Genomic DNA, 144,179 nt, shown 5'->3' on the forward strand with positions numbered 1-144,179 from the left:
CACGCACAGCCATGGCTGCAGCGAGCACATCCTGAGGCTTTTCCTCCTCTCCCAGCATCTGCCAGAGCTACAGAAAGGTAGGAGCTGCCAGATGGGCTGGGATCATCCTGTGTTTGCTCCTGGGGAGGCAGAGAGGGCAGGGACAGGGCTGGGGCACACACTGAGATGGGCAGTGGGGCACCTCTGGCTCTCTGCTGTCACTGTTCACTTCTGATTAAATTGGCAAACTCTGAGAATCTACAATCTCTTGTTCCTAAAATCTGGAGGCAAATATTCTTCTCAGGATATTTTATTTTTCTCCTAGAACAGATCATAGATGGAAGAGAGGAAAAGGAGCTTTCTGAGAAGGTGGAAATGAGCAGTAATAAGGATAGAAATTCAAGCTAATGCACCATAGGAAAGGTCTTAGCTCACACCTAAAAGCAGGGCACACACACCTGCTTGCTTTAAGTGGATTTATTCATAATAACTTTGTGAGAGTTGCAAAACCAGCTCCAGATGCTGTAGGACACATTGCTTGAGCTGCTCTATCAGCTTTCATTTGAAGGACAAGTTATGGACATTATTTTTAACAGGGTGTAAATGAAATGCTGGCTACCCCTGAGTCAATGCTGTTGGTGAGGGAATGTTCCTCTATAAAGGAATTAAATTAAAAGTTGGCAAACATGAATTTTTAAAGTAATGATTAAGTGCTGGAAACAACTGTGTAAGGCTGCCCTCAATTTTGAAAGCTAAAAGGGAACGTGAAAGACAAAATCGTGTTCATAGAGGACAAAGCTGAATCTAAACCCAGCATTTCCCATCTTCTGTTTGGTCCAGCTTTAAGGCATAACCAAGTGTGACCATGTCACAGCAGAACTGATGTAGTGTCTCCCCAAAACAGCATTTCTGTCCACAAAAGAGCTAAGGAAAACCAAGATTAATTAACTGTTAAACGTCACTGTGGCAGAACAGGAACTGAGCCCATTTTTTTTCCCCAGTCCAGGTTAATGCACAAACCACTGGACAATACTTCCCCTTGGTGGCTATTATTTTATTTTTGGAATGGTAATTAGGGAGGGACCAGTTCTAATGCAATCTCAGCGCTCAGCTGTGCTCACCCTTCACAGCAAGTGCCCTTTAAATGTGAATAAAGTTGGTCATCTCAAAGGAACAAGGGATTATACTTCAAACAGTAAACTAAGGAACAAGGTTGAATAGATAAACCTGGTTTGCATCTAAGGTTAGCACAGGAAGCAGTGATGGATCTTATTCAGTATTTTAATTAATAACCTTGGCAGAAATGTAGGAGTGGCTAATAAAATGTATGACTTGAGAAACAAATTATGGAAGCAGAAAATCTATTACACAGAATAAGAAAAGTTAGAGACCTGCTGTGGCAGTATTTGTGTGCATTATAATGCAACAAAGCAGGCCACTTAAAAAACTACCCCAAATTTCAGCTGCAAGCTGGGAGTTCATTAGTGCAGAATGACATTGGAGGAGAAAGACCTGCTGCTGGTTAATGACAACTTAAACACAAACCACCAGCGTGAGGTGGCTGGGAAAAGGAAATAAGGGCTGCTGGATTGTTCTGCAGACAACTTTTCCATTAAATACAAGATGACATTCCTGCCATTCCATGGGCTGAGGACAGAGGTCACCGACCATTCAGGGACAAGAAGGATGAATTCACTGTACAGAAATGAAAAGGATCAAACCTTGCTCAGTCCTGAGAAGGGACAGGAATGTTCTGTGTGCTGGCTCAGAGGAGAAGGTTTTCTGTAAAAGCACGATGCTGGCACAACAGCACACAGCATGAAACTACTGTTAACAATTCCAGACTGGAAGGTTTGGGAAAGTTTACAGTGGTTGGGATTGCTTTAAGGTGAGAGCAACAGGAGCAGTAAATGTGCTGAATTACAGACCAGGGCTCCTTTCAGGAGGGACTAACCTAACACAAACATCTGATGTGGGGCAGGACTGGAAACCCAGGCAGTGCCTGGGAGTGCACAAGGCAGGGAGGGAGCCAGGGCAGTGAACAGAAAGGAAAAGGGAAGCAGGTGAAGAGTCTGCACCAGGAAATTTGGTGCATTTTCAGCCAGGCCCCCTCAGCTACATCCTCTCCATTTGAGGGGGCTGGTAACCTGATTCAGGCTTAAAAGCCAGAATAACTGTGATATAAAAAAAAAATTAATTTCATGAGTAAAGAATGGGGAATTCAGAGTGTTCTTCATCTCCTTGAAAAGACTGTCTACTCCAGATATAATGAATGCTTTCCAAAGTCCAAATTCTCATTTGCTGCCAGCAGTCCTCTCTTTTAGCTTCTATTTAAGAATGAGAATAGGCAAATACCTGAGCCTTGCTCCCCAGTTATGTTTGTCTGTATTAGAGCTGGAGCTATTCCTTTTTGAACATCTGAAAGCCCTCAGCACATTGTGAATATTACCTGAAATGACCAACTCTGGACTAAAGGGAAAAGATCTCTCCACTGAGGAATTCAGTGTTTCATTGCTGGCCAAAAACTGGAATTTACTGCTTCAATCAGGTGAAACAGGCTCTTGATATTGTTCAAGCCCTGGATGTAATTGCATGCCAGCAATGGCATTTTATGGTCACTCTTCAAAATATCAGAAATTTAAATTGCCTCATAAACACAGCTGGAAGGGCTAAATGCCCAGGAAAATGTTAAATTAGTGATGTCAGGAGAACCAGAACACATTTAGCAAACTGAGAGCCTTTGGGCCAGTGTCCTAGAGCCAACAGACCTCTGGAGAAAACTGTTATTCCTCCACATGTCCATGAAATGTGGAGATCATTTACTGTAATGATCTCCATGTTTTCATGCTAATCTTCCAAAATACCAAAGTTTTGAATGTAGCACCCTATATTCTTAAAGTTTCCTCCCAAATTCCATGTTCCCTTTTTTCTGTCCCTGAGCACTGAACAGCAAATCCCACACTGACAGCAGATGAAGCGGGAATGGAGATCAAACATTTCTTACAAAGCCACTGCAGGCTGAGATGCCATCCTTGAGAGCCAGGTATGACCCTGGAAGGAGTATTAGCGCTGCAGGGAGCTCTGGTTTCCAAGTGAAACCCTTTTCCAAGCAGAGATGAGTTTGAATGAGCCCCACCTGGGGTTATTGAGCCAGCAGGCACAATCAGGAGGGACGTGCAGAGCGGGGCTGTGCCCTGGAATTCCACAGCTCATCAGCCTCCCAGCCTGCACCAGGCTGCTCCTCACACCCAAACACAGATCCTGGAGCAAGTCAGAGGAAAATGATGGAAACTGCCTGCCCACCCTCCCCTGGGGTCTCTCCTTCCTGAACAGAGAGATCGGTGCTTGCTTGCACTGAGCTGGCTCTTTGTGCACATCCCTCAGGGTGTGAGTTACTTCTTGTTTTAAATACTGATTTCCACATGACTTAAAGTCTTTATTTTCCAGTGCAAACCCGTTTATACCAATGTGTAGATGAGATTAAAAGTTGAGAGAACACAGAAAACTGTTTTGGTGCCCCTGAACTGTGCAGTTCTGCCTGCAAATCAAGCAGTTTGCAGGAGTTGGAGTCAATCTGTTGGACAAACCCAGGCCCACCCCAGGGGCTGCTCTGCCCTTGCTCTGTTTGCTCAGGGTGGCTGCAGAGAGGGCAGCTCACATCATCCTGGGCTGTCCATTGTGACCTCCTGGCTGTCACTGCAGACAAGCTTACAGGGCATTTTCCTGCTCTTGAGGAACTGCTGCCTGGTATTTCTCCTTATGAGTTTTCCTCCAGGGCTACTCACACTGTTCTCTCCTATATCTCCCTCTCCAACACCTGAAAAAGAGGGAAATCCCTTGCTCTAATTTAGGCAACAACAGCTGCAGGTTTGGGGGTCACAGCCCTGAAGGGCTCTCGGGCACCTTGTACAGGACTGGGACCAGGAGCTGAGAGTGAGCCGAATTAAAGGCTCTGCAGAGCTGCATAAATAACCCTAAAAATGCCTTTTCCTGATCTCTGGAGGCTCAGCATTCATACCCAGAGGGTACCGAGCCCCTGGTGCTGCCTCCCACCCGGGCTCCAATAGATCCAACAAACCCGGCATCCCAAATACATCAAACCCAAACCCGGCATCCCACAGCATTCCCCGCTCTCCTGCCCATTTCCCCGGTGATGTTATCCCATCCCTCGGGTGGAGCCAGGATTACTCAGTGTGTGCTTGCTCTCAGCAGAGCCCTGGCAAGTTCTCACCGTGTTAGCCATCATCGCTCCCTCCTACCCCTGCCCGGGCTCACGGGCACTGGGTGCGATTCAAAAGCTCTTCCCTCTTTTTCCTGTTTCGCAGCGAGAGGGATCCTACAGAAGTGCCACCCGAAAGGACACCACCCAGCGTTTAGTGCACCAAGATGGGAATAAGACAAAAGCTTGGAGACTCCCTGTAATTTTCCCCACTAATCCCTGTCCCAGGGGAGCAGCTCTTGGCCAACACCGGATAATGCCACATCATCCATCACAGCCCTTCTGAGCCACAGTCACTGCTGACAAACTGTTTATTCTCCCTTGCTTCTCACTGCTTCATCCTACCCAGATTCTCTTCACTCACCTTTTTTTCTTCTTGGTGGGATCCTCAGGAAGCTTCATCAATGGCCTGTTAACACCTCTGCCATTCCCAATCCCCTGGTTTAGCTCCTTTATAACAATTATAATGAGATGCACCTTTCTCCAGCCGTCCTCTCCAATCCATGTATTTGCAATTTCCTTTGGTATCTTTGGCCTTAGCATGGCCAATGCTGTACTTCTGATTGTTTTCTCCACATCATCCTACCTATTCCCTCAATGATTCATTCTGCTACCATTTTTCATATCACCTGCCGTTCATCCAGATTTGTGAAAATTACAGTACATCTTCCCTGGTGATATTGTCAAATCCCTTTTTATTTTTTTTTTTCCCTGAGGGGCTGATGCTTTAACTCAGCACAGCTGATCCTCCCTGTTTTGTCTTCCCCCTCCAACACCTCTTGCAAACAGACCTGTTGGGACCATCCTGCCTTGCCCAACAATTCCTCTGCTGCTTTTACCCCACGCATTCGGGCAGTTTGTGCTTCTTTTTTTTCCCCAAAACACTCTCTGACCTGTGCCACAAGGCTGTCTCTTTTTTCTGCAAAGGACTCTTCTAGTAAATGTTAGTAAGAAATCAACCAGTTAATACTGCTTGAAGGGGCAGCTAGGAATAATTATCACCTTTCTGCTGGCAGGGACACAAACACACATCTCTATCCCCGTCCTCTTCCTCCCACCCGCCTTTATCGCGAGGATCAGCTCCTGCCAACACCTGCAAAACACACATTTTGTGGTTTCACCCTGCTCAGAGCCTCAGGCAGCGCAGTCACCCATAATGAGGATGTTTCCCAACAAAAGCCTGTCACCTACCGATGAGACAATAGTTTCACAGGACAAAACTGGTCACGATAACAACGCTGATAAGTTTGCACAATAACCCGAAGAAAGACGGGTCCGAATTGCCGCTGATTGCACTGACTTAATCACACGGGAAGGTTTTTCACAGGGGCTCCAAGTGTGCTCTGCCCTTTTTTTGATTACTTGGAAAAAAAAAAAAAGCTTCTTTTCTGCTCAGGTAACTCTTTCAGTCCCGAGTTTGCGCAGTGTTTTCTGTGGGAACATCTTTAGCTTCCCAGCACAAAGAAATACTGGTATTTCTTTTATTAAGATGGTATTTTCTGCCTTCCACCTTCCTCATCACAAAGTGCGTCAGGAACTAACTGCTCTCCACCCTACAAAAAAACCAGTGTGAGAAGTGCTAATTTCCCTCTGAGCACCACCCGAAGTGTGAGAAGCAGGAGCCACAGAAGCACTGGCAAACCCAGGGCAGGGAGATTCACGCAGGGAAGGTTTCATTTTGCCCTTCTCTCGCAGGTGAGCGCAAGAAAGGTTTATTTTGCCCCTCTCTCGCAGGTGAGCGCAGGGATGGCGGCGGAGAAGCAGCGGCCGCAGGTGCCCATGGTGATGTACGAGCCGCACCCCGAGCGGTTCCCGGAGCCCTCGGCGCCGCCGCTGGGCCAGGACGGTGAGCGGGGCCGGGAGGGGATCCCGGGGGCTCCCTGGGGTTGGGTTCCAGTGTTGTCACTACATTGCAAGAGTTCTGTTGTCATTACACTGCAAAGGTTCCATACTGCTGGAATTTCATACCTCCGTGATTTCTCACAGGCAGCTCCTCAGAGCATTGACTCTTCCTTGTCCTCACAGCAGCCACTGACTCCAGTACCCTTCAAACAACCAAGCCACCCTTTTATAACACTCTTCTTATTGTCAACAGCTGTGGCCTGTTAACATCAGGCCTGCTCCTAATCTTTAACCATTAGTTCAGCTGCAACTCTTTAGGGGATAAGATTACATTCTATAACACTTTCATTTACCCATCCTGTATCCCCCTACACTCCAGCTCATCACCGGGCACATCTGGGGCCCAGCCTTGCCAGGGTGTGATGGGTTTAGAAAGCGTCTCTGCCAGCATAGAAACCTCGGGGTGGGATAGGATCTCCTAATAGAGACGTCACTAAAATGTTCCTGTGCCTTTAAAGTTCAAAATTCTCAGCATCCACAGCTCCAACTAATGGCAATAATTTTTAGTTAATAATTTTTTAGTTAAAAAATTATTTCCTTAATAATTTAGTTTAGTTAATATTTTTTTAGTTAATAATTTTTTGTTTAGTTAATAATTTTTTTAAAAAACCATGTGTTTTATTGCAGCTGTATCAATACAATAATTTCATATTCCTAACGTGCAAATGTTCAGCCAGCAAACTCTGTACGTGGGTGGGCTGTGTCCTGCTTAAATTGTCATCTAGTTTTAGAGTTCTGCCTTTTTTCTGCAGTCCCTGCTGGCCAGGCTGCCCTCCCCAGGCTCCTGCAGGGATGCAGTGATGACAATTCAGCTCCAGGGCTGCAGGAGGTGCCAGGAGCTGCTGCTCCCCTGGGTGGGCTTTTCCTTCTGAACCCAGGCATTGCCCTCACACCCACACAAGCACCTCACAACACTGCCCATCCTCAGTGATTGTACCTTTGTTGCCTTCTGCTGAGGAAATTGCCATTTTCTGGGCAGAGCGGGAGAAAAAATCCCAATGGGAGGTCAGGCAGTAACCAATAATGCTGGATGTGTCACCCGTGGGCCTCTAACCCTGACTCATTTTCAGACATTTTGCTCTGATCAGCTCTGTCTGTAAATATTTTTGTCCTCAAAGATCTCTCTGGCCTTTTCCTAAGCTCAGCAGAGCTTGCAAGAGGCTCTGGAGAAGGAATCTCTCTCACTTGGAGCCACTCAGGCAAGGCACAGGCAGTGCCCACTCCCAGCACAGATCCTCCTCTAACACGCAGCAGGTGGGAGCTCACCTGTACTAAGCACATTCTTTTTCTAAATCAGAAGGAAATTATTTAGTTTTTGTTTTGTTTTGTTTTTTTACATTTTTTCCCTACAAATAACATCCCCTAAAAACTCAAACAGAAAACTCCTCAAAACCAAAAACTAAACACCAGCCCACCACCACAAAACCCAAACGCCATTGCAAATCTCTACCACTTCTGGCAAGCCATTCAAGAAAATATTGATAACATTTTTTTCACCTTTGCCACTATATTTTATCCTACTCTTGAAAATCCTGGTTTTATATTCCATTTGTACCCCTGTGGGTTCATTCATTCCCTGGTTGCAGCCACATCCTTTGTGGGAAGTTTGAGCGCAGGCTGGACTCAGGGCAGCTCTGCCTGGGGGTGAGGGCTCCTCCAATGCTGCCCAGGCTTCACCAACCAAGATTTCTCCTAGGGACTGTCCTCCTGTGTTTGGTACCACACCCACACCAGCTGGCTGTAAAGCTTTTTACGTGGATTTATTTTGAATGTATTCATGAATGTATTTTTTTTATACAGTCATTTATTTCACCTCAGGTAGGCTCATTGCATTCTTTAATTTGAAAGATTAGCAAAAGAACTGAAAAAGCTTGAGGTGTCTTAGTCACCAGCTTCCCTTCTCCCAAAGCAAAAGGAAAAAGATATTTTAACTTTTTTTTTTTTTCTTTCTAGAACAGAGTGTGATGAAATATCTTTGTTGAAAGCTGATAAAGTTTGAACTAGTGAAAAGGCTCTAAATACTAAATAGTAAGGGTTGTTACCACTGAAGGTAGTAGTGCTGTGGGTACTTTATCTGTGGAGTACTTAAATTAAAATTGAGTATCATGACAGTGTTATGCTGGAATGCTGGAGTTGCTGCCTTTCCTAAGAAATATTTGGTTTCTCAGCTTTTATAAAAGTGAGGCCAGCCACCCACTGCAGCTCTTCTGTGGCTGCTTCCCCCTGTGCTGGGTTTGGCTCCCTGCAGGCCCCTCCTGTCTCACTCCATGGGTTTTTGGGAGGCAGAAGCTGCTGTTCCTTACACTTTTGCCCTGTTTCTCTTTGCACAGGGGGCTATGAGTATCCTTCTCCCCCACCCTACTCGTACCGAGAGACCACCATCGTGGAGGAGCCCGGTAAGCCCAGGGCTGAGCTCTGGCTGCAGGACAGCAGGAGGGAAAGGGGCTGGGTTTGGACATCCACACACAGGGTGGGGCTTTGCTGACCCCATCACAACCTCATAGGCTGGAAAATTTCCACAGAAATGTCAGAAGATAAACTAAGGATAATAATACAAGGAATTCAGACTTGATTGTCCAGCATTAGCCAGTCTACTGTACCCATTTGAAAAAACCCCTAAAAACAAACCAAACCAAAAAGGCCAGAAGCCAGAGCTTTCAGAACAAATAATTTTAAGGCCAATGTTCCTGTTCTAGTCACCTTTATGAAGTGGAGCAGCTCAAAGGATCTGCTGAGGAAAGGCTTTGAAGAACAGTCAGTAACACCTCATACAGGAGCAAAGGAGACATACATTTTTAAATATCCTTAAAACCAGAAGGCACTTGAACTCAGTGCCTTCTATCCTATCTATCTAACAGATACCTTCCCACTCCTCAAGTTTTGCCTCAGGCTACAGTGTGAAGTTGTACCCTAAACATGTTTTAGGATCCTTAAAATGGGATTTTTTTACTGAAAACACTTCTGAAAAAATATCTCTCATGTATCTACAAGGGGTGTGCCCCTCAGGGAATATGATAGTCAAGTCTAGACTGCAAAAACATGAGCTGGAGACTGAGAACAGCACCAGTAGCTGTAGCTACAAACACCTACAGCTGTTTGGTAGGTGTAAGAGTAACTGCTTTGATGAATTTCTCATCGCTGCTGAAAAGTTGATCCAGAAAGTTCCCCAACCTCCTTCAAATCTCTTCTTCAGGGAGAACAAGGATTTTCATCTCATTTTAAATATCAGAAGACAAACCCTTAGTGTCAGAGTACATCCACAGAGGGTGGTGGGGACACACAGAAACAGCACAGTGGCTCTTAGGAATACACCTGAAATCAACAATATTAACACAGATGCCACATTAAGAACCCACATTCTCTGAATTTAGGCTTTTAAACTTGCAAAATATTTCCTGTGCTTCTAATTTGGCTGCTTCTCCTCTCCTCCTGAACTCAGTTTATTTGGTGTCCCAGCCTCCCATCATCGTGGCAGGGATCTTCTCCAGCAAACCAACATCCACAATCTGTCCTTCGTGCCGCCAGCACATCACCACCCAGGTCACCTACAGACTGGGCAAGCTGTCCTACCTCCTGTGCACCAGCCTGTGCATGGTTGGGTAAGTTTTCATGGGCACTGTGCAGATTCAGCACAGCAGAAGGTTAAAAATGAGTAATTAAAAATCAAAGTTCTAGTTAGTGCCTATGCAGACAGTTTGCCCTTCTCCACTTGATGAGAAGCCATCCTGTCCTTTCTAGATACAGTCATCATGGCTACAGGGGATGCAAACTTGCTAAATTTATCCCAGTATGTTTCACTTTTCATAAGACAAGCAGAAATTAGTACAACACTGTCTCCTTCCCAGCTGTAATTTAGAATCAGGCTCAGGAACAGACTCATGCATAAGACGTCAGAAGCGAAGAAGATAAATTTTTTGGAAGATACTTTAAACATTAATAGACTTGGGAAAGAAGTGGATTCACACAGTGAGAAGGCAGACAGAACAAGGCAGGGGGAATCACAGCTGTGTCCAGTAGGAAAGGGAAGGCAGAAATCATTCTGTGCATGTCCATCTCCCCTTTGGCTCCAGGTGCTGCTTCGGATGCTGCTTCGTCCCTCTCTTCATCAAGCTCTTCAAGGATGCAGATCATTACTGCCCATACTGCCAATTTCACATTTATAGATACAAAAGACTATAGAAACAAACTTTGTACAACCAGATGCTGTAAAGCCTCTATTTCCCAATGGCATAAGATTCTGCACATAAAACTACTGCTAGGAAACTCCCAGGACTATGCTCAGGTTCTGCAGCTCCCTTGCTGGTGAACCCACCTGGTAAACTCCAGTTTAGCACCACATGGTTGGACTGGCCATAAAACAAAAAACACTTCAAGACTAATTTGCACTATCATTTAATTTACGCTCTATTTGATTCGCTGCCCTGTGCTGTGAAGTTTCCAGCTGGTGAGTTCTTCAGCTCCTCTCAAATCCCCCACCCAGCTGGGACACAGACTCCTCTGGACCTCTCAGCCCAGCACTACCCAAGGTTTGGATGTGGATGTTTCAGAGAAGCTTTTACCTTCACTGCACTGGAACTGACTGGCTGGGATTTCATTTCTCTCTGCTCTTCTCCCTGCAGGATCTACCCCTGCAGGGCTGTGGGTGGTACAGTGTGGCTGATTATTTATTAACAAAACACTGAGTTATGAGACTGTCTTTACTCTGTTATTTATAAGGTAAGAAAATAAACCTGTTATTGTTCACAAGGCTGGTAAATCTGCTGTGTGCATTGCTGCCATGCCCTGCTGCACCCAGAGCAGAGATGCAGGTCACTGGGACACCCTCTTTGCATTAACAAACTACAATGCAAAAGGCAAACACACAAAGAAGAAAAATCAGCAAACACAGCCTGAAAAAAGTCGCCACAACACAAGGCCTTTATTTCACCTCTCAGCCCTCTCACTGCAGTGCATCATCTCCCAAAACAGGACTTATTAGACTTCACCTTCACACAGAATTCAGTCACTTACCTTGTGCAATCAAATATCTGCAATTACAATGCCCAGGAGGTGCCCAGACCCTTCTCAACACTGACAGCAGCAGCAGCTGCTGCAGCTTATTGCTGGCTGGAAAAATAAACAGAGGAAGAGAAGAAACTCGTGCATTTCCATGTTACAACATCATCAGTGCTTTCACACTGGCACATGTGAAGGCAGGGGGGATGCGGGGCAGCTCCCCAACCCTGCTCTGGGCACCGGAGCTGCACTACGGGCACTTAAAGAGCTGAGAGAGATCCTTATCCAAACTGTGCATGTGTGTGACCAGTGTCCCTGTCCCTGTGCAGTGTCCCCGTCCCTGTGCTGTGTCCCTGTCCCTGTCCGGTCACTCACTGACCAGCCACAGTCCCGGGGCACCGCCCGCCACCGCCCCCTGCCGGGCACGGGGCGCACTGCGCGCTCCGCCCGCGGGGCACCGGGAGAGGGACGGGACACAGGGAAAGGGTCAGGGACAGAGACACCGGGACAGGGACACCGGGAAAGAGTCAGGGACACCGAGTCAGGTCAGAGTCCCCAGCAGCTCCTCCGGCGGCTGGCACAGTGATACAGCAAAGGCTGTTGGACACTGGGGTTGAAGGCAGCATTAGGAACGAGCCTCAGGAACAGCACTGCCCACCTGCCCTGTGACCCTAAGCCAGCTGTCACAGTCTGCACCACAAACTGATCCCAGTTCAGTTAACCTAGGCTGGGCATATGCACTGATTTTTACTTCAACACCTGCAACACTGCAGCCTTGGGACCACAGAAACCCATCTTCAAACAGTAAGATGCAAAAAACCATAAAAAGTACATGTAGAAACTGTTAAACACCCATTTTCCCAGGCCTTCATGAAAGCCAGAGCCAACCCTGCACAGCCCCCCAACACCCAGCCATGCCCAGAGCAGCTGCCCCAGCTTTCCCTCCGCCGTACCAAGGTGAGGGACTGTCCCCCCCAGCCACCCAACCTGCTGTGACCTCATGGAACACAAACCCTCAAGGATGGAAGGCACGCAGATGGCAGCACAACAGGTTTTACCAATTCACACACTTTTTTAGGATGTTAAGATTTTTCTCTATTTTAAAATGTGGCTGTGAAACCACAAGTGTTGCTGTTAATTAGTGGTAAATAATGCACCAAGTCAGTGACATTAATCAGGAAAGGTGCAAAACCCAAATCCACATGAATATACACACAGCAAAGAAATTATATATTTATATGACTTGAGATGTGCAAGAGGTATTTAACAGAAGTAGTCAGGACATTTTTACACCACTATTTACAAGTACAGTAGTTTTACACAACTATTTAATAAAAAAATGAAGGCTTCCAGCCATAGCAAAGCTGTGCTTGGTATACAAATAACTTCAACATCACCTGGGACAGAAATTAAATAGAATATAGATTTGGACCCAGATTAGGACATATCACATGTGAACATTTCCCCCTTTTTCTGACCCAAAGACCAGGCAGGTTTAACAGCCAACAATAAATGACACTTGCTGCTCTCACATCAAACAGTGACACTCTGCACCTCAGTGTTTCAGGAAAAGCAAGGGCTCAAAATGTGGAAGCTGAGGTACAAGTCAGACTTTACCTTCTTGTAGAGGGATAGAATATAAGTAAATAAAGGTAGTATAGAAAGTAATCTTATCCCCTATAGAGTTGCAGCTGGGTTAATTATTAAAGATTAGAAGCAGGCCTGACTTTAACAGGCCAGTAGGCAATAAGAAGAGTGTTGTAAAAGAGTGGATTGGTTGATTGAGGGGTACTGGAGTCAGTGGCTGCTGTGAGGACAAGGAAGAGTCAATGCTCTGAGGAGCTGCCTATAAGAAACATCACGGAGGTATGAAACTCTAGCAATATGGAACCTTTGCAATATAATGACAATAGAACTCTTGCAACATAAGGACAACACCTTCTGGCCAGCACACCTTACATTATTAATGCCATTCCTAACACACAATTTAGCCAAAGTTTGTAAACTTCATCTACTTGATCTAACCAAAATCTCCCTGAGTTCTGAGCGACCCAAGAGCTGTAACTCCCACTCCTCTCCAAAATGAAGAGCCGAGACACCAAGCAGAGTTTACCCCGGGCTATTTTATTTACAATATGTACAGTTCCTACAGAAAACGATTGCTCACAGAGGATTTCACACAGCAAACCCCTGGCGTGGCTCCGATGGGCGCTGCCGCCTGCAGCCAGCGCAGCCCCGCGCTCCGATCTCCGGGGAGGGGTGGGGACGCTGGCACGGGTGGGGACACTGCTGGCACGGGGATGCTGCTGGCACGGGGACACCGCTGCTGGCACGGGTGGGGATGCTGGAGGAGCCGGAGGGCAGCAGCTGAGGTAGATCCGGGATGCGCTCGCTCTGCTCGTCCTGCCCGGGCGGCTGTGCCAGCCTGTGCCAGCCTGGGCGGGTGAAGGGGCTGGGGCTGGCTGGCACTCTCTGGTCAGCAACTCTCACTGCTGTGATCTGCTCAGATTTCACAGAATGCTTTGGACTCCTTCAGGATAAAAGGCACTATGTAAATCTACAGGAACCACGCTCTGTTTTGGTAGGGAGAATTCGGATGGGCTGTTAACATGTTGCTCTGATGCTGTGTACCATGAGATTACATCCTTATTGCTTAACACTTATATTACCATTACCTTAATTTAATGCATTCACTTCTATTATCCAGATAATTCCAAAATCTAAATAAAGCATGGCAATTTTGAAGAATGTATTCTTGTAAATTTTTTCCAATGAACTAAACAAACATACTGCACCTGAGAAACCCTCCTGTCCTCCTCTTCATAAGTGTTTCCACATTTCAGTAACAAGTTATTGCGCTCCAAAACAGTTTTTTTTCAGAAAATCCTTCAGTAATTCAAAACTGCATATGGAATGCCTCAAAGTATGGACATCACCAAAGTAGTGTGGGAATAGCACAATACTGAAGCACATGAAATCCAGTCATCTAAAACCCAAAAGGCACCCAAAATCTACTGTTAGTGGCTTTTTCTTCTGAAATAGGAAGGATTGTGTTTCTTAAGATAGTCCCTAAAAGCTGCCACCATCCCATAAATGAATGTGAAAACTTAGTGACATTCAGATACAAGCTCAATTTCATATCAGTCTCAACAACACTAAATATAATTAGGGCTTACTACTGCTGACCAGAGCCTCTGATTCACAGGAACAGTTTGGAAACAAATCCTGACATTTACTGAAAGCCTGTAGAGACAATCCAAGTACCATAAAAACAGCCCTGGGATGGTGCAGTTGTCACCAGCCTGTGGAAATGCAAAGCAAAGGAAAGTTTTCTCACTTAAGGCATGCCTGATAAGCACTTCCCTCTATGCTAACCTACACACACAGACAGCAAAACAAAAGTAAACAACTAGTTTGCCTTGACTGGAAATAAGAGACAGTTAAAAGCACTGCAAGATACAAACTAAAAAGAGAATCAAACATTCCTAGAACTTGCACCTTCTGTTTTGGATTGAATACAGGGAACACATTACAGAGGGAATCTATTACTCTATGAAGAGACCTTACCTTTAGAGACTCCAGATTTCACTTTACACCATTTATAATATTAGACTTGAGAATCTGGACCACAAAATTTTTTACAGGCAGGCAGAGTCCAGTCTACCACAAAGACTCTACTACAAGCTTTACAAACAAACTAGTAAAATAATTTTTCCATTTGTCTTTTTTGTACATGGCTCCTTTCCTGGAAAACCTTTTATTTGTTAAGCTCAAGTGTGACTAGTTAGGACGTAAAAAAACCAAACCCCACAAAAACCTCCAAACCCCAAAACTATTAAACAGAAACCCCCACAAAGTTCCCCCAAAACAATGAATGAGGATTATACAATTGTCAACACTTAAGGAAAAAGAAAACCACACCTTTAGCAAAATCTCATGAATGAAAACATTTCCCAAAACTCTATTTCCAAGGAGAGGAGAAATCTTCTTCAATGTCCATGTCATCACTCATCAAAAAAAATTTTATAGAAAATTTTATTCAACATACAACATTTTCCAGCAAAAAAAGGCAATATACAGGAAGAGGAGTTGTACACTGCGGCTACAGAAACAAAATAAAATACTGGAAAAGAATGTAAAATTAAGTGTGAATTGCTGATTCTATCTTTACTGCACTCAAAACTAGACACGCGGCTGGCATTAGCTCCAAAGAAAAGGAAGCAGTCTGGGGACTGAAATAAAACTACACACAATGAATATCAACATCAGTGAAATTCACTTGCAGACTCACCCAATAAAATTAACCTCCAAGTGTTAAATTGTACATGTTCATTCATTAAATATACAATTGCTTTTTTCGGTTTTTTTTCTTCTTTTTTCGTTTTTTTTCCTCCTTTTTTATACAAAGTCAACAGCTTACTAAACACTAGTGAGCATGCCCTCTGTGCTAAAAGGCTAGTTCTTGTGTTTTCCCCATCTCTTCCCATGGTAACTAAATTAATGATATTTATAATCTTTTCACTTGCTTCTGCCAACTTTTGAGTGTCATTCTATTTGCCAGGAGATGGCATAATCAATTGCAACAGTATTTCTCAGTGGTTGGAAATTTCATAAAAAGACCCAAATATCTCTTTTTAGGACTCGGGGCATCCACTTGGTAAAACGGGATGCAAAGTATTGACTAAATTAAATGAAAACTAGTTTATTAAAAAAGATTCTATGAAGCTGGAGGAGACAAAAATCCCGAATAAGTGCCAACAATGTACACAATAAAGTAGAGATTGCTATTTATTGATGATGTGAGTTTTTCTTTTGCATTTACAAATGCACAAAAATGTCATTTAAAGTATAACTGAAGGAAATAAATCTGATGTGAGTCTAAACATAAGACTTACTAGCTGCAGTGATGGTGAACACCACATGGGAAGGGCAGCCAGTCAGCTTATGCCATCTATAAACGTACTACAGACAAATAATTTTGCCAATGTCAACTGTTCTACTAAACTCTTCCCTCATTATGCTGACAATTGCCTTGCATTACGTTTACCATAAAATAACTCTCATTGGCATCCAAGCTTTTATAAAAACACCTTCATTTTGCTCAAAAAGGGCAGTCAATAGATACAGAGAAGCCAAACTGAACAGCCTCAACAAAATAAAATTAACATCAGCAGCAAATCCTCTTGCTGAAGACTTCAGATATAGTGCACGTGTACCAAAGTTCTACAGTTGTTAAAAAGGTGCACACACACACTTATTTTTGTCCCTTGCCTTGACAATCTGGTTAAGTAAGTCAGTTATGGATTTTAATAGCTTTTTCAAGGTAAGTGTAGCGACTTCTCTTTGGGGCTTTATTGAAATGGTCAAGCCCTAGCCATGGCCTTGGATGAGACATGTTGCCTAGAAAAGAAAAGAGAAAAAAAAAATGAAGTTTAAAGAATAAATTGGAAAAATGTTTCCATTACCCAACCTAGCGCTGTGTGCCCTGCCCACAGTGTGCTGGGAATCAGAGAGGGCAGAGCAGCCCCACAGCCAGAGGGGCAGGGTTTTCCTTCCAGCAGCACATTCACAGCTCCTTCTGCAGCAGGTCCCTGCTTTTTGTCTCCTTCAGTCACCTACAGGACTTTACAGCAGTGAAGGCTGTGCTAAAGCAAGATAACCACTGCTATGGCCAGAGGCACATCACAGTACCAGCTTTCCCCAAAGTGCTGGGCCTGTTTCAAACAGGGAGGATCTGCCACTGAAACATGACAACCAACAGTATTTGCCATAATCTCTGCTATCCCTATCACCTGGTTTAACTGGGAATATCGGTTTAATTCATGTAAAATGTAAACAATGCTAATTAAGAAATCATGAAACTGACCCTCCTCTTTATTTTCTAAGAAAAAACCTTAGTCACTCAGATTGCAAAGAAAATATACAGATTTTTTTTCATTTGTTCAACCCAATATTATTTATTCTACTGCTAATTTTAATGAAAAACCACAGTCCACATACTTTTATTGCAAATGGGAGAAATTCTCTTTTAAAATGTTCTCAATGCAGAGCATCCAATGTTCTTTGAAGTGAAATGATAAAGGCAGAAACTAAAGAGGCCCCCAGCAAGGAAAGTACATTCTACATTCAAAGCCATCAGCTGCAACCACTAAAGCATAAAACATGTGACCTTGTTGGTTGCCTGCATCTGCATTTTGTGATATATTTTCTTCAATCAAAATTATTTTGGTTTTTTTTTTCTTGTCTGACATAATGGTCAATATCAAATTAAAAGAGAACTGGCAGTCTTAGTGAGAGAATTTGAATGTTTCTGAAGAAAGAAATGAGATCCTACATGGTTGGTCATGTAGCTATAGTGATGTACCTTGGCAACAGCAGAGGGACACTACTGACATCAGCTGTGCCAATCAAACTGTGCAATGCCCCAGCTTTGGTTCCATCACTCCAGTGTGTGCTAAAATTTGGCATTTGTAGAAATTATTTCTATCAAAGTATATTCTATCACAGGGGTGAATTCCATGAACTCTCAAATTAAAACCTTTTGCTCTCACATTCCCTGTAACTCCTACAAACAGTTCAATTTCTCCCTTCTCCACATTCTGTGCCTTTGACCTGGTCACCTGGTTGGTTTTTCAAGCTGTTTTGGCACCACTGGCTCTGCCTTGCTCACCAAGCCCAGCAGTTCATTGCAGACTATTGCCTTGCCCTCCCTGACCCATGAGGGATGACAGGGATGACTCCCAGCATAAAATCAGGACTCTGCCTGGATCTGTCTGTGGAGAAATGCCCACCTCCAAGCTGACCATCCAGAGACCCCCCACCAGTAGGGCCCAGAGGTGACTGTGACACTCCTGGGCTCTGGGGTGACTTGTGCACTCACAGCTCTGGCAAGCCAAAGCCTATCTGTGCTACCCACACAACAAAAGGATTGTTTGCTAGGCTCCTGCAAGTATTAACTCTCTGCAGGTTTTGAAATAAATGGACAGTTACAGGATTTCTTTACAGCTGTTACATCAATCCAGAGCACAGCTGGGAAAAGCTGGAGAAAGCTTGATCCTAGCAAAACCTACCAATAAAAATTAGCATTCCTAATTGTTAGAAAAATAGAACTGCAGAGAGTCAGTGCAACTCACAGAGAGGAACACTCAGCTAAGCTGGAAAAAGAAACCCCAATGAATTCAAGGGTTTCAATGGATCCCTGACTGTGGAGGCAGAGGTGCCATTCCCAAACAGAACTCTCCAAAGAGGAAAAGGAGAGATTTGGATTTAGAAGCACTGCTGCAGGTGGCCCAGAGGAGCTGCAGCTGTCCCAGCCCTGGAAGTGTCCAAGGCCAGGTTTGATGGGGCCCTGAGTGACTGGTCTGGTGTGTGGCACCATGGCAGCAGGGTGGAATGGGATGATCTTTAAGGCACCTCCCAGCCCAACCCATGCTATGGCTATGAAAACACTCCTGTGGTGGAACTCCTGGAGGATTAACCTGGTTTCTCCCATGTGTAAATGTCTAAGAAAACAAAGGTTTAAATGTCAGTCAAGTAAACAAGGTAGCAGCCCATCCAGAGACAAATTTAGAATGGAGCTGAATTTGTACCTTGGTGACTCATTTCTTATGGAAAAAAAAAATTAAACAGCATCTAATTGACATATTTAATGTTCTTGTTAGAATCTTCAGATTCATTGAGGATATGAAGAATAAACAAGAATCAAATATGCAAGGGGGTAGATGGACAATAAAGACAAGGTGCAACTGATGCTGTCAAGTGTGTTATACTGACACTGGACCCATTTGGTCACTCACATGCAATCTTTGAACTCAAAAGGAAATAGATTATTTATCTATATGCCCAGAAAATACATTTTCTTGGACTAACACATTCATGCCTTCACCAGTGCTCAGTGTGCACACTGGTGTATATAAATACTTGCTTGGTCACTACATCTAATGTATGTCATGCAAAAAGAACAAACTCTTTCTGCACCCTAGCTAAGGATGAACACATAACAATTGGCAGAGCAGCTTCAGCAGGCCAAAAGAAAAGTGAGGTTGTCTAACAAACTTACCAGGTTGGGACTCAAAATCTTTCAAGTTCACTTCATACTCATCTTCGTTGAGATACTGGTGTCGGCCCATCATTACAATGGCAAATTTAAACTATGCAAAGAAAAAAAACAATCAAAATCCAAATGGTAGGATATGACACTAAAATTAAGCCTTCAAGCCTAAGTTCACAGTCTGACTTTCAGCTGGTTGTAAGTAGAAAACTTGTAACTTCAACTTATAACTTTCAACTTCAGGAATTGAAGGCCAATTCTGGTTAAAACCCTCATCAACAACCTGGATAATGGGACAAAATAAATGCTCAGGAAATCATGAACCCACATCCTGGACTACTGTGTCCAGGTTCAGGCCCTCCAGGGAAAAAGGGCAACAAACTGCAGCAAGTGCACAACAGTCCAGGGAGGCTGTGAGAGGACTAAGGGGGACCTGGCATTCAGGAACCTCTGGGAAATGGGTTCTGCTCAGCCCAGAGAAGAAAAGGCTGACAGGGTATCTGTAGTTTTCCACCACCTGAAGGATGGTGCACAGGAGCAGGCTCTTCTCAAAAAACTGCACAGAGGCGACCTCCACAAGTTGCAAAATGAAACACTCTGATTATGTGCAAGGAAAGCAAAAACTTCCCAGTGATAGTGGAAATACTCTAAAACACAGTGTCCAGAACAGGGCAGAATTCCCACCCTTGGGAGTTTGCAAATTGCAACTAAAAAACCCTGCAGAACCTGACTGAGTCACGTTCTGCTCTGAACAGCAACGTGATGTGGGGGTGGCCTCTAAAGGTCCCACACCAGCTACACTTTTCTGGGTTACTTTGCTTTGCAGAATATCTCTCTTGATGCAGTACAGAAATACTGATCCTACCCATTCTAACTAATTAGTCCTAGAAAAAGCATTATTTCAGTCAAGCAGCTGTTCTATCACACAAAATCAACACTTATCCCAAGGCTGGGGTGTTCCAACCTACTCCAATAAACTCATTTAGGGTTTACAGTCAGCAATAAAAACTCTCCCATTTTGAAATTACCTTCTCAAATTCTTTTTCTTGTATGTCCAGCATTGTCTGAATCCGCTTCATAACCTCTCTGAAGTGTTCACCCTAATAATTACAACAAGATTTTTCATGTCAAAAAAATCTGGGAAAAAGGGAAGCTGTTAATATTTCCTGCTTTAAGCTTCATTGAAATAGATTCCCTCAATGTCTCTGTTATTTACAAAATTATACAAGTGTCAACATCATTCTCTACAATATGGAACAACAGCAGGCAACTTTCTCTACATTCAGGAACTTTAAGTCTTATTGATTTATCATTATGCAAACTGGCCCATAAATTGCTCAGGCACTGCCACTGATAAGTGCAAGTCAGGTTAAAGTTAAATAGTAAAATAAGAAAATTAGCAGAAAAATAGGAATTTGTAAAAAAAACCCCATATTCTTGCTAAGTTTGTTGCCATTTTTTGTACTATGTTCCTGCTCCCTGTCTATGTAAAGTGACCAAAAAAGTGACAGATACTGTCAACTTAAAGATGAATAAAATATATTAACTGTCGTAACAAGGAAATGCAGAACAAATGGTTTTCACCAGAAATCACCAAACAAGTGTTATTCTTTGATCAAAAATATGGAAATCAGTAAAATGATAATTTTAGAGGTAGAGAAATATGGACACATTTCTCATTCCCAAAATTTTAAAGTAGGTAATTTTCATACAAAGTAACATATATGAACCAGAAAAAGCTTAGAAGGAAATGGTAACTGCTCCCAGAAATACACTTTGATATTAAGAGAATCAGGGTGACATTCAGCTGGAGCAGCACCACAGGAAAAACTTGAGAATTTAAATTAAGCTTTCAAAATTAGCTTTTGTTCTTGTACCAACTTTCAGCCCTGGAAGATAAAGCACATCAAATTACAGAAGGGATGAAATGCAAAGTCATCTCAGAGAGTGATGGAGAAAGCAACCCCATTTTCCATAACCCTGTCTCAGTGAGAGCAACCAAGGCAGGGCCACTTTTGCCAACAACTCTGCACTGCAGTTACTCAAGTGCTGCTGGAAATAGGGTTCTGGTTTGTTGGGGGGTTCTGCAGGGGCAGGGGATGGCAGCTGCTGCCAAGTGACAGCTTTCATGGTGTTACAGGCTCCCTGAAACACTGAACAACCTGGGTATGCAAAAGGAACTGAGCTGGGAAATGGCTGAACCATAAAAAGGCACAGATTGGGCAGAACCTTTGTATTTTCCTACTCACTTCCTACATTAATGCATTTCTTCAACAGTACTTAAAGCAAAAATCATCAGTACAATCCCACAGGAAGAAAAAGGAAGCCATACTGCACCTGGTGTATCCTCAGCAAGAAGGGAATTCCAAATGTCCCGAAAACCTCTTTGTGGAAATGTGCCACTGTGATTAGCATCTCATTTTCTTTATCTATATCTACCTGGTCCAGAGGAATTTCCTAGATCCAGACAGAGAATTGTGACTCCAATCAGTAAGCTTCCACAAAAAGAAACTAATGCTTTGAAGTTATTTTTCTAGTTATTAAGCATTACTGATGTACTGTTACTGATTCCAAACAATTCTATTCAAAAACAATTAAAAGAGCCATGTTGTTTGACAGAGTCTTTTAGCAGAGTCCCTCATCCCTGGCATGACAGCACTTCAGCTTCCCCTACTCAGGAAATATTCTCCTGGCTTCCCTGAATGGCTTTTTTGACAAGAAATCTTCTATCAGTGCAGAACTAGCTGACAGTAACCCAGGCCTCTTGCCAGCTCCTCATTACAGTTTACACTGGAAACTTTTTTTTTATTTCTGATCTTTGAAGCAAGTTAGTAGATCTAAATGATGAGATGTTTAAAAAAAAAAAGATCACATGTTAAGTATCAAATTTGCTTCAAGAACCTCAAGTGTAACAGAAAAGGAAACAAAACTTTCTAGAATATTACAGTACAAAAGTGAGTTTAAGTATAAACACTTCTATCATGAACTCTCAAACAAACCTTGGAATTACTGCCAAGACATTCAATGTCCTTTTGGACAGGCTCTTGCAAAGTCTTCAGTATTGTTATAAAAACATTTATAAAAATGAAATAATGAAACCATTGTAGGGAAACAGATGGAACAAAGGACAATCTTTTTAAAAGCATTATCTTAAAAAATACATATAATATTATCATGTAATCTTAACACAAAATCACAGTATTTGAAGGTCAGCACCCAGAAAATTACCAGCTGAAAGTTTTCTCTCTAAGTCAGATTTTAAAGTTCTCTAAGACAAGCACAACTTACCTCTATTCGAAACGTTCGACTTGTTGCAGGTGACAAACACTCTAACAGCTCATCCTCCTGATGGACACCAATTATTTTGTAACTTACAATTTCTAGCAGCCTTAAAGATAAACAGAAAAGTATTTTTAAAAAGTGAATTTAAAAAATTCAATGCAGCATTTCTTTCTCAAATCTTGAGAGAGATTAGTGTAGAATGTACACTGATGCTGCTATTGTATTTATAAAATTCTGAATTCAATCTTTAGTAAAAATTAAGCATTAAAGCCATGAGAGGTTAAATTATTTCTGGCTCATGGCAAAAAGCCAGGATGTGCCATTACAAAATACAGGTTTCTAGTGGAGATTATTTTAGATATCCTCTTTAAATGACCTCACTTTTAACTCCTGTAACTCCTGAGAAGTGAATAGCATGAAATGCTTGGATTTGAAAGAATTAATAAGTCATGACTATCAAATGCAATTGATGAAACTCAAGGATGTAAAACACAAACCAAAAAACTGTGTAAAAATTATATTTATAGCTAAGAAGAACTCTTAACAGTGGCAATCTGGAAGATTTTAACACAATATTACATTTAATCTGTTAATAATGGTATCTACAATATTTTAAATTCTACAGATACTTTGCTGTATAAAATCTATATGATCACATAGAAGAAATCAAGAGTCTTCCAGCTTTACCTTAATTTCCCTGAACCTTTTTCAGAGAGTTCTACAACTTTTTTACATTCTTCTAACAGGTCCCGCACACACCCATGCTTATCTGGATATACTGTTATTTCCTGTGGAATTTGAAACACAAAAATCATTAAAAAATCTGAGAAAGTAAACAACCACATTAAAGCACAGAACACAGCAGACTGTTCTCCCTAACCACTCATCTTGAAAAGATAACTGAAGTCAACACCTATGTTATCTTTAACATTTTTGTTAAGAGATCTGATTTTTTTTTTTTTTACATTTTTTGTGCTCTTTGGGGGTTTTTTGCTGTTGGTTTGTTAGGTTTATTTTTTACATCATGTAAAACTTTGTTCTAATTCTCAGGGGCCACTCAGAGGTAGACCCATAACCACAGCCATTCTAGCTCTGACACATAAATGACAGCAAGTGTGTAATGGCTTCACTCACCTCTTCCCTAAACTGGCTATTTAGCCATATGCACTTAAAACTTCTTCTGTTTTCAAAATCAGTTATCTTCATTTTGAGCTAAAGAAATAAAAGAAAAACACTTTAGGCATACTTTGAATAGGGCAGAATTATTTTTATAACTCACCCCAACAAAAAGAGAAGACTCTTACCTGTTGATAGTAGAGTTTTTTCGGTTGCCTAGGCTTGAAGAACTGCAGAAGATCTCTTAAAGTACCTTCATAATTATGTCTAAGAGGATTACCAGGGCCATCCCTATAACTACAGAAAGAAAGAAAACATGTTCTTAAAATCCATCTCTTCAAAATCCATTACTGCTCAGCAAATTGAAGCACCAAGAACATTTTTATTACTGTCTTCCAATTTCATATAATTGCTAACACAGCCTAAGCAGCACAACACACAGAACTTTAATGATTTTTAAACACAGCCTGGCTGTGGGAACAGAAAACCATTCAGGGTGTGTGTTAACTCTCCTGCATGTTTACAAGCTCACTGATGTCAGTGCTGCAGGCTGGCAGATCTGCATTCCTCTGAAATTACTGGCATAGCAGCACATGCTCTAGATTGTGAAAGGTTAATTTGTGGAGCCATATGACACAGCAAATTCCACAGTGACCACAGCACTGCAAACTACAAAGAGCTACTCAAATTCTCACTGATGATGAAGGGAGATAGCCTCAGGTAACTAAAGAGCATTTACACTTCCATGAATACAGAAAGCTCTAAGTGTATGTGCATTATTCCTGAAGCACACACACAGAGCTATGTACACTACTTTCTGCTCTAGTTTTATACAGATTCAAGTCTAGTTTTATACAAACATATGTAAAACCACCCTTTAACCAGAAATATCTCTTTGAGCACCTGAGAACTTGTTAGATTATCATCATCTTCATAAAACCTCATTTGCAGACTTTGAGGGAGGAGGGGAGAATTCAGTGAAGTAACTCCTGCATTTAAACTTGTAAAATCAGCAAAAATACTGCTTTTATGTGCATTTGTTTCTGCTCTCCTCCATTGTAGAAATCTGCATTCACCGGAACAGCACTTGAATTAGCTTAGCAATTTATCCCACAGCATCAGGCTTTGAAGTAATTAATGATTTTTAAAATGACATTTACTAGAACTCTTCTAAAACATGCAATTCTTTGAGGCTCTAGAGACAGACATTGCAATACTTCAACTGTCAAAGCAACCTGCTGTGCTTGCCAGAAAGGTAACATCTTACTGGTACAGAATTAGTTAATGACCTGGAAAAGGCTAAGTTTTGAGGAGCAGCTTAGACACAGAATACTAAGGAATTTGTCTTACTTACCCTTGGGACTTGAAAAATTGTAATAGCATTGGATCCGTGTTAAGTCTCTGAGCGACTGTCTTTGCAACCTGAAAATAAATTTTGGTAAGTTCTGAATTGTTTCACACAGTTATGACATTGCTCTACATCATACAGTCATTATTTCATGAGACTATAATTTCCCTGACAGAGCAGAATGGTCTACAAAGAAAGAATCCAATTATCAAATAACTCATTATTAATAAAACTGAGGAGTTGATAGTATTTTCTTCCCACAAGCCTTAGTGGCTTCCTTAAATTTTTCATTTAAAATGAAATCTACACAATGCAAATAATGTACACTGATAGTTTAAGAACTTTTCTAAAAGTATGTATAATGAGCTAGTGCAAAAGTTACTTCCCAAACAAGGAAACAAGAGAGAAACAGGAGACATGCCTGAAAGTAATTCATCCTATTGGATAAAGTAACAACAAAGCCTGGGTCGTTGGGGATGGTTTTGTCACAGAAAATGACATCCACACGGTGATAGAGGTCTCTGAAGTATTCCTTAGCTGTGGGGAGCTCACTGTTATCGTTTTCTGGGTCATCCCTACAAGAGCAAACAAATGGTGATACCATTACACATCACATTGTTACACACACAGGCAGTTGGGGCTTTAAGAACATGTTCTACAGTGAGTCAGCAGCAGTGGAGAGACACAGAGGTGAAGTTTGGAAACCTTCTGCAAGAGCCACCAGTGGCACACAGTAGGACTGGTGCAGTCAGCAGTGACCCAGAGCCCGCCGTGGCTGTGTGCTGCAGCCCTCGCCTGCTCTGCTGGGCTCCTGGGGTTTCACAGCAGCACTGCAGCAGGAGCTGGCCCTCCCTCCCACCCTGGCACCCCTGTGTGTCTGTACTAATGCTGCACAGCTTTCCCTGAGCCCCTGTATCGGTCACTTTGCACAGAGGACAGATGGACGGCATTCCCTGGCACACAGAGGCAGAGCAGTGGGCACAGGGGCTGGTTTGGGTCACTCCTGACTGGTACCCCAACTTCTCTGCAGAGAAATAGCACCAGGGTACAAGCTGTGCACTTACCCAGGAGTCAGCAGCCAGCCAAGGGTGCATAACACCAACTGGGTCAACTGGGACTGCAAGTTCCAAGGCATGACATGAGAAATACATTCATCTCACATAATCTGGGGTAAGAGTGCTGAAGATAGACTAGCTGGCTTCCACCCACTGTCAGCCCATGGAGAGAAACAGAGCAACACAGTTGGGTGTGACCATCAGGAGTGAGAGCATAGAAATGCTGATTTATAGCCCTGCCAAGCTTATGAAAGATCCCTTCATTGGACACAAGATGCAGGAGCTCCCCTTTTGCCTTGGAGAAATCTCCAGCTGAAGCACCAGTACACCTATGAGTGGCACGTGCTCAGGCAAACTGGGAGCATCTCACCACTGCAGACCAGTAGGGACCTGACTGTGAGCACAAGGGAGAGGCAAAAAGGGAAAGCAGTTCAGTGTAGTTCTGGGCTGAAAGAGCTCCAAGAGCCTTGTCTGGTGGTATCTGAAATGCTGGAAGGCTCTTCAGTGTCTGTGTTACAGTGGCTCCAGTACAAAGCTGCACAAATCAGATGCACTGCTGAACACACTCTGGTCATATTATGAGCTATTTTAGGTTATTGGTTTTCCAAACTAGGAGGACACCTTAAGTAATATGGCACATGATACTCAAATAGCACTGATATTTGCTCATTTCCCCTTTGAATAAACAAATGAGAACTGCAGAGAACACATCTACTATTGGAATGTAATACTTAGCTCTTGATAAAAGAGCTTAAAGAAAGTTCAGTTTTCAAAAACCAGGTGATAAGATTGCAATAAGGTGCCCCCATAAAATACCTACTTCTGAAACACTATGATGTCACCATCCATGAGTTCATCGAGAGCTTTATCAAGAGATACATCATAGTCTTGAATCCTTTCTGTTAAATTGGGTTTAACTTCCTGCAACAAAGAACAAAAATTATTGATCACAAAATACAAGACAAAAGTAAATGTCACAAATAAGTCACAATAGTGAAGAAATCATCAGCTAAGGTAACCTGTACATTCTTTCAACTGAAACAAATGGATAGATACGTATCTATTCAAATCCAATGCATGTGTTATTAAATATCTATATGCATATTACATATTTATACTTGCAGGCTGACCTCTGGGCTGACCCAGGGATAAAAGCACCTGTGCAAACAAACTGGAATGGCACTGTAACCTTGGCCTGCCCAGAACAAGTACAGCTTTGCTTTTTAGGACAGCACTGTGTGTGCTGCCCTGGCACCACCAGAGAGAGCAGCAGGACTGCTACCAGAAACTGCAGCAAAAACCAAATTCCTTGTTCTTACTCTAGCAAGGACTTGGCCTTGGCAAGATCTGCATCATCAGCACTCAATAAATGTAGCAGTTTTGAAGAGTCACTGCTTGTGTATTTGGGCAGAAACAGCCTAGCAGACAGGATTTTGTTTCCTGATTTTGGCTTGGGGAAGGAAGGAGAAGCAACATTTTCTCATCTTCACTAAGGTGGGAACTGAAAACACAATGGCCAATAATGAAAGCAGCATCAGCTCCTCTAACTCAGCAACACAGGTTTAGCACAACAAAGCTGCTCATATAGGACCCTCATGGAGACAGTTTTTGGGTTTAAAGCTTTACACTTTTATCTGTTTAATATAAAATCTGTTTTGAATTTAACTCTCTGCTGCTACTCTTTTGCAGCACTGTAGACTTCAAAGTTACAGACTACAGTGCTGATAATTTATAAATTACTATTGTTATGAGCAACTTTTTTAAATTATTTTTTTTCTTTATAGCATGCAAAAGACAAAAAAGTTACAAAAAGTTTATCAATCCAAACCTCATAGAGGATAAGGTTAGTTTCTTGTGGAAATCCTGCTCTCTCACACATAACTGGAAGCAAGTCACCTGTTGGAGAAAAAAGAAGGAATGTGAAATGTGTTGCACTAATTGCTAGTGAGACCAACCACAGAAAGGAGAGAATCCCTTTCTTTACCCTGGGTAGATGGTTCTACAATGCCTAAGAAAAGCTTTCCACACCTAAGTTTCCACACCTTGTTGACATTCAACCACCCATTTATGGCTCCTTTCCACTTCATCTGAGCCACAAAAATATGTGCAAGTTCACTGAAAATCCAAGAGATTAAACAGCACTGCTCCTTCCTCAGAAAAAAGGTTTAATATCTTTAAAAAGAAAAAGACAGCTAAAATACAAAATTTAAAAATATGCATAAGTTAACAAATGAGACATTCAAAACAAAAAACTAAAATATTTTTAGTCAGTGGGTATTTGCTGAATTCCTTAAATGGACCCATATGAAAATCAAGGCTCACAGGTAACTCAGGCTGAGCAGCTGCTCAGGCTGCCATAGTGAAAGGTTAAAGAAAAGCTATGGGGAGGGAAATATCACATCCCAAAGCTTTGCAACAGGTCTGAAACAGCTGTAACACCTGGTGAGTGCAGCAGCAATGGACTGACCACCTGTGGGGTTTTCAGGCTCAGACCTGCAGAAAATGTCACTGACACCACATGGGGAAGAAAACTCTCAAGTGCTGGGTGAAATAAGAATTTGCTTCTGTGGTGTACCTTTGGTTTCAGTAAGGGAATTATTATTAAAGGAAAAGTATGTGTCAATCTACTTGAAAAACTTCAATGATCACAATGAAATTGAAATTCAGAACTCACGTATTTTACAGGATATAGGGGTGTAGATATGTCCACAATAATTCAAACTCCGAGTTTTCGGATCATACATCTTCAAAAACAACATTACATCATCTACAAAGTAAAAAAACAAGATTTCATTTCAAGTAAGGCTTGGGGAGGGGGAAGGAGATCACCTAGATATTTTTATTTACACAGTAACAAAACATATGTCTTTATTAATTCAGTGCCCTTAAAATATAGAGAGAAATTTATTCAGTGAGTCTAAAAACATGCAAAGCACGCCTTCTACTCCAAGAGAAATAAATGAGGGAGAAACTGCATGAGAAAAACTAATTTCAGCCCTGTAGTAGTTTGATGGATACATCAACGACATTGTTGAAAAAAAATGGTGCACAGTGTTTTTGGAGATACACCCAAAATGAAAGTATTTTGTATTTAGAAAGGTTTAGCCCGCATGCTTACGATCTTTATCAAATTTGGGTAATGTTGCTCCAGTAGCAGCCATCTCTGGATCTACTGTTTCCAAAAATATTGTCCATGGATTCTCATTGTCACTGAGCTCAATCATCTATGTAAAAAGAGAGAAGAAAAAACCTCTCTGAAGAACCTAATACAACCTGGTATCAGCATTTTAGTCAGATACAAGAACTTTACGACACTGGACAAATGGGAGAGGGTTTTTTTTAAGTTGTGTTAAAGGAAGTTCATGAAATTTATTAAGACAAACAAATATGGATATAAAACCACCAAAAACTTTGATGAAGCAGTAACAGTTTTACTTAAAATGAACCCACTTCTTTATCTTTCACAACTTTACCTACAGCTATCTTTACAATGGCAAGGACACGACTTAATTTTAGAATAAAATGAAGGTGAAACCATCCTGTAGTATTTAGACACATTTTACATTTTAAGCAACAGAATTCCTTAAATCCAGAGGGTTTGCCCTTTTTGTCAAAGGGACATTTCTGTTTTAATCTAACATAAGAAATCATGATTACACCTTTTTTTTCCACAGCAGAAAAATCATGCACCAACCACACTCCTGCTTCTTATCCAAACTAATCCACTAAACACCAAGTCTTCCCCAAGTATCAAACTTCACCAGATACAATGAAATTAATTTCAAATCAAAAGCCTGAAAAATCTTATGCTTCAAAGTTAGATATTCTTCAAGAGAGCTAAGAATCACAGGAGATGTAAGAAGTACTATCATCTCTCAGTGACTGCTTACCGTTTTATTGCCATCTGCTTCATTATCTAACATTGCAGGTCTTTTTGTTCCATTACTTCTAGCTTGCATTGGCCATAATCTGATTTGATCCTGGGGAAATCCCTAAAATAAATAAAAATTGTGATAGGAAACTGAATGAAAACAAGAGAAAAATAGGCTAAGATGTTTTCACGAAACTCAAACAGATCTTGTGTGTTAAGAGTTCTAAATTATGATTGCTGTCAATATGTGGAGAAGGTAAGAGCTAGAGCACAACCATAATGTAACAAAATAAATACATGCAGGTATTCAGCTGCAGAAAACTCACCATTGTTTGAGAGAGGTTTTGAACAAATTCTGTAAGTGTGGAGTTTTTTAATACTTTGAAAACAGTGTACTTCACTTTTTCTTCATCATACATATCATTGCCTTGGTGACCACAGAACTGATCCTCTGCCACTATCTGAAAAATGACATTTAAAGGTTACTTTTCAGATTAGCCCAGGTAATACCTTCTCAGGATGCTTTACTATGCAACCTCACTGGCCCTCTGGCACAGTGCTAACACAACTCACGTTCTCAGGGAGCAAATTTGCAAGAACACAGATTACAATGAAATTAAAAAATCGTGATTGATAATCTCATCAGTGCAAGTAATTAAAATACATTAATTCTTACAAATCCCGAGCAATTAAAAACCAGTTGTGCTTAGATCCCAAGTCTTGGAACGTGCTCTAACAATCTTGGCACTTGGAGAAAATGAAAAGGCTACATAATTCTGTGACTGCTGAATGCCAGGAGGCCACTGAACCCTCTCCCTGTATTTCCCACAGCTCCCCTGCACTCTCTGGTAACAGAAGCACAAACAGTGCAATGCTGCCAGTGTCCCACTGCAAACTCAGTGCAAATGCAGGGCAGAACAAGCTGGACTTCACCAGTATCTCTGCTTATCAGCACCAGAGAGAACAGGCAAGGAAACATGGAGACACGTGGAAAATGGGTTCTATTTCCCTGTGCCAGATGGGCTCTGGAAAGAGCCATAAACAGGGTTCCTTAAGGCAATTCATAACAATCTTGTCCATCTGGCTTTTCCAAAAAGATAATTGCAAATATAAGCACTCTCTCCTCCTGCTTCTACTTGATGAGCTCTGTTTGGCAATAGTCCAGACCTGCAGCCTATGGCTAGATACATTCTAATTTTAGAAAATAATTCCTGAAGGAGATAAAAGTGCAGTGGGCAGGGCAGCCATTGGAAATAACGTGGTCCTTTTCCCTTTCACCTGAACCTACTATTTTTACTCACAAGCACAATAAATTCTAAAGAAAACAGAAATGTTTATAACATACAGTACTGTGTGTTTTATTACAATTCGTTGCATATGTAAATATACCTAAAAGTACTAAAATTATAATTTCTCTTCAAACACTACTTCAGAAGAAAAATTAAAAAAAAAAAAAAAAAAAGAAAAAAAAAGAAAATCAAGGTTTGCCTCCAGGGTGGCTCAATAGCCTAAATTTTCATGGTAAAGTAGCTGTAACTTAATCTGTTTCAAAAGCTGACCTGCACTTGCATATAGAGGTGAGCTTCCTGCCTCTCCTTCCTCTTCTGAGCTTCTATCCTCTTCTCTTCTTGTAGCCTTTCTACAAGTTGTTGAGGAATATCATGGTCGGTTACAGGCTGCAAAACTTCACCTATAAAGCAGATTTTATGATGTTATTTCAAGATTTACATCAAACAGTTTCTTTTTCACACACGCTTGACTTCCCTCTGATTTGAAGTCAAAACCAACTTTCTTCATCTTTCACTTGAAAACAAGGTTTGATATCATCATGCTTTGGCAAAAGAAGCACTTCTACGACAAACCAAAGTGCACTACTCCCATGAAATATGTATCACAGACTTTTGAATGAAATATTCAGTTCAGAATTAAAAAAATATTTGCCACCACTCCCTTTTTAAAGCATATCTGTATCTACACGTTTACATTCAATTTGATTTAATTCCATTAATCAAAAAATCAGTAAATCAAAGGCAACTCCAATGAAGGGGAGAGAATGATGCATCTGATTCCATCATCAGAAGGCTAATTAATTACTTTATTATACTATACTATATACATTTCATCTAAACCTAATCTGCCAAGCACTCACACTGCACTGAATCTCGTGACTGTCCGTCGACAGTCCTGACACACACAGTTGGCCCTGACAGGCCAAGGAAACAAAACATCCTCACTTTGGACAGACAATCTCCATATTGCATTCTAGTTTGGCACAACACAGGCACAGCAAGAGATAAGAACTGTGCTTCAGAGAATGTGAATCTCAGAAATCCTTGGGAAGAATTGTGCCTTGCTTTTCTCTGTGAAGAGAAATGTGGCAACATTCCATTACCCAAGCCAGCTCACTAAGTTTTCCATCCTCTAAAGCAGGAAAGGTTGAAGCTCTTTGCAGGTGCCTTCCTGAGCTAAAGCTGACCCAGAGCAGCACACACTCTCCACGAGTGAGAGAGCGGCAGGTTGATCCTGCGGGATTGCTGCATTCCCACTGTAAATAAGGCAGCCCTGTTGTGCAGGAACACAGCCAACTATCAGAAGAACAGCAGCCCTGCCTGCCAGTGCCCTTTGAGCAGAGAGGACACGTACTGAGCTTGGACTCCCTGATGTAGACCAGCATGTAGGCGTTGGTGCAGTGCCGCACGGACAGGTCGTCGTCGTGGCCGCCGTAGTTGTGCTCGATCGCCTCCTCCTTCGTGCACCTCGACACAACGTCGTCATCGAATTTACACCACTAGGGAGGCAGTTTGACAGAAAGGTGATTTTACACGTAAAAACATGCTCCTGAATGATAAATTAATCCTATTTCTGGCATGTCTTTCAACTCTTTGAAGTAACTAAAATTACCTTCGAGCGGCGTGACTTTTAAAAGGAAATCTAGTTCAGTATGATTTGTGCTACCTGCTACTTGTGCTCAGCATAAGGAAGTCCATAAATACTAAACCTTTACTGAACATTTTATACTGAGCACCAAAAGCACAATAATTATTCCAAGAAGCTTTTCTTAAGACTTCAAATATCTAATATTTCTGAAGGAAACATAAATCTACTTTATCTGTTGTAAAATGAAATAAAAAGCAGAGATGCACAAGACAACCAGTAATTATTTGTACATTAAGAGCAATATGCATCAAATTTCAAATTAAAACAATAAAGCCAATTAAGAATCAATTACAAATAGCAATAAATTCACAATAAAATCTGACTTCTACTCTTACTGTGAACAATCATGTACACACAAAACCAGTCACCTCAAGGGAAGAGGCACCTGACCTATAAATGTCCGATCCAATCAAGTCACCTAAACCTGGAACAGTGGGACATACACAAACATGCTGAACTTCTGAGTCACAGAAACACTGCAAATACTCATATTTGCTTTAGCAAAGTCAGCCTCAAAAAAATGCTGGATAAAATCTGATTGCAGAACTTCAACACATACACACACAAGAGAAGGGATTCCCTCAGCTAAAAAGTCTTTTGTTAAAAGCTAAGTGTGTATGAACACTTCTTTTAGGGAAAGAAAATTCTGAAGATTTGCCCATTATAAAAACTGCAAGTATGCATTTACAACACACAAATCGTTTTAGATGCTTTTCAATACTCACTTTGCCATCACCCTTTGGATTTAAGTAAACAACATAATGTCCACCATGGTTATCTCCACTGTGTACTAGAACTGCATGGAGAATGTAATTTGCAGGATCTTTAGGATCTGTTTTTTGCAAAAATTCATCTAGTGGCAACTGTTCAGGAAATTCAAACCTAGTTTCAAAAAGAATGGAGACAGTTGTATTTTTAGTTAAGATAGACACACATTCTTAGGCACCATTATGGAACACTATGTGTACCCTTAAAGCAAAGAATAAAAACTGAACATGTTACTATTACAATGCCACTTCTAACCAGGACATGCTGCATACAGTGGCAGAATTTATACTGTTTAAAAATGGAATAAAAATAAACTTTTCAAGCAGCACAGGAAAGCATGCCCTCAGTAACAAGGGCAAGAGCACTTCAACTGAATTAGGGCTGGTTTGGATTCACTGCATCAAGGCAAAAGCTTTAAAATCTGTTATTTTCTAGCAGACAAATGCAGCTTCCCTAGCACAGGTACCACTCGACTGGAACATTACTCAGAAATATCTCACCTTGGTGAGAATGATATAATTGCAATAAACATTTGGTTTACAACCAACCCTGTATCTCCTCAAGAAATTATCAGCCTCTGCTTACAGTGAGTGGGCAAATGTCTCTCCCTCCATCCATGGAAACAGATGGAGGGCAAGCAGGTAACTCCTTACTCATCCTGCTCACTCTGGGGGCAGCCCAGCCACACACTGCACAAAGGAGCTACACAAGCCACTAAAAGATGCAGGCACCTGTTCATGGTGAAAACAATCACTGTGGATTACTAAACATTCAATTTGTCATTCTGAACTTCAAAGTTCAACCTGTGCACCTTTAGGGCACCTCCACTGTGTGTGACTGCACATGCCTGCCTCAGAGCTTAGTCAAAACCAGGATTTTGGGAAGCTATTTTTTGCTATAATACATTCACAGGTCTAAGTGCTACCAAAAAACCCAACCCACACACTAAACCAACCAACCCACTTACCTATCATTTATCTTGATGTTTTGGTCAGTCTGAGGATCATACATAAACCTCATGAGCTGTAGGTGTAATACTGGTGGCAGTGTTAGGAACTTCACACCTTTCTCTGCCTCCTAGACATTTTAAAGGAAACAGAGGGTTGAAATTGTAGGATTTTTGGCAACTCAAAATACTTGTTTGTTGCAGACACTCCTCATATGGACTTTTATAGACTTGACAACACAATGTGCACCAGAATGGTTCAAAAAATGGGTGCAATTTGAGTATCCTAATGCTGCACCAACCTCTCATGAGCTACTCCAGTAACACAAAAACTCAAATTAAATTAAATTTAGGCCACTCATACACGGATATGTGGACACCTCACTGCATTAAGAGCAAGTTACCTGCATAATTCAAAACGGAAGAATACGGAGGCAAAAGCTCATTTTTGATCAATTAAGAATTTCATGTTCATTGCATCCTGCCAACAAGGATTTGGCTACTGTGCTATACCTTCCCAAGAGCTAAAGAATATATAGAACATTACTGACAAAACCTGGTATGTCAAAGCTGCAGAAATAAGCTTCAGTAAAACATTATTTATAAAGGACTTCAGCTTACTCCAGTGGTGCAGCAAAGTGCAACTGAAGAGCTCAGAAACACGTGTACACACATAAATGTTTCATTTCCATGGGTTCACTTGGTGTTCTTGCTGAGAATACAAACATGAGCTCTCCAAAGTTACTTTTAGAGCTATGCTACTTTTTCACTTGACACATGGAAAAACAGACTACTCATAGAGGAAAAACTTCTCAGTCTTGAGATTGGTGGAAAAGCAAACCATTCTAGCAACTGGAAGACTTGGACCTATAAAACTCACTACAAATTAAATTGCTGTAAAATGTGAGCTCCATTTTAAGAAACCTAACACCAAATAAGAGGAGCTTTAAAAAAAGCTTGTCTAAGACAAAACATCACCAAAATCAGTTGATAAAATCTAGAATGGGTTTTGCAAGACTGTTATTTTATCAAAGATAAAGAAATAAGATTTAAAACCAGGTTTAAAAAAACAATACCTGCAAGCCATGCTCTCCTGCATCATACTTGTTATCACCATCCAACTGCTCCACTGCAACGTAGTCAATGAAGGACTCAAAAACTGAATGAAAAAAGATTGGGAAAAAATGTACGTTTACTCTAGCCTGCACAATATTAATCAAATTAAATATTAGGACAGAAGAGTTTGTGTTTGAGTACTCCTGTCCTTACTTTAAGTATAATTTTATATTGTTTAAGAATATCAAGAAATGCACCATATTGCAGAGGCATATCTAAGAATACCAGCAGATTTTAAAATCACACAGCTACAGCTGTCTGCCACAACTTCTCAACTTCACAAGCATCAAGCCAATGTCTCTGTTTGCTGGACTCTTACACATCCTTTCCCATGCCCAGTTGCTCAGTAAAGAGACGACAAGGGACCCCTGTGATGAGTAGTTAAGTCTTTTTTTGTCTTACTACTATGGCCAGGTCTAAATAAGAATCTATTTTATCCAAGTTCATCATTATATGTAAATTATAACTACTGTGACAATACCACTGTGATCACCATGGCACAGTCTTATGACACCAGAAAACTCCTGAAGTTCTTAGAGCTTCATGAAAAGATACCAGTGAGAGAATGAGGGAGAAAGAAGCAGGGAAAGGAAATGGAATAAGGAAAAAAAAAGAAATGTAATGCAGGCAGAAACATATTCTGCATTGAAAATGTTTTCTGTAAGTTGTCCTAAAGCACAAATTTCCAACCACTATGCACCAACAAATCCATTTAAAAACAACAGGCACTGAATTTGTCCAGCATGCTGAAGAACTGGATGGGTGCATATCACAATGTATCACTTACTGTTTTTCTTTCCCTTTATACTTAGCTGGATGTCATAATAATCTTCTATTCGTTCAGACCGATAGTCCACGTGCTTGCATTGGATATAAGACTGCAAACAAAACCAAAACAACACAGAAGTTCAGTTTTATAAAAGTAACAAGAAATAATTTAAATTATTTTTGAGAAAGGTATAAAATACATACCACCATCTTCCCTCTGAACAATTTAGGGATAGTGCCTTCTACACACGTGCCTTTCATTTTATTTTCCACATTATCAAGCAGCTGAAAGAAACAGTTTTTACATAAGATAAACTTGCAGTTTTTAAATTTATTCATCACACACACGACTACTTAACTGATTAGATGCTAAGTCACTTGGACAGAAATGAAAAGTTAGTCTATTTGTACTGGCATCTCCTTTCTAGTCCTTTAAATCCTCCTCCTTCCCCTAAACTGAGGGCTACTCCAGCTACTCCATTCCTTTGAGTCTGCAAACCCCCACAGATCAAACAATGCATTTCATCTTCAAAACTGCACTTCTCTCCATGGCTATAAAAGTACCACTAGCACATGTTCCAGCAACTTTCAAGCCTCACTACTCTTTAAAAATTCCTCACCCACAAAAGGCCACAAGCAATCCCATTCTTAAAGAGAAACCAAGGCAAAAATTCTTGCCTTGAGTTAAATTAATCAGAGCCACTATTACTCTGATAGCTCCTATGCTATATTTTATATATATACACACACAGAATATCAAGAGACATTTATACATCACAGACCAGCAAGAAATAGTATCAACATACCACTCGACATAATTCCTGGACATCATGTTGCATGAAGCTGTCTAAAGTTTCCCACCTTTGTAAGGCAAATAAATAAAAAATTACTAATTAGGAAAAAAAAACACCTGAAAAGACATTTGTTGATTTCTTTGCAGATCAAGAATGTAATATACAGCAAGCTGTACAGACTGAGATTTAGGACTGGCTGATGCACAGGTTCTCCAGCTGTGTAGGAAGAAGGGGCAGGGAACTTGAGGGAGATTTTGGCAGCTGTTCTGAGCCCACCCCACTTCTCCTGTGTGGGACTGGGGCAAGGACAGCAAAGGCTCTGGGTGAGGAGGCCACAGCCAGGCTGTTGCCTTTCCAGCCTCTGTTCACGCCAAAAAACTCTTAAATAAAGGCTTGGGGGCAATTCAATGCCATCAGTTTCCACAGCAGGTTTCCAGCTGCCTCTCTTCTGAGGGCCCTTCAGGTGCAGTCAAGTGGTGTTCAGGGATTATTTCAGCACAGGAAAGGAAGCAAATGGATTTATAGGAAAGACTGGCTCCTTTGTGCTCATCTAAACAGTTAATCCTGGGCATGCAGTAACTGCAAGGAGGCATTCAGCTTTCTGAGCTGTCCATGTGCAAACACAGGGTGTGAAAGCAGGGGTGAGGGCAGCAGGGTCTCAATGCCTCACAGCCAGCATGGCACACTGCAATGAGGGTGTTCAGCACTCCTGCCTTCAATAAAACAAGAAGCACAAAGTGTTTCTCGTTCCAGCATTAAATACACCTGTGAAAACTGTAACTTCAACTCAAGAAAGCTTTTTAAGTTCTAAATCTCTGACAACATTTTTTGCAGCAGTCACCCAGCACTCCCAGCTGTATAAAGTGAACTGTGCTGACTGTAGGCTCCAGGTTCAGTGTGATGCTCCCCCCTGGCCCTGGAAGCAGCAGCAGGGTGATCAGGAGCAGTGCTGACTTTATCCTCCCTCCCACTCTCTTCTCACTGACTCACCCCCACTGTCACATGGCAGCAAACTAATCTCCCAAGTGTGCCAACAACTGTGTGGGGTCCACATTAAACAAGCTGAATCAAGTGGCCTGTCAGATAATTAAGAATAGAAAATAATGCCCTGACTCTCTAGGCTTTAAACACTAGCCAGCTCATAGGACAACCAAAGAAAAAGGTCACACACTAAAATTGGGATAAAGAAGGGCTCCTTCAGACATGGCATCATTTTCTACTTAAAGTCAAACCTAGAAATTCACAACACTCAGTAAAAAGTAATACCCTAATAATACCCGAGCACCCAGGGCTCACAAGGCCAAAATCCCCTCTTTGATTCAATGGTGATGCAAGGGGGAAACCTAAATCTTCAAACATATTCTAAAATTCTTTTCCAAGAACAAAAACAGGCATGAACACATTTTTTGAACCCTGCTGTTGGATACAAAATTAAGCACCTGCAACACCCTTGGAAATGGCCTCTTCAAGCTACTGCATATTGGGATCTTAACTGGAGATGGAATATTTACTTTACCACCAAGTCCTGTCCTGTTACAGGATAGGAGCACTGATACACCAAATATACAGTCTGCCAGTAGGAAGAGGGTATGGCCAAATAAACAGACAACACTGAGGGTCTGATTTCCTTTTAAGATTCCCCTAAAGGGGAAGAGTCAAGGTTGCCAAGACACAAGGTTGCAAAGACGTTGTTTTAGGACAGAGCACAACTACAGGTTGTAGCAGCAGATGCAGGATGAACAACTGTATGAAAAAGATGATACAAAGTGTACTTTGAAATAAGATATGTTCCTAATGTGTTTTGAAATAAAACAGGGCTTGTCAGTATTACTACAAAACTAGCCTATAAGTACAGTGAGACAAAGTAATACAAAATAAAGTATTTCAGAATTGACTTTAATTAAATCCTACTCTGCACTTACAAGACATGCAAAGAGAAGACTTGTAAAGGTTATACTAATGTTAATCTTTCTGTCCTAACTTGTGTCTTCAGTATGCTGTAGGAAAATGTTACAGCAGCCATCAATGTTCAACAGCATGGACATGCAAATAACTGCTATTGCACTAATTCTAAAACAGATTTCATGTTTCAATGACTTTTCTTCTGAATTTTACTCAAGTCAAACGCATCACACAATGTTCAGGTAAATGATAACCCTGCTTTTAACAGCTCTGTTTCTGTACCATTCACCTTCCCAAAAAATCTGACTTTTGGACCAGCTGTCTTAGTACTGGCTACAAATAAAATCCTATGCAAGTAAACTACAGAAAGCTAACAATTAAAACCATATTGCATTAACACTTCTCTGAACCTCTCTAAAAGTAACCTTAATATTATCTTTTTAAAGAAAAGCTTTATGAAGTCCGAGTTCAATAAACAGTCCAGGTTTCTGAAACTTACCCAAATGATTTTGTTAGCTTTTTAGTTCCAACTGGTTTGTCACTATGTTGCAGCTCATAAAACACTCTTTGCAATGCTAAAGGAACACTTTTGGATGAATCATCTCCTTCTGTGGGCATCATGTACACAGCCTGAAAAAGCATTTAGTTCAATTAGTATCAGAAAAGTTTATTGCTCATCCTGTTTAATGCATTCTTTCCTCTTCAGTGACTTCCTTCATAGAACTCAATTTAATCAACACTTCAAAAAAGTCTGAAAAAAATCTTGTACTGTAGTGTAAAAACATTAATTGTCTGGAACAACTCTTCCTAGAGCACAGTGGTTAGAAAAATGTGAACAACAGATTCCATTCATAGTTATTTTATCTAAGTAGCTCCCTTATTCCAGCCTAGAACAGTAAATGCACTAAAGCATTTAACACCTTCAAATACCTTCTCATGCCCAGTATGTCTCTGCAATCATCACAGTAGGACCAGATATAGCAGTCAATACCACAGACTTGAAAATAACTGGTTTTGTGAAAAAGCAACCACATGAAACCATAAAGGGCAACAAGTGAACAAAACCAGAAATGGTCCACATGGAGAAAGATGTCAGAGGAAGCTCTGGGAGTTCCTGATTCATTCATTCATTCCTACTTAACGTCATCGCTGTCCAGCAAATAAACAGCTTAACAATTCAATTCACTGATTATACTGACCTGGGAAGGATTGGGAACAAAGAAATCACACAAATAGACCAAACAGGGATTAGGAGAGTTCAATAGTCACTGAGATAAGATTTACTTTTTAAAAAGTGTACAGCAATATATCTAGGGGAAAGGAAGAGCAAACAAAAGGGAGATGTTCATTTGAGAAGCGTAAATATAAAAAGGAACAGACAGCCCTGGAAGGAGATTAGGCAACAAATGAAACTAAAAAAGCCTCCAATATTAAGCAGCATATGAGAAAATAACCTGTTAAAACCAGAGAAATTGCCATCTGAATTTCTGCCTGTGAAACACCAGGGAATGATCCATTTCTAAGAGTGAAGTGCTGAAGTGGACCTGGGTGCATTTAGGATTTTTTATTTAATTTTCAGAAGTTACCAGTCAATAGAGATGATCTAAAACAGAATCATGAACACAAGTAACTTCCAAATTTTATTCCTCCTCAGTTGCAAGCTATACTGTTAATAGCACTTACACATATTAAAAGGAAGCATTAATAAAAATTCAAAATATATCAACTTCCTTGCTCCACTTTGAAATTTGCTTAAACTTTTTATAATTTTTTTTAATTGAGGAAAATTGCATCTTCAGTTTTATCACTGGCAACAGGTTTTAACTGTTGAAACTCAATAAACCTTTTCCAGTTGTTTTATTTTTATCATCCAAATGCAGAATCCCAGTTAACCAGGTTGATCTGGGAAAACCTCAAATATCACTAGATAGAGTTATACCTTCAATTTCACAAGCAAAAGTTATTTTTTGCTTTAAAATATCAACACCAGAACAAGTCAGCACCTTGAAGAATCAACTTTAAACCTCTTCCTGTACCTGGTTTATGAACCTTTTTAAGGGTAGGTGTCACTAGCTAACAGTAGGAACAAAAGTAGTTGAATGATCAAGCCTCAGATCTTCCAAAACTCTATCATCAGTCTCTATTAACCTTTTTGAACATCTTATAAATGCTTTTTAAAAAACAAATAGATAGATACTTGCTATGTTAAACAAATAGAAACAAAGTGTGAAAATCAAGTCATGAAAAAATGCAAATATAGTCAGTGTTGATACATTCAAAAAATAAATACTAATATGCTAACCTACAGCAGGCTAAAAATCAATCTTGTGATTGACTCTTCCTTCAAAAATGCATAAACTAGAGATCAGAATACCTTGATAATTAATCAGAATCAAATCCTTTGCCTTTAGTTCCCAATTTTTAAAATGTTTTTCTCATATACCATCTGGACAATTAATTCCCTTCCTATATCTCTCAAGTAAAACTCAAACAGTAATTTACAACTTACTTATAATTACTACATTCCAGTTGTCATTGAATAAAAACACCAGTTTTACTTCTTTGGAAATTCTACGTGTGTTATGACAAAGCAGACATTTAACACAGCCTTTCTTGGCTCTTCATTCTGTTTCTGTATTTAGGTAATATTGGAGCTCATTTCTCTAAGTTTAAGTGTTTCTCCACACTACCACTTTTTAAATATTATCCTCTTCAAAGCTTTTTTTGCCTTATCCTCCCAGATTCTGAAAGCTTGACCTCATGATAAAGGAGTGAGGCATTCTGATCCATGTAAAATAGCAGGGTGTCTCATTTAACACCTGAGAAGTTCCCTCAGGAAATGAACATTAAAGAGGGGTAGGAACATGTACAGGCATATTGAGAGATATGAGAAAAATTTTAGATATTTACATAATAATAGAATGCTACAGGTAACTTTGAACACATTGCTTAAAAACAGGAATTACTGAAAGAAGGGAAATAAATACCGTGCATGGAATTCTAAGGTTAGGTAAAATATATTGGATAACTTGAGTAGAACCAGATCAGGGAGAAATGGACCAGCATTTATTATTTTAATGTATTTATATAAACATTCTGTAACGTTCTTTTGAGTTGTAGGGACTTTTACAAGGGAACCAGCAGAAAGTTCCAAACTGCACTGAATGCAGCCACAGGCATTAAAGGGACACCTCAGGTATCAGAGCTCAGGGTGACACCTGGACCCTCTGGGAAGTCACCCCTGCCCCTACTGGAATAAGCACACATTTATCACTCCCAAACAACAAATACCAATGTGCTCTAATGTCAAAGCTCCTTTCTTTATTCTCTACCACTGAAGCCACCTCTTGTTGCTTAAGAGGGAGGTCTCATTTCCAACCAGAGCCTCCCATGTGCCATGGGGAAGCAGAGCAGAGAAGAAAGGAGCTCTCCATCATCCTCACCCACGCTTCCCCAGGGCCTGACTTGCCACAGGGATGTGCCTGCCTTTGCTATTGTTCATTGCTTCCCCAGCTCTGCTCCTGACAGCAGCTCCTCTGTGAACAAAGCTCAAGTAACAGCAACAGAAATCATTGTTTCTTCCAAGGAAGGAGGATTCACTGAAATTATGGAAATGGTGAAAAGCAAACCAAGGGTACTGCACGTTTTGTTTTATTTTACCTTGGTTTAAGAAGAACAAGTTTGGACAAAGTGAAAACAAAAATGCAAAATTTACTTTTTTCAGACAAAGCAACAACTGCTTCTTCCTGATGTGTACCAATGGCAGATAAGAGCTAAAGCTGTCTAAAACTGTCACTGTTTTTTTCATCTGTTCTGTTTGGTGGTGCTCTGAATGAGCAAGGAATTGAACATTCCAGCTGATGTCCAGGAACACTTCCATAAAGGAAGCTGCAGCTACCAACTCTAGAAATTAAGTTTTCTCACACGGTCACTACCCAGATATTAAGAGATGCTAAAAGTTGCTTTTATTTTGGAGCTGGGGAAGAAGCACAGGAAATGCTTGGTAAGCTTAGTTCAGTTGAAACCAATCTGTATTACAAAAAGAATTCCTTCTTCACTACTTCATGGTACATACTGATTTAGTGGGTACAAGACAGTCTTGAACAAACTACTCAACTGCATTAGATGGAGTTATTACAAAAACACTTTTTTTTCTCTCAAGAGCAAAGTGAGTTATCCAAAAGAGTAAAATGCACAAACACTGAGTGCTGAGCAAAAAGAACAGGCACTATAATGAGTGATAAACTGAATGAGTAAATTATACCTCCTGCAAAAAAAGGAACAGGTGCATCATGTAAAACAAGTCAAGTATTTATCTGTTGTCCATGGCATTAGGAAGATCTGTTACATTCTATTGGAGTTTGAAGTGTTATTTTTTTTTTGCAGTGCTTCAGAGTAAACAGCATTACAAAGAGAAAAAAGAAATGCCAACTGGGACACTTACCACAGGGATATAAAAAGTAAGATGGTGGGAAATTACAAATAGTGGAAAGCAGGTACATCAAAAAGGGAAAAGAAAGCTTAACTGAACTGCAACTAGTCTACATAAGAGAAAGTCCAAGTTAGAGCAGTTCATTTTCACTAAGAGACAGACAGTAAGTGCAGAAATGCACAGAAAGATGAATTAGGATCAATAGGAAACTCCAATACATTGAATAGTGCCACATTGTTTTTTTTCTCCAAGTACATTCCCTCTTCTAAATAGCCACCTCCAATATCTAGTCACCACTTCTGCTTTTAATCCCAGTAAGGGTACTGCACAATTTTAAAGTTATACATTATCTAGTGTATTTTATCCTGGCTTTAGATGAGATATTTATTAAAAAGGTATTTAAAGCAGCTCTTTCCAGCAAAGAAATAACACCTACAGTAAACAAAAAAATATTACTAAAGTAAATATAAAATTATGTTGTTTGAACTACTGAAAATGTAATGTTTTGCATCACTACAGAATGGCAACCATAATAACAAAAAAATTGTGCTGCATATTAGCAATTTCAAGATGGAGCAAATGTGTATCTTTGTGCATTGTTTATGGGCTGAGAAGTCATAATTCCCTATTTTAAGTATTTCAGAAAAGGGAAAATTGTTTCATCTTTTATCTTCAAGGTTAAACTGCTTTCCCTGTCCCCAGCAATTCCTAGCAATATTAACATATAATACAGAATACAGAAACACCCCCTAAGCTCAGGTGCTCTGCTTCAGGTGCTCTGCCTGCTTCCACAGAAGACAAAAGCTTGTGTTCCACAAACTACAAAAGGAAGCTTCCTGTGCTCTGCCTGCAGTAAGACATGCATCACCATGTAAGTCACAACTCTCTGAAAGGATAAAGGAGGCAAAAGGATCACACAGGTCTGTTTTGAAGTATTTAGAAATGCTAATTAAAACAGCCAATGTTATAATCTCATGTTCTTTCATGTATTGCTTACCTTTCGTAGCTGATTTGTGAAAAATAAAGTCTGTAACAAACTGTTCATGTAACAAGTTGCTCCCTGGTTCTTTAGGCCAACATATCCTGTGTGCTTCTTTGAATCCCACCTAGAAAATAATTTGTGGTTAAAAACAAGGAAGTTCTGTATTCCAACAATAAAGAGTGTTTGTTCTAAGGTAGCTGCTGGTAGGTATCAGCTACTCTCCACTGCCACTGAAGGTTCAAACTCCACTCCACTGCTGCCTGCTAGTAACAACAGGCTTTGCAATTAGATGCTTAGTGATTTTACTACCTTTTTTTAAAAAAAATATGTCCTATATGGCAAAAAAAGGATGTCCTGGGAGAGTGTCCTGGAGCTCAGAGCTGTACTTTTAAGGGCAAGTCTGCACCTCTGTACAACCCCACTGTTTACAAGTGCCACGAAGGAGAACAACTGAGATGAAGCAGTTTTACAACAACTGTAAACCAAGGTTACACAGCACTTGGCTGCTCCTGAAACCCCATCAGCTCCCACACCACAAATGCTCAGGCCACAGCTGCAGAGGTATTCAATCACAAACCAACTCACACACAAGCTGAGGCTCTGCAGCATTTTGCTGACTGATGCAAACAAAAATTTAAGCTATACAAAATCTCTGTGACTATGAAAAAATTGCCATGTGAGAATTCATCAACCAGTAGTGACAAAGTGACAATGTCTGATGGGAGCTACAAATGACAATAACACAGAACACTTGAATGATCACAAACAACATAAAAATATTAGAATTACACAGAATATAAGAATTTTTAACACTGCTTTGTTTTTAATCAAAGATACTTACGCTACTCCGTGTGGAGCATCTGCTTGAACATAGACTTCAAAAGTAACTTTGTCCTCTTCTATAAAGCCTTTTTCAGGATCAGTAACTTCCTGTAAAACACCAATGACACAGGAACATGAAAAGTGGAACATGCAACATGGCTGCAGTAAAGCATCCTGTTAGACGCCACTTTCTAATTTGCAAGCCTGAGTTATCAGTAGTAATAAACTGAAGAAGAAAAACTGAAGAACACCAAAGCAGTTGTTTTTCCACTTACTAGATTTTAATTCTTTTTTAGTGTCTCAGTACAGGAAACTTGTTTCTGCCTTTTAAGATTTTGCAGTAGTTTTTTGGTTTTTCAATGATGTAAGAGTTGGTAATCAAATGTTCTGCTTCTTCTGGACAATATTCCAAAACTTTTGCAAATGCTTAGAAAGCTCTCACAATTCAAGAGAAACCTTAGTAGTACTATCAGGGCATTAAACATACATGTACATACACAGAAAGAACACAAGGAAATGCAAGCAAATTTATGCTGCTTCAGAATGTCAGTGACTATCACTTAGTGATAACCAAACACAAGCAGTCAGGCAGAAAATAGTAATAAGGGAATATTTAAATTACAACATAAGTAAAAGCACTCTTTAAAAACTCAAATTAACAGAGTAAGAAATTGAAAAGAAATCAGCAATGATAGAAAAAAACCCATCAGCTTGGGGAAAAAAACCCTTTGCTATCAGCATCTCAGTATGCAGGAGCACAGGTACAAAACTGCTCCTACCTAGCAATAGATTAATACATGTCCAATTACTTACACTCCAGGCCATGAAGTTAGAAAAGCCCCAGTCATTCTCCTTGTGAAAGAACAAGTGACTAATACGACGACTGAATGATTTTTCATCATCCTTGTAGTTTATTATCTTGAGAACTGCTTGTGCATGACAGGACCATGACCTATAAATACAGAAGAAACACTTGAAACTCTTTCAAAACCAAGCTTTTTATAGCAAGTTACATAATTTTTTTTGTTAGGAATTTTTGGTTCATTACTTTCACACATCTGATTTTTTTTTCTTATTAGATGTTAATTGTTATTGAGGGCATGAACCTCTGGGGCTTTCTGAAGCCACATTATGAAGCTGGAATGGAGATTTTCTTATGGCAACAGTGTTGACAAGAAAGTGTCAGGGACTTGCAGGTTGTTTAAGAAGCTGAGGGCTCCCCCAGGTGAGTTAGCTCTGATCTGCCTCACTGCACAGGGATGGGCAGCTCCAAGTGCTCTTGGTGTCCACAGACAGGGAGGTCTCAGCCTTTGGGAAGCAAAGGATGAGGAGTTCTACCCTCCCTCCCACAGGATAAACTCCCCTACACTAATTGTCCCAGCAGCACTTCATGACCACTGTGTTCAAAACCACCACTTGTGCAAGGCAATCAGTGTGGACACAGCTCAGACCAGGTCCTGGCACTGCCTCATGCACTGGCACTGCTTGCTCAGCTCCACCAGCGGCACCTTGGTTGGTACTTCTGAAGATCACCCTTTTTCTATAAATGCTTGGATGTGAATCACATGGCCTGTGACTTGTGAATACACTTACAACTTTTTCTTTACATTCTGCCCTGAGCACTCATCTCTAAATTCTAAAAATTATGAAGAAGTGAATTTATTATTCAGAGTAAACAACAAGCTTTGTGAGATTCAGGGCCAGAATGGAGTTACCCTATTGGAAAGGACACCTGAGAGGTCTGCACTCTTCCTGAGTAAGCTACAGGAATGCTCCAGAAATTTGTATTTATCTTTTTAAATTTTTCTGTTATTTCCAAAAGTGGTCAAAGGTAGTCAGTGTTGATCAGCATGCAGGACCCCAAGAACACACACATGTTCAGATCTTTATGGATGAGTGATGGACTCCACTTAAGGAGAGCACTCATGCCCTGCTCTGCCTGCACTGGTAGCAGTTACCTGCTCACATGCTTCACAAGGCAGCATTTATAGCTTGGCATGGATAGAGAAACTCCATTTTCATTTGAAATAAACCCAGAACTTTTTCCATGCCAAGAAAACTGTCAGTCAAGGGTTTCTCCTTCAGCAAGCATATATCTAAATTCTACCACAAACTTCTAGTCACTCAAGCTGATTTTAGCTCATCCTAAAGAGGAGATTATTCTCATGCTTTGAGATTCAGAAAGGTGGGGGATAAAGGGCACTTAAACCCTTGCAATTCTTTCCTCTTACAGAAAGCAAGGGTTAGTTTGTATTTCTTGCAATAGATTAACCAGTATCAAGGGAGGAGCTGTACAATAATTGAAAGGCTCTTACGTGGAATCAGACTCAGCATTGCACTGAAGGAAGAATCCTACACTCTTTTGGTGAGGTCTGTCGGGGTAGAGCCGAGGCATCACCATGATCTTCCACGGCAAATTCCGAACGAAGCACGGCGGGCTGAGCACTGACTCACTCAACCTGTTGAAGCGTTCCACTGTAAACTGAAACGTTGCTTCTGATCGCCAGCTTGTATCTGTAACACACACACACAGCGTGGCTTCAAACACCTCACCTTCCTCACTCCAAAATGACCAACATCATGGAACATGAGCATGTTTCATGTAGTGGAATATTGGCAGCAACAAAAACATCCCCATCCCACAGGACTTAATTACTGACATCTCAATTTTTTCATTTTGAAAAACACTGCAACTCCATTCAGGCAAACACGGCACTGCAAGACACATTCCTTTTGTACACTATTTCCTCCAATGCTTCTTTGGATTTGTTACCACTGCAGCTTCTTTTAAAGCAGCAGGTGCAGTAAGACAGAGACATCAAATGCTCTACAACAAAATCACAGCCCACTCTAACTCTTCTTGTTGTGTAGCATCTCCACAGCCCAGTTTAAGTCACTTCTCTGTGTGAACCCATATGCACAATAGAGTTTCACAATCTGTTCAAATGCCCTGTTTATATCATGTCACCATTTAGTTGCTTTTGGCTTGCAATAGTAGATTTAAAACAGATGAATGCCAGAGGATGGTTGTTGGATTTCTGTAAAATCGTATCAGTTTGCTGAAAATCAGCTCAAGAGTAGGGTCCTGTTTTCTTTGTGCTATGCAATGACTTTAGAGATTTTTAGTGGTCTAGCACTAAGTTAAATGAGACTATTTTTTTTCAAAGAGCTTATTTTGACACACACAATTTAAGTAATTTTGCCTTCTTCCCACATACCCAGTTCTTCACCTACCACAATCTGTTCTGCTTCTGTAGTACACAGCTATAACAGGGTGCTGGAGACTGTGACAGATTCAGCAAGGCACAAGGCCAGGCTCTCTTTACTGTGACACGCCTCATATTGCACTCAGAGAAAAAACCTGCAACTTATCCCAACAACTTGACAGGCCAGGGATGCACAAGACAGTGTCACTCCCTGGTTCCAGTCTGACACTGGTGTAACAGGGAATCCTCCTGGCTCTAAGGAGGTTGGATGAGCACACCCATGGTCACCCTGCTGCTCTCACTGCACAACCAAAGGTGTGTCACACATGCAGTGACACTGAAATCAAACAGCACTGAGGGACAACACCACTGAGGCAGAAGTCAGAGTGGGAGCTGTGACAAGGCACACAGTACAACAAAGGTGTCCCTGCCATACAGGGACAGCAGAGGTTTACTCAGCTTGGCACAGCACCAGACACAGCACTGAATCATTTTTCCAAAACACAGGTGAGTCCTGATTGCTACCTTAATTTAAAAATGGAACACTCTTGATTACAACATGCAACAGGGTAAAGATTATACATTTCATACAGAAAATTACCAAGTTTTAGCCACAACTGCTAGGGAGCTAGGAGAGATTTCATTCTTCTCCCTTGTGAAGCAGTTTTCATGCAGTTGTCCTACTCCTGAACTGCAACACAGAATATTTTTTGTGTATGGTCTGACAGCCCTAAGCACTCCAATTATCTCTTGGAGGTACTACAGCCCAAATCTGCTTCCTGTCCCCTCCACTCCTGCAAAGACCTTGGTGTTGCCCTGTGCTGTCAGCTTCCTCAGTAACATGAGAGTTCAAAGGATTACTTTCTCCTTTTTCCCTGCCTGGAAGTGCAGCTAACTACAGTCTGTCACCTACTTATAAAATGCTCTCTTCCCAGTTTCTCTACTCACTGCCCGTTGACAGAGTGAAGAGCTGATCCTCTACACCCAAGAACCTGACAGGCTGCAGACAGAGGAGCTCTAACTTGATTTGCAGCCAGGATGAAACAAACCTGTAACACACTTATTTTAAAATCAGTCTTGTATCACACGTGTATCTCAAACCAACTTGAGGCCACCTCCCTACTCACAATCATGATATCAGTGCTTCTGGGCTCAGCCTGAGCTTCCAAAAAACGAGCCAAGTTTGCTTTCTGCCTCCTTTGATGCAGCTTTCAAAGCACTTCAGCACAAGGATGCAGCAGTGCTGCTACAGTGTCAGCTAAAAAATGCAGCCCACGCAGCATCTGCAGATGCTTCAGAGAAAGTTTGCCTGTATTTCTTGGTTTCTTTTCAGGAAAGCCTGTGCATGAGAGCTCACCAGGGAATGGGAACTCTTCTCTGTAAAATATTTGAGCAAGCAGTAGTAACTGCTCCATAAAAATGCAGCCTTGTAACACAGGTCTACCCTAAAATAGAAGTTTCTTTAAAAATAACAACATTCCTTTCCTGTCAGTAAGCCTATTTTTTCTTAGGAACTATAATGGATTAAAGGATGAATTTTATTAGAAAAAGAAGTTTACATAGCAAACGTGAAAATTACACCAATAGATAAAGCCTTTTTTGCCACCATGAACATGTCCTCCAGATGCCAGTTAAAGACTGCAACAGGCAGCAGGATAATTTAGTGGTGACTGGCAAGTGAGACTTTTATAAATCCCAGAACTACAAATTGAACACAAAGTCAAAAGGATTGATCCAGCTGACAATACTTGGACAAATTACATGCAATGGACTGTCTTTGCTACATGGGAAACATTTTTTCATTGATGTGATGAATGTCACATTCAGCATCTTCACAGAAGAAAGATCCTTCAAATCAGAGATCCAAATACTGAACAGGATCCATTTTAAGGCTGAAACACATATTTAAATGTTGATACTTTGGGGAAAAGCAGATTTCTTTATTCTCTTAGTAAATGTTGCTACCTTGAAAGTGCACTGGAGTTATTAAAATATTCTGAACCTGAATTATTAATGGAGAAACTGGCTGAATATTCTATGAATATTTTAATAATGATCCAAATACAGCATGCAATACCAGCATATGGCTAAGACTGATGCTTCTGAAAGCCTTCTTGCCTCTGCAATTCCTCACAGAAATGAGACTTCAGGAGGTAATGGCAAAGCTGTGAGTTTATGTTCAGCTAGGGACCTTCTGTTTGAACTTTAACTTCTAAGAGAATTTACTCTATGTGTTGCTTTGAATACTCATGCACTTGCAAACAAGTTTTGATCAGAGCCTTGTTTTTAATATTTTTTACTTTATTTGCAGAGGCTGCTATTCCAGCTTTTAAAGTCTGGCTCATTTAAGTCCTTCTCCACACAAAGCACAGCACAGTCCTTCAGTTGTTTTTTTTTTTTTTAATTGCTAAGACTTCCCACAGAGCAGCAACAGGTACTGGTCACAGCCTTGAGAGAACACAGCCTTATCTGAAAGTCCTGCTGCAGGTGCACTGCTGCTCCCATTCCCTGTGCCTCACAATGCCTGCAGCCTGTTGCCTAGCAAAGGGGATGAGAGCTGCACTTTTTTTCCCCCCAATCTTATCAGTCATTTCTTTATGTGCTAAGCTGGAAGAACAAAACCAGCTCAAAAGTTTCTTGAACTCAGAAAATCACCAGAAAGCCGATTTTTATGATCCAGCTGGAAGCATCAACCTTTCATCTTACTGTTCACCTCTCTCACAGGAACCATTAAACTCATTAATTTCACTGAAGAGGTATCTAAATTCTCCTCATCCATTCTGTATCAGCTCAGATTGATGCCCCTTGAAAGGAAAACTGCGTATTTATCAGAGAAGCCCATATCTGCCCTTTTCCCTGTCTTTGTAATCTCTGAGCTGTCCATTACCCATGCACATCATACTGCAAACCAGGTTAGCAAGAGCACAAACAGCAAGAGAACAATTGCACTGATGTGTAAATAATGCAACAGCAAGCAATTAATCTGATTTACAAGACTTGGAAAAGAGGCACCATCCACTTACATGATGTAAGTCTTCAGGAATGTTTTTGCAACTCTTAACATTTTGCAATAACACTTTTCTCTATCTGTGTCAATGCACAGCTGTAGCAGCACCAACATGTAGCCAGACACTCCTTATTCAAATATAATGAGGAACTATTAAGAGTATTGCTTAATAATCACACTTGAAGCCTGAAGGGTGTCCCACTGCAGAGTGGGCCCAAGCTCCTGACCATGCTGGAAGTCCATAAAGGCATGAGAAGCTCTCACAAACTTCTGTCAAATGCCTTCAGATACTTTTTCTCCCTAGTGCAACACCTTTAATACCCAGTTCTGAGAGTCAAAGAGTTGGGAATTGATACAAACAGGTTCACAGCAGTTATTTGGCTAATGGGTCAATGTTATTCTGAATGAAGAGGTGAATATCTGATTGCTTGCCCTCAGCTATTTCTGCAGTTTAAGTCCCTATTTTGGCTAATTTGTGCAAGTATATACAGACCAACTAATGGATTTTTCTAATTCACCAATGTGTTATGCACTGGTTGTATCAACAGCAAACACTACCAGGCATTCTACATATAAACATCCCTACCAAGAACAGAGCTCAAACAGATCTGTTCTAGCCAGTTGGTGTCAACCCATGTAGCCTTCTCTTGCCACCCTCTAAATACCAGGGCCTGACAGACATTTAACATCTTTTAGAACAGCTTTTGATAAGAACAGACTCTGAGCAATAAATCAAAACCCTCTGAATGAGATTAGGTAACCCCAAAAATAAAATTCACAGGCTAAGCAGATTACATTTTTCTTTAATTGCAAGACTCTCATCATAGAAAACTTTATCTCTGCCAATGATACAGAGGTGATTCAAGCATGAGATGCTTTTGTTCTGAATTTAAACCCTATTCTCTTCATGGAACATTACTATTTTCTATAGTATTCTACATTCCTTGAACACATTAAAATAAGCACTTTTTTGACCTTTAACTTCAAACTCTGGTTTTTCTGAAAAAAATCACTCAATACTTTTGCACAAATCTAACTAAAAGTTTAAGCCTAGTCCTAAATGTACTCTCACAAGACAGCACAAAATATGGAACAAATCCCACTCATATGATGTTTCCCTTCTCCCAATACAATTTTACTTCATTCTTCAAAATGAGCAGTCCCTGCCCATATCCTTTCCCATGAAAAGAAATATCACTGCACATTTTCCTCACTAAACATAACAGATTTAGAAACCTGTTACCTTTCTTTAAATATACCCAGAGTTATAATTATTTGATCCTCAACAAACTGTACACCCTTATTTTCATTTAATGGACCAAGAAAAGGACTTCCAAAACACATGTTCCTTTTATTAACAGGACATTAATACATAATTTCTTTTGCTTTTGCAAGTAAAATTAGGTGTCAGAACTGAGAACAAAAGATGTTCATCAACAGAATAGTTACCACTGACTTACCACACAAAGACAAAACCAGATCACAGCTGCCACCTGACAAGAGAGCAGGACAGATAAGGATTCTAAACACCCTGAAGGAATTGCATAACTGATAAAATTACTATTCAGCAAAGCCCAGCTGCAGCACCTTTAAAGGGCTGTATCACAAAACAGAACAATGGACAGCAGCACTTTCAGCAATTTTTAAATGAGTACCTAGAAAGAGCACAAGAAAAAAATCCCAAGCCTTCAGAAGTCTAATCTTATTGTACAGCTATGTCAAAAGGATGCCTACACAGAAAACCAGCAGCCATAACTACAGAGGGATTCATTTTTTTAATGAGCTGCAGATCACAGGACACAGGTAAGAGATGGACTACTTTCTCTCAAAATCATAAAACTAATGAAGCCAAACAATGTGTTTATCAAATATTTACTTACCATCTTCCATGTCTTCCTCAGTGTTGTTATGTCCATCAGCCATCGCTACATTCCCATTAATGACAGGATTTTGAGTAATTCTTGGAGGATCATCTGTATCTCCAGCTAAGACAGAAAAAAAGTATGTAAACACATAATTAATAATTAGAAGTTAACTTTTTTGTCTCAGGTAGTGTTTATGAGACAGATGAATAGTATACACTTGCACAGAACAGAATTTATTTAAGTTATTGCTCAAAAGTTGTACTGGTATGTGTCTTAAAAAAATCCCCATATAGGTGAATATTTATGGATGAAGAAAAAAGTCCACATTAATGTGGAATACAGACACAAAGAACATAAATCAACTTTTAAGTTTCCAGATTGCCTTGCAATCAGTACCTCATAATCAAGTCTCATTAAATAAGAACTTTGTATTTACTTTCTCTTGCATTCTTAGAATGCAAGAAATTTTTACATGAGTTCAAGTTTCTAATAGCAGACTTTCTAAACTAACAAGTTACTTTAAGACTTCTTCAGCGTTACTGTTTTTGTAAGAAAAAAACTGAACCTCTAATCAGATATAATGGTAAGATTTAAATCTTACTTGGAGAAAATTGGAAAGGAAATCTTTTAGGATTAAGGAACATTTTAGACATAACATTTTCCAGTTTCTAGCCATCACTGCCATTAAGTTTTGCTCCAGTGACCATTACATATGTAAATGCCACTAAACCAAGAGATATGAGACAACTTGATGAACTGGAACCCCACTATTTCTAAGTTGCATTGCACCTTCCTGATTCCTCCAACAACTGAACAACATCTCCTTCCAGTGCTTCCACACCAAAAGTCAGTGGACAGTTTCAGCATGACTCCAGAAAAGTGGGTTTGTTCTTGGATAAACTAAACTGGCTTGTATCATCAAACTGTAAAACCTATAAGCCCTTGCAACCATCTCAAGGACAAGCACTGCTTAAAAGACACTAATTTAAAAGGTCTGATGAGTTTCTCATTGCTGTACAAGTCATGCTATTAACTTATATATTCCACTACCCCTCAAAAACCTCAAGGTCACTGATTTGTGTAACCAGGAGGAGTTTTATACCAAAAAGCTCCACACAATATCAGTCAGTAACACGAGTTACTGACCATGTGCACTGCTGGGGATGCAGGCAAGCAGTGCCAGAGGATGGAAACCGTTCCCAAGGGACAGGGCACGATCCCAGCCCCAGCACAGCAGCCCGGCCGTGCCCTTGCCCGTCAGCACCCTGGACAGAGCTGGCCCCGCCATGGCCCTGCCGAGCTCCGGGCGGCTCCGGCTCCTCACGGGCACGCACGGATGGGATGGGATGGGATGGATCCCCACAGACCGGGGTGCCTACAGACCGGGGGGCCCAGCTGTTTGCAAGAACTGCCAGCTAGCCCCGACACTGCCTTCTACCAGACAGCAGCTGAGTGTCTCCTGGGAAAAACAAACACAAGCGACAACAGGAATCGCTGTGTGATTGTCTCCAAGTCTTTGAAAAGCCAGCGAGCTCCCACCGAAGGCAGGATAAGGCACGGGAGAAGTGCAGCAGGAGCTCCGGAGCGCTCCCTCTCCTCAGAGCACACCCCGCTTCTGCAGCCTCATTCCAATTCACAGCACACACGGAGATACTTTCACACCCAGCACTTCTATAGCGATTGTTTACTCTCGCAGTAAATCCGCACAAGTAGTAACCTCTGCCCTCAGCACGACAGAAACAGCTCAGGTTAGAGACTTACTCCTGGATTAGGGCTACGCTGGATCACAACTTAATGCTCACCCACGGCTTCTGGACACTATTAGGGTGCAGCAGATCTCACTGAGGTACCAGTGAAAAGGTGTGCTGTGAAACACACACTGCAGCACTAACACATGCACTTTCCTAAATTCTCAGCTTTAGAACAAAAGCAAAATCAAGCATGATTTGAAGTTTTGACTGTAAGAAAAAGGTTTGCAGAAGACTGGCTCGGGTGTGGCAGAGCCTCAGGGCCCCCTCAGCAGCAATCGGCACTGGCAACGCTGCAGCAGAACAACAAGGTAAAGATTTACTACAACAAAATTATGGGGGGACAGATTTGAACTCCTGCAACTTAAAGAGCAGGAAAAATGACAAAAATTAAGTGTGAGAAGGAAAGACCTCCAATTTCATTTCAACATCCTGCCTTCCCCCCTGCTTTTTTAACCTTTTGACAGCACGTGCTAGTCTAAACAGAAAGCTGTCCTCTGGGTCACTGCATTCTAGAAGCATACAGCATGTTCTCAGAATGCAACAATTGTTGATACTAAATTAATACTAACTTTTTTTAAATTATTTTTCTTCCTGAAGTTATCATCAGTGCAACTTAGGATCTGGAAACAAACTGAAGCAAACACCTTAGGAATAGTTCTGTTCTTCACTAAAAGCATAACCGATATTATCTTTAAAGAGGGAATTTAAATATTGACACCATGTCATGGGGAAGAACTGATCTTTATTAAGAAAATAAAAAGCTTTCTATGAGATACTGCTCTACATTCTCTGAAAGTATGAGTTAGAGATCACAGCAACAGCAATCAACTTAAACAGAGACAGCTTCTGAGATACTGTTTAGTGATAAGACAAATGAGCCATGATGAATGCCCCTGCTGCTTCTTCTGACATAGATGGACTCAAAGTTTGTGATACAGCTTTCAGATATGGAAACCAGATAACACCAATCAATGTTTCTGGCTACTGTGAACAAAGGAAATGTTTTAGCTGCTAATAAAAGTCAACTAATCCTTTACACCAACAATACACAACCCCTCTTCAACAGGTGTACTAGCAAGCAGTATAACAAAATACATTTTCTAGTAGAGCATTGAAAACCTGTAATTTGTGTTTTTCTCTCTTGTCTTCAAGAGCTCATAGGAAAGAAAATCATACCAAGGTTTAATTAAGAAACATGTTTTCCTTTGCCTCAAGCAGAGGCAATGCCAAAGACTTATTCAAATTATAGACTACAGGATTAAGAAAAAGAAAAAATACCTGTCCACACTGGCCAGGAAAACCTTCCTACCAAACATACTACTTAATACAGTGCTGTCTTTAATGCAGCTTAAACCAGTGTGTCAGCATCACTCCACTCATGTCATCTGTCCATTCCCACATCAGAATACCCAGTTTTAATGACAGCCCTGAATAAATTTGAGATGCAGTCTACAAATCAACTAAAAGTTAACATAAACCATATAAATTAAGGAAGTATCACAACAAAGTGACTTTAGGATTAGGAAATGTTTTTAACTCTTTAAATATATTACTGCAGTATTCAATGAATATAGCTTTCAATAGCAAAATTGTAGACACTAAAAAACTGTTTTGTAAGCATTTATTTTTCACCTCCTCAAAATGCAACATATAAACCTCTGTAGATATTCTTTTGTTACAAAAAGGAATGCAAGGCAACATGAAAAATAGTGTTGACAATTTCTTCTGAAACATTAAACATCACATACTTTTTTCTCTCTGCCCATGGCACTGTGTTACAAATGAAAAATACACCTTGAAGAGTTTACAGGGGTCTCTGAGTTTGGAGGCTAAGACAACTTCCAAGAAGAGACATTTCAGATATTAGTGAGTTTGTGCACAAAAAAGAGCTTTCACTTAGTTACTGAAATATCATGAATGCTGAAATAAGTCTAAATTCTGAGATGTTTAATAAGTCTAAACACTGGAACAAAACTGGAGCGTGACACCAGAGTCTGGGAAGCTGATAAGAAATGTCACTCATCTTACACAAACAAATTACTGGATTATATATAAGTGACTCTGCAGGTGCACACTTCTCTCTCCTCATTGACTAAGTCTGTTACTGAAGTGCTGAGATGAAAGCCTGAAAGCAAAATGGTTGTGGCAATTGCTGCAGGGGAAAGAGGGAGAGAGAAGGGAAAAACACATCTATAAACTTGCCCTATATGACAGACCCTACAGAAAGTATATATGAAAAAAAATCTGCTTGTTATGGACTATGAGATCAGTATTATCATATTCAAATACTCACACTATTAAGCAATCAGAATTAAAAGAGCATTGCTGATTTTTTTAAAAAAACCTATTGTATTAAAAAAAAGCTTTTCTGATGGATTCAGACTGTTTAATAATAGGGACTCAAGTGTCACAGCAAGACACATTGCTCTGTTGTTCTGCTATTCACAACAATTCAAATCTACAAGGAAGGAATCTCAGTTTGCCATATTTTTTTCCTACTGATGAGAAAGGGGAAAAAAAATTGTCAAGTTCAGGTGGCTTCTGGCATAACTTAAATGCAGCTGTAGGAGAGGAGCAGAGCAGAGTGCTCTGTCCCCAAGCTGCAGGACACATTGCTCAGCACAAACACGCGTTTGCAGTCACGTGTGGCCAAAAGCTACAGAATGACTGCACAAGCACAGCGATTCCACTACAGCAGGAACCGCCTCTGTTGAACCACGATCACAGCGAGCTGTAACTTCACTAAGCTCTCAGTCATGACTCACAGCACTGCCATAGTCAAAGTCTGAAAGCTTATCCATAACGTTTGTCATTAGCTTTGGGAGCTGGCGGCCACAGAGGAGAAACTGAAGCAGTCTCGGCAGCAGGTTATGAAACATTTGTTTCCTTTTGAGGTTAAGGAGACCACAGCGGAGGAGTAATGGTGATACAAAGCCTTGGTTACAGTTATCACACACATCCGCCTCCCGCTGGAAATCGCTGGCACCCAGGGTTTTACAGCCCCTGCACAGCTCTCCGTGCAGCAGCGCCACTGCAACCCCAGAATGAGCAGGGAGCTGCACCAAGGGCAGCATCAGCAGCCTGAAGGGAGTCAGTCACTCACTGCTGGCAGCATCTTGGAGAATACCATGAATTTTCACATCCAGGGTCTTGCTTTTAGTGGGGGAAAGCAGAAAACAACACAACTTTCTCCTCTTCTGCTGGACTAAGTGGACATTCCAGAAACAAAGCCTTCATTAAAGTTTTAAAAGGGCATTTTTCTTTTTAAATACAACACTATAAGCAGATATAAGGGGGGGTGCATGAATTCCAGTGGATGAGTGAAGCTGCCATAAACACTGGGAAAAGAACTTACTGAGCAAAAATATCAGGTGGCAGGAGATAAGAATAAAGTCAGAGAATGCAAATGAGCAAAATCCATGCTGTAGCAGTCAACCTACATCAAGATCAAGGATATCCACTGCATGCTCAACACACAGCCCAGGTCTAGCTTTGCATCTCAGTGTCAGAACCCAAAGCTGTCACACGCCCTCAGGGCAGCCCAGCAGAGCCATGGCCCTCTGCACTCACTACAGAACATCTACTGAGGAACAAACCATAATCTCTTCAAAAGTTTTTAACAATTATTATTTTAAAATGTAGCAATATTTTAAATAAATCAATATCTAAAGGTTTATTTTGGTGCTTAGTTTAAAATACCAGCCTGACATGGATAATAGCACACACAAAAAAAAAAAAATTAAGAAATCGTCCCTACCAGAAATCATAATGAATAAACATTCTGTGATTTCAAGTGCTATAATAAATATCACCTCTTCAATCACCAAATTGATCCTTGCTATTGTAGCTATTGGGCAGCATATCAAAATACATAACTGAGAAATTTCTAAAGCAAGCAGTAAATGCCACACTTTCCAAAGCAGTTACCAAACTGTAGTGGTGCAAAAAGGACACTCAAGAGACTCAAACAGAAAGCAAGAAAATTGCTTCTTCAAAGCAAACAAGAAAGTTTAAAAATATGAAAAAGATGATGAACAAATACCTGCCTTGAGAACCTCACTACCTTCTCCTGGCTGCCTTGAGCTGGCAGTAACAATGCCAAGAGGTGACTCCAGCACTCTGGACACAGACTGCCCAGGCCATGCTCTAAGGGGCTGCAGGACTCCTGTGGAATTGGCTTCCATGTGGCTGGAACAGCTCACAGGAAAACTTCTGGGCTCCAGCAGCTTGCTTCTCCCAAAGTCTGGAAACCACTGCTCTGAAAGCCAGATGAACAGAGTGGCTCCCAGGAGGGCAGGGTTTAAAAAGAACAATCAAAAACCAAACAAACAAAAAACCAAATAGCCAGGCCAAAAAATAAAACCAAAACAACCACACATACCAAAATAAGCCAAACAAGCTCCCAGCTCCATGATCTGAATGGAATTCATTTACAGCAGTCAATCTTTGAACTACTAGAAGTGTTCTGTGCAAAAATTTCCCCTCACTTGCTCTGAAAGAACTCAGCTTTTCCAAAGTAAGAGAAACTATTTGGCCTCTAATCCCTACCTGCAGTTAGAATACAAACACCACTTATTGCACAAAGGGACTCAAGAGAAAAGGAATTAAATGAAAAGTATTCCACAGTTTCATCTTTATAAGACAGTCCTAGGTTGCTATAATGAAAAATCTGAAGAGGAATCGAGCAATTTCTGTACTGTGGCTCCCTTTCAAAAGGCATAAGAAATAAAGCAATTTACCTGAAACATTTCAAATGTATCAAACAGTAACAAAGACTGAGACTAGTTTGGCCAGAAGAATGGGAAGAGGGAAAAGGGAAGTACAGAAACCCCCATGATCCTATGGATCAAGATGTAGATAACTGCTGTCATGGATGTTTCCATTACTTGTAAATATTATTTATCATTTGTCTTAGTTAAAAGTTAATTCTCCCATTAGCAAAGCTGGGGAAAATTTGCTTTGGTTTCATTTATCATTTTTCTTTTTTCGTGGTCCTTTACTTGATCCAGTCAAAAGGTGCATCTAGAAATGTATGTACCTTAACAAGAAAGTTATGAAGGACAATGACCAAGTCTTAAGGGGAAAAAGCTTCTAGAGAAGTATCAGGAGGCAGAGCCAGGCTTACAGAATAAGGGAAAGAGGTATTAGGGGCATAGGAAGTGAGGGGACTTCCAGCTAAGAAAATAAGGTTTAAAGATCTTCAATCCTTTCAAAATTTGCTCTGTTACATTTAGAAAGAAAGGAGAAAAGACATTTATTTACTAAAGAGCAAGTAGTCAACATTACATCTTAGAAAAAAAAAACAAACCAAAACAAAAATGAAGCAGTATTATACGGAAGTCTCTTGCTCTCTAATTGTCATCTGAAACAAGTAATTATTGCATTATTGACTGGGAATTGCAAGTCTCCCACAGAAGATGATGTTACACAAGACAGCAAATGAAGAGCTGGGATGGGACAGCTTCCTGGAAGCAGACTCATCTCTGCCATGCCCACAGAATATGTAGCAATGACTAGACAGACAGTAACAACACTGCAGCCACCATTTATTATTACACTGATCAATCACTATGCTGCTCCTGCCTTGCATTCCCAGCACTGGGTCTGCCTGGCCAAAGAGGACATTTGGACAAAGCACAGGATGGTCAGACTGGTTTCTAACTGTGCCAATGTATCTAATGGATGAGAACAAAATTGTATTAATAGAGTACATGATTATTCTATTCTTAGATAAAACAAAGCAGTTACATTCTAAGAAGCCCCTGAACACCATGCATGAACAATACCAGTCTGTAAGGTAAATAGTATCAGAAGCTTCATCCCACTGATACTGTTATCTTCATGGGAAAATAAATGGGAGGTACAATGTAACTTTGTGGACAGAAAAATAGCTGAGAACAAATAGCCTATGCAGAACGTGCTCTATAACTAAGCAGTTTGCTGCAGCAACCTATTTATCTGCTGATCTTCAAAGACAGGAGCAGTCTGATGGCACTTTACAAAACAAAACTCTTAAAATCCTTAAAAATGTGATTAACTTGCCACTGACACATGAAAAGCATTTAAGGTATTATCAATACAACTCCTCAGTGGACTTTAGGCTGCCATTGAAGAAGTCACCCCAAAAATTTACTGATACCAAGAGTGACTAAATTACCTGCTTTCAGCAGTTTAACCCTTTGCTTTATGAATAATTCAGTGTCAGATGAAAGACTGCATGAACTAGAGTTCAGTTTGGACACTAACAACACACCCATAATTATCCAACAAAATTACAACTTGATGCTCTTGGTGAAGAGTGTGCATAGGCAGCCTTCACATTTCAAGGGATCTTTCAAAAGCTTTTCAAGCCCCAGGTGCTTAATAACTGGGGTAGACAGCAGCACTGGCATGAGCTTTTCTTCAGTACAGTAAAATTATTTAACAGAAGATACCAACCTGCCTGTCTCATTATCCTGGCTTTATGCATTGCACAGTGTCACAACCTCTTGGCAGTCATCAGGGCAAGAGAAGGCCTGCTGAAAAATCTTTCACAGTTCCTTTTCTTAGTCTGAAGAGCTTTTTTAGCTTAGGCTATGCTTCTAGAAAACTATCAGATCAGGAAGAAAGGCAGGAAGACTGCTTCTGGTTACCCTGTAATACTCGAAAACCAGTAACTAGAACAGTTGACAAGATAAATTATTTTCCCCCATGATCAGGAAAGGCCAAAACATCAGAAGTGTCATGAGCTATTATTGCAGCAGCTCCTGGACTTGCACTACCTTCTCCTGGCTGTATCTAGAGCAGCAAGGCTACAGCAGCAGCTTCCCAACTCGTCAGGTCTTGTCTCTGCACATTCCAGGGATGGCAGTGTGATTACATCTCTGCTGGGCTCGGGCACTCGGTCCCAACCTACGGAACACACCCTGAACAATGTGTTTTTCCAGTATCACACCCCTGCTCGTGTTTTACTGCTCTGCTAAGTAATAGCCTTCTCCACTGCAACAACAGAGGCTGCCATCTGTGGCATCACTAGAGAGGCTGCAAATCCACTCACAGAAAAAATGAAGTTCTGAAAGAGGGAAGAAAAGGATGCAGCCTCAGCTGGAGCCAGGGCAGTCCAAGAGCCACAGAGTATTTACATTTGTGTGGCACTATACCCATCATGCTACAGTGCTGTGGACATGTTCTTGGTGTGGTAAAGACAGATAATTAAAAAGCAATTAAAATGGGTATATTTGGATAATAATATAAGCATGTTATGTAATTAATGATTGTGCTCCCATTAGCACCTCCCTCTTCCCTTGTGAAGTCCAGAAAAGCACACACCACCGCCTGGACCAGCACGATTTTTATTACTCAGATACATAAACTTTTCAGAACTCACTTCCATATAATTTTGGATGAGTGCAACCCACAGTCTCAGAGAGTCTTGGGGTGCACATCTATTTAATTAGATACAATAACTGAACACTCACCATATGCTTAAGCAGCAAAAAGGCATTGCACATTTACCAGTAGCACAAAACATTGCCTTACATGGGTATGATCACACACACCACTTGCCCAAACCAGCTCTGAAGGTACACTGCTTCTGCGCAGTAACTCTGCTACAGACTCAAAATATTATTCATCACAATTCAGATTCTGTAACTCTGTTGTGAGACCAGATTCATCCTTACAGCAAATGTTAATTGCACTGCTCACTCCTGAACTCAGCCTTGGAGCACGCTGAGTTTTGCTCACACTAGCAGTAGTACAGGAAGGCAGCTTGACTGTATTTTCCTAATAGTGATGTGACTTTTTAAATTGTTGAAACACTGCTGATCTGTCCGAGTTGGAGTTTAAAAGCAAAATGAATTTCCTAGTAGAGAACAACAGTGGATAACAATATGGATTTGCACTGGAATTAATTTTATAGGCACTAGGAGCAAAATATATAAATCACCTACTTTAGCCCCATCTTTTAATTTCTCTTTTAACAGAAAAGATCACTCCAAGCCACAGGAACTGTGCAATGTGCCCAAACCCCTCACATTTAGGGATCTAATACCTCCAGCACTTCTTCCTGTTATTTTCAGTAATGCTTTTAAAGGTCTTCCTTTATTACTGGAGATTTGCTAACACTGATCTTGTTTTCCTCTTCTTCCTTATGCTCCCAGCTGTGCAGAGAAGTGGATCAATACATAAGGTATTCCAGGCTCAAGGAATCTGACTCAGTGGCTGCAGACAGCTGGTAGTTCTAGACTAGGCTTTGCTGAGAAGAGGGAAAGGCAAATCACAATCAGGAAAATAACATTAAAAACTAAATAAAACTGTGAAGAAACAGGCAAGCACAGGTAATCATATTTCCATCTCACCTGACTACACAAACAAGCTTAAATCCAGGCTTCTTTGCTGCATAGTAAAGGAGTCAGCATCAAATACACTCACAAGAAAGTATTCCTTTGAGGGTAACTATGGAATGTGTTTCAGAGGTGGCTGTTACAGCAAAGCAGCCTGAAATCCCAGGCCAAAGCATCTCCAAAGTTCATCAGTTAGTCCCATGGTGAATCCAGAAAAATGCAAACATCAGGTCCTTATGAAGACACAAGGACTGGTATCTCTGCCATGCCATGGATGTGCACACTGCCCAGCTGGGATGCACAACTGGAGATCTCAGTAGCACAGTACCTGATTAGGTTTTCCTTGAGGTGGTGGCTTCTGCAACCAAGAGCCACTACAGGATGTGCTTAGCACAGTGCACTGAGTACTAGAGCAATCTGAAATGCAACATGGAAGTAGAAAGGTACTGTTTATACAGAAGAACTGCAAATCAAGACTGTCACGTGTGCTGGTTTGGCTTCTTCATGAGTAGAGGGGGATATGGGATTTTCTACTACTTAGAATACACAAGGGACTTCATACTAAATTACCAGAATGCAAGTTTAAAGAAATGAAGTCTGCTCTCCAGCCTTTTAGCACATCTTTCCTCAGTTATCCAGGACCCTTCCTAGTCTACTCAGATAATAGCTCTAAACAGCCACTTGATACCTTGTACCATCTTTATTTTCCTTGTTGTAACTTCCTTACTTGCCCTACATCTTTTCAAGATGGAGGAGGGAAGCAAGCTGTTAACCAGGCTGCACTCAGTGCTCAAAATGCAGCAGCACAGTGAACTTCCACAAAGCTTTTATTATTCCCAGTTCACTTCCAAAGGCAGTGCAGTGAATGGAAGAAGATTCTATGAGAAGCAGTGAAAAGGTACAGAGGCAGTGTGGCCAGGCTCAGACACCCTCGGGGTGTGCACAGCACAGAGGGAACTCCCCATCCCTCCCTGCACTCATGGTTAACATCAGCCTCTGCCACTCACACACCAGGTTAAACCATTTTTGCTCAATCCAGGAGGGGTAATCTTACACAAATATTCAGGGTTTCCATAAGGAACTTTAGAACATTCATACAAAAAACCTATTACTAGCCTGAAGTATTAAAAACCCCAAAATTCTTGACTGAACAGTTTTGCGGAATCTATAAAACTTTACTGTAGAAAAGCAATGCCTATTGCCAAAGTGTTTGGCATTTTCATTCAGAACAAAGACCAGGCCCAAGTCATGGTTCTCCTCCACTTCAGGAAAAGCATTCCCAGTTGTGGAGGAGCCTGCAGGCAGCGTGGGGCTGGGAGCAGGATCAGCCCCACAGCCAGGTGTGTTTCCCCCTGCTTTGAGCAGGGAACTGCTCCCAGCAGCTGAGCTCTGAAGAAGCACCTCGGCAGTGAAGTGCAGAGCTGAACCAATTAGTGTGGGGTGCCCGGCGCTGATAAATCCTAACCTCACATCAGGGTCGCTTTTACAAGTGTAGATTAACCGTGGGGAAAACGCCAACAACAATTAAACCATTCAAGGCTGAGGTTTGAGGTGGCTTTGTTAAGTCCTTTATGTGAGCTGATACACAAGCACACGTGCACAGCCTGGTAACAGGAGCATTTACTGCTTCCTGCCAGCCTTACAGGGAGCACTGCTGACAAAATCATTCTTTTCCACTGAAATTCTGATTTCACTGTTTAATAACAGATACATTTCAAGTATAATAGTAAAGCATGACTTTAGGAGATTCCTACTACAAAAAAAAATCTACACTTTAGGTTAATTTTAACGTTTGTTTTCAATGTAATTAACAAGAAGTAATTACGCTCTCATCTAAAATTAACAACTGCAAAATAAGCAAAACAAAAAATGTTCTTTTTTTCAAATGAGATGATCTAGAAAAGAAGTTGTTTTCTTGTTCTCTAAAACTTAGATTTCAGAGCTCTATTCTCCACTAGTTTCCCAAATTGCTAAAAGCCATGTTCCCCAGGAGCTTTTGAGGTCGCTCCTTAACAAGCTCGATTTTCCAGCCTCGCCTGTTAATGCTGTGCCATATCCCACAAAAGCTCCCTGACCAAAGAGGACAAACACAGAATGACTGTGCACGGAAGGGGTGCCCAGCTGGGATGGGAGATTTGTGGTGTCCCTGCCTTGAGCACAAAAAGGGCTCAGGGCTGGTGCCCCAGGGAGCAGAGACACTGTGTGTTTGCCCCATCCTGCTCCCATCTGGAAATCCCTTTCCCTCCATCTGTGTCCCCGTTTTGACTGGAGTCTCCATGAAGATTTTTGGGGTCCAGACACTCCCAAGAAACCTCAACTATTAAACTTCTGGCCAGCCTTAATCTACTGAATTATCTGCCAGGTGGCTGCTTTCTTCTACTTTGTAGCATGAACACTAGCAATCATTAAAACAATTTTAGAAGCCTTAACAGAGCACTGATGCAAGAGTTTTCCTCAGTCTCTAACACAGAGCCATTAAATCCCAAAGCAGTTTACACTTTCTTCAGCATTCGTTTTAACTAAGATTTAACCTTTATTTTCCCTTTCCATTCTGACAGAAACCTTTCTACCCCCAAGTGTTAATGGAAGAAAATTATTACTTAGGCTCTAAGAAAGAGCTGATTATTGTTGTAAAATGTTCTGAGGATCAGCTTCACTTCACTGCTTTGAAGATGAAAGTTACTGTACTGAAAACATCCAAATGTTAGCAGACACCAAAATTAGCACTAAACAGTGTTAATTATTTAATACTGCCTACATGGAGAACAACTTTCTTCAAACAAATAACACAGCTGAAAAACTGTTTTCTATGGAATCTCGGGTGTCAGTCTCCACTATTTACCATGGAATTCTTAAAAGAATGCAGAACAGGAACTTTATAATCCTCAGTTAAGCACTCCACTGACAATTTTATCACTTTTTCTTTGTCAGCAATTTTAAGTCGCATTCTTTTCTTACTGAAAACAAAAGGAAACTTTTAAGTGACTGAGAAAGCTTTTCCTGTTTAACTATTCAGTGTTAAATAGCCAACCAGCTGTTCTGGTGCCAAACAGGCTGCCATGGGACCTGGAACCAAGTCCCTGCTTCCCCAGGCCTATTAGTTAAGCAATCACAATCAGGAATGAAGTTATACTCTGTATTCTAGAGAAAACAGCACACAGACCCAGCCATACATGGATTTTGAGGCTAACTTGCTTTTCCAAATCCTAACACAAACACACTGACATCCACGAGGCAAAGAAACTGCTGTGCACTCCACAGGCACATGAGCTGTGAACAGCCAAATTCACATCTCCCAGCCTGAGCAACCTGTAATACAAACAAGAAAAAAGAAAAACCTACTGATATACACTGGGACACCCCTAAACCAGCAATTTTTTTGAACCTCATCACAGACAGAGCTTCTTGAACCCTGTACCTCATACAGTAACATCTGCAGCTGCAAACTTCAAAACTACATGGTTTATGCAAACAACTATTTCAGAAACTGAAATTTGAGAGGTGCCTTCAAGAAGGAAGGCCTCACACCTATGTAATTTTATTTTAATTTCATTTTAAAGAGCAACTAAATGGCAGGAGTGGAGAGGTAATGATGCTTCTGATGGAGTTTACTGTGTATGGTGTGGCTCTTGGATATTTCAGTGCTCTCAGTAATGTCCTGATGTGTCACCATCCCAAATAATCATCCAAATTAGTTTTCCCTTGTAAAGGGAGACAAAACAAGTTGGTCAAAATTCTTCTCCTTTTTCTTTGGAAAACTGAGTTACTTCACATGTGGCAACAATTATAATTAGCACATTTTTCATCAGAAATACATTCTGAAGAGGAAATTGTATTTCACTGCTCACATGTTTGTTGCATATTTACTTTCTTACTACATATTACATTTAGTTTTTGTTTCCTGAGCCACATCCTCAGACAGTATTTCAATAGCTTTCTGGTCATCTATTCTTAGAACATAAATGCAACAAAACAGACTTGAAAACACATTTTAGGACAGTTGGCTACTGCATGTCACTCAGTGAATTACATCTTTCTTATGCTTTGTTTCCAGAAACACACTCCCAATCTCAATACTCTATTCTTCCTGGCAAATCTTCCCAACTACTTCTATTTTCACTCCACTGCTGGTGTCACTCATCTGAAGCAAACTTTGAGGACTTCCAAAATTAATTGCTGCTTTCCTGCTTTGCCTCTGGCTAGAAGCTGGTATAAACACCATCACTGAACTGAGCTGTATCTCAAATCCCTTATTCTACTGATGATGGATGATTCTTCCTTTGTCTCAGGACAACACAAAGTCCCTCAAGTTTACTCCACACCCTGTATTTTTCTCTCTTAATAATGCAGTGTTTTGTGGTCTGTGTCATCATCAGCCACTACAACCTCACACACAGCTGGGATGGAAACCCTCACTCCTCACACTTCTCCTGCTCCATTCTCATTTCCGGCTACGACTCTGGCCCCACAAATGCTCTCACTATTTGGAGTGTATCTTTGGAGCATACAAAAGCAGATTGTTTTGGTCAGTCTTCCCCAGTACTGGATCCTCATTGCCCCTCTTTCTTCTGGACTACTTTTCCATGACTTTAAAACTGAACAGTTTCCCTTGAAGGGGTGTGAGCATGGGATAGTGCATGGCAGTGGATCACAGGGGAGAAGAGAAAAATAAACCCAAACACAGAGGTACACCACAAACTGCCTGGTATGTAATTCCTGGCACTTCCTTAGCTCCAGACCTTTTTCACCAAAAACATTCAATTAAGAAGCCATAAGGATGTTCCTTCTCTCAGAAGCAGAGAGGACTTGATTTAAGAGATCTTGCTGAAGAAATAGAATTACGTACCAAAAAAAAAAAAAAATCTGCAATTAATGTGCATTATTTGCAAGTTTTTCCACTGAAAAGTGACTAATTTTTTTTATTCAGTAAACTAACTGAACTGAAGCAGAGAGCCCCAATTTAAATGCCATTAGAGTCAGGTCTGACCCAAACCTCAAATAAGCTCCAGATGTTACTGGTCAAAATCAGAATTAGAGCAGGATTTAAGAATTACTGAGACAGTAATAATTTAACTGCAACTGTTATCCCTTCCAGAGGGGGAAACTTCTTCTCTGAAAGAAAGGAAGAGACACACTGTGCCTTTGTAATAAAGAATAGGAAGAGATATAAAAGACAATTTTAAAATAGGAGAAGATAAAATAGACAGGGACTGAAAAGAGAATGGTTACTTTAGTGGTTATTTTGCTGGAGGTTATCAGGGAGGAGAAGCTGCTCTCTGGGACTCAGCTCTCAGGCCAGCAAAAGAGCCCAACAAACCTTTTCAAAGAATATTCAGTTATTTTCCCTACAGAAGCCAGGTGGCTACAAGTGGCAGTGCTGTGTTTATCTGGGTGGTAACACAACACTGGCACACTTCAAACAGCTAAGCTACACAACAGGAAATTTATCTGTGCACATGTAACAGGAGAGTCCTTACCTGTTTGAGCGTGTGCACAAACCCCATCAGACACAACACAATTGTCTAGATTTTTACCTAGCAGACTTACCTTCCCCCACCATTGCATCCTTGGACCACAAAAATGTTAAAATAAACATACACTGTTCGTTCATATGGCCAAGCTCAGGTATTTTAATGTCCCTGTGGATGTTTTATTATTGATGCATTTTCAACAAGCTTTAAGAGCAAAGAAACCCCACAAGACCAAAAAGAAACACAGAGAAGGGGACAAGGTGAGTACATCTCTGGCTCACTTTGACTTGGACAATCTGGGTAATAGATATTTCACTAAACATCTAGATGATCATCTGTGGGATGCTAGAGATCTCTGGGATTTTATCAGAAAACTTGTATCAAGCTGCAGGATCTCCCCATCCTGCCCTCCTCAAGGCAGGGCCCTGGGATTTAAGGCACTTGCAGCTGAAGTGCAGGAGAGAGGCAATGCACCCCAAGGACCAGGCTGCACACACAGGAAAATGCCACATCCACTACTGCTGGGCTGCACAATGCAAGATAAAAAGGTGCTCCTTCAGTGTTCAAAACACTGCAAATGCCACTCTCTCTTCTTTGAAAATTAAAATATTTACTTCAAAGTGCTGACAGAATAAATGACCCCAGAACAAAGAGAAACACCTTTCAATTAATTTAAGAGGCATCTGGTTTTAACTTTTGCTATTGCCATCATACCTAACACATGCAAGTGTTCCCAGCCAAAGAGGGGTCTATAATTAGGGGGAAAGAGTATTTTCATTATTTTCTGCAAATCCTATTAGCAATCAACTCCACAAATTTCTCAAGCAAACAGAAAGGCTACAAATGTAAGGATTTCAATGCCAATAGTGCTTATTCCCTGCCTTAACACAACCCAGCACCCCTGAAGTCTGAGCACACCCCCAATCCCTGCAAGTTTCCTTCTCAGGCACAGTTCTGAACTCTCCCTGCTCAGCTGTACAGGGAACTCCCACTTGAATGCTGAGCTCCAGCTACTGGGGAAGAGGAAAGATTATTCCATATCTACCAATAAATGCATCATTTGCACACATGCAGACAAACTCAGACACTGGTCCCAATCACTCCATCAAAATCCTGGCATCCCTCTGCAGCTGAGGTTCAGAACCAGCATGGAGTGACAAACTCCTGCTACACAACTGCACTGCATTAACTGCATGTTACAACTGCTGTTCCAGAGACAATTAGTACTTTTTTTTTTTTAGAAAAAAAAGTCTGCTGGACTTGCAGAGTTTCCATGAGATTTTTGTTATCATTTTTAACAACTATGCAATCAGATTGGCTCAACAAGATACAGCTTTCACACTTTCTGTTCTGTAAGTGAGGACTAAATCAGAAACAGCAGTATTGCTATTATTTATAGAATTTAGGATTATTTTAGTATTACTGGCACTATTATTGTAATACTTGATTTACAAAAATACTTTATCTGAGATCAAAGAAATGACCCTACACTTTATTTCATACACTAATGTACTTGATCTGCCCAGATCTTGAACAGGATCAGCAATCCAAGTGCCAGCAAAAGTTTCTCAATATCCAACAATCAGACTCTGTGCTTACACAGGTCCATAACCTTCATGATGCTTTATCCTCAGGGGGAAACAGAAAGAAAAGCAGGAGTTGTAGGGCATTAAGGGTTTTCAGTTTTTGAGTTTTGTTCAGAAATACAGAGAGGATGAGTGAAAACCTCAGCAGGTACATGATGCACAGGGATGCAGGTACATGATGTGCACACAAGAGCTGTTCCTGCCACTGCTGGCTCCTGCAATCTCACTGGGGCTCCATAAACTCTTTAAAATGGTAACATGCACTTCAAAATAGCTCCAACAACTCCAATCCTTGTATTTATCATTGCTTGAAAGAACACATCTCAAAGAACTGGTAGAAGTCTGTGGAAAGTAGAAGGTATTTCTCACCACTACAAGTGGCATATCTACAGCAATTTGTATTTTCTCCCAAACCTTACAACACAAAGTGATTAAGCAATCTGGGGATGCCATAAATCAAATTATTGAGGTATATTCAGGTGCTGGACTCCCATTAAAACAGGATCTTAAAATAGGTTTTGCTACTGCTGAAGATTACAGAGACAGTAGAAATTTCCTGCAGATCAAGGAGGCAGCTGCATACATTTAACCACTACAGGACTTACAGTTATAGATCTTGGTGAGTGAATCAACATGGGAAAGAAAAACAGTGTGGTGAGGAAAGCATTCCAGCTCCCAGAAAATTCAAGGCCACTCTACACAGCCAAGAACACAGCTATCTTATGAATATAAGCTGAACTTCTGAAGTGAACATATAGCACTGAAAACTCCATGTGAGGTGAGTGCTGGCAGCACTCCCTGCCTGGCAGGCAGCTAACACACACCATCTCCTTTCCCTGTGGCAGCAGGAGGGAGGAGCAGGAATCCCTGCAGCCTCTGCTCTGCCCAAGGAGCACCCAGGCCAGGCTGCAGCCAAGGACAAGGCACCTCTTCCCAGCTATCCCCTCCTCCAGGTGCCCCCCTGAGCTGGAGCAGGAGGTGGGCACAGCTTTTCTTTTGGAAGCACTTACACATTTTCAAAGCTTCTCCTGCCAAGGCAGCCCTTCCTGTACCTTTGGTGCCCCTCCCCTGGGAAGCACAGGGGCACAGGGCAGTGTCCTGTCATCCCCACAGGTCCCCAGCTGGGACATGGCTCCCCAGGAAGGGAGTGCTGTCAGAACAGGACTGCTATGGGCTGCAGTGCATCCCCACTGCAGCAGTGAGTTACCAAATTAACAACTCCCCCCAAATTTCTGAGCATGATGTAGAAACCAACCAACTACCAGCACTGGGCTTACAACACCAAGGGTTTAACTAGCTTCTCACAGAAGGCCACAGTCCATATTTAGGGCAGAAATCAACCATAATTGCTCAACAACTCCACTAACTTTAAAAATTTCTTACTTCAGAAAACACAAATATCTATTTACAAAAGTGTGTGCTGCCAAAATCTTGAATACTTCTATTGTACACCCATCCTTTGATTTAATAAACTATGCATCTGAGGTGGTTAATGTGCATTTCAAGGTATATTAAAAATGAGAGATCAAAAATTAGCATTAGCCCAGGTAATCTCTGCCAACATTTTGCTCCAGCCATGCTAACTAGACCCTGTCTAGCATTAAGCTCATCAGTTCTAAGCCACTTTTACCTTCTTAGATCTAACCTGTGAATGTGATGCTAATAGCAATAGGAACACTTTCAGCTGAATTCAAAATGACAGAAATTTCATGCATCTTCTTGTGCAAACTTTCCAGATCAGGAAGCAGGTTAACTCTGAAACTCTCTGCTTCTAGCACACCTGTAAAAACTTTTATTATTCAACCATCTTCCAGAAATCAGTGTCTCCTGTTTAAATTAGTACCATTACACTGGCCAGAAACCTTGGCTGATTAAACAGCTGCAGTAATTACACAAACCCCAGGTCTGAATGCAAGCTGGAAATTTTCATCCCACACAAAAAGACAACTTGGACAGGAGACTAAAACCCTCACAAATACATTTAGATCATAATTTAATTTAAATTATTATTTAAATTTATAATATTAATTGGGTAACTGTTTGACTTTTTAATGTGTACTTGAATCAGAAAATAGTAACCCACTTTATACAGGGGAAAAAACTGAAGACCCTTCAGATGTATCTCCAAGCTGGAAAATGCAAGAAACTATATTAAGTGACAAGGAATAGCCTTGTGGGAAGAAAAGAAAAAAATAAGTAAAAGAAATGAAGACCTGCAGAAGCAGACCTGTAATAGGAACAACTTCATCCCCAGAAGTGGTTTGCATCTGAACAACATTCAATTTTTGTAACAGTAAAACCACGCGTCTGTACCAAGAGCTCTGTACACTTGGATTTTATACCTTTGGAACTTTGCTACAGCCCTGCATTGCATTTCCTGGGGGAGACAGGCCCAGATGCCCAATAAAGGATCTTGGGTATGTTTTAAAAACAAATTCTAGAAGCCGTTAACAGCTTAAGAATTTTCTCCTCCTCCTGCCTCCTCAGTACAGTTGACCCACGTGTCTGTGGGGCCAAACAATAACACAGACCAGTGAACTGAGCTAGGTTAAAAATAAACACAAAATAAGGAAGTTATTTTAAATTCAGATCTCTTCATTCATCTCCTTATGAGCAAGGAGGCAAAAGGGAAGCACAGAGTCAAAAACCCTGCTCTAGAAGACAACCTCTACTCTGTAGCAACGTTGAAGTGAATTAGACACAACTCTTCCCCTGGCTCTCAGCAGCATGTAAAAGTCATCTGATACCATGAAGTCTTGTGCCCAGACCAAATCAAGGACCTTCTGTGCAGCTCGTGCACAATGTTGGGTTAAGCTCCTCTTTCTTGCAGGCATTACTCTCAGCTGGACTGCTGCACAGCCACTGACACTGCAGCAGCCAAGAGACTCCTTGGATGGGGGAGATGTTTGATGCCTCTGGCCCCACAGAGGTCAAGCACACACAGCTGCTAAGTGGGCTGCTGCTGGACTGATTTAAACTAAAGCCAGGTGACAATAATAATAACAATAATAATATTGAACAAAATGGGCCTTCAAGATGCAGTCTGTGTTGAATTCAGTGCTACTGGTACAACTTCAGCAGCAAAATCAAGTGTTGATACATTTGGGTGAGTAAGGCTCCCATGGCTCATGTTCAGATCTTGAGTAAGCTTTACTCCAAGCAATCACATTCCATTCTTGGAATTGACCTCAGTTTTGTTCTTCAAAGGTGGCATAAAGTATCTAAATTTTTATTCATCTTAATTATTAGTTGAAATACAGATTTACACAAACACTGCTGGGGTATGTATGATCTGAAAGACAACAAACAGATAAACATCCTGGGAAGAAGCACTTGAGGCATGGGCTCTCACTGCACTCAGTTCATTCGAACTGCAGGATGCTGAAAGGTCCTTTAGAATTAGTTGGAATGTTTTCCTAATCCAGCAAGAGAGGTCACTGACCAATACAGCTGAAGTGTTTTCATCCCAAGCTGAAAAGCCTGAAGAGAGATGCTGAGGTTGCACACACCTTTCCTCAGCAGCACAACCCAGCCTGCGCCAGAGCCAGCTCAGCTCCTGCTCAGCTGCAGGGACTGACGAGCCCCTGGCTCTGAGTCCTGATCTCAGCCCAGCACAGGGGCCACAGCAGCCATGGCTCATCAACAGGCAACTGACACAGGCACGACCAGACCCATTCTTGTGCAACTTTCTAATTACTTTCCCATTAATCTGTGCTATTATCAAAACCAAGAGGGTTTCCCCAGCAGAGCTGTGCTGATAAGCAAAGGAGCTGCACAGCTTTCCCTCCTCCAGAGGGAAGCCACAAGAATCCTTTCCAGTCAGGACCACATCCTTCCCACACCATCCTCTCTCCTGCTTTGGGTAATACAATCCAGGGCACAGGTATGAGGTCAAAGCATGAGCCTGATGAACAAAGTAAATTGAAAAAAACAAGACAAATCTGCTGAGGATAAGGAAATACTTTGAAGTCAATATGGAACTGAAGCAGTATATTTGAAGGAAAAAAAAAATTGTTATAAATTTCTGTGGTTAAGCTTTCAGAACTAACTAATTTTAAAGAAATTATTAGTCAGTTTTTTGTTCTGGCAGATTTGGGGTTGATTTTACTGTTGCTTATTTTTAATTCCTCAGCCATAAGGACACTTTTAGGAAGAAGAAGAAAAAGAAAGAAAAAACCCAACACTTAAGCTTATGGTTACCTTTGCAGCATGACAAGAAATACTACAAAGTGTTATTACAATACTACAATTAGTTTTCAAGGGGACTGGTTTTTTGATGCAGAGTGCAAGAAGTATTTGAAGCAGTCAGACTGAAATAGAGGAGGTGAAAGCCACACAGGAAGAATGAGAAGGAGAGGAAAGCAGATGAAAACTGAAACACCACTACTCTAATTGCTATTAGCAGGGAGGGTTTTGCATGTGCCTTGTGACCCACTATTACATTTATATCATATACAGACACATTTGAGTTATCTGTGTTCAACTTCTAATAGTTTCTCATGTTCTCTAGAATTAGGTTCACCCCTTAATATTATTAAGCAACTAACACTTAACCAGGTGAAAAATTCTCTAGAAGAGGTCAGTTCCTTGCTATTCCCAAGGGAGAAAGAAATCTAACTAATCCTTAGCTTGATTTAATGAACAATAAAAGGTTCACACAGACTCTGCTTAAGCAAATTTCCTTTTACAACAAGTACACCTCACAGTCTCAGGACCTGAAGCCTGTATCCCCACACAGCAGCATGTGGGAGTCCAGTCAGCTCCATCTGTAACAGAAGCAAATTAATCATTTATCTAACTGAAGAATTAAGATACTCTCTGAAGGAAAACTTGTGCCTAAAAATTGTTACCTGATTGCAGTTACCAGAAATATCTGGTGATAAGTAACTGAGACACATTTCACAAGTACTGAGCAGCAAAAAGGCAGCTGCATCAGGAGAACTGTCTGGGTTTGGGAGCAGGAAGGGAGAATCCAAGTTCTGCCCCAACTCCAAATGAAGTGATCTCTGGTCTTGAAAAATAACAACGATGATGCAGAAATCACCATGGCCCTGTACCAGGATTCAGAATTCCACCTTGACTAAGACAATACGCATTTTGAGATGGGAGGGGAAGGAAAAAAATAATAAAAATAAATGTTAACTCTCCAGTTAACAGTTCTTAATCTCTTCACTCTTTTCCAGCAATCAGAGACTGTCAAGACTAAAAAATGCAACAGGTTATTGTGCAAAACCAGCATATTGCTAAAGAGCAGAGTCATCCAGGGGGCTGAGGCAGCCTGGCAGATCCATAATGGTCCCTTATCCCAGCTCATGGGCAGAACAGCAATGAACAGAAACACAGAGCCCAGGCACAGGGGGCCACCTTTAGACCCCAATAACTGCACACTGAAATACAACATTGCTGGGATACCAGCCCCTGCCATTGCCACAAGCATGTCCAGCACAGTGGGAGAACTGCAGAACGTGGGCAAGTTCAAAGCACCTCCCCAGAATCCTCCTCTTCCTCTGCTGAGGGATGAAGGCTCAGCTGCACCCAGGAGCAACAAGAGGGGGTGACACAGCTGCCCCAGTGCCTGGACAGGGTGGCTTCTTCCCACAATGTGTTGGTTGTATACTGAGAAGTCTGTTTCTCTACTTAAAAATGTAATTTCTCCCTTCTTAAATTTAAATATTAAAATAAATAACATCATTTATTACCTTATCTACTAAAGATAGATGTAACATCTGTACATTTTTAATTCACTGTCTAGGCATTTTATGAAACCAATTTACACCACTAATGTCAGATCTATTTATCAGAAAGAAAATTAACCTCCTAAGCTGTATTTGGAGTTTAAAAGCATCACCAAGTTGTAATGTACTCTCACACTTGATCAAAATCGCCACCAAAGTTCTGCTGAACAATATCAGGAATATCAGAAAACTCACTGAAATGCACAGGGAGGAAAATCTCTTGTGGGAATACGGAACCATTCCTTGTTTTAAACACGGCAGAAATTAATCCAATTGTTGTATTAGGGTAACATCACAAACAGAACCCTGAACCAGAACTGTCCTTAGACCTTTACCAAAACACACAGGCACAGCTGGAGATGCCATACTCTTAAAAACGTCCTTACATTGCACCTTGTGAAATCATCAGATGATCAAGATTAGAGCTCAGTGAACACCAATGATACTCCTACACATCCTTTGCTATTTACACTAGGAAAAGGGAAATTATGAAAAATGACCTTAATAATTTTCACAGATTTCTGCATTTAAATCAAGTTCTACTGGAATGCATTAAACCACTTAACATACAACATATAAAGCTCCAAGTTCTGTTTCCCAGCAATTTTATGTTTCATATCAAAGAATGTAACTATATTAAAAAAACTCATCACCTCTCCTAGGCTTCCAAATACTGCAGTACTGCTAAAAAAATTCTATTTTGAACTTTCTCCTCATGCGACATCCCAGCTCACCATCCACATCATCTTCCTCTGGCTTGCAATGTGCTCTGGAGTGCCAGCTGAGGGGCTGATGGTGTTCAGGACACCTGGAAGACTGTCTAGACCCACACACCAGCACATGTGCAGGAACAGGCTGAGGGAGCTGTGGTTTTCCTTCCCCAAGTTAAGTAGGATGCTCCTGGCACACTTTCTCTGAGTGGCATCACTCTGGAGCTCACTTTACAGCTGCAGTCAGGGAGAACTCAGGTTTGCAGACAGTGAACATCCTGTTCTCCAAAGACATTTGATGCTACAGAGCATGATGGTTTTGTTTAAATCTTCACTATTATATGGGTCAGGAATGACTTCTTTTGGTAATGTTTCAAACAGCTGCCAAGCAGCAACTAAAAACACTAACTGAGCTATGCTGTATTGATTACAGCTTGGAATTTTAATTTTCTCAAAATTTATCATTAATCTCCATATTTTTAACACATTTTGCCTAACAAATATGCCCATGCTGTTACATTGGGCAATCAAATTGTGATATTCTAGATTATATCAAGTCAAATATAAAACGGTTTTCAAATGTATTTTTAAGTTCCGAAGAGAATCCCCAAGATTCTTAGACACTACAGCAAGAGTAACACTGTCTTCCCCAAACTAGAAATAGTCAACACAGTATTTTCAAAATCTATCTACTAATTTCCAGAAGCCTAATTTATTTCTAGTGGAGAAAATCTCAGCCTTCTAGAGAATCTAGGCAAATCAAAGTCAAAATAAGACACTTTTCCAAGCTGACCATTCTATATTTTGCTGGCAAGTCATACAAATCCTATTCAATGTTTCTAAACTTATAGAAATAGTTTTACTACAATCAGCAAGGCAAAATGAAAAATAAATGGATTAGAAGATGTGTAAAAATAATGCAGTCTAAGTCTGCAACAATATGCACAGATTGTGCTACAGCCATTGCCACTGATTAGGTGCACTGTCACTCTTTTTGCTACTATATGAAATTAAAATGCTATCACCACTGCAGCAAAATAAATTAGAGTGACCAATGGAAATGTTTCAGAAAACAACACTATATATTTAATAACTTGACAAATAAGATAGCCCATCTCCAGCCCCCCTTCTCCTTTCAGAACACTTTTTAATAACTGTTAACCTTGTTGCTGGTAGTGTCAAATCAGTAAGTAGCAGATTTTGAATACATTAACACACATATATATTTCAGGGGGAAAAGCATACTTGCTATGGATTACAAATAACTTGTATTGGAAGCCACCCAGTCTTTTACTCCTTCACAATCAACAGCCCTAAGCCCTACAGCCCCAAGATACAAAGTCAAACTTAAAACAACTGATCTGAGGCACCTCAAAGCACAAACTAAAGCAAACAATGCCCTACTTTAAATTTATTATCATTCAAGAAGAATTGGATGCTTCACAAGCTTTAAACCAGTTCATTTTCACCCTTACCCCAAATATCAGATGATGTCATGCAAGATGTACTGGCTAAACTGGTTTAACTGCTACAGGCGGGATGCACTGTTTAGATTTTCTTGTGATAAATTACTTTGCAACAATGAAACTGATTCAGGTACTTTTAAACAACTATCTTCACCTGCTTTTTAAAGTAGTTTTGGCTGTTATTGCTCCTCCTCACACAACTTGACAGCTTGCTACTTTACTTTGTTGAACTCCCTAGGAACAACAGGGAGCAGTTTTCGCCACTTCTGAATTCAGTCAACAGCACGAACAACTGGAGTGCTGTGAGGAAGCCTGAGATACACAGCCCATCCTGAGGAGTGTGGGATCTGCACTTCCCTCTGCAGCTTACACACATTTTCCACTATTCCACTATTTCCACTTCTTCCCAGAGAGTTTACTAAATCTGACAGCTTACTGAGAATCCACAGTGGAGATTTCTGGAGGATGCACAGAAGGAACTCCAGACATAGCGTGCACTCTTCAGAAGCCACCAAGGCTGTTCTCCTGCTTGGCATGAAGTGGCTACTTGAGAATGATCCAATGCACATCTTCTCCCAAGGCCAAGCAAGCTGTTTCCAGAGCTACCAACATGATCATTATTGCAATAAGAGCCCAGGCCTGGTTCTCTGCTCTAGGTATAACCCCAGAATCAACCTAATTTTGCTCGTTGTCCACTACATCAGCATTTTTATACTTCCTTGCTTGACCATCATCTCTTTCATGGAAAATGCTGGAGAGGGGAAGGGGCAGGAAGAACACATAAACAAGCAGATACCTACAGCTGTAAAATGAAATTAGTCTGCATTTTCTCCTCTCAAACACACAGCCTCATTTTATCATCACCTGGCTAAAGGCAACATAGAACACAGCAAAGGAACACAGGGGAAAAGAGGGATACAGGTCTTCAGGAGGAGGGCATAGAAGCAAGCAGAAAAAGAAGTGAACACAGTATTATGTATGCAAATGATATTAAATTGCCAGGAATTGAGAATACCAATGAGGACAAAATATGAGAGGGAAGCAAGCATTCAGAAGTCAGGCAAAAATAAGTTAAGTATTTGAAATCAGTATTCCACAGTGGGTCTGAAATCTAGCAAATTCTGTCAGTAATGAGCAAAACAGGAATGAGCAAGGAGCACAAACTTTCAGCTGCATGGAAACAGCAAAATAGTGTGATTTTAAAATTTTCACATACACACAGACACATTGGGTTTTTCCTGGGGTTTTTTTGTACAAATGTTGTATCATTTCACCTGCAATTCAAGTCTCAATTTTAAATTGCCCAAACTAAGGGAAAACTTAAAAGATGGCATTGCCTGAGAGGCTGCAGAGCTGACACAAGGACAGAACACAAGCATGCAGCCTGAACTACCAGTCACTGGATGTTCCCTGCCTGTGACACTGTGTTGCTAAGCCTGCACTGGCCACTTCACGAAAGAAACATCCCTAATGAGAAACACACGCACCTATGGAACTATGGGCAGAGGCCGAATCTACAAAACAACAGATTGAAATTATAAACAAGGGAAACTTACAGTTATTAAGCTGCAAAGGAGACTTTTCATGAAAGAACTCTATGCAACATGTAGCTGTAGATTTGTATTAAGCAGAGTTCTTTGAAGCTCAGGCATTTGTGAAAAGATGTTACAGAGGAAGCATATATAAAGTATCAGACTTGGATTCAATTACACTTTATAGAGCAACTCACTAGCAACGCCAGAGCCCTAATTCTTTGCATGATAAAGCAAACTACACACCCTACTTACAGTACAGAAAAACTATTATTTATTTCTCCCACTAAATTTATTTAGCATACAAATAAACTCTTCAAAATTTCCACAGGATAATTTACTAATCAGCACCCCAAACTGTTAATTTATCTAACACCCAGGCACCAACGGCTCATGTGCACACTCCCACTCTGCTTCGGCCCAAAGGCAGCCAAGGCAGCCACAATCACATGTTCTTGTGCAGCAGGGAATAAATGAGGGGTGCACACAGAATGCAGGAGCAGTGACAGAATTTGGCCAAGTAACTGTCACCACCTGTGCCACCTCAAGCTGCCCTTCTTGTTCCTTCCTGCCCCAATGCCCTCACCACATTCACACAGCACTAAATGGGACTGCAAGGTGAACCCAATTAACAACCTGAACTGCATCTGAACCCCCACTCTCTGTTTGTGATAGTCTCAGGGAGGTGCAGCAGCCCAACAGCGGCTGTGGCACATGAGGGGACAGCCAGAGGCAGCAAACACTGTGCTGTCCAAGTGTCCCTCAGCTTTGGCAGTAGCTGCCTTCAGCTAGAGGGACACAACCCCTACTGAGCCCTGAAATTTAAAGTTTCTCTGTCTACATACCACTGCTGCCAAGCCCCAGGAAGGCTAAAGCTGATTACTGACACCCACGGGTAGCAGTACTAAATGCAAGGGGGTGACAGGTGACACACAGCACTGCAGGTGAGGCTGCAGCCATCCCCTGGTGCTGCTCAGTGTACCTGCCCTTACCGTGGCTGGCACTGCTGCTTTCCTCCCTCATGCAGAGATTAAGTTTCCTTTCTAAAGAGAATGTCTTCATTCCTTGTGAAGTCCAAAAGCCCTGTCCAGTAGTACTTTCACTTACACAGTGTCCATAAGGTCATCAAGGAAGAGTAAATTAGTCATAAGGGAAAGGGGAGAGGAAAAAATAGTGACATGAGAGCAAACACCCAAAATACCATATCTGATTCAACCCTGAAGAGCTGAATTCCACACTTCGATTACTACATCTAAAATTGTTATTCCACTCTTTAAAAATTGTTCATCTGGTGTAGCTGTACACAGACTGAGCAAACCTTCAAGTAATTTCAAATCAAGATGTGCAATTTTCCACTGTGCATTCTTCACATGCCTCCTAAATCTAATGTGATCACTCACTGAAGAATGGCATCCAATACTGCTCTGTGCATGTTAAAATTAAGCTAACTACATGTTATTAAGCATTTTCCTCACTGCTTGAAAACATCTCTAAAGAAAACACTAACACCCATATATTAAGATGACAAACATTGTTTTACACATTAAATTAATATATACCCATGATGTCTACTTTTAATAAAAGTTAGCAATAAGCTGATCTCTGCAGCCCAGTAAAATCAACATGTTTCTCTAATAAAAATCAAGTATGGGAAAAAACCTCCACAGGCTAAACTTTTCTGGCTTTGTTTTTACATAAATGGATAGTTCTGTAAAGTCTTAAAAATTACCAAGTTTGTCATATCAGTTGGAATCAGCTGTGTGTAGTCTAATAGATTACAAACAGATTTCTGAGACAATGATGTATTCTTAGTGTCACTATGTTGACATGTGCAGAAACTCTCTCCTCCAATGGAACTGGTACTCAGCATGATTTCCACAATCATCAGTGATTTCTGCATGTATTTTGGACTCCTGTATTCCCAGTGGCAGAGGGGGTGCAATCCAGAGAAGTTCAGGACACCCTTAAACTGCATAAAAATGTCCAGCATATCACAGTGAGCCCAGAACAGCAGAGCATCCAGCCCGCAAAATTCAAAATAAACACAGTAAATACAGTCAATATTCTAAAGGACTTAAAAAGGACACTGAGAAAATGCAGATTACTAATGACTGTCAAACCATCTGCTGGAAACTGTAACCCACAAGACACTAATACTTGTATGTATACAAATAGGAGGTATATTTTGAATCAACTCCTTTTACTTATTTGTCCCATTGTATAGAAACATCACTTTGGAGATTTTACTAAAACAGAACTGAAGAGTAACTTAGATAGTAAATAAGTTCTAGCCATTATTTTATGAAACAGCTAGATTTTAAAAAGCCAGGTTTATGTAATGACCTTCTAAAATTGAAATGTAATCTCACAGTCACTGTGACAAACTTCCACTGAAGCACCTTCACTCCTCCCAGTTTCAGTGGTTATTATTTAGCAGAAAGGTACACGTGCCAAGTCGATTGTCCCGTTTTCAAGAAAAATATCTTATGCTCGTGGGTATTTATGTCAGGCTGAATGAGAATTGTCATCTTCACAGCCAGGCGTTCTAAACGATATTTAGGGAGTTGGTGATTTTGACCTCCAAGTCAATAGGTACGAGTAGCTAGCTCACTGTGGCCGTCCTTCCTTTGGGAACAAAACCCCGCCGTACGTTTGCCCGAAATAATGTTACAGCGTTGAATTCAAATGGAAGGTGTTGTTCAGAGCAGGGGAGGGCGTGCAAAAACAACACCACAACGCAAAAAAGAGAAAGAAAAAAATAAAGAAAAGGCCCCGCTAAAGGCACCACCGGAGACTACACCGGACGGGGGTAGGGAACATGCAAACGTAGTGCCTCCTTTATGGAACCAGCGCAACTGCATGACGGTGCAGGATGCGGGCCGCGGGCTGTGCAGGCGCTACACATGGCCAGCGCTGCCCGCCGACCCGCGCAGGCCCGGCCGGCAGCGGGTTCTGTAAATAACCCTCGGAGGAGGGTTAATTAAAAATGGCGAGCAGCGTAGCTGCCTGCATACAATGAGCGGCCGGGCAGGGCAGGGCTGCAGCCCCCCGCCCGCCCCGCCGGGGAGCCCCGCGACAGCCGCGTCCCCTTGGCCCGCCCCAGGCAAAACCCTGCCCCGGAATCACGGCAACTACTTTGCCCGGACCCCCGTGCGCCCCCCCCCCCCGGCTCGCCCCACGCCCGGCGGGAGCCTCCGAGGGTCCGGGGGCGCGGGGCTCCTTTTGTAGCGGCGCTTCCCCCGCGGCCTCCCCCTCCCGCGGTGCGAATTCCTGCGGAGCCCCCCGGGCCGTCTCCCCCCGGCACCGCACCGCAACTTTGCCCGGCGTCCCCCCGCAGCCCCGCCGAGCAGCGCTCCCCGCGCCCCGGAGCTGCCGGGGCCAGCAGGAGCGGCCCGGGCAGAGCGTGTTTACCGCGGAGAGCGGCCCAGGAGCCCCGAGGGGACGCGGCGCTGGGGGAGCCCCGGGAGCGGGGCAGAGGGGCGAGGGGGAAACTCTCGGCGGAGTTGAGGGCGCGGGCCCTGGCCGGCTTTACCTTCCATCTCCATGTCCTCGGGCTCGCTCAGCTGCTGCTCCCCGGGCTTCTGGTGCTGCTGCTGCTGCTGATGGTGGTTCATGTCGGGCAGGGGCTGGGGCTCGGTGGCGGCGGCGGGCTGGGCCTTTCCCGCGGGGGGCTGCGGGCCTGTGTCGGGAGGGGAAGGGCCGGAGGAGCGGCGGGGCCTCGGCAGCGGCCGGGACTGGGCGCCCGGCTCGGGGGGCTGCGGCGGGGCTCCGGCGAGTAGGGAGCGGGGCGCCGGCGGAGGCAGCGAGACGCGCACGTATTTACTCGCTATTCGCCCAATCTCGGCGGCGGCACCCGGTCGGGGAAAAGGGGCTGGGAGGAGGGTCCGGCCGGGGGCGGCGGCTTCCCCGGGGGCCGGAGGGGAGGGGACCGGGAGGGGGGGACGGGAGACCCAGAGTCAGGGCCCGGCGGCGCCCGGCGCTTCCCCTTCCCCCGGCGAGGTGTCCGCGGCGCTGCGAAGTCGGGGAGGCGCCGCGGGGCCCCTGCCGTGCCCTCCCGCCCCCCCCGGCGCCCCGGCACCGCCGCTGGCCGACGCCCGGCTCGCCGCTCCCGGCCCGCGGGCCGCCCCCGTCGCCCGAGCCCCGGCGCGCTGCTGCCGCTCCGCCGCCGCCAGCGCTCTGTGCCTCAAAATGGCGGCTGCGGTAACGCCGTGAAATGTCACATCCGCATGAGGGGGAACAGCCCGCAGCCGGGGAGGGAGGGAGCGAGCGAGAGAGGGAGGGGAAAGCGCCGCGGCCGCCGCCGCCGCCCCAGGAGGCCGGAGGGGCGGGGACAGGGGCCGGGCTCCGCTGCCGCCGCGGCCTCGCCGCAGGGCCGCCGCTGCCACCTCCGCGGGGATCGCTGCGGCCGCCGCTCTGCGCTGCCCGGCGGGCCCTTGGCGGCCGCTGCGGCGGGCCCAGACCCCGCTGCTCGCCCCGGCTCTGGCTGGCGGAGGCCGCGCCCCGTTCTCGCCGTGCGGGCCCGGGCGGGGAGCGGAGGGAGCTCCGCACGGCCGCGCACCGACACCGGCCGGCTCGCGCGGGACCGCGGGGCTCCGGCGGGGCCCGTGGGCTCGGTTGCCTCTTGCGCCCGGTCCCGCGGGTGTGTGGCTGTGCGGGGCTCATGGCGGACCCTGCCCCACACCGGGCTGCGGCCGGAGCCGGGCCGGGGGCTCTGGGCCGGGGTGGGCCCGTCCCGTCCCCGGCGGGCACTCACTGCTTGTGCGGCATGGGCCGGCGGGTGAAGGGTGGGTTTGTGTCGTGTGTGGGAAGGGAAAAATCTGCTGTAAACAAGACCTACATGCCGCTGTTTTATCATGGGCCTTGCCGGAGGATGCAGTGGCTCCCAGGGAAGAGACCTGTCTGTTTTCCCAGCATGGATGGAGAAGGCAGGGGTGCGGGTGAATCAATAATATCTGCTCGGTCCCGGCTGCGGTTAGAGCAATGAAGGAAGCAACTTCATTTCAGGATGAAGGTGTAGTTGGAAGGCCGTGCAGAGTTCCATTAAACAGTCCAGTGTTTACTTCAGCATCCTGGGAAACAGGCAGCAGGATGGGCTCCAAAGGGAAGAACTCAGAACATGCAAAATTGGGCCTCCTAAAGGGACTGAAAATGTACCTAAGCAGACAGTGCTGGTCTGCCTGCAAGTAGATAAATGAATTTTTTAAATTACTTGTTTTTCTAGTTTATAAAATGAGCAAAGCAACACCAATCTGAGGGGGAAATTCAACGTGTCTGGCTTCTCAGCAGCACAGGAGTCTACAGGGGTGGGCAGGGGAGGAAAATCATTTCCAACTGTGGTGTGTGAAACCCTGCCTTAAGAAGTAAGTTCCAGGTCTAGAAAATGGAAAAAATAGACGAAGATGAGGATAGTAGTGGGAGGGTCAGGTTTTACAAGCACCTAATTTGATAGTTTGCTTCTCAAAAAGTATATTCTGACTTTCCCTGTTCCTCTGAATTTTCAAAAGCTTTTTAAAGGAAAATGAATTACAGATCTGGAAGTTATTTTTCGATATTGACCCAGGCAAAAAACATGACAAATCTGCCAAATCTGGGTTTACAGTGTGTCAGCTAAAGAGGGAGATTAGGACAGATGTTCAGACAGAGATTGATGCACGTATCTTTAGTCTCCTTATGTCCTAAACTTTGAATTCCCCACTGCCAGGCTTTCCCTGTAATTACCTTCCAGAACAATTACTCTTTCCTAACAACTTCCATTCCAACCTCCTAAATCATACACAGGTTTAAACTCATCCCTCCATCCTCCCTTCCAAGTGATCCCCAATACAGGATGAACCAGTATGTCACAACAGGAAGGTGGCTACAGGTTATTATCTGATTTTTCAGCCACGGACACTGGGCTTGTGGGCAAGAATGAGTCCCTAAAATTAACTGTAGGCCGATGTTAACATGAGCCTTAAAAATATTATTTTGTATGCAAAAACTTCTCTGAGCTTCAATTCATTCTAAGGTAGATAATTTTCCTAAATTGTTGAAATAATGTTCCAAAAATCCTACTGTTTTAGGGGAGTAAAAATTGTGCAAATTCATCTGTACAAATCCTTTACTGTGTAAAAGGTAGTATTGAAGAGAGAGGCAGGAATTTTCCTGTCATTAGCTGCATGTGGGAACAATGCATCATCAGTTTGTGAAGGCAAAATATCAAAATCCAGCACTTGACTGTATATTCCTAATTTAAGTCAACTTTATCTTTTGAGAGTCCAGCTACAATAAGGTCTAAAGTACCTTAAGATGTTTTGACAAGACATATGAAAATGTGTCATTTATATTGTGCAAAAATAGTAAAATTCTATTAAGAATTGATTCAAGTATTTATATTTAAGAGGGAATAAATTTTGACTATATAGTAATGTTAAATGCATTTATGAAATAATTAAAAAGACATACCTCATCAGTCAGTGATTGTAGCAGTGTGATTTGATTGTTTCTAAGCAGGAAATAGAAATCTTATTAACTGCTGAGCCTAAGGTGAAGTCCAGATCTCAACATATGCTAACACTTTATCCTAAATACATGAATAATATGTCTGCTGAGTGTTCCTGAGCCTTTAGCATTCCCTCCTGAAATTTTCAGCTCTCCAGCACGGGACACAAAGGCTCTGTCCTTTGAAGGAAAGGATGGTCACCTCTGTACAACCACCTGACCATGTCACTGCTGCCAGCACTTCACACTGTCTCCATTCCAGCACTGATTCCAAATCACTTACTCATCCAGCTGATCCAGAAATGCCTCCTGTTTTCTTACAAGTCTGTTTCTGCACTGCACACCACATCCTCCAGTGACTCCTGTCCACTCTATTTCTGATGGCAAATGCCTTGTGCAGGAAAGTTGGGCAAATCTGTGACATGGGTTAGTGATACTTAAAAAACCTAAATACTATTAGCAGGAACATTGTGATTAGAGTCTAGGTATCCATTCCTTTCATTCTTGTCCTTGATTTTTCACTCTTTCCTTTCATTCCTTACACCCACTAACAGAATCTTCTCTGAAGTTTGGCCTCTATCCTGTCTCCCAGCTCTGTCCCTCTTGGCCCTGGTACCCTGCAGAGCGCTGAGCCATCTGATGAAGCTGCACTTGAGCATGGGATTTCATCTGCCCCATCCAGGCATGGGGCAGCAGGCAAAGGGGATTTCATCTCATCTGCCCCATCCAGACCATGGGGCAGCAGGCAAAGGGGATTTCATCTCCATCCAGACCATGGGGCAGCAGGCAAAGGGGATTTCACCTCATCTCCCCTGTCCAGGCATGGGGCAGCAGGCAAAGGGGATCCCCGTGTGTGCCTTGGTCAGGAGGGCTGGGGCTGGCTGCAGCCTCTCCACATTCCCTGTCCATTACTCATCCTAATGAGATGGAGTTAGAGGTGCTAGTGTCTTTAAAATGCCATTGAAGAGATGGGCTTTGTTTTGCGAGGCTGACCTGCTCCCCAGCCTCCCTGAAATGTAAAAATAAACCCAAGTCGGGCTGTTTATTTTTAAAACACTCACAAGCCATGTCTGTGCACCAGGCCGAGCCTTCAGGACCCAGAGAGCCCCGTGTCTCCCTGTGCCTCTGCCCTCCAGGAAAGATCCTGACGTGGCAGAGCCAGAGAGGTTCATCCTGTCCCGCTCTGGGGTACCCCCATCCTCAGCAGGGCCTGATGGCCACGGCTTGGGAAACTGTGGGAGGGAACTGCAGCAAACTGGAGGAAAGGAGGAGGGTGCTCAGCCCATCCTGTGCCCGTGGCAGAATCAGGCAGACCAGGAGTGTTTCTGCCAGCCTGTTGTTTCCTCCCTGCTGCAGGAAACCCTGCTTCCCACTTGGCTCCACTTGCTGCCCTGCTCCAGCCTGGAGATGGCCTCTCCTGGCCAGTGCAGAGCTCATTCCAGCACCACGGATGGAGCTCCGTGAGTGTGCAGGTGGCTGTGTCTATAATTAAGAAGATGTATAGCCATTTAATGACAGGAGGGCAATTACAGCAGCACACACCCTTAATACAGATGCACTAAACCAGCAGAACTGGGGTTGCTGCTTGTGCAGCTTATTCTGCTATGTTTGTGGATGAATATCCATTAATGCAGACGTGCCTCTGTGCCAGCAGGCTCTGATACACTCATGCCACTGAGTGTGCCCCACTCAGGCAGCCTCTTTTGGCCTCTCATAGTTTTTCTCCTCCATCTCACATCAGACACATCACAATCAGACAGTTGCTGCCACAGTGATAAAAGTACTTTGAATTATCTCATGGTGGCCAGAAGCCCCCATTCCATTGTTCTAATGCTTTGTCCCACTCACTGCCTCTGCTGCCTGGGTTGCATTGTGCCTGGAGAGAGTGAAAGGAACCTTTATTTAGGGACCCAAAGAATCATATCCATTGTCCCAGGTGCTCTAGATCAACAGAGTGGCAAACCAGAGACTTTCCAGCTGAAGCAGGTGATCAGTGGCCCTTGCAAACACCTTCAAGCTGAGTGTGGGGAAAGAAACAATCACAATCCTCCTGCAGCACATGAGACAGGAGGCCAACAGGCAAAAGCCATAAAACGCTGTTAAAGGTTCAAAATGAGCTGGGAAAACTAGGTTATTTCTTTGACTGCAGTGTATGGATTTAGCTATAGCAACTTGTTCCACAAGTAGTAGGATGGATGGAGTTTCATGCCCTGTAAATGTATTTTCTACGTTTTGTAACACTCAATATCCTGCAATAACCTCAGTCTTTTATGGCTTTTCTTTCCAGTGGCAAATGGCTCCGAATAACCCCAGTCTTTCTCCGAGCAAGGGCTGGACTCGGTGACCTCTGAAAGTTGCTGCAAGCTGCAATAATTCCATGGTTCTTTAATGTGCCAGCAATTTCCACAAAGTATGCAGGTATTTCCCACTTCAGTTTTTTGCCCCTTTACTGGTTGGTGGTTTTTTTTGAGACTGATGAACAGGAAGACAGTGCGATAACCTAAGCTTTGTTCCCTCAGAAAACTAGGGTAAAATACATAATCACAGCATTTTCAGGGATGTTCTCAATACAGAGATCTTTGGTTTGATGATTTCTCTTTGATCACACAAACGTATTTTAAGGAGAGATATAAATCCTTATTCCTTAGTAATAAAAGGTGTGAACCCATTACAACTGAATACACCACACTTCAAATATTTACATGATTTAAAGTATATTTTGTAGTAGTTTTTCAAAGCCAAAATTTTTATATGGCTTTCACAGGCAATCAAGACATCTAATGTCATAACTATTAAAAAAAAGAACTGATTAACTTTCATTCTCACAATAAAACCAGGACTGTTTTGCTGAAAACTTGAATGTTTACACCTAAGCTGGTATGTGGTGATCAGTCTCTGTTTACCATCTTTGAAAAGTCCAATGGTTCTTTTTTCTCATGATATTTTATTGGACACTGTAAAGTATAAAGTCAAGTATTACAGCAATAGACATCCAAAGTAAAAAGGGAATGGAAGGTACTTTACCAGTCCAGAATGTGAGCTGTGTGTACATTAAAGTGAGTTATTGGCCTTTTTAGAAAAAATAATGGTTTGTGTGTTCTGTCCATCCCTGTATTGCACACTCCAACAGAGTAGAGGGATCAAAATGAGGTAAATTCTTCATTTAACATAGCAATTGATCACTCTACTGCTAAAAATGTCTTACTTTTTAATTTTCCTGATTTTTGACATTAGAAGAAAGGGTCACCTGTAATGGCATTTGGCCACTTTTCTATTCAACTGAGAATACCAAAGAATTTCTGTGCATTTTGCCAGAGAGTTCTTGAACACAACAAGAACAGAAACTTTCCAGTTAAGGTACCACACTGAGACTTAAGAGATGGTGCTTCAGTTCTTGTCTGTGTCACACCTGTGACAGCTGCTCTGCCAAGCACCAAACTGCTGACCCAGAAGACCACAGCACACATTTAAGTTGGCTTTGCCATCTAGAGGCATTAGTTGTGTGTCCACAATGTATTTCTCTGCTTTGATTGCAGGAAAGGGACACAGAGATAGGCAGGTACTGTCTCTGCTAAACAAAATGCATTTTTTTTTCCTGCCAGGTGTTAGTGCTGCTAGGCAAAAGTATCAAGGAAACTACTGTGTTAAATGAAAATTAATATAAAATAAAGCATGAAAAATCTGAGTTTTTAAAATTTGAGCCATTTCCTCTCCCTGAAGTCACCTCTCTTTACACCTCTCTGGCTGTACATCACATCCCAGCCTGGGTGCTGAGTTTGGCTTTTCTGTATTGTGAAGCTGATGGCAGCCCAAGCACCAGCCTGAGACTCACCCTGCCATCTAACTCCAGCAATTTCCTTATCTCCTTCCTATGCATTCTTCCACAGAAGAAAAACCTGCCTTCACAAATCCCTTCCTACTATCAAGGCTCCACATTGATGATGACCTCCTCTCTGACTGGTTCCCCTTCACCCTGCTCTTCACTTCATGCCCACACTTTAACCAACCAATGCAGGCCAAGGACAGCGTAACCAGGGCATGCCATGGCTACATCCAGCCTGTATCTGTCATATTAGAATAATCTGTTGTATACTGAGGGGTAGATTTGATTTCTTTTCCAATGTGTTATTTACAATCTGGCAGAGTTCAGTACAAATGGAGGAACTGATCCTGCAACTTGATCAGCCCCTGCAGACCCAGTGAAGTCAGTGGAGTCTGCACGGGTGGATCAGATTCCAGTATTGAAGATTATTCTTGTAAACTGTTTCACAAGCAAACCTCACAAAATCTGTAGTCACAGAATGACTAAATAAACAAGGCAAGTCACATCTGTAGTTGGCATTTTTACTTCATATGAGTGCCACAGCATTGGCTGAATTGATCCATTTTTAAGTGGAAGAGAAAAGACCCTAGAGAGAATAAAAGAGAAGAAGTGAAACTGGTAACAGAGAGAAACTTTTAGAAGATAAGATTGGGAAGGCACACCCTTTGCTTTGAAGTGAATAAAACTAGGTCCTAGAAGACAGAACTCTCTTTCTATCACTTTTAAATGAGAGCTGTGATCCTGCAGGGAGCTCTGGGCAGGAAGATCCAAGAATCAATGCAGTGTCCTTCAGAGTCTCAATTTTTATTTCAGGTCAGAAATTCCAGTAAAATAAACCAAAGTATTTTCTCTTTTTTTTTTTTTAATCAGAGTTATGAAGCTTCATAATTCCTAGACAAAACTCATGAAGTAAAAGCCCTTTGGCTTTTGATAAAGATGTGACTGCTGAATTTAGCCCAGAGTAAGTTCTCCTATTATTAAGAATTAGAGTTCAGTAGGAGAAGTAGTTTGATTAGAACCCCTTGCCCTCTGATTGTTCAGATATCAGCCTTATTGCCACTGTCACCCTCCTGTTTTTCCTGTGCTGTCTGCCAGCCAGCAAAGCTGGAGATCTCAAAGTGCAAGCCAGCCAAAAACCCAGGACAGAATAAAAATGTTATATTTAGTTTTTTGTCATAAAGGCTTAGAGAAACAAATGACATTTTTTTGCTACCTCCTCCTTAAGGTAATTTTCAGAGGTAGATGCTACAGACATTTGAGCAGGAACTGAGTCCTAATTCCTAGAAAACTGCTCCTGATGTTGTTTTTGAAGAGGAGGAGGAGTTCCTCACCCCAGCAATGCCTGGGTTTTGCAGCAAGTTGCAGAGAGGAGGAAGATACCAATTAGAGTAATAGAGAGAGCAGGGCTTGGAGCACAGAGATAAACATCTGGAGAGCTCCTTCAGGCAATTGCATTTGAAGACTTGAAAATAGGAGGAATTCACTTAACTGGGATTCTGAAATGGAACTGAAACTGGAGTTGTTTGCTGGTGGAATCACATAATTGTACTTCTTCCTATTGTCAGTGGCAGTTTACATTCAGAGGAGTTTGGGAAGTTGGACTTTCAAGAACAAAGAAGGAGAACTGACAATAGTGTGGGAAGCAAGAATTCAGCATGAATTAACATTTCCACGTGGTGAAGTCAAAGCCAACCGTGGCATCTGACTACCTTTATTTGTCCTCAATATTTTGCCATGAAAATGAATTGTATTTAATCAAGCTGGTTTGTTTTCTGACTAGGAGACATCACAGAGCAGGCTGCACTATTTCAGCACACATAACCCCTTCTATGGCCACTGGAGTGGGAGTGAAGTGGCCTTTCACTCAGGCCACATTTTGGTTGAGCTTGGGTTTTAACAATAAAAAAAACATTTGATTCTATTGAGAAAACTTCTGGGGAGGGTCAAAGGAAGATATCTGGAGCAGTTTTAGATATATTGTATTTGAAACACTTCTCATGCATGGTGTGGTCAATAGTAGAAGGGAAGGAAAGAGAATTGTCACTTTTATTTTCAGATTTGCTATGCATGGAAAACAAATTGATATTTTTTCAGTATAAGCCACTTCTTATTCTGGGATCTTTAGGACAAGATAATTTTCAATAACTTCCTGGCTTGATCCTGCAGTTGCTGCATTAAACAAAAAGCAGTATCTCTATGATTCCTGTACTCTTTCCAGCAAGCATGTGTACATGTATAGGTGTCTGTATATGAAAATTTCATGTCCTCATAATTTCTTCCTGACTGTGCCTGGCAAGGAAGGGCTCACTGTATCACCACAGCTTTGCCAGTGGTGCAGGCTGTTGCCTGGAGGGTTGTGATGCATGCAGGAACCTGCTTGGACACTTGATTTCCCTGGCTGCTCTGGAGGCTGCTCTGGTGGTTTTTGGCAGACTGGTGGTGCTCATTGTTCCTCTTGCCTCAATGCTCAGAGCGCATTGATACTTGAAAAAGCTTTTCTTTAATAGCTTAACAATCAGAATCTTCTACAAAGCTTTAATTTGATGCTTCTAAAGGCTTAGTAGCACAGCTTTTTCATGTTTTGGTCCATAGGCCAAATAAACTGACCATCAAACTGGATGTTTCTGCCAAGGGTTTACTCACAGAGTCATCTGAATGCTCAGGGACAGGGGTTCTTATTTATTAACAGGATTTTATACTTCTGAGTAGCTTCAAGGAAATCAGTCTCAAGGATCCTCCACAGCAGAAGCTGAAGGAGCAAAAGCCATCTTTCAGCACAGCCCAAGCCTCAGAAGGATGGGATATTCAAAGTTCTTGTCAGGGGCTTTCTATCAAACACAAACCTTTTGCTTCTGCCCTTCGATCAGAATGAGGAGAAGATTTTTGAGTGGTGATCAGCTGGGTTTCAAACTTGGGAAGACTACAGCTGCAAGTGAAGAACTGGTGCTCTCATTTGATGATTCCTAGGTGATTTAGCCCATCACAGCACAAAGTTAAGGCACTGACCTTCCCCAGAGCATGTGGGAAGCAGTCCAGGCAGTTTGGCTCCTTGATGTAAAAATGCCAACAACTTTTACCTGAACTGAATTACTCCAAGGTGGACTCTTAAGACTTGTTGTGAGTTCATATGGCAATGGGTATTTTTGAAACCTCCCACACAAAGCTCTTTTCTAGGGTCTTTATGAGGGTCTGCTATTGCTGACTTCCTTGGATCCAATCCTTGTCTGGTTTCTCAAAGAGTTTTTTGCTGACAGCAAGTGAGTTTCATGCATCAGTCACTTCTTTATCGTCTTTCAGATTTTAAATGGTAGAGTGCTGCAGAGAACTCATCAGAGAGTCCCTGCAAAGAGGAAACTTGAGAGACTTTGCCATTTTTACCCTGAATCTCATAGTGAAGCCCTGTTTTAAATTTTTGTTAACAACAAGAGATAAAGTTGTAAAGGCCACTGAAGGTGAGCTATGTGAACTTTCTCCATGCCTCTACAAAACCATTACGCTTTAGATTTGGTCTACAGCAAGAAATCCCATTTTAGTCATCCAGTGCTGTGGAAATTGTTTCTGATATTATAGAAATCAAGCTTTTCCAGCCAGTAGAAACTTCATCTACTTCAGGATAACATTCCTTAGCTCTGAGTTGCTTTTGCTGTAGCCTTGCATGCATCTTTCAGAAAATGCAATGCTATAATGGAAATTTCTCTGAGCTACCACACCTTTTGTTTCAAATATGACTTGGCTTCTGTATCCATCCCTTTCTCCCAATAATTCCATCCTGGCATGGCTTTTCTCATAGGTGTAGCTTCTTTTTTGTCACCTCCTGCTACTGCAGGGGTAAAAGTCCAGGCAGCCTCTGGAAAGGGCAGCCACTCACTGGAGCTGCTCTCCCTGAAGAGACTCTTCACTCCTGTCCTTTAGCAACAGGAGAGCCTGATAAGACACTGATTTTGTAACTTCTGTATTGTTCTGTCAGGCTTCCTTCCCACTCTCATCCTCCTTTATTTTTTGCCCTCTGATTTATTTCTCTGGTAAAACATTGACTCCTGCTCAGACTGGGAGCTGCATGGAGCAACTGATCCAGCTGTGGAGGGCACCAGTTTGTGCTTGGCACTTGTACCCAGCCACCACCTCTCTGGGTTGTAAAGCCTTGTGTTTATCTATTCTGAGAAATTGAGATATAGAACTGAAAATCTTCACGGGAATGAGGATCTGAATGTTCTCCTCCAGCAGTAAAAAACTTCTTTTTTCTTAAGGAGTTGATATTCCACAGTCAATACTGTTTGGGTGTTGTTAGTGCACTATAAGATCTCACTGGGCATTCACGGCACTAATACTTAACCAGAATTAAAGAACAAACCAACAATTAGGAAAAAACCATGCATACATTAATTCAGAAATGGGTTATTCTTTGCAATATTTCAGATTTACACAGGTACAAAATAAAAAATAGCTATTATTTGTTCTGAGAATTTGAGTAAAGGTAAGAGAGGGGAAAGAATATTTTCAAAACCTTTAGACTGAGTATATTAAAAATGCCATATTAGTGTTAGGTACTAAATCATGGACATACCTTTCCAGGAAAAAGCTGGAAGCCTGTGCCTAAAGGGGTTTAAAATAGCAGGAAGCAGTCCTGCACAGGTTACTCAGCCACCCAGGACCTGAGGAAGGCAGACAATGCCTCAGCCAGCACAGGTACAGGCGGAAGAGGGTGAGCCCTGATGCCCTCAGGCTCACACAGCTTTCCAAAGGGGATATTCCTGTGCATAACTTCACACGTGGCCATTTGTAGACCTGCAAATCCACTGCAATTGATTTCTTCCTCTCTGTAGCCTATAATTTGAGAGATGAAAATTACTTATAGTGCAGGGAGTGCTGTCTAAATGTGAGAGCAACTTGGTGCGTAAATAGGTTGTTTTTCAAAGATTCTTCCAACTTGCTACTGAGTTGATTGAGACTGATCATCTCCCAGTCCAACAGCTCAGCACTGGTTTCAAGGGAGTAGCACACTGTCCTCATTTCCTGTGTGTCTGAATAATAATTTATAGCAGTGTCACACAATCCCAGAAATATTACATTGCCAAGGTCAGTATGTTTAAAGATGTCACCACTGTGCTCACCTTTCCCAGGTGTCACTGCCCTCAAAACAAGGACAAGTTTTTGTGAGTCAGCACTGGGGCTGCTGCAATTCTCTATTAAGGCCAATCCAGGCTGGAGTTATTTTCCTTCAGTGTGTTGGGCTTACAGTGGCAATCTAGGGCCTGGCTCCCCAGGGGATCAGATATCTCTGCCTTGGAGAGGAGCAGGGCTGAAGGTGGTGTAACCTCAGATGCTGATTTAATCTGCTGGCCCAAGCATGCTGGAGCCTGGCTCAGCATCACATGGTGGCAAGTCATGGAGGGGTTCTGGACAATGTGGCCGGGACTAGAGGCCAGGTAGACTGTTGGTCTCTTTGGCTGGTTGTGGAGAGCTTGTGCATGGTGATAAGCTAGTTGTGAATCCTGCCAGGCAAAAGCTTGAGGAGTGGCTATCTGGAAATCCATGGGACATCCTCAATCTTCTGCCCCAGTGGAGAGACAGAAGAGCGAAGTAGAAACACAAAGCAGCAGGACAGCAGGGAAAGAAACATGGAAGAGTCATAGCTGGAGGGACTCCAGCTGACTCCTGAGGGCTTGTAGGAGCAGCTGTGACTTTGGGAATTGGTGGCTGAGCAGGGGGAGCTACATCTTGGTGTGAGGTGGAAGGAAGCAGGAAGGGAAGAGAATCTCCAGGGTTAGGCTGAGATCCTGGTGTGGATGGGCTCTGAGGGCAGGGCAGCCCTGGCTGTGCCCAGGGGCTGTGCCAGGGTGCAGCTCCAGGGGGGATCTGTCTGTCTGTCTGTCTGTCTGTCTGTCTGTCTGCCATGTCCCTCCTGTGGCCATTGGGCAGTGAGTGCTCTCTGCCTCTGGTGGGGCTGGGCACTGCCAGGGAGCTGCAGCTCCACAGGGACACCTGTGCCAGCACATGCCACTGTCACCTTCTCCTCTTTCCCTGTTACACAAAATTCAGGCTCATTACTTTTCTTTCCTTGCTATTTTGGTTAAAGGTCACTTTTTTGGTAAAAAAAAAAATGCAACATTTTGTAACTGTCAGGGAAGCCGAAACTTTTCAAAGCTTAACTCTTCAGAGCACTTTGGAAATTCCCACCAGAAAATATCACATGAAGCAACTGGAGGGAACCAAGACTGGTTTTGGGAGTCATTTCTTGGACTTCAAGGAAAAGAAAATAGCAATAACCTGTGAGAAGGACAAAGGCCCATTGTTCCTCCTGTTCTGGCTCCATCAGCTCTCTGACTGTTCCTGCCCACAGGAGCTTCCTCATTTTTTCACAGTTATTTTTCAATCCACTTCTTTCCATTTCCAAAAGACAGAATGTGGAGTGGATCTATTAAAAAGATAACAAATCTCAGGTTTTGACACCAAGCAAATACGGCCAGAGCCCATCTGACAGTGGCCAGCACTGGAGGATCCCTTTGGGAGCACCAGCTGGCACAGAGGGGAGCAGGAGATGACCAGAGCCAGCAGCAGCAAGCCTGACAGAGGTCTCTGTCTCCTCTTGAGACTGAGGGAATCAAGTCTTTTAACAAAACCTGTGGAGAGAATCTTATTTTCATTTGTTTTCCTAGATTGATGGTGTGTGATTCTTCCTGCTTTATTTATGGAGAGATGATTTAGCCACATGATTAACTAACAGAACAGCCAATTACACACATATTGTAGTAATTGTGTGTTTGCATACAGAAAACTCACCATGGAAATTACATGGAGCAGGCTCATGTCAGTGAAAAGGAGGAAGGTTGCCTGTTAGAGCAGGAAGAATGTCAACCACATCCTCCCATACAGACCTGACACCTTGCTTCACTTTAGCACTCATGGAGATTCTTTTCCCAAAACCACTTTAGGTGACATTTTCAACCCCCTGCAGTTTAATAGATGCTCAGTTTGACATTTATTGTGTCGGACAGTGACTCACATAAACTCCTTGTGACCTCATTTTACTGTGCAAAAGACACTTGAATGGGGATGTTACAAATGGGAAGTGTTTGTGTGGTGGCTTGCAGCCAGCAGAGCCAGTGTGGCCTCTGCTGCTTGGGACACTTCTTTAACCCTTGCACTGGAAATAAATAAATACATATAGGTATTGCAAAGGCCCTGTAGATCAGCTGTTCCTTAGAAATACAAGTCTTTGAATATCAATGACTTCCCTGTTAGGAAGTTTGAATAATTCCTTGAAGGACTGGATAGCTTAATGGTTGAATCCAGGAAGCAGAAAAATAGGTTAAGTAAGTGAAAGAAGCACAGAATGATAGCAGTAACCTGTAGGCAATCTCAGTTTGTCCCAGAGGAATATTGTCACAGAAAGTCAAAATGGTTCTGAGATATATCTGGAATTAAAAATTCACAAATTCAGACTACCTACACCCACTCCCAGATTAATTTGCTGTAAGGTTTATCATCAACTCAGCACACTGATGGTGAGCTAGGAGAAGTGCCAGCTAATTCATGAACAGAGGGGACTGGGCAGCAGCATAAAGAAAATTAAGAGTTCTGTGATTTGTATCTCACTCTAATGAAAAAGCCAACACCAAAATAGCAGTTCTCAGTCTAATTTTTCTTTATGGATTTAAACTCATTGTTGTACACCAAGGAGGCAAATACATCTGTGTATCTACACTTTACTGTCAGTGATACTGAGAGAAGGAAAAGGATTTGTTACAGTCACCATAAATATAAATATATAATTAGGCTAAAAGATGGATGCTGAAAACTGATAAAGGGAACCAATAAAATTACTAGAGCATGTCCTCTGAATATCCTGGTCTTTGACAGAGAGCATAGGCTGGAGCAGCAGAGCAGAGCATCACAGAGCAGCTCATCCTGCAGGAGAGCACAGGACAGCCATGGGTGGGCACAGTCCCCCTCCCAGGAGCTACAGGAGACTGACAACAAAATAAATGCAAAGCTCACATAGCTAACATGCTGTGCAAGAGACATCCCCAAGTTCTGTAACAGCAGCAGCTCAGCACAGCCCATCCATGAATTCAGTGCACTGGGGGCTCTGGGGCTGTTTCACACCCCGGGGTGCACCTTGCAAATCTCAGGTGACCCCACATCCCTGGAGAAGCACAGCAGAGGGGAAAACAGCGTGCCATACACCATGGTCATGTTCAGCCACCAGCCTCAGGTGGCTTTTCATGCAACCTTTACAACAGCCACGAAGCAGGGCTGTGTCACCCTCACTGCAGTGGCACCTGTGGGGACACTGCCACCTTCCCTGCAGAGCCAGCCCTGCCCTTTGGGTGTTTATTTACATACTCAGGGGTGATCTGTTCACTGGAAGCTTTACCAGGGTAGGTGCTGGGTGCTCCCTGGGTGACCTGGCTGTTCTGAGTGTGGGATGAACCACAGTGCTGGGAAGGGCTCCCTGCCTCCCTGGCCATGCGCTCTCTGCGTGCTGGAGAAGGGCCATGGGAAACCTGTTAGGGAAAAGCTTCCTGTTTGCCTTGTGAAAGCACAGGTGAGCCCCATATTTGGCACGTGGTGTCACTTGTTATTGCCTGGCACCAAGGTCGGGTGTGCCACCCTCCTTCCAGCAGTGAGGAAGTGCCCTCTGTGCTGGTCCTCAGCGTCTCTGTGAGGGGTCAGGCTGTGCCCCACACATTTGTCATTTTTTCCAAAAGCAGCAAGGAGATTAGCTCCCAAATGAATACATCCAGAGTGCTCCATGTGCCACTCCAATAGTGTGCTGTGCAGGGAGAAACCCACCATGCCTGCCCAAGGATAAAAGCTGCAAGGACGGCACAACTGTGCTGTCAGACCTCAGAGAATCTGATCTGCAAGGACAGTGTGCAGAAACCACATCTCATAATTTCTGGTGTTCCTAGAGCATTGCTTACAAGCAACATTTCTCCCTTTTGTAGAGTCCTTAGACATAATTGATTGCATTTTATCAAGTTTCTTGTCTGTGTTCCCTTGTTTCTCAATGGGTTGCCATGCTGAGAGCATAGGAAGCAGCCTCCTCCATTCCTTTCCCTCCTGCTCCCCTGGGGATCCTTCCCTCCCCAAATTGCAAGCAGATTGAGACGTCTGGCATCCAGAGAAGTGGGAAAACAAACGACTCTCTCACAGTCCCCACTGCACTCCCTGTGAGCCCAGCTGGGCTGTGTGTGCTGGCGGTGCACAGGCCATGAGCTGCTGCAGCCAGCCAGCCCTGCAGGGCGGTGAGAGCTTTGTCCCAGTGCTCCTGTGAGAGACACGTGCTTTGACACTCATTCTGGCCCCTGGGAGAGAGCTTAGACTCCTGAAAAACTGCCTACCTTAACTTTACTACTTTTTATTTTTTCCTGTTCGACAGGCTGCAGAGTAGTGGATTAAACATCCAGAAAAAAAGTGCTGCTGGAATTTTTTACAGCTTTCAGTGGTTCAGATGAGACAAGCAATCAAAGGGCAAAGCAGAGGCATGGCTTTTCATTGCTGCTATAAACAATCAAACTCAGACTTTGCACCATGTAGAAGGCTGTGTTATAAACAAGCACGGCTGCTATCATATTACCATCCCCAGGCTGATTTATATAAACTGCCTCCTGAGCTCTGATTAGCTTCAAACACACGTGCTGTATAGGCACGGCAGATTGCTGGAATAAAATTTTCAATAAGACTTCTAATTATTCAGGTGCCTACTAGTGAGAAATCTCTGTTCCAGGGAAGTTGCATGCAGTTTCTGAAGTGTTTTAGGGGGAAGGTAGTTAAGCAAATGAAGATGGACTGGTATTTCTCTCTGAGGAGGCTGGGTCTCTGTGCTGTTCAGGCTGCACACCAGTCAGGAGCAGTAATTGTTCTGTAGATTGCTGGAGGGGCAAATAAATGTGTTGCAAAGTTAAGGTAGAATGCAAACATCTGCATCAGACCCTTTTAATTTATTCTATGAAAGGAATATTTACAGCTAGTGAAATCCAAGGAGTTTTCAGGCATTTGTTCAGAGGTCATGATCGGGACTGCTGTAAGTGAACGTGCACAGCTCAAACTCCACTACAAAAAGATTTTCTGTCAAGGCATGTCAGAGAAAGACACTCAATAGTTCAGAAGAGTTTAGAAATCACACAAGCTCTTGATTATGGACTTATATCTCATCAGATAAACCTCTCTTCCCCATAAAGATTTCTGGGGCAAAGACTTCCTCTGTTTTTATGTGCAGAGACAGACCTACCTATGGCCAGCAATATATCAACTCCTGCCTGTTCAAATGGCACTGCAGTGAGGCTGGGGGCACAAGAATTAGGCATTATAGTGGAGGGGTAGATGCTCAGAAAAGTGCTGCCAATGGCTAGGAAACAGCTGTCCCAAAATAAACTGGGGAAGGTGCAGTGCAGCGCTGCACTGAGCCCTGCATTGTCAGGGCAGCGCAAATGGGCGAGCCTTTATCAGGCAGAAGTCCCCGCTGGCCTGGATTCCCCTGCAATTGAAAGCAGAGTCATCTGCAACAATGGGAGCTTTATTTATCCCGCACAATTGCTGCCAAAGCAGTCCTGGGACGTCCATGAGCCCGCTATGAATATGTTTGGAGCGGGATGGATCTGGCAGCGCTGCGAAACTGCTGCATCACCAGTCTCAGCCCTGCCGGCTGGCTGCACTCACTGGCAGCTTTTGGGCAGGGCTGCTCAGGAAATTTTAAAGCTTTTAGGAGGCTGAAATGGCACTGTTCGGCCTGCCTGCCCCTGTGCAGGCTCATGATTGCTCTACCCTCTAGAGGCAGTGGCGAGGATGCGATCCTGCTGTTGTGGGAGCTGATGGAGCTGGATGGGGCTGGGGCTGTGCCCGCCCGCAGCCCCAGCGCTCCCGCTCTGCTGCCCGCTGTTTCCAGCAGCAATGCAGAAAGAGACAAGCCAAGGGTAAAACCAGACTCGTTTTACATCCTTTGTCTGAGGGCTCTGAGACTGCCCGGTTTTGTTCTTTATTCAAGGTAGAAGTAGGTATGCACCAAAGGCAGGAGTGTTGAAGTTTTCCCTTTGTCAGGGATGTTTGGCGCTCCTGATGCGCTGCCAGCAGGGCAGAAATCCGCGGCCATCTGAGTGTCCTACTGAACTGTGCTTAATCCTGTTAGCCTCGCTAATACGACCTACTTCTTGCCAGGACTAAGAGTCATCCGGGCTTCATGGGAAACAATCATGGAACGAAATCTGCTTGCAGCATGTAGGACTCCTGAGAGAACAGTCTGGCTTACTGACAGCAGGACTCGGTACCAGGGAGGCAGCAGGACTGATCAGTTCACACCAGAGAGCTCAGCAGGGTGGAAGACTTTCACTGGACATTATCACCAAGCTTGCAGGGCCTAGGGAGCAGTGAGAATCTGGGAGCATCAAACTGATAACTTATCAGAAAGACCACTGATTGCATCAGGAAAGATGGAGCCCTTGCAGCAGAACGACTCAGTGTTCTACAAGAGCTTGGGAAGAGACTTGGGAAAATACTTCACTGCCTTGTGGCCAGGGTCTTTCTGTAGGAGAATTTTCAAATGTTTAGTGAAAATAAAATAACATGAAGAATTTAAAGGGGAATAACCTTTCCTGTTCTGTGAATGTGCCTTTTCTTTATGCAGTCTTCCTGGCTCCTCACTACAGAACCCTCCAGATGTGAGGGCTGAGGCAAATCTCAACAAGATCAGGATGACTTTTGGTGAACAAAAAGAAGTAGGGGACAGCAAAACAGCATGACAGGTACTCTCTGAGGTGATGCTGACCTTATTTCCTAATGGCTTGAAAAGAGAGAGGCAATAAGCAAATATAAAAGGATGAAAAGAAGTTTTATTTTAACTGTCTACTTGATCTCTTCCCAGAGTGAAGGTGAGAACCTTCTTGGCAGCTCCCAAGTACCCGGGGTTCTGCTCCTGGCTAAATGTAAATGATGCATTGTGGAAAAGCCACTCAACTCCAAGGTTTGAATTTGGCTAATTAGAGGAAGCCTGTTTGTTAACGTGTGACCCTTCCCATGAGAGGGGCACACTCAGCACTGGTACAGCAAATGCAGATGCCGGGTACAGCCTGAACCTGAGAACCAGAATCTCCATGGCATGGTTACTCTGCTCCTTTAGAGAAAGGCCTCTATCCTGCACTGCAGCCCAAGCACAGCCAGGTGGGGCATGGAAAGGCAAACCTGGAGATTACTGCCCGAGCACAGGGAGCTTGGATAGACCCAGAATTAAAGCCTGGAGTGTTGCAGTGCCAAGCCCCTGGCATGCCAAATGTCACACACCTCTCAGCAATGCTCAGAGATGTCACCAAATTTTCTGTGCAATGTTCAGTTGTCATTTATCTCTGGAGACATGCAGGAGGACACTGGCACAGCCTGCAGGGCCACCAATGAGAGCTGTGCAGGGCATGGGAGAGCATGGAAGAGTCTCCCTCGTTATCAGAGGCTGGAGAGAGCCTTTGTCATCCTGATACCAAGAGCAATAAGGTGATAAATCAATGGAAAGCAAAGCTGATAGGTTGACAGCTCAAAATATATCTGGCAGCCCCCAAAGTGTTCATCTCCCCCTCCCATCATCACCTCCAGCTTCCTTAGTGCTATTTGCTTCTCATTTTGGTTTAACCTTCCATCAGCTCTGGCATTGTGGCAAACTGTGAGGCCATTCCAAACCAGCCTGCTTACCTCTTGCCTGGGCTCCTAAATCCCAAACTGTGAGACCCTTGCAGGGGGAAGAACAAAATGTGCTGCTTTATCAGGAGGCTGTAGGGATCCACAGTGCTCCAGGGGAAAAATGAGAGGCAAAGCTCAGCAGTGGAGGAGGGTGGAAGGGCTGGCAGGAGTTTGTGGGAGGGCTCAATAGCAGAGAGCAGAGCCCATCTCTTCTCCCTTGTTTAAGGCAAATCACTCTCTAAATGTGTCTTGCACAAACAACACTCAAATATCGAGGTGGATGCCTGGCAGTGATAGCACAGCTCAGTGATGGAAGCTTCTCAGTGGGGAAATGGATTTGTGGAGGGAATGGCAGGGGAGATAAAAGGTCCTGAATGCTGAATGCTGAATGCTGAACTAGAAATGTTGCTCTTGGTATGCAAAAGGAAATAAAGCAATCTCTTAGTATGAAAACATGATAAAATAATGTATTTTTCATTGAGCAAAGTAACACAGGGACCTATTTGGAGCCTCTCTTCAGTCCTCCCAGATTCAGAAGTATTAGACAAGTGATTTTATTTCCCTGTCACAGCTCATTATGAGAGGACATGGCATGCTCTGTACCCTCTCTGGTTCTAAGATTGGTCTTTATCTCCTAATGTTCTGTATGTGAAAGTATCCTGATCTTTGATCAGCATTAAACCAACACAAATAAAGTTAGAGCAATTTCTCTGGAAGTTATCTCCAGAGAAGGCAGTATTAGGAACAAAAGATCAATTTAAGGTGCACTGACAGAGCTGATGCTGAGCTTTGTCTGAGTGTTTCTCTGAACTCTGAACAAGAGCAACACATGGCTGTGTGCTGTTCCAGCTGGTTCTGCTCTGCCTGGTGACTAATGTTACACTGATCTGGTGGAATAACACCAAGGATCCTATGAAAATAGTCCTTGAAGTACAGTTTGCTACCAATCAAGTGGCAAATGGGGTGAAAAGCTTGAAAGAAACATTGACTCACCAAGCCAAAGCTGTTTGGGCTTTGCCCAAAGTTCCTTTAAAAACAAAAACTGCTTGGAGAGTCCTCAAATCTCTAAGAGTGTGCCCCAAATGGAGACAGTGTGCAGAGTGACACAGACTGTGCTGCAGCAGGATTGCTTGTGTGTGTGTGTGTGTGTGTGTGTGTGTGTGTCACTGCTGCCAGCAGCCAGACTGGGTCTGCTCCTCTGTGCTCCCCTCCCACCCTGCTCTGGAGCAGGGATGCTGCCCAGGGGCTGCTCTCAGGGACTGCTGAGATAACTGGGATGACTCACTCTGCTCTGTTCAAGAGGGGTGTAAATATTATACAGCTTCTCTCCAGTCTAAAAGGAAAAAATAAAGAGATTTTATGGGGTTTCTGAGCACAGCACATGGCAGAGCCACAGGCAGACTGCATTGCATCCCTGTGAATTCAGATTTACTTCTATTTTATGGGAGATATCTTTCATTTCTTCCACCAAGTCAGCGGAGAATCATCTTCCTGTCCACCTCCCATTCAGTCTTTCTCTCATTCTGTTCTCCACAAAAATGCTTCGCTAGAACTTTTCTGATGGTGCCAAAACCTGATAAATGGCATATAAAATGCAGCACTACCAAAATATGGATCAGTCACACCTCACTCATGGTGAGGTGACACAGATTAAAAACCAGGCTGGGGAATTCTGGATTTTCTGGAGCTTCAAACTTTTTTTACTGTTATGCAAAGAATAAAACAAAGAATATCTTTATTTGTGGAACATATCAACTTGCTTAAAACAATACAAGCAAATAAAAACACAGCCCTGCCTCCTTTTTTTAGTAAGTTTGCAAACCATTATGGTCTAGCCATTCATCCAAGAAAATTCAGAGGAATCTGAAACCCATTCCCTTGGCAGCACGATGAGGACTGAATTAAATGGGAAAGGCAGCTCCTGACAGCAGAGAAGTTCCCTTCTGGTGTGAGACATTAAGCTCACATCCTCAGCTGCTGAAACAGAGGTTTGGACTGCACCAGGAACTGTCTCTCCTTCTCAGGTTGACTCCAAAAGTGAAGATGAAAGAAAATAGGAACCAGGATACAAATACATTTATTAAAGCACTGAGCTATGACTGATTTGGACAAATAAACTGCTGTCACCAGATGTGCTGGTGTGTGAAGATGCCATTGAAAGGCCACTGTGCCAGTGAAAGGCCACCAGCTTTGGGCTGGCGCTGTTTGTACCCAGAGGCACAAGGAGCCCCCCAAGAGACCGTGGGCACCCATAAGGCAGAGCCCTTGGTCCCTCCTGCAGTGCCAGGGGACACAGTGGGCAGGGGGAGCTGCTGAATGCCCTGGCTGTGCAGCCTGACAGGACTGTGTGCCTCACTCCCTGTGCCTGGGGCTCTGCTGCAGCCACAGCTCACTGGGGAGCCAGGCTGGGGTGTCTGAGCACACTGGGAGGGGGGGGATCCACCTCAGCCTCCTCCCAGTCCCCTCTCCTCTCCAAAACATCACTCATGGGTTACCCAGAGCATGGCAGCCATCAGGCCAGGGATCCTCATTCACTCCTGTGCTGTTAGAATCTGATTGATTTCCACCTGGTGATTTCAGAAGTAGCTGCCATACCCAGATTGCCTCAGGTCATACCTTTTGTTATTTATATCCTTGCAAAGGAGAAATAAATACAGGTAGATGACATGGGAAAGTGCCCTGAACCAAGCAGAAAGCTTTGGTGATGGCACTTTTATCATGTCTAATGATAATATTGCAGAAAATGCTAAAAGGGAGAAGAAATGAAAACAATTTGTATATTTGTGTGTGAACTGTGAACTACAACACCAGGGCAGCTCTATCCAGAGAACAAAACCCACCCCCTCACTGGTTTCTGTTTCACTCAATGGTTAAAGAGGATGCTGGTGGTAAATCTGGCTGCAGACAGAACCAGCGCGGCCCAGCTGCAGTGCAGAGCTTGTTTCCCTGTCTGTGTGTGCACAGCAGGGCACTCTCTGTAATGAAGGATAATTGTGTCAGTACATAATTAGAGATAAAAAAGCAGGGGGTGAGATGCCAGTGATGAGATCAGCATGGCAATCCTCCTACAGAGATGGATATCTCCTTGCCACGTGGTTTGGGGGCAGGATGGGACTGGGGTCAAGGAACTGCACCTCTCTCTGGGCTGCTGATGAACCTGAGGGGAACACCGAGCTTTTCCTTGTCCCATTTCCCACGTGGTGCCAATGAAAGGTGACTGTTCCAATGGATGTCACCTCTCTGCAGAGCAGCCATGAAACATTCAGGCAATATTTGACTCATTTAAAGGTTCTTTCCAAGATGCACCGGAGCAAAGTTTACAGAGTAGCTCAAAGACTTGCAAAAAGAGTTTAAAGGGATTATTTATGACTTAGCTAAGCGCTGATTAATGGACAGTGAGTCTGGAGGCAGCCAGGATCCATGTCTGCAAAGGAAGAGGGAATGGGCAGTGGTGAAAGCATCAGTTATCTTCTCATAGGTCAGGCTGTGACACAGTGGCTGGGAGAACTCTAAGCTGTTCTGTAAATTGTGGCACTGAACATGAGACCTTATTCGAGAGACACAGTGTCAGAAGGGTTAAGGTAGGGAGAGGGATTTGGGAAGAAAAGGAATTTGCAGAAGAGGATAAGGTGGAAGAAAGGGGAAAGGAGACAGTAAGAGTCAAACAGCAGGGGCAGAGTTGGTAGAGGCTCTCCCTGGGCATCAAGGATTGCAGAAATCTCTTCAGCCATGCTGGAGTGGTGGGACCTCAGCAGTGGGACCCCAGCAGGGCTGGGATGTTCCCTCCTCTCCCTCCTCTGTGACTGCAGTGAGCATTAAACGCTTGGTCTGGGCAACACCTGGGTCTAAACTCCAATATCCTGCTGGAAACGTGCCAGGTAAGGACCAGCAGTGCTGGAGCCCCAGACAGAGAGGTTTGCAGTGCAGGTGTTCCCATGGTCAGGGCCATGAAGAGGAGGAAGCCCTGATGGGCAGCGTTGCTCTGACTCGTGAGGAGTGCTCAGCTGAGTGCCACAGAGCACTTGTTAAAACCATTTCTTTGTGGGACATTCCTTCTTTTAAAGGCCTTTCATTTAATGTGGAACAAGAATGGGAAATGCCTTGTCTGGGGCTTCCTGTTGTCAGAGCAAAGAATGATCCAATATCGTCCAAAATCCTCCAAAATCCTGGGCTGGGGCTGCTCCTCCTGCCCGTGGGCACCGTGCCTCCTCCTCCAGCTCATGTTTCATTTTTCATTCAGTACTCAGAGGGATGCAGAGAGGAGGAGGCGGGTGCTGCCCTGGGTGCAAGTCCAAGAGCATTGTTTTCTCATTATGAGCATTGTGTTGCCATCATGGATAATTATAATCTTACATCTCCTGTCTTTTTTTTTTTTTTTTGAAAACCACACAAAAGCACCTAGGCCAGAAACTTCTTGGTGACAACCTAGGAGATGTCTGTTGTTCTTCCTGTCTGTATTTTATCTTATGGGGATTTGAGGGTATTGCTGTGGAAATGCCAGATATTAAAACCTCATTATAGTTCTGTTTGCAAAACAGATCTTAATCACTCACCATCCTTAACAATTACCCTGGCAGGCAAATTCTGGAAAAATTAACAGCCAAGAAGGATGAAAAATGTTTTCTTTTTTCTTTGTTGAAACAGGAAAATCTGCATGCAAATTCACTTAATCAGCCAAAACGCCCTGCTAATGCAGCCCTATTCCCAAGGAGGCACTTTTCCAATTTTCTAAAGTGGAGCTACTTGTGTTTCCTAAACCTTGCTCCAGCTATAGCTGTAAAATAAAGTTCAGTGTTTTCCTGCAACCTGTCCCAGCACATGGAGCTGTGCTATGAGGCAGAGGGATGCTCTCCATCCTTGCCCTCCCTGCCTTTCCTGTGTAGCTCCCAGGAGCAGAGGGAAGTGCAGAGCCCCACTGGTCAGCACAGTCCTGGCACTGAGGATTGGCAGGGCAGCACTGCTGATTTCTGCTCTCTCCTTGTCCAACAGCAAAAAAATCTCATGCACTTTTGCTGAGGCTCTTGAGTGATTCCATTCCAAAAATGATGTGGTAGGACTGCCATGGATTCCCTGGGAAATAAGCAGGGAAATCTAATAGGATTGTCTTGGTTTCATGGGGATTCCAGTCCTGGAATTCCTGTTCTTGTGTTTGGCTGAGCTCCCTGTGGTCTCTGTTCCCCCTTGGGGTCTCAGTTACATCAGCCACAGGTCTCCTAATTGTCAGTTCAGGCTGTGCTTAAAGCAAAACCACTCTCATGAGGTTCAGAGGGTATTGCTCTAATGGCAGCCGTTTCACTAAGTGATGAATTTTATTTGAATGCTTCCTTGCCTCAGAGAAGATTAATCTCTTTTGCTGTTACCCCTGTAGAGAGTAGCCATTCCTCCACTGTGGAGATCTCTGACTCCTAAAAAGCTTGGGGCGCATGGTCTGAGTGCTGCTGCTCCCAGGCAGGGCTGGGGCACCAGGAAATCGCTGGGTCCCCTCCAGGTGAGCTCCCCCAGCATCTCTGGAGGGCTGAGGGTGAGCTGCAGCACCCGCGGCGCTCAGTTCCTGCTCACAGCCCTCCCTGGGCTCAGGCAGAGCTCATCCCCTTTTGGGGGGCTCCAGGGGTGCCCTGCAGCCCCCGAGGGGAGGGCACAGCGCGCTCTCACTGCCCATCCAGCAGCATTCTGCAATAAATTACACACACCTGGTAAAGCTTATGCAATCCTTGAGAACTGAGAGTGCAGGACCCTGCGCAGGGCCGGGGCAGGGATGAGGGGTGAGCACCGGCTCGGGCGGGCTTTGGTTCAGCTGCACCTTGAGGCTGATGAGGGGATGGAAAAGGGGCTGATGTAGGGATTACAGAGGGGCTGATGTAGGGATGGCAGAGGGAGTGGTGTAGAGATTACAGAGGGGCTGATGTAACTCCTCTGTCAGATTCTTCTCGCCTCATCAGCAGACACTGACCGTGGGGGAATGTCTGAGATCACTCCGCTTTAGGGGCTGTAACTATTGAAAAATGCCCAAAAGATAAATGGGCATTACGAATTGTGGAGCTTGATGTTTCAAGTCTCAGCTCCCGGTGGCCAATATTAATTAATTTATAAATTAAATTATAAATTCCTTGAAAGTTTAGTACCTGGATGGGAAACTGAGGGCAGGTGTGAGTGTTCCAAGCACAGAGCCAGGACCTCTGTGCTCCAGGGGAAACCCAGAACAGGGAGCTGGGCACAGGGAGCTGGATGCTGGGCTCTGGGAGCTGGATGCTGGGCTCTGGGGGCAGGGAGCGGGATGCAGATACCTCCCAGCCCCGCTCTGAGCTCCGGGCGCTGCTCAGGGCGGCGATTTAATGCTAATTTGAGCTGATGGCCGCGATTTCCAAAGCACTCAGCGTTATTGTGCACACCTTTTCAATCTCCTGCCTTCGCTCAAGCCACAGGCTGCGGTTTGCAGCGGCTCCCACCTAATCCCGCCGACCCTGGAGGGGCGGGCAGCGCCCAGGAGGCTGCACAAGGAGGAGAAGGAGAAGGAGAAGGAGAAGGAGAAGGAGAAGGAGAAGGAGAAGGAGAAGGAGAAGGAGAAGGAGAAGGAGAAGGAGAAGGAGGAGCAAGAGAAAGAGAAGGAGCAGGGGCAGGAGCCGAGCCGGGCCGAGCCAGGCCAGCTCATCCATCCCCTCCTCTGCTCTCCCTGCGCCCTGAGCTCCTCCCCTCCTCAGCACAGATTCTGTTCCCCTGAACAGGTGTTAGACAGAGGTTTTATGTGAAATAGCACCATGAAGGTCCCTGAAATTTATTTCTTCCCAGGAAGCAACACATCCAGTGGTTATCCCGGGAACGTCTGCTCTTGAAGCGTTTACCACGACATTGGTCATTCAGGGGCTGGTTTGGTTTTCTTGTTGCGTTAGAAAGACTCAGCTGTAAAGCTGCACATTGGAAAAAACAAAACCAAGCCCAGTGAGGACCATAAGGTGCTCCATTGGAATTCGGGATCTGCGGATCCCTCTCTGATGTCAGGCAGAGAGGAGCTCACAGAGGGGCATCTCTGCTCCCACTTCTGGAGAAAAGGAAATTTCATTGTTTTGCCCACAGGCGATGGCACTTACACAAACACTTAGTGTGCACAATGACAAATACTCTGAGCACATGCATACTTCAGGAGTCACCAAGAGGGATTTAAGCACATCTGAGCGCTCAGCAGGAACGGGAAGGACAGAAAATTGTGCTTAAAACTTTGCAGCCTTGCCTTAACAAGAATTTCTGACAGAGTCAGCCTGCAAGGAGCTCCTGCCAGGTGTTGAATGAGAGTCCCCCTTGCTGCAGGAGGATTTTAGCCAAAAAAAACCCCAAAATAATCCCTTTATATCAAGCGAGTGGATGCTGCAAGCCCGAGCAGAAGGACGAGGTACAGCGTGAGCAATCTCAGGAGAGAGTGAACCACGATCCATCTTGGTGGAAGCTAAAAACAATGCAGAGCTAAAGCTCTGTAAAGCTGCGAGTCCAAGGGGAGCTTTGGGGCTGGAAAGGTGAATTTTGTGTGGGAAGGACTCCGGGGGAGGGCAGTGCTGGCCCAGCCCCCAGCCAGGATGGATGGGAGATGTCTGCTTAACAGCCCGCATTCCTGCCTCTGCCAGCTCCCCCTAATCTCCCCATTTCAACAACAACCAACTATTTGTCCCTAAAGTGGGCTGGCAGGGGACAGAAAAGGCCTTTCAGGTACACAGATTCCTGCGGCGTTGCTAATTCTCAATTATTATATGGGGCATTTAGCAATATTTGTGTAATTATTTGCCTTTTTAAAAAAAAGCTTCACACACTGGAATTGTGTCAAAGTGAGAATTTCAGCCCTAAAATTTCATTTTTCATTACCCGCATTTTGCTCTTTTAGAGGTAGGCAAGGTGATTTGGGAACCTTTGTGCTTTTAGGGGCAGTGCCTGACAAAAGTGCTCCTAATCACGGCCAAAGCTTGGGATCAGCTCCTTTAGCCCGAAATTCCCTAAAAGCCGGGAATCTGATGAGGCGGGCACACACAGCACGGTGTGTGACCGAGACAGGAGGGAAAAGCCCCGCAGCCTCCCCTACATCCTGCAGGATGGAGGATGGAGCCATGGAGCCGGGCAGTGCAGGCTGCCCTGGGGATGGGGCAGAGCCCTCCCGTGTCCCCCCGAAAGGAGAGCAGCTCAGCAGCCCGGTTATTCTGTCGTGTCCGCAGTGAGTGAGAGCTGGTAGGAGTGCAACCTTCCTTGCACCAAGAGGAAGTTATTCGGAAAAACTGTTTTGGCAGCATCCCGTAGAAAAGGCGCTGCCAGCGTGAGGAGCCAAAGGCTGGAACGAGAAAGGTGGACTCGAGCACTTTGAAATAAGATGCAAAATAAATATGGGCCAGAACCTATAATAAGATCTGCTTCCAAATGCAAATCTCAGGGAATAAGGGGCTGCTGGCGATGCCTGCGGGACCCTGCGGGATTCTCCCTCTGCCCATCCCCACACGCACTAACGATGCCAATCCAGTGTTAAAGCGCAGCCCATCCCTCCTGTGCCCCACACAAAAGCCGCTGACCTTCCCTCAGTCACAGCCGAGAGGGTCTGGATGGCCCCGCAAGTCACCTGGAGCAGTGATTGATGCTCCGGGATTCCTCTCTGTAGTATTTCCCTAAGTTACTCCTCACGCAACTCGCTATTTTAACTCCAAAAGGTTTTTCTTTCCTAGAAACAAACACTCCTAAACAGGTTCCCGAAGTTAGAGCTGCGTTAGTGTTTAATAATCTTTGAGGGTAAATTTAATTCCCCCTCTTAAAGCAGCAGGGAGAATTTAATCGGATGGTTTCTATTCAAGGAAAAGGTTCCCTGTGAAATTTTGCCGATGCGTTCAGAGGAGTGCGAGAGTCACATTTGTGGTTAGTTATTCGTGTTTTCACTTTAAAGTGTGGGGTGATGGTGTGGCAAACCCCGCAGCGCTGGGAAGCGTTTATTTTGGAGGAGAATTTATTTGTTGGAACTTCTAAATATATTTGGGGTAGACCTTAAAATAACTGACCCTCCCTGGAAGGTCAGAGGGTGGAATCCTGCGGGAAGCGCGGCCACCCTTCCCCTGCCCCGCGGGCGGCGTTCAGCTAAAGAAAGGAGGAAATGCTGCTTAGACTGAAGTTACATGAAATAATTTCCAAGTCACCAGAGAAATACCCTTGTCACAGGCAGCGTGTGGCTTCGGGGACAGAAGCCATCCCTGGGGGCTGGGGAAGCTGCGACCGGGCTGGGACACGGGACAGAGGGGACAGCAGCGAGGGACCGGAGCGACGGGCAGGGGACAGAGGGGACACACAGGACTGGCAGCAGCGGGAAGGGGACAGCAGGGGCAGTAGGGACAGCAGTGATGGGCAGGGGACAGCAGGGGACAGCAGCGGGCTGCAGGGGACAGCAGGGACAGCAGTGACGGGCAGGGGACAGCGGCGGGCAGCAGGGGACAGCAGAGGACAGCCAGTGCCCTGCCATTCACCTTCCCGGATCTCTTTCCGTGGCACACACCTTCCGTGTGGGCACAGTTGGCATTCCCAGCCCTCCCTGCCCTCCTGGGCGCTCCGGATCCCGGGGGAGCTCCGCCCGCTCGTGTTTTACCCACCCAGGAATCGCCTCTGGGCACCAAACATCAATCGGCGATGTCTAACCTGGGGCAATAATGATCGATTGCCGGTTCCCCGGAGCGCTGCGGGACCTCGGGGAGCAGGACAGGAGCGCCGGGGGTGCCACACTGGCCGCGGTCACGGCTGTGTCCTGGGGGACACCAACGAGGGGCAGCTTAGCTGAATTCCCGTGTGTGCTCCGGCTTCACCTCCCTGAGAGCCGAGAGCGTCCCCGCATCCTGACTGCCGGCTCAGGGCAGCGGGACAGCGGGCAGGGTGCCAGGTGTGCCAGCCCCAGCTGTGCCAGCCCCGGGTGTGCCCGGTGTGCCCAGCCCCAGGTGTGCCCGCCCCAGGTGTGCCAGTGTGCCAGCCCCAGGTGTGCCAGCCCCAGGTGTGCCAGCCCCAGGTGTGCCAGCCCCAGGTGTGCAGGGACACAGCCCGGGGAGCCTCTGCTGTCCCCACCCGGGGCTGGCTCCTGAGCACTCCCTGATGTTAAATGGGTCGGGCAATCCTCAGCACCGTGTGTCACATCAGACCTTCCCAAACAGGAGATTTATTCACAGCTGCAGACACAGAGATGCAGACTGTGCCTTCCACCAGGAGTGGCTGCTCCTCCTTGGACCCTTGGACCCAATTTCCTCCAGGATGTCTCATCTTAAAGCGTTGCCAGAGATTTATGGATTGTATCTACATTGAAGGTGACAAGCACTATACAACCAAATTATCAAATGAATCAAGCCAGTTGTTATTTGAAAGAAAAAAATGCTTCTCCCAGAGCTCATAATTTATTAAAATCTGAAATCAAGAGCTGAATATTTATAGTTTACTTTTGTTGCTCTTTCTGGAGCTCTCTAGACAGACATTTGGTTAAGTTGGCCTAAAAAATTAGATCTGTGCTCAGAATGAAGAAATCTGAAGTGCTTGCACAGATTTCTTTCCTTCTGCAAGACATTAAGAGTTTTGCCCATGATTTTTCCATTTAACAAACCCTCTGGCATTTGGTGACTTTGGGCATGGTTTTTGACAACATTGTCCAAAGCACAGCTCACAATGCCATGCCATATCTGTTTTAAATCACAGCAGTAGAAAGAATAATTATTTCTAGATTATCACCTAAATTGGCATCTGCCTAAGAAATGGGCTTATTTGTTTAAAAATCTCCTTCAGGAGTTTTTTTCCCAAATCACAAAGAATAATTCAACACCCTCTATAGAAACAGATCACCTACTATCATAAGCACATCTGCGCTTATTACTAAAGGCTGCTTATTCAAATTATGCTCACAAGTAGTTCCTTAAGGAAATGGACTGAAACTAAATCCAGGTAAGATAGCTATAGCAATCCAAACTTCTTGTCTTTGTGCTATTTTGAAGCTTAAACATTAGCAAATCCCCTCCAAGGTCAGCTTGTGCCCAGGGGTGGGCAGCAGCTTTATTATTCCCATCCCAGTGAAATCCCTACTGAGGAATGAAGCAGGTTATGTTGAATCCATGGATTTTGTACTCACATTCAAATGAATGGTCATGTTACATGGGACAAAATGAACCCATCCTAATTTTTTACCCTGAGTTGAAGGCTTTGCATACATGGGGTGAGACACACACACAGCCCTGGCTCTGCAGAGGAACAGCAAATTCAAAAGGTGAGGAGGAAGTTTTGATAAAACTGGCATGGTGTGGGGCAGAAGGCCAAATCAGTAGGAATTCATCTCCTCAGCACAGGCTGGTGCTTGGAGCAGGTCCTACAGATGTTCTTTAACAGTAAATATTTTATGTCTTTGGTGCATTTCAAAGCCTTCTGACACAGCTGGGAAGTTTAAACCAGAAGAACTCTCTGTAAAGGCACCGGCTCAGGAGAAAAAACAGTGGCAAAAGTGACAGCTGAACCAGCCCCTCTCTGCACTGCTGCAGCTCAGGAATTCTAGTGCAAACATTGGAAAAAAGCTGTTCTATTGACACAGACAGAAGGCCAGAGCCCTGGCTGGGCTGTGTCTGGTGTCCTCAGGGGCAGGACACAGGGAGGGCTCCAGCCCTGAAGGCAGGGGTGGCAGAGGGACAGGCAAGCACAGCAGAGTCCTGGCTCTTGTGTGAGACCCAGAGCCCAGTTTTCTCACTGCTGGACAGGTTGTTTGGCAGGGGCTGGTGTTATGGGACAGCTGAGAGCCATCCACGGGCTGGCCTTCCAGCTGGACATGGGAGGAGTGCAGGGCTGACAAAACTGCACTCCTTCTCCGGGACACAGATGCTCCAGTGGCAAGCCCTTCATCCTGATGGAGACACACTCAAGGTTTGGTGTTTTCTCCCTGCTGTTGAGATTGCTGCTGACTTGGACAGATTTTTCTCTGCTTAAATAATATCTTAAGTTAGAAGACAGCACTAGGAAAAGCTGCTTAGCCCTCAGCAGCAAACTTCTACCCCTGAGTTTTACACAAGGAGGCATGAACTGCCCAGAAATTCAGGGGATCCACACTTATGCTCCAGGGTAACTGGATTTTCCTCCCAGCACTAAAATGCTCATTTGCCCGTGGGTTATTCAGCAGGGAGGCAGCCATGGGCTCCCTGCAGCCTCTGCAATTATCCAGCAGAGCAGAGCTGTGCAATTACACAGCCTCTGCCATCCTAATGCCGCAAATCATTTTGCAAGCACTCATTAAATAACTTGCACAACAACCTTGCTGATAAAGTACACATGCTAATCATGCCTGAGCATCACAGGCTGAGGCACAGAGGATTCAAGGACTTGCTCAGGGTCACACTTTGAGGATCAATAGAAGTCACTGGTGACTTCCCTCTCATTATCCAATGCCCGTTCTTATATGTAACATCCTCTATTTGGATTTTAAATACGGATGACTGATGCCTTCTTTCTATTCCTGTTGGAAGGACTCTGAGTGTAAAAATACCATATTTTGATACAAACATGTGCCATAAAAGGAGATCATGCTAGTAGAGCTTGCAAATTCATAGCTCTTTAAGTCCTGAAGCATCTCAAAGAGCTCTTCCTGAGTATTTATGTGATTTTCACTTTACCACCTCTAAAGTGGAACATAACATTCCCTTAATAGCACACAGCAATACCCAGCATAGAAAGTGAAGAACCACATCCAAGGATAGGTCTGAAAATGAGGAGGGATTTAAATCCAGAAATAAGGTAGTGCTTCAACAGAAAGCTTGATCTAGAATTCCAATTTATTTTCCCTGCTTACCAGAAACTCTATTATGAAAATCTGATTTTCTGCATATGACAGAGCAGAGGATCTCAGCCACAAAGTTTCAGACCAGGGGAGGGTCACGTGCTGAAGGGTGGGGTCCACATACTCACACCTTGGTACCACAGCATCCTTCTGCATCATCAAATGAATGACTCACTCCTGGGTCAAACAGGAGGAAAAAAGGCTGCTTACAGTCTGGCTTACTGTGGTTTCCCACAGTGTATAACTCCCCAACAGTTTTGGTTTTATTTATAAAGGGGCAGATGAGCATTATTATTATTGGAAGTGGATGGAGCCATGGACTCTGGAAGTCCATAAACCATTGCTGTGGCAGTGTGCAGCAGGGCAGAGCTGCTCTGTACTTGCCTCTCTGCTGAAGATGGTTGCCAGATTCCTGCAGGCTTTGTAGTGGGAACTTGGGGAATCCCTAAGCCAGAAGCATCCAGACCACTGTGGTGCTGGCAATGAATCCATGAATTTCTTTAATCCCTTTATTTTGTTTCTCCTGTGCTCCTGATGAGTCCCTGGCAGTTTCCACTCCCCGGGCTGCAGGAGCAGCCTTGCCCAGTGCAGCACTCCCAGCCCAAGGGCAGCCCCAGGGGCTGGGGCACCCAGCAGTGCCAGGCTCAGTGCCCAGCTCCTGCCCCCTGTGCATGCCAGGGAACCCCAGCCCTGTCTGTGGGTAGGGCTGAAGGGTGTGGACGCTGAGGTGATGAGAGGATCAGGGAAGGTGAGAGAGAACATCTGGAGGGAACACCTGGAGATGCATTTGCTCTGCAGCTGCCAGCCTTGCACAGAGCTCAATCTCAGTTCTCAAGTCTATTTGAGAAAGAGAAAATGAGTTCAAAGCTGGTTCAGAAGCAGTGCAGAAACAGCCCCTGCTGTCAGTGACAGGGAGGAGCCATTTACTGTCAGCTGTGTGACCTGCACCATGCAAAGCAAGGACACAGCCCTGCACAGAGCAGAGGTGAGGCCCCATCACAGCCAGGGCTGAGCCTCCTGTCAGTGCCTGAGGCTCTGCAGGAACAGACTCTCTGCCTTCCATCCCCTTCTCCCACTCCAAAATGTCCTTTCCCAACACCTCTGCCTTCCTGATGAGCAGCACCTTCCACAGATGGGCTTTAGGGGTGGAAGGGAGCTGCCTACAGACAGAGATCTTCTCCCTTGGAGATTCTTTCACTATGATATTTTCTAAAAAATCCCTTTGCCAGGATTTCTTCTCCTGGGAAGCTGGGAAGCTTCAGCTTCTCCCTGTTTTGCTGCTTTGGAATGTGATTTGGAGAATTGTTTATCAAGTATGTCAATTGTTTTAATTTAATGACCAATCACAGCCAGCTGTGTCAGACTCTCTGCTCAGTCATGGGTTTTAATTATTGATTCTTTTCTAGCCTTCTGTCTGTATCCTTTCCCTATAGTTTAGTATAATTTTACTATAGAATTTCTTATAATATATAATATAATAAATATGATATGATATGATATAACACCATATAATACCATATATATGATATGATATGATATGACATGATATGATAATATATGATAAATAATAATATATATAAAAAATATAATATTTATAATTAACGTATAATTAATATATAATTAATACATTAACTTGGAGTCAAATTCTCATCTCTCACCTCATCCCAGAAACCCCACAACCCCACAGCTCCTCCTGCCATGCAAAGCCTTGGTGTTCTCCCTGTTCCAGGAGTGCAGCTCAGGGGGAGGAGGTAACACTGCTCCCTTCTCCCTCCCACACAGCCTTGGTGTAAATGGGGAGTTTCTGTTCTGTTTTTTTAATCTGGTGTCCTCCTGTGAATGCCACTGGGAGTAGAAATTCAGGAAACCAAGTTTTAAATGTTTGGATGTTCAGATCCTGTTAATCAAGGCTGGAGTTTCTTAATGAAGGAAAAAGAGCAGCACATTCATTTCATTTCTGTGCAGAGAAGAGGGCTCCAGAAATTAAGTGATAATTTCATTAAATTATTATCCATAGAAATACACTCAGATTAGTGTGATAACTCAGCTAATGGCATCTGTAATTATTTGATTACACATGCTGAATTATGGATCTATGAATATTAAATATATTAGACACTAATATAAAGCCAAGGGATAATCTAACTGTCATGAATTCAGATGAAACAGTTGTAAAAAGCATATGTGCAGTATTAAGCCCCCCAAATGAAAACCAGCAGTACATCCCTTCCCAGCTCTAACTCAATGTGATGCTTCTAGGTTATTTAGAGAAACATATTGCTTTTTAAAACAGAATAATTATCTTTTCCCCCAAATATTTGAACATCTGTGCACTGACACACACCTTCTCCTCCATCCTCAGCCCCAACATCCCTTGAACTGCCAGCTGTGGCACAACATGAGCCAAGACACTCAGTCTGCTCCAGAGAAGAAAATGTTAATACATATCCCATATGTATTTTTACAATCTGTTTCCACTGATTCAGAGGGAAGGACCTGGCACACCGACCTTAAGTTGACAGAAATAAATACAAATGAAGCTTTTGAAAGCAATATATGATTATATATGATGGTCACTCCCCCCAAAATGGAGAAAACATTATGTAGAAAACATGATGTGCTATGTGGACTAGAATTAATTCAGTTTTGAAAAAAAACCCAACAAAACAACAAAAGAGGTGGCAGCAGGAAAGAACAACTTCAGAGGAAGAACAGTAAGAATTCCTGGGAAGAGGGAAAAGTATCAAATAGCTGATCTCATTGCTGTGCTCTGTGACAGCTGTTGGGTTTTGGGTACAGGAAAACCCCAGACCTAAAAACACTTTATAAAATACCCAACAAGACCCATCTGCTGCCCCTGAAAACATCATAGGTGCCTTGCAGCCAGGTAGAACTCACTGTACTCACTGCAAAGGTACCAAAACTGCTCTGAGTGGACAAGTTCAGTCTCTTCACACCTGTGGCAGACTTGAGGCAGCACAGGAAACCAACCCAGTGCTCCAAAGGATGATACAGCCCAGGAATCCCCAGCCTGAGCAGATCCCACAGGCTCTTGTCCCCCTGGCACCCAGCACCCGCCCACAGACAGCACCCTCTGCCTGGCTTAGGGTGCTTTATTGCAGATAAACCACCTGGGTGGATGGCATGGCACTCCTGGGCTGGCAGGGTGCTTTATTGCAGATAAACCACCTGGGTGGATGTCATGGCACCCCTGGGCTGGCAGGGCTCCAGCTGACACAGCCTGCTACAGCCAGTGTGTGCCAGTGGGCACATAGGGAATTCAAAACAAATTTCAGCTGACTTTTAGAATGCCTTATTTGTTCTACAAGTTGTGCTGGGGTTATTTATGATTTTCCCTGGCCATTTCAGCAGACATTTTTACCTCAGGGAAGGCTGATGTTTAAAAAACTCTCCTTCCCTTAGCTTATTCCTTCTTCTTTCCTCCCAAAAGACAAGCCAAAGGTGAAGGCATTTGGCAGCCAATATTTCACCTGCAGAAGAGAAGAATGACTTAGAACACAGCATTTAGCTGCTGTTGCTTGATGACTTTATATTGATTCGTGTCTGCTCTGTCCCTGTAATGTGTCTCAGCAGCTCCACACTGCATGAGGCCAATGACCAGCTTGGGGAATCTGACTAAAAACCAGTTATTTTACAAACACAGTAAGATGAAAAAAATGCCATCAATCTGATCTGTTTTGACATGTGATGGACAACTGGGAATGCTGACATAAAAGAAATGGAGGGAAACTTCTGGCTGAGAACTTTTGGTGAGTGCCTGTACTTTGTCCCTGTTTGGCTGACACTGCCCACAGTGAAATTTGGAGCAGCAAAAGGAGGCAGAGATGACCCAAAATGCTTTGATCTGCAAGGCCAGAACAACAACTTCAGATTTGGAGTAAAAGGCAAAGAGAATATAAGGAAAAAAAGAAGTTTTTAGAGAAAACACACCCCATTTCCATGTTTATTGGATTTTAGGGTTTGTTTCTGCCTGTTCCCAGGAGTAAATTACAGGAAGAGTTACAGAACATTTGTTGACAACAACTGACTATAGCAATGGGGGGAGAAAAATGTGCTTTGGAGTAAGTGCTTCAGCATCCTCATAAATCTGCACTGGAATAGACTCTGGCCATTGTGTTTCTGAGGCGGTTACAACAGAGCACAGCGTGGTGGTTGCTCTCACCATGGCAACCCAGAAAACTGCCCCATCACTGAAGGTTTGCACTCTGCAACACCCATCCCTCCCTGCCCCTGCTTCTCAAAGGAGCCTGGTGCATTCAGCACTTGAAGCAGCACTTGAAGCCCGAGCCCCAGCTCCAGTGGCACTTAAAGTCTCCTGCACTCCATCCAACAGCAGCCACTGGGAGCAGGAGCAGCAGCTCTCTCATCTGCAGAGAGCTATTGAAAAATGGGGTCAAACCTGGGAAAGAGTATTTTCAATTTCTTCAATACACAGCAACCTTTTGGGGCCCAGCGCTCACTCTTTGTGGAGAGTATTGGAGAGGTTCAATGACCTGAGCTGAGGTTTTGGTTGGGTTCCTCACAACATTGCCCTCTACCACTGCACCACAATGAAGGAGGGGGTTCAGGTCATGGCCTGAGCCCTGGGAAAAGTGATTTTAGGCTGCTCTGGGGAAGCTGGAGCTGGGCTCCTGCCACCTCCTGCCACCTCTGCCACAGCCCTGCCACCTCTGCTGTCCTGGCTGAGGCTTCTGGCAAGCACCAGCCAGGCAGCCAGAGGTGATAATGTCACATCACATCTACAAACCAGAATTTGTCTGTTAAACTTTGTGTTCTTTAGTATTTCCGGTCTGTTTCATTTGAAACATTTTATCAACACCTCATGGCAAAAACCTTATGCAGTCATAAAACCTGGTGAGAGAAGGTATTTCATTAAGCACTTCTGGAGTCAGTAGGACATCACCCTCTTTTTCCCTCAGCTAGAAAACCAGACACTGCAGAAGAGAAATCACATGCATTATCCACTGAGACTGAATGACTCCACTACCTTCCCCAGCTCATGTTCTGCTTGCTCAGGACAAATTGTTAAGAAGATTTTCAAGAACTGACACTATGGGGATCCCTGAAGTGCAGGTATTATTCCATACTTTTGATGGAATAGAAGTGTATTATCTCCTCTATATAGGTGGAGAATTGAGCAGAGAAGCCAGAGGACCCATTTTGGGAAGTTTTATGCATCCTACTCCCACACAAACTAAATGAAGTCTTCCCTGGCCAGGGTCCCAAGAGATTACTGGTATTCCAGCTGCGCTTGAATCCTCCAGTAGCTGAGCTGCAGGACTGCAAATAATATATTGAGTACTTGAAATTCTTTAAACTTGAGCAGTCAGTCATTACACACATAACAACATGGGAGTAGGTGGTTTGGATTTTTCCTACTTAATTGATTAGAGGAGTGTGGGGAGAGATGCACTTTTTGAAAGAAATAATTTGGTGAAGAACTGAAAGGGCATTGAAGCTGGTAACCAAAATCCCATGTCTAACGTCTGTTCATATTACTGCCCACAGCTGTGCACAATATATCCACTTGCTCTTTTAAAGAAAACCTTCATATTCGTTTGTCTTTGAGCAAGCAAAATGTTCAGTAGCTTCAGTGGGGGTTCTGCTGAGCCTCAGAGGCTGGATCAGGGAATTGGCTATCACAGCTCACTCGGCCATCTAATCCTGCTCAAATCACTCCCCACAGAGCTCCAGGGGTACAAGTGAACCAGTCTGCAGCACTCCTGTTGGTGTGTGTCTAGGCCAGTGTGGAAGAGGTTTTACAGTGACTTCTCAGAGCTAGAGAGAAGTTTGATAAGAGGATCCATGTTTACCCCTGAAAGAATTTCCTACCAAGATTGCTGACATAGAAACCAAGAAAGACAGAAGGATAAATAAGAGAAACCTGCAACTTTCTATTCCAATGAGCACTTTGTTTGTCTCTTCTGACCAATGAGTAAAGTCTGAACTTATGATCTTTGTAAGAAAGTATACAAAGTTAAAATAAATGCTAAAATAAAAACAGGGTTTGAAGCCTTCTGAAAATGGAGTGGGTTGTTTTGTATTGTCTCTGTCTCAACCATGACCATCTCAACCACGACAGGCCAATGTGAGTTAGCGAGCCAGGCTGAGGCAGGCTCTGCTCCAACACTGGTGTGGGTACCACAGAAAAGGAAGGCATTTGCTCTCATTTGCAACAGTATCAGGTATGAGATGCTGCTGCTCACCAAAGCCAACTCCAGCAGCACAAAATGAGTGTTTGCATGACTGCACCCAGCAAAGCAAGTAATAAACTCATACTCTGCCTATGACCCCATTTCTCAGTTTCAGAAGTGGTGGGTTATGCGACATTACTGGCAGTGTGGAGGTTTGCTGACAGCTCAGAGAAAGACATTGGATGGAGACTTCCTGCCAACAAACAAACAAACAAACAAACCCACCTCAGCACAGGATTAGTTTTAGAAACACTCTCACAATCTGCAATTCTAAAGCACTCTGCAAAGGGTGATAGAGCTAACTATGTTTTCTTTCATAGTCTGTGATGCTCTATAAAAAGAGAGCAGCTAAATGTTGCAGTGACTCAGAACTGCCTTTGGGAGCTTGCAGGCAACCTGCTGGAGACCTCTGGCATCCTGCTCCTCCTCCAACCAGCACATGACGGAAAGTGCTGAAACACCTGCCAGCTGCAGTAATTTGTACAGTGCCAAATATCCAACATCCCACCACGAGTTCACATGCAGAGATTCTGCTTTCATCAAGGTTTTTTAAAACCCCCAGGTTTCCTGTCTCACAAAGGTACTGGAGAAAATAATCTACCCGACTAGTAAAGGAAACACTTAGATGACCTCCACATTGTTTTTTTACCAAGACTTTATTTTTTTTTCCAAACCAAATATGTAGTGAGGTACTTGCCCTGGAAAACTGAAAATTGTGTCTCCTACTCTTTTTGGTAGAGTTTGAAGTCACACAATGATCTGCGTCTCATAGGAGTCATGTGGTCTTTCCTGCAAAAGGAGAGTCTTGCTCCTTGTCTAATTGTTAAATGATTTTGATATCAGAGCCCTGACATGAGGTTTGGAGAATCTTGTTCTCACAGAGTCAAACTGCTTTCCTTCTCAAACTGAAGACAGATTTTGGGCAAAATCCCTGGATTACTATTTTAGGCAAGACCAAATTGACCCAGCATTACTCAAGTTGCTTTTATGTGACACCATTTTGATCATGGCATTAGAAGTGTTATTACTAAAGTGCTCTCAGGAAATTGCAGGAATGGTGCAGATGCTGTTGATACCTGTTTTATTTAAAGTTATCAACATTTTAAAAGCCAAACCAACATGCAACTAACCTTTTTGCAGTGCTTACCAAGTTTTATTTTTTCAGAGCAAACAATTATCTAGGAGCACATATTGGAAAAGAAATTCTTTAATCCTATTTCCTTACTTTTCTACTTCCCTGACTCAAACCCAGGAGAATATGAGGCTCTTGCACCCATAAGGAACCCTCATACTTTGATGGTCTCAACCTTTGTCAATAGGTTTCTGTTTCAGATTGATCAAGTGTTTGCATTAAGGGTGCTCTATTGTCACATTTTTCAGCTGGGAACAGCAGTAACAGCCAGCAGACATAAAAACTCATCTGAGCACATCAGGAGCAGCTTAAACTGTCTTGATTATGTGATATACAACAGCCAGTGCACAGCTGTTCTCTGTGAGCCACACTTCTCATAAATACCTGCTGCTTGCTTGCTCAGCCACACTGTGTTGGACTTCCCCAGGATGAAAAATTTTGTCTGAGAAACATTACAATTTGCAGCTGAGTATCCACCTTCCCTGCTGACCTGCTTTTCTGAGGACAGCATACTGAGAGTCTGACGCCAAAGGACAAAATGGTGAAAAGAAATGAAAATATTTTCACTCAGATGTTTTTTTCCTTTGGTGAAATGAATACCTACTCCCTTCAGTTCCTCCTCATAAAATATGATGAAAGTTCTCTTATTCAAGTGTCCAAGTTTGGCTGCAGCACTGTGAAAACATTCCCATGTCTATATTCAGCCATCTACACATTCAGACAATTTAAAATGTTAGTGTTCACTTTGGATAGATTGTGTTATCAATAAACCTTTTTCTTCCCCCATTCCACATTTTCATAGTAAAAAAAAAAATGTTTTCCCTTATTTATCATTAAATTCAACTCCCAGTAAGAGCCTGCAGAAGGGAATAAAACAAGTCTTCAGAGCCTTCTACAATTAGCATATTCTCATCATGCTCCAGTAATTATCTCCCTTGATACTTCAGTTGGGATGCCACACTGCTCTCATCACTACAGCATTCCCATGGGGGAAATTAAGAGGCAAAACATCAAGATTACTCAGATTCTACATTTGCCATGTGCATATCAGTGCCCTCGTGGTCTTTGTGCCTCTGACTCTCCTACAAATCCCTCACCAGCCACCAAAACCAGCACAGTTGTGTTTGTGCCAGGCCACCGACAGTGGGTCAAAAGCACAAAACTTGCTCTTTATTTCTGGGGAGAAAAGATTCTTTAGTGAATCAGTGTTGCTTAGAGCTGCTTAGGAGGTGTCAGGGAGAAGTGTTTGGGTGTGTTAAAGGGTTTTGTGCACGGTGCTTTTGTTCGTTTTTCTTCTTTGCTGCCTCCTCCACAAATAACCTCAAAAAGTCAATCAATATTGTCTTCATTCTCCATTTAATTCTCCTTCTCTACCTGCAGGACTCATTGGTACATTTTAGTCCCAGAAAGTGCTTGGCTCCTTTCCCAAGGCTCTAACACCCTTTTTATCTTCAGGTGGCATAAAGAAGTCTGTAGATCGAGTTAAATTTCTTTCTTCTACCAAAAATGACATTTTTCTAATTTCAAAATTCAGAATCCTTATGTTCTCAGTGCAGCCTCTCTCCATTACTATCCCAGAGATCACCAATGGCCACTTCACAAAACTATAAAAACAATTCATACAACTCCAACATTGTCCACCCCCCCTGGTGTAAGGTGTGAAAGGAAAAGGACCCTCAGACTCCCAGCAGTTTCTGTCAGCTGTAGCTACTCCTGAGAACAATGTGCAGCCAGGTTTGTCTAAATTAATTGTCTAAATTAAAGCAGGAAATTCGGGTGCTAAGCTTTTACCCAGGATTGCCCAGAGAGGCATCACCACTCCCTGTTTGATTTGCACTGAATGGGCACCAGGCACAGCCAAATTTCAGGACAGCCTGCCTGATAAATCATGACTGACACTACATTGTATTGCAGGAATGAACTGTTTATTTCACAGCTGCCAACATTATGCAACTCTTTAGAAATAGTCAGAAAACCAGATGTGTGGTACACAAAGTACAAAAAGCCATGTCTCCTCCTCTTCCATCAAGCTCCCTGCCCCAACTTCTGATCTCAGAGAGCATCTGCAAAGCCCATGAAAGCTGACAGGAAATTCTGCTCTGTTTCTGATGAAGAAGATGAATTTCAGTACTTGATTTATTGGAAAATACTAGAACACAATCCTATCACACATTCCTGTGTGATGCTTTACAATATTTCAACAATTTAAGAATATAAGGAATGGGTATTTCCAAGTTGTTGGTACTTTATAAGGAATCCTATTCAATAGAGAAGATTTCTTCTGTTCCTTGTTTTTCTTAAACCAGTTGCACAGGAGAAAAATCCATGTTGCACCACAATATGTACTCAGTGCCCTTCTGAGCCATGGATGATTTACAAAACCAGTTTGGCTGAAGTTCATAATCTTAAATAAGAATAGACAGAGCTTTACCTAGAAAGGAAGGGAATATCTATGCCTTTGTGTTTGTGCACTAGTGTCATATATCTGAGATACTTAAAAGCCAGTTTCACAATTTCAGATTAAGGTGACATGCACAAAGTTATCGGTGCTCTTACCCCTTCTACTCACATGGAGTGCCAAGGCATAACCCACAAGTAGGAAGCCCTTAGTAATTAGTCCTAATGGTTTAGGAAATACAATAGCTGCAGCTTTTCAGTTGTCCTCAGAGATAAAAAACCCCAACCCATCAGTTCCAACTACACCCTCATACCATTTCTTTCCCACTATATATGATTTAGCTTGATTTCCTGAAAGTTTTACAAAGTTGTATGAACATCCAAGTTCAAAAAGGGAACAAGCATGGACTGGATAAAACTTGGAGGAGGGAACAGCCCATAGAGCTGGTAAGTGCTTCTTGATGGGGTGGGATGGGCACAGCAGGCTGTCCTGGGCTGGGATGGGTACAACAGGCTGCCCTGGGATAGGCACAGGAAGTTCCCCTGGAGTGGGATAGGCACAGCAGGCTGTCCTGGGCTGGGATGGGCACAGCAGGCTGTCCTGGGTGGGATGGGCACAGCAGGCTGCCCTGGGATAGGCACAGGAAGTTCCCCTGGAGTGGGATAGGCACAGCAGGCTGCCCGGGGCTGGGATGGCACAGCAGGCTCCCCATGGGTGGGATGGGCACAGCAGGCTGCCCTGGGTGGGATGGGCACCCCAGGCTGCCGGTGCGTGTCCGTGCTCGGTTCAGCGATGTGGGGGCAGATCCCGAGCCGGCTGCCCGGGGCTGGCAGCGCAGCCGGGCACAGCGGGTGCAATCCCCAGTGTGCAGGCAGCTGTGCCCGGGCCCGGCTCCGCAGCACGGGGACATTCGCTGTGGCTGGAGCAGCTGGAAGCGCATTTCCATTAGCACGGCAGCCAAGTGACAGGATCGCGGGGTGAACGAGTGTTTTTAAACGTGCGCAAAGCAGCTGTGAATTCAGCCTGCTGTTTGGGACTGTGCCTGCTACAGCGCAGAATCAAGAACTGGTAAATAATGTGTAAAACAGGCAGAGAAGTGATGCCGTGGGTCTGAACTCTCGGGGCAAACCCCTCAGCGGTTTCTGCCGGACGCTGGCCCCGGGCCCGGCCGTGTCACACGGCTCGGCCCTCGGGCCCTGCGCGGCCGCCATCTTCCCCCGGGGCCGAGAAGGGAACCGCCTCCCGGGCGGGCTCTGCCCCTCAGCGGAGCCGCGGCGGCCGCTGCCACCTCCCGGTTCGGCCGCGGACAGCGCCCGCCGGAGCCGCCCGAGGCCGGGAGCGCCTCGCTCGCTCAGGGCCGCTGCCGGGGGGGCGCGGGCGGGGCCGCCTCACGCCAGGGGCGGGGCCAGGGCCGAGGCCGCGCGAGGTAGCGCACTGCGCACGCGCATCGCGCCGACGCCCCCGGCACGGGGCTGTGACGGCGTAACCAAACCTGCGTTAGCCCCGCCCTCCGGGGTGTCCCGCGTGACGGACACGTAAACGGGCCAATGAGCGCTGGGGCTCCCGCACGGACCGGCTGTGCCGGGGCGGTGGTGGCCAATCGAGCGCTGCGGGCGGGTCGGGCCGGCTGCGCGTTCCCAGGCGCCTCGGCCGGGCTCTCAGTGCGCTCGGGGCGGTGCCGGCGCTCGGAGTGTTTGGGGCCGGCGGAGCGACGGGCGGGCCCGGCATGGGGGTGAGGTAGGGCCGGCGCGGCGCACGGAACGAGCGCGGCCGGCTGTCGGGACCGGGTGTTCGCGGCGGTGGGACGCGGAGCCGGGCGGAGGATGGAGGACAAGAAGGAGGAGGGCGAGGCGGAGATCCAGGAGCACGGGCCCGAGCACTGGTTCAGCAAGTGGGAGCGGCAGTGCCTGGCTGAGGCCGAGCAGGAGGAGGCGCTGGCGCCGGAGCTGCAGGACGAGGCGGCGGCGCAGCCCGAACACAAGCAGCAGAAGCTCTGGCACCTCTTCCAGAATTCGGCCACCGCCGTGGCGCAGCTCTACAAGGGTGAGCACGGTCAGGGGCTTGGGGAGGGCACGGCACGGCTGGGGCGGCTGGAGGCCGGTGGAGCCCGAGCGCGGTGGGCTCGGGGCCCGGCCCGTGGGGGGTGGGGGCGCCGAGCAGCCGCGGAGCCGCCGGGGTGGGGAGGTGCCCGCAGCGGTACAAAGGGGCCGAGGCGGCGGGAGGTGCGGTGCCGGCCCGCGGCCGCCCTCGGAGACGGACGGGAAAACAAAATGGCGAGAGGGAGGGGGAGCCGCGGTCGCGGCCCGGACAGCGCCCGGCGCGGCCTCCGGGGCGGCTCCTGCGCCGGCCCGGCCGCACCCCCTCCCCCGGCCGCCGGAGCGCTCGGGCCGGAGCGCGGCCGCGGGGTGTCCGGGCGCTCCGGCGGGGGCCGCGCCGGGAGGCTCCGGGCGGCGGGGGCGAGCCCCGAGCGCCGGGGAGGGTGGGGGGGGCCGGGAAGCCCGGCCCTGCCGGCGGCTCCCGACGCCCAGCTCCGGGAAGAGACTCCCGACAAAATGGCGAAGCGGGGCCGGGCTCATTGTGCGGCGGGGCCGGGGCGGGGGCAGCCGGGCGCTCCCCGCCGCGCTGGGGGCACCGCGCCCGCTGCCCCGGCCCGGCCGCTGCCCGCCCGCCCCGCTCGGCCCCGATCCGGAGCTGCCTCCGGAAGGTGGAACAAAATGGCGAAACCTAACATGGCCGTTCGGAGCGGGTGACTCCAAAATAAACAGCGTGTGTCCTTCCCTCCCTGCAGACCGGGTGTGCCAGCAGCCGGGGCTCTCCCTCTGGGTCCCCTTCCAGAACGCCGCCACTGCGGTCACCAACCTCTACAAAGGTAAGGGGCTGCCCCCCTGCTGCCCCGGCAGCCCTCTCCGCCGAGCCGGGCCCCACTCTGCCTCCTGCCCCGGCTTACTCATAAGTAGGGCCTGTTAATGTCTCTTATTCACCCTGATAAAATCTAACCCGAGACTGCTTCCTGAATCTTGCAGGTTTTCCCTGGTCCACTTTAGCTGACGGTAGCTGAATCTTTTCTGTTGCCTCATGTCAATGACTCATAAACTTAAAATCTGTTTTACTTTGAGACCCTTGAAAAAGGGTGTCTTTAACATGTGTCTGTTTCTTGTGAATTCAAGGGAAGTGTCCAACGGCTTATTAAACAGTACTGAAATTCCCTGCATTGTTTATATTTCATGGTGCATTAGATGTTGGGGTGTCAGTTTAATGCCTTCTCTTCTGTGGTGAAGCAAAGTCGGGTTTAGTGCTCTTAAAATTCTGCACAGATGTTATGTGACAGAAACTTTTATCTTCTTGTGGCACTGAGACTTCTTAAGTGAGCCTCACAGTTTATTTTAAGCACTAAAATGTCATTATGTCTGTGTTCAGCATGGCTGTAAGAAGGCAGTGTTAGCCAGAACTTTGGTAGGAGTGTGCTTTGCATGTGGCTGTGCTTTAGTGCTGGTTTACTGGGTGTTTCTGAACTCTGCAGTTCTTTGGGTTGTCCCAGGAATTCTTGTCTGCAGGAGGCTCATTCAGTGGCTTTTACTTTATTTAAAAGGTTGTGCTAAAATGATACATATCAGTGAGGGCTGAAATTGGCACATTGTGATTCCCATTGTTATTGCCTTCCATTCCGAGGAAGGGAAGTGCTTTAAAATTACAATGTTGGTTTTTCTGGCTTATAGTTGGTTTTGGTTTTTTTTCCCCTTGGTCTGTACAGCATTATCTGTAGTTCTGCCTCTATGCTCCTTCATTTGCCTGCAGTTTTGTCATTTTGGATTTGCTTTAAGCAGTTGATGTGTTTGTGATGGGTGATGAGGTTTCTGATGTAGACAGAGCGAGGAGGAAGTGTAGGTGCACAGCCCTCCCTGCCAGAGTGGTGCCTCCTGCAGAAGGTGCCTTTGAATGCTGTGTGTGTGTGTGTCAGGTCATGTGAAGGGGCAGCACCTGAGAGCAGGAGGTGCTGGCCTGAGGGTGTGGGTCACTGGAACATGTCTGGGGACAATAGTCATTTGAGAATGGTGCTAGAGTAGCAGCAGGTAGTGTTAATAAATTGTCTGGAATAATTAGTCTGTCTTTACAAATGGCTCTCCCTTACAGCATCTTTATTATGAAGGCTTAGGCTGTTTATTTCTGGTTAAAATGCTAGATTACTTCTGCTGTAGGCAAAATGAGACTTTTTGTTGGTAATGATGTGATTAATTGATGAGTAGGTGATTGGGGAAACTAGACTTGGAAGCTGACTTTGGTCAGGTATAATGTAATACTTCCAAAACCAGCACCTGAAACAAATGTTTTCTTCAAACAGATCCTAAAGTACCTGAGTTACTCAGGAATGCTATCTTTCAGTTTTCAGTTAACTTGCAAGTCAGTAGAAATTTGGTGATAACATGGTAGAACCAGCTGAACGCTGTCACATCTGACACGTTTGAGTCTCTTACTGTGAGTTTGCTTTCCCTAGTGGTGAACATGGCTCTTAAAAAAACTCCTGTTTTTCACATTCTCAGTACTGTTTGTTTTGGAGGACTCTGTCAAAATACTGAAGGAATACTTGGTGGGGTGGATTGAACACCACAAACTGCCTCTTGCCTTGTCAGCTGCTTTCTGATCTGATAAATACTTGGAGTTTTGAGGCATCATCTTTTTAGCAAGAGCAACCCGAGGAATGGTGCATAATGAGAAGGCCATGATGTCTTGAATGTCAGCATTTCTTCTGAATATAGATTAGAAGTTTAATACCACACCACACTGATGGTCTTGCATCCTGAGTTTCTGGTGCTGGTGATAGAGACTGCATTCAAGGCACTTCTTTATCTTGATTGCTCTAAAAAAGTCAAGGCATGGCTTGTAATGTAGGATTTAGAACTTAAGGCCACTGTGGAAAGTTCTAGGTATATGTTAGAATAAGACTTCTGAGTCTACAATTTACCTTGTTTTTATTAAAAAAGCCCTGAATATTTTCTAGTGTTTATTTTGACTTAGTAATTTCAGAATGTATGCAGCTTGACTGCTTAGGTTTTGCTAGCTTAACTTTGTAAACAAAGTGGTTGTGGCTTTTCCCATAAAAATCTAATGTACCCGGGGTAATGATGCTTGAAACTTCTCTGGGCTGCATCAGCAGTCAGTGTTTGACCTCATACCTAGTTCACAGCTAGCACTTTGTAAAGCATTCTCATACACAAAGAAAGCAGGGTATTGATGTAAAGCCAGCCTCCAAGCCTCAGAAGGACACTCCTGGTATTTCAGGAAGTGATTAAAGGAGTATTTTCAGTTTCCAAGTTGGCTCCAGAGTGTTTGGGCAGCTTTTGCTGCCAGTGCATTGGAGTCCAGGCTGCTGTGTGTATAAAATGGCAGGAGGAATAATCTGTCACGTTACCATTGCTTTCAGGGGAATTAGCATTTGTAAATGTAGCCTTTGGATTACAAAGTAGTACAGGCAGAATACTCTTAGAGTGGATACAAATAACAGGTTAAGTTACATTTGTTTACTTGTTTAGTTTAAACTCCAAAAGCTCCAAGATTTAGCTCAGTTTGAGGTGGTTTTGGTCTGTTGTTAAGTTTGAAGTGCTGCTCTTTGGCAGTGTAGCTCTCAGTGCTGTCTTTTCATGGTCTGTGTAGTGATGCCTTAGAATACAAGGCCAAGAATAACATTTAGCAGTAGTACTTGCTGGGTTCTGGAGTGTGACAAAGCTACATTAGATGTATATGTCATTGTTTGTAAACTAATATTTTGGGATAGCTGTTCAAAGAAATACATTTATCTTCTGGCTTTTGCTGTGGGCTTCATTAATAAAACAAGATTATGAAATGCTGTTTAAATCAGCTTTGCCACATGGAAAAAAAATCTATGGAATTCAAGTAAACAAAATTGGAGTGGATATGTTCATGTCTTTTAAGGAGCAAGAGCAACATAGGAGTATGAAACTTTTCATGAAACTGAAATGGGTGTTGTCAAAGCTCTGATAGCAAACCTGTGATGAACAAGATGAGCATAATTGTGTGGTGAACAGGATTTGTCCCACCTGTTACTGTGGTTTGAAACTTACTCAAACTGCTAGCCAGAAATACACTTCCCAAAGTTTGAAAGCAACTTAATACACTGGAGACACAGCTATAACTGATGTGCACAGGTGGCTAGTTACATTAACAGAGAGAGAAATTGCATTTTGTAGTAGGATTTATTGTAAATTGTGTGTTTAAAACTTTTCTATATCAGAATTGCCATGGGATCCTAAATGGGGAAGGAAACTTTCTTAGCCTTTGTACATGATATGTTGGCTAATTGAAAGACATTGGGGACTCTTGTGTTCTAACTAGTTTCAAAACTGTGGCCTGTGAATTGCCTCTGCAATTGAAATCCAGCTGAAAATAGAAGAACTTGAAAGAAATCCTGAGTTTTCTGGCAGTTCCTTACCTGTGAGAATGAAGAAAAGCAGTTACTCCTTTCTTATTTTGGGCTTCCTGCTGTATTGATGCACTGTGTGTGTCTAAGTCTGTTGTCCATTGATTTAATATCTTCCTCAGCCTGACAAGCTCTAAGTGTGTTTTTAATGTAAATAAACAGTGCTGTGGTGTTGACCTGAAGTGTAGTAAATGCTGTTTAAGTGGAGCTGGAGTTGCTGTTGGCTATCTGACATGTAAAGAGGATGGAACATTTTGGGTAATACTCTCTTCAGGTTTAATGGAACTCCTCTTTGCTGCTGCAGCCACCTTGGTGCTGCCTTATGGTGTACCTTGTAAAGATGTAGATCCTTCTTCTTTGCCATGCTTGGCAGGAGGCCACATCAGTGCTGTGCTGTACATTGCTGTGTAACACTCAGAGAATGTTTTCTGTCCTCTTGCAGAGAGTGTGGATGCCCACCAGCGGAGCTTTGATTTAGGAATCCAGATTGGCTATCAGCGCCGGAATAAGGATGTGTTAGCCTGGGTTAAAAAACGCAGAAGAACTATTCGAAGAGAAGACTTAATCAGCTTCCTTTGTGGAAAAGTCCCTCCTCCAAGAAATTCTAGAGCTCCCCCAAGACTGACTGTAGTATCCCCTAACCGAGCTACTTCAACAGAAACTAGCTCATCTGTAGAGACTGATTTGCAACCCTTCCGTGAAGCCATAGCTCTGCATGGTAACTGCCACTTTTTCAATACTACTTGGTTAACACTGGGTGGGGGTTTTTAAGGTGTGTTTGGCATATCATAATGTGTCATGTACCTGGTGTTCCAGCTGAAGGTATTCCCTTCATTCTTTAAGGGAGCTTTTGCATGTATAAGGCATGTGTTGGCTGCTAAAAATTTGTATAGTTGAGTATTTTCAGTGAAGAAAAGGTACTGAATAAAATGAAATTTGGGTCTGTGATATTGCACAGCTGTGAACTCAGCAGTTTAATTTCAAGTCTTTGTAGTGTTTTTGAAGCATGAAGAGACTTGGCATTCATAGCAATGCTAAAGTAAACAGAATTCTTGGAAAATGGCAGTGCTCTGCTAGCAACTAGTTTAATATTAAGATTTGACTACTAGCAAATTTTTGGAGGCTTAGGGAGGGAATTGGGTGTCTGAGGCGTCTGTCTCTAGCTCTCTAGTACCTTTGTTAGGCACTAGTGCAGTTCAGCATTCTACTTACAGTACCCTGGAGAGGGTGTTTCAGTTGCACGTTTTTGAAATAATTGAGCCCTGTTCAGAACTTTGTTCTAGTTCACTTTCAGATTTACGTGTCTTCCATGTCATACTGAATTGCCTTCCTTGCCATCACCAGCAGTGTTGGGTGTATCTCTTTTCAGAGATGAATATTCAGTAGCTTATTCTGTATTGAATTATGATTGAGCAAGTGATAGCCAGATGTGCTTTAAACTGCTCTTGAGGTGAGATGGGGCAGTTCACCTCTGGGTTTTGTGCCTTCTAAAATTCAAAAGGGTAGCAGATACCTTGAGGTACCAACCCTAGACATTCTAAAAATGAAAATGAAGCTATCCAGAAGTACAACCTAAATTAAATTTTTACTGTCTGGATATTCTCAGTGGGGGGTAGAATTGATGGGTTAATTAGAAGCATGAATTCCTGAAAATGCAGATTTGGCTTCTGCTGTGCTCTGGTGGTTTTTAAAGATGCCCAGTCTAGACACTGTTACTGTCTAGGTGACAGCCATTTAAACCAAACATGCTTCCCTACTCAGTCATGTTGGTTTTGGCAGTTTCCTGTCTCATACAGAAGGAGGCTAGGGAATTCTGTGCACCACTGTTGCTTACTCAGTGTAGATAAAATTAATTTCATGAGAACAGCTGCAGAAGCTGGCTCTGGCTGTGGTAAGCACCCTCGTAAAAATGCTTTTCTGAAAATATAGTTGAATCTGTGGAGTTGGATTTAACTGGAAAGGCTCAGTCTCAGGTGAGAGGAAGCTTAGGTAGGCTCACTTCAGCACAGGGAGCTCTCTGAGTAGACTCGGGCATTTTTATTGCTAAAATGGCTCTTTTTGTGTCCATGTATTGCTTCCTAGCATCTGCTTTGTACAGAGGTGGTTTATGGAAGTACTTTTCTATAGCATGAGGATCTGAACAATGATATATATATATAAAGTTTCCCATATTTCATAATGTAATGCAGGGTCATGAGGAGGTTCTGTCCTCTGTAGTGGTACTGCAGGGGCTCAAAATGTACTTTTCCCCTTCATCAGCTGGTTGACAAGATTACATGTCAGTCACCTTCTGGATTAGATTCTCCTCATATCAGTTTCAATCTGGTCCTTGACACAAATGCTTTTGTGCTAATCCTTTAGTGACTAGGCTTGTATTGGGCCTTATAACTGTTTTTAGGTTATTGCCTACAATGTTTGCATTACTCCAGCTTCTCCCCTTTTTTTTTTCTTCAAGGAAGTTGTGATTAAGCAATCTCATGAACTCATTTCCTATTTATTGTAGGGCTTCTCAAAACTATGTTTTGATTTTGAAACCTGCCAAGGATCTTCAGGTGTTTGTAAATTATGCCTGTGCTTATCATAATTTTTGGCACATTGTTTGCAAGTGCTGCTTCTGAGTTTCATGAGGGAACATGAGAACCTGGTGATAGCGAGGAGCAGTCCAGGCACAGAGGTTTTGAGAGGAGTTTCCAGCTGGCATGTAAAGGTGGGAGGCTGTTTTGTGCTGCTTGGCTTCTGATGGGAATAGAGTATTTGTTGATCATGTGGATGGGTTGAATTAGATTTGAGGGATGATGCTAAAACTTTGCTGCTTGCAGCAAGGCCTCTTTTAGTAAAGCAGGGATAGATATGAATAGCCCATGGCACCAGGTAAAGTGGAAGCAGAGCTGGGGTATTGACTTCTCAGAAATAGGTACTATTATATGTCTAAAGATCATGGCATTATAGCTTGCTGATCTTCCCCTGTGATGGTGGAAAATATCTTTTTCATAATCTAACCCCTAAATGCATCATAAGCACAAAATTTTGACAAAAGCAGTGGTAACAAAATAGCCAATAATTCAGTATTTCCTGGAACATCAAACACAGTTCTAGGTGTATGCCCTAGACCAAAGCATTAGAGATTAGCATCCTTTAGGCATCAGTACAATCTTTAAACTGTATGCTTCAAAAGAAATATCTTAAAACTGAATTTTTGTCTCCAGCCCTGTAACCTCTGACCTGTATTTTATCTCTGCAAGATGGTTGACGGTTTTTTGGGCAGGATATTGACCCCAGAATTTAATCTTGTGATACTGATTATCAAGTCTTTGTACTACAAGAAAACTTGAGAGCAGAACAGCAGAGAAGAACCTGTTATAGCAGCTAAAAGCAAAATTATCATGGCAAAAAATTAGTCATGACAATGTTTAAGATGTGATCTCCCTGTTCTTTTAACTCCATAGCACTTATGCTCTGCAGTTGTTACTGAGCTCTTGAGTGTCACTTAGTGAGAAGGAGACTTTGGAACCTTACTCTTGAGAGAGCAAACTTTGGTAAACAATATCTTTTCCCTTATTATCAGCTTTTCACTGTTAGCATGCTGATAGGTAACCTTGAAATAAAGCAGGACTGATGACTTGAACTGTGAATATTTGAAAAGAAGTTCAAGCCTTTTAGAAAAGCTGAGTAGTTATCTCAAGGTAATACATGATGTTTTACTCTGGAGTGCCAGTGCAGTTTTCTGAAACTTTAATGAAACATCAGTCTAATGCTTGGTGTTTTAAGATGTGGTAGTAGAAGATAATACCTTTATTGTCCAACATCTCAATTACAGAGTTGGGTTTTTAACTTCCATTAGTCCCTGAAATGTCATTGCAGCCAGGGAAAGTATGGATGTGTCTTCACCTACTCTCTGGATGTGTATTGACATTTCCAGTTCTGTAAGAGCTGAGTTTCAAATGACAGAATTCCATCAATCTGAGCTAACAGTACAGGACTCCCAAACACTGCCACGTGCTCAGCCACGTTGTGCCTGGCTGGAGCTGCTGTACCGAGGGTGGTGCACAGCCCCTGTCCTCCACTGGCCGTGTGCTCTGTGTTTAACACACCGTCCTACCAGCAAAATGGGAGAAAATGCTGGGATTTCAGGAGGGGCAAGAAGCAAGCTTGGAAAGGTAATGTTGAAATGCATTTGGCTTGAGCATTCTTAATCAAAAATTAGGTGAATTTGGGGAAAAATAGGGTAACAGTACAGTGAGAGAACATGAGTTCTTTTTCTCCTTAGCTTTAATGTTGATGTGTATAATTCATGTGAGTTGGTCTCTGTGGGGTAGGGAGAGCACTTGCATGTAGAAGTTTGTGACCTGGCCCCTTAGGAGTTTGAATTCCCACTAGGCCTTCATGTTTGCTTCTCAGAATATTGAAGTGCAGTTTAAAACAGGGGCACTTAGCAGAGTGGAGAAGCAGCAGCTGGTAAAAGAGGGGATGGGAGAACAGAGTTCAGATTGGTCTGACACAGATTAATTTAAAGGTTGTATGTAAATATAGCTGTGATGGAATTGTGTATTGGTATGTGCTGCTAAAAGTTGCTCTTGGAGCCAGTACTGTGAAAGGGTGAATATGACAGAAGAGTGACAAGGATCTCTCTGCATGCTATTTTGTATTTATCTGGGGTTATTAACTAATTCCTGCTTTAGTCACACTACCTAAGCATGAATGTTCCTTGTGATACTTCCTGATAAAAACTTCTAGAAACAGAGTTAGTACTATGTGGAACAGTAGCTACCCAGAATATCATGCTGTGATAGTGACCTGAATAAGTTGTACATGGGCATGATTGTAGTGCAGATGAAACAGCATTTACAGTTTGTTAGGCCAGTGGTGATAAACTTGCTAATTTTGAGTTGACTGTTTCATGGATTACAAAATACTTAAAACTTATTCAGTCAAGCATTCTAATATTTTGATAGTTTTGGAGTGTACTTATTTATAAATTGGGGAGTATTGGTCACAGCTCCTTCTAATGGTACTGTAAGACCTTTTAAAATAGAATTTTTTGTAAAGTCATTGTCTGTGAAATGTCCCTTTGTTAATGAAAGATATAACAGGAATGAGGATGTACTTGGTACTGCAAAATGTTTGAGATCTGCCTTCCACTTCAAGCCTTTCCAACTCAAAAGGGGGTCAGAGCCATGTGGGCCTTCCTAAAGTCCTCAAAGAATAAAGGAGATGTCCCTGGTAGAAAGGAGTGGGAAACTTCAGAGGTGGGTGTGAGACTGTGGGAGAAGTGAAGCCACTTCAGCAGCTGTTTGGATCTCTGTCCTTTTGTATGGACAAAACTGATGTGCCTGTGGTTAAGGCCATATTAATCACAATACAGAAATTTGAGGTTGGGAAGTGGTGTTGCTGACAGTCTGTCATCTTACCACTTCCTAGTGCCAGTTACTGCTTTAAATGCTTTGGGAAGAGCTCTGAGTCTGCTGAAAGCTTCAACTCAGAGTAATTCACAGTAAATGGTTTTTCTGAGATTTCCTCTGCCTTGCCAGAGCTTCTCAAGGAAAAGCTTAACTCTTTACCCTGTTGACTAAAAGTGAATTTTTTTGAGCATTGCAGGTTGTTCTCAGAGATGTTGGTTCCATGTAGTGACATCTTGATATTTGTGTATGCTTTGAGTTTGCTTTGGCTTTCCATGTTAGCTCAATTAGCCCATCCTAATGTGCAAATCCAAACTGTGATCTGAGTGTTTCATTTGGCAGTTTTGCCCTTCTGGATGGATGGCAGTGCTGTGTGATGTGATTCACTGCCAGGAGCTGAGGCTGTCAGTCTGTCAGTACCCAGCCATGACTGGTACTAAATACCTGGGTGAGCTGCAAGATTAACCTGTAGCTCAGAGCCCATGCTGTGATGCAATATCCTTGTATTCTGATCTCTAGGAATTAATTCAAAGCTACTCTCCTACCTTAGACACTAAGTTGACTTGAAGATTTTAACTTGTAATTATCTGCTGAATGTTGTTTGTGTATTTAAATGTACAGTGATTCAGCATTACCTAAATGCTGGGAAGTCAGTGACTGCTTTAGGCATTGCTTGTGGACTTTGGCAGTCTGGTTTAGAATATGCTGCACTGTGTTACAGATACATCTTTTAACTGTATCAACTCTTTCAAAGAATGCTTGTTACTTGAAAAGGCTCCACTTAAAGACATAGTTGTTGAGTGGTGCCATAAAATGTCTTTTGACATCACAAGTTAGTTTTGGGGTTTATGTAGAATAATTTTTCTGCCCTTACTTGGGCACTAAATGTAGTAAAAAGATGTCATGATAAAACTGAATTACTATGTTGCTCCTTTGGTGTGAGTTGTATAACAGTAAATGACTGATAAGTGATGTAAATTGTTGACTCCTAAGTGTAAGTAATGACACTGAACTTGTGTGGTCACAGCAGTTTTGCTTGGAATAGGGGTGTGGGGGAAATCTCTACAATCAGTTTGGATTTGAAAAAATGTCACCTGTATGCTGTCAGATTTTTTCCAATTTAAATGTACAGGATGAATTAATGTTTTTTTCTGATGTATGTCATGCCAGTTAAAATTAAACTACTGATGTCTTTGAATTGTGAAGTGATTTGTTACCTGCCCAAATTGTCTATGTTAGTAGTTTATGCAGGATATGGTATCTGAATTGGCTTTTTCTCATACATCTGTCATCAGGTTTAGCTGCATTACTTTCTTTGGTGGATGCATGGGAAATTCTTTTCCTAATGGTTTGAATTTAAGCTTGACCTTAATCCTGAGAATACTGTCACAAACTTTATTTCTAAGTTACCTTTACACTAAAACAGCTTCTTCTGTTTGAATACTTTCTGCCATTGTGAATGAGCAATGATTTTGCTGTTAACAAAATCTGCAGGGTGCCTCTCGGAGTTCAGGCCATGCTTCTGGGCCCTGTTTGAGCACCACTTGGAGCTGTAAGCAAAAGCCCTAAGAAAGAATCAGTGATTGGTGGCTGTGTCTGCTGGTTGTTGTGCAATGTCAGATCTGTGTGAAGCATTTCCTGTGCTGTTACAAGCTGGAAGCTTTAAATGTCCATCCAGTAATGTTCAGTGGAGTGAAGTTGGCTGGGCTGCTCCACCCTGACCTGTGTATCAGCCTGCCATTGCTGCAGATGGCTTTTAGACTTCAGCTTCTCCCTGAGGTTTCTGGTGACTGATGTTGTAGTTCTGGCAGTCCTCTCTTCCCAGAGCCTCTGAAGTTGCCTGTTTGGCCTGCCAGCAGCTGGTGGATTGGGCTTTGTTAGGCTTGACTTGTCAGTCAGTGGTTTTTGGCTGCTCATTTGACAGTACATGGAGATGGGAATTAGTGCATGCACAAGGTTTGTGATGGCTGGACAGAGCTATGGAATATTTGAGATTGGAGAAGGGAGCTCTTTTGAAGGTTACTGAGAGAGGAATCTTCCTGGACAGTTCAGCATTTCCTTGTTCTTATTGTTAGAAAATATGCAGATCTATCCTTATCTTTTCTAGGGCTAACAGATTTTTCTGTACTCTTCTACTAATACTCAGGTTTGGAAAAGTTGTGATAGTAAAGATGTTTGTCTTATATTTGAGCTCCTGTTTATCCCCAAATACAGCCTGAATTGGAAATTGAGAAGAGTAGTTAGTTAGACTTTTGTGTATTAGTCCTTACTAAATTTATGTTTCAGAATGTCCCACTTTTGCAAAATTGTCATGTTACAGAATGCAGAGGTTAAATTAGTATGGAAGTTCATGGTTGTCTTTTTATGGCCTTGTTTCTACAGTAAATAAACCTCAGTTTGATTCAAATACTACTAATCTGAATACAAACCAAATTACTTGCAGGGTACCTGTGACAGTGATTTGCATCAGAACTGTTGATAACAAATTTTGGGTGATTGTCGTGTGGTTTTCCTTGCTTATTCTTTATGTGCATTTCTGAATTTAATGATACTAATGTGTTGGCTGTTAGTGTTAGCCATGAAATAAAAGTTGTAATGATGAACTGGCTGTGGTGTACACCTGTGTGAGACCTGCTGCCATGCTGCAGTTTCCTTCAGGGAGTGGAAGGGAGCAGGGTGGTGGTGTTGACACAAGTCCAGGTCAGTTCAAGTCAAGCCCTTGGCAGGGCTGTGTAACTCTTGGTCCAGTGTGAAGCCTTTCAATTGAGATTGTCTGCTCTCGAGTCCCTGTTTTGAATAGCTTGTCATGCCTGTGGAGTTAATGTTTTTCACAGTGTGCTGTTACATCCTGGTGTATAAGCTCACTTCCAACATAAAAAGCAGTTCTGGTAACTACTGGATTATTGCACAGGCTGAAAGCTGAGGAGGTGTGCTCTGGGCTGAGTGGTACAAATGGCAGGGTGAAGTGTCTTTAAGGTCTCTGTGGAATGGGGCTGAGTGCAACCCTGTGTGGCACCTGTGGGGACTGAACTGTCTGTGCTGTCTGACTGAAGCCCTTTTTCTCTCTCTCCCCAGGTCTTAGTGGTGCAATGGCTAGTATAAGTGTTCGCTCGAGTACCCCAGGCTCGCCTACTCACGTGAGCAGTGGCTCCAATGCTAGTCGAAGGAGAAATGGACTCCATGATGTTGATTTGAACACTTTCATATCAGAAGAAATGGCACTCCACTTGGACAATGGTGGAACTAGAAAGCGTACCTCAGCCCAGTGTGGCGATGTCATTACAGACTCACCAACTCATAAACGCAACAGAATGATCTAAACTGCAAAAATTTCAAACCCACCATGCTGCTTGAAAGCCACTTGATCCTCAGAGTACTATTGAAAAGGAAACATGAGGCCATCTTTCCATATTCACTGTTTAAGACAAAGAATTCAATAAATGCCATAAAGGAAATTTTAGATATTACATTAGATGCCTCTTGTAACTGCGGCTTTCTTAAACTATATTCTTAGCAGAGGACATCAGATATTGTGTAGTAGTTAGCAAGATCATCATAGGCGAACATGTATCTGTTCCAAGGCTAAAAGTGACCTTACTTGTATTATTAAAGGGAAAGGAAATTTCAGATGTTTATTTGGCTATAGAATTCTTTTTTTTTTTTGTCCTTTATTTCCTGCTTTGAGTATTTGCTTAAACAGTATTGCCAGTTTGACTGAAATTGTCTACAACATGACTTGGCATCTTTGTCAAAACTGCAGGCTTCCATTTTTGCAGCACTGTACCATGCACCTAGTTTCTGTATAGTAACAGTGTGCAAGTTATAAATATTGGACTGTACCCTTTTTAGTTTTAAAAGCAGTTGATAATTCTGGTGATTGTGTGATAATGTAAAGAGGTGCTATGATGGTCATGCAATTAATACTTAATATTGAATCAATACAAGGATCTTTATTGGATTCACTATGTGTGTTCTAGTGCTCTGAAGTAGCAATATTAAACTTTTCCCCGATTAACTTCATAGGCTTTTAAATCAGTTTGAGAAAATATATGTACTTATTGGTATTATCCTTGTGGTAATCATACACAGTGCAGACTGCACCAGTGCTGACCTAAATTTAGAGAAAAATGTCCTGTAATTGGAAAATAGGCTTTTCTGTTCAGTATTAGTGAAGGGTAGGTTTTGTGTACACCCATATCCTATTTTACATTTCTTGTGAAGTAATTGCCCATTGCTGGGGAGGGGTGGGAGGAGAGGGAATGTGGGGAATAGTTGGAAAAGGGGTGTGTTCTAACAAGTAAGACTTCTGGTCACATGTGGAAACTTGGACTAACTTAAACAAGATTCTGTGATGCCATTCCCTTCAGGAGGGAGTGACATGCAGGTTCTGTGAAGTGCTAAGAAAATAATTTAAAACTGGAAGTTGATTATAAAACTCTGGATAAACATGCTGTAAGCATGAATTAAAAAGGATAAATGGCTTTCTTTTTGTGTTTAGCTTACATTCATAGGATTGAACTCTGGCTGCCGTAACTTAAGCATAGTCTAAAACTGAACTAGAGATCAAGACTGATCTGCTGCAAATCTGTTTCTGAATGGGGAAGGACAGATGTCAGTCTCAGAGTGTCCTGACTATTTTTATATGTAGAGGGAGGAAGTCTTTGGTGGAGAGCTCTGGCTTTAGGGCCTCTAAATCTCTGCCTTGGAAAGGGACAACACAGGAAGAATAAGAAAATGGAGAGCTCCAACCCTGCACGTTGGGAAAGGGGTATTTAGAGAGGTGGTATGCATGCTTTAACTGGAAGCATAGGTTGATCCTGGGATTAAATGTAGTTCTGCTAGATTCCCAGTACTAAGAATTGTGATTTCTGGCAAAGTTAAGGCACCTTGAGCTCCATGTTAATGCACAGCTCTTCAAGACTTTTGCTTACGTGCTTGTAGAGTCAGATCTCTTTTGTATTATCTTTGCTGTTTGAAGCAGACTTCACTGTAGGTTTGCCCTTTTTACCCTCTCATCGATGTCTGTAGTCAAGGCAAGACAGCAATGCTGTGTGAGATACTCAAGGCTCTCTACTTGAGCCTGCTTTCCTTGCCTTGTGGTGCTTCCATCACATTTCTTTACACCCAAGAGCCCTTGAAGATGTCAGTAGTTGCACAGTACTGTAGCAAGAGGCTCTGCAGTTCATGGACAGCTGTCAGAAGTGTCCAAAGAAAAGTGCTAAGAACTGCTCCAACCCCCACCTGTGTTACATAGCTGAACTTGCACATCACTTGAAACTCAGTATACATTAATTTCAGTTACTGCTATTAACTACAATTCGTAAGGTTTAGTTTATGTAAGATGTTAATACTGCATAAAGCTAGTTTCTTTTGGAGACTGCATTTTCAGCAAAGATTTTGAAGATGGTATCTGAATATACATTAGTATTTATTAGACTATTGGCAGAGGGATTTTTCTGTTCTAAAAGAAAGGTGGAGTCCTGAACAGAAAGGACAGGTATGAGAACTGTTCTTCAGCTCTTTTGTTTATTTTTTAACTGGCTTGTACAAGTAAGATGTTTATGCTCTGCAACTTCTAACACACTTTATTCTTGATGTGGTAAAGGTGACATCGTACTGGGACCAGTCCTGCACACAGGGACTGAGCTGTAGCAGTGCTGCTGGTCTAGCCCAAATACAGAGCCTGTTCAAATTGCTTCTCCCCTTTCTTGCCGTGAAATAAATCTTGTTGATGCTCTGAAGCATTAATTCAGTCTATTACCATCTAAAACTAAATTTGTCTGGCTTCTTATTTAATTTGTGCCATTTTTCTTTGAAAGAAATCAGACTTTGATATTAAACTGGTTGCATTAATGTTTTCTTTTTTTTTGCTTGTACCTTAAATACTTGGCAACTTTTGATTGTTTTTCATTGAGCCCCAACTGTTGTTTGCTCTTTGACCTCTGCCAGAGTGATCAAAAATGCATGTATTCACCTGATAAACACAGGAGAACAGGTTGTCTCTGAAAAAAAATAATAAAAAGAAGTCCAGTACCTGTTGCTTTGAAGACTATTTCTTGTGCCAGTGTAGAAAACTGATGTTCTGGAAATAGCTTTCAGCTATATCCAAGCTGTAGCTCCTGGAGCCAGAAGTGAGTTGGTTTTCAGTAGGGAACACTGACTGGAGAGCTGTTTAGTTTGGTACAAATGGTGCTTACTTTTGCTTTCTCCTCTGACTCGTGCAGTTGCCCGGTCTCTTCTCCGTGTACATCCAATCTAACCTGAATGTGCGGCAGTTACATAAAGTACATCTGCACTGAAGCTACTGAGCTTGGCTTGCTTATTAATGAAGTAAGTTTTAAATGTTCAATTGAAATCTATATTACAATAAAGTCATGCAAAAATGATTTTGGTTGAAATTGAAGTCCTGCAGTTAAACTTACTTTCAAATGTGGTTTACCCAGCTGGAGTAATAGAAACTCTAAGTCATAATAAACCTAATAAAAAAAAATACAACTAATCAGGCTGTTTTGTAGTTCTTTGAAGTTTCTGAATAATACAGTGCAATAATGCCAGACAAGATGTGATTAGTGTGAGCTGACAGGCTGCCTTGGTTGTGCAGATCAGGATTTCCCTTGAATGCACTTTGGTGTAGCTTACACACAGGGTTTTGTTTTGTCTCCCTTGGGCTAATGCTGGTACAGAAAATTGGGGTGTACTACATTGTACAAGATGTTCTGCAGACTTCAACATCACTAATACTTAAAAGAAGCATCTTAAGGATTTAAGTGGCATAGTTTAGGAAGTTAAGTGGTGTTGACTTCAATAGTAGAGCTTTCCAGTCTTTTGCAACAGTCTCTTTGGACTTAAGTGGAATCAGGTGCTTTAATTAGTAGCATTTCCTGCTTCATGTGGGTGTCCCTAAAC

At 43.2% G+C, this 144,179-nt stretch overlaps 3 protein-coding genes and 1 long non-coding RNA gene across 6 annotated transcripts; 2 read left to right on the forward strand and 2 right to left on the reverse strand.

Moving 5' to 3' along the window:
• Positions 1-995: 995 nt before the first annotated feature.
• Positions 996-6,211, reverse strand: LOC135454334 (uncharacterized). Of its 2 annotated transcripts, none has more exons than XR_010442084.1 (3): positions 5,390-6,211; positions 5,201-5,291; positions 996-3,796 (listed from the first exon to the last, which is right to left on the reverse strand). It is a non-coding gene; the product is annotated as an uncharacterized LOC135454334 (long non-coding RNA). The 2 variants fall into 2 exon arrangements; XR_010442083.1 differs by having other exon boundaries at positions 4,563-5,291.
• On the forward strand, positions 5,842-11,079 carry LITAFD (LITAF domain containing). Its single transcript, XM_064726327.1, has 5 exons — positions 5,842-5,893; positions 5,933-6,044; positions 8,431-8,496; positions 9,540-9,699; positions 10,171-11,079. Exons 2-5 carry the CDS (start codon positions 5,945-5,947, stop codon positions 10,277-10,279), a joined length of 435 nt encoding a protein of 144 aa, XP_064582397.1. The 5' UTR covers positions 5,842-5,893; positions 5,933-5,944; the 3' UTR covers positions 10,280-11,079.
• A 2,120-nt stretch (positions 11,080-13,199) lies between these two features.
• On the reverse strand, positions 13,200-84,038 carry USP7 (ubiquitin specific peptidase 7). 2 transcript variants are annotated; one of them, XM_064725694.1, is made up of 31 exons: positions 83,470-84,038; positions 53,378-53,482; positions 47,600-47,798; positions 46,098-46,236; positions 45,304-45,392; positions 44,478-44,586; positions 39,548-39,678; positions 37,159-37,213; positions 36,557-36,637; positions 36,372-36,462; positions 35,545-35,627; positions 34,490-34,599; positions 33,480-33,636; positions 32,461-32,605; positions 31,377-31,507; positions 30,144-30,278; positions 29,837-29,938; positions 29,065-29,170; positions 28,621-28,713; positions 27,775-27,842; positions 26,767-26,867; positions 25,313-25,466; positions 24,898-24,965; positions 23,732-23,840; positions 23,562-23,639; positions 23,115-23,215; positions 22,434-22,533; positions 21,483-21,602; positions 20,174-20,245; positions 19,155-19,245; positions 13,200-16,495 (listed from the first exon to the last, which is right to left on the reverse strand). In XM_064725694.1, the coding sequence occupies exons 1-31, from the start codon at positions 83,549-83,551 to the stop codon at positions 16,389-16,391; spliced, it is 3,312 nt and encodes a 1,103-aa protein (XP_064581764.1). In that variant the 5' UTR covers positions 83,552-84,038; the 3' UTR covers positions 13,200-16,388. The 2 variants fall into 2 exon arrangements, with proteins under 2 accessions (XP_064581764.1, XP_064581765.1); XM_064725695.1 differs by lacking the exons at positions 53,378-53,482; positions 83,470-84,038 and adding an exon at positions 52,958-52,975.
• A 43,026-nt stretch (positions 84,039-127,064) lies between these two features.
• On the forward strand, positions 127,065-140,605 carry HAPSTR1 (HUWE1 associated protein modifying stress responses). The gene is made up of 4 exons (XM_064726122.1): positions 127,065-127,487; positions 128,233-128,313; positions 132,320-132,595; positions 140,349-140,605. Exons 1-4 carry the CDS (start codon positions 127,268-127,270, stop codon positions 140,591-140,593), a joined length of 822 nt encoding a protein of 273 aa, XP_064582192.1. The 5' UTR covers positions 127,065-127,267; the 3' UTR covers positions 140,594-140,605.
• Positions 140,606-144,179: the final 3,574 nt, after the last annotated feature.

Source organism: Zonotrichia leucophrys, chromosome 14, assembly GCF_028769735.1.
Source record: "Zonotrichia leucophrys gambelii isolate GWCS_2022_RI chromosome 14, RI_Zleu_2.0, whole genome shotgun sequence".
Lineage (NCBI taxonomy): Eukaryota > Metazoa > Chordata > Aves > Passeriformes > Passerellidae > Zonotrichia > Zonotrichia leucophrys.

Bases quoted from the DNA above. Each gene is read 5' to 3' on its own strand.
- LITAFD (XM_064726327.1), top strand. From the start codon at position 5,945: ATGGCGGCGGAGAAGCAGCGGCCGCAGGTGCCCATGGTGATGTACGAG. The intron at 8,497-9,539 runs GTAAGCCCAGGG...TCCTGAACTCAG, and splicing joins CACCATCGTGGAGGAGCCCG to TTTATTTGGTGTCCCAGCCT. The intron at 9,700-10,170 runs GTAAGTTTTCAT...CTTTGGCTCCAG, and splicing joins ACCAGCCTGTGCATGGTTGG to GTGCTGCTTCGGATGCTGCT.
- USP7 (XM_064725694.1), bottom strand. From the start codon at position 83,551: ATGAACCACCATCAGCAGCAGCAGCAGCACCAGAAGCCCGGGGAGCAG. The intron at 45,393-46,097 runs GTAAGTAATTGG...GGTGTTTTACAG, and splicing joins CTAACTTCATGGCCTGGAGT to GAAGTTACTGATCCTGAAAA. The intron at 19,246-20,173 runs GTAATTTCAAAA...TTCTTTGCATAG, and splicing joins AAGAAAAAGAATTTGAGAAG to TTTAAATTTGCCATTGTAAT.
- HAPSTR1 (XM_064726122.1), top strand. From the start codon at position 127,268: ATGGAGGACAAGAAGGAGGAGGGCGAGGCGGAGATCCAGGAGCACGGG. The intron at 127,488-128,232 runs GTGAGCACGGTC...CCCTCCCTGCAG, and splicing joins CGTGGCGCAGCTCTACAAGG to ACCGGGTGTGCCAGCAGCCG. The intron at 128,314-132,319 runs GTAAGGGGCTGC...GTCCTCTTGCAG, and splicing joins GGTCACCAACCTCTACAAAG to AGAGTGTGGATGCCCACCAG.